Source organism: Schistocerca piceifrons, chromosome 2 (assembly GCF_021461385.2).
Source record: "Schistocerca piceifrons isolate TAMUIC-IGC-003096 chromosome 2, iqSchPice1.1, whole genome shotgun sequence".
Taxonomy (NCBI): Eukaryota; Metazoa; Arthropoda; class Insecta; order Orthoptera; family Acrididae; genus Schistocerca; species Schistocerca piceifrons.
Genome location: NC_060139.1, coordinates 686,988,220 through 687,132,398, shown reverse-complemented (window position 1 = coordinate 687,132,398; position 144,179 = coordinate 686,988,220). Strand labels below are relative to the sequence as shown.

At 43.4% G+C, this 144,179-nt stretch overlaps 1 protein-coding gene across 1 annotated transcript; it reads left to right on the top strand.

Moving 5' to 3' along the window:
• Nucleotides 1-35,845: 35,845 nt before the first annotated feature.
• Nucleotides 35,846-126,484, top strand: LOC124776772 (protein dbl-1-like). Its single transcript, XM_047251909.1, has 3 exons — nucleotides 35,846-35,909; nucleotides 57,583-57,771; nucleotides 126,035-126,484. The coding sequence occupies exons 2-3, from the start codon at nucleotides 57,667-57,669 to the stop codon at nucleotides 126,218-126,220; spliced, it is 291 nt and encodes a 96-aa protein (XP_047107865.1). The 5' UTR covers nucleotides 35,846-35,909; nucleotides 57,583-57,666; the 3' UTR covers nucleotides 126,221-126,484.
• The last annotated feature ends 17,695 nt before the right edge of the window (nucleotides 126,485-144,179 follow it).

Below are 144,179 nucleotides of genomic sequence, written 5' to 3'. Positions count from 1 at the left end.
AGCTCACTCGGTACTGAGGACCTTCGCAATTGTTGGGAGTCGGATAACGAGTAACTCGTGGCTCGAGTACCAGAGCACGTGAGCGAGGTGTCCCAGGTATACTCGTAGCGAAAGGAGACAATGTAAGTACGACAGTGAAAGACCTCCAAAGAAAACTGCATGCGTGACAAGTACATGTTTAATGCATACACCATTTCATCATGATATTATCATTTTTGCATCATTTCGTCAATTTGCTTAGAAACATAATAGTATGGGAACACAGTCATTCTTTTTTATTTGGAGCATGTACCTAGAAGCAAAATTTTTGTCGACTGCAGTGTAGCTCAGTTTATAATCTTATGACTGCGCAGTGAAGAAACAATATTTTTTAAGATGCTCGATAAGAGTAACTCTTCACGTCCTTCCCTTTGGTACTAAACGTACCCCACAATACAACAAGGAACACATGTTAAGAACATTTGTTCTGGAATTCAGTATTATCCTCTTCACGTACATCTTTAAAATAAGGAAGCAAGTTTTTCGGAACATGACGATGAGAAAGAATCAAAGGAAAGTATTATAACGATTATTTCTTAATGATTTCAAGGTGAAACTTGGTGGACACCCTTCGCTGATTGAAAATATTATTCAAATTTTTTGGGAAAATCTTAGCTACAGATTTTATAAATCCTCTATCGAAATTTATTTTATGTTCAAGTTTTTCTTTACCATGATGTCCACTGATATTACCGAAAATTCTTCCGTAATCGTAGATTTTTTACATGTTCTGAGGAACTGAGATAACGTAAATAAGACGATGAGCAAAAGAAATTTGTCAGTTTATATAACTTTACTCCGCCGCTGTTCATAAACTAAAAAGGGTATAGTAGACAGTATTATAATGGGCACTAATATTTCAAATGATTGTAAGAGTTATCAAGGAAAACGTTAGAAAAAGTAAATAACATTGGCTGCGACTCTTTCTTGACCTGAATTTAAAAGACGTAAATTCCTAAAAGAAATTAAGCAACTAGTAGATTGAAACTAAACCAGCTTCTCTCCAGCATAATGTACGCCGCCCTTGTTACATTTTGTAGAACGCTCCTTTCATTGTCAAAGGACTGTGAGAGACAGCACTAGAGTGACCATGAGTTATTACCAGCGGTAAGAACACAGCTCAGACTTGACAGAAATTCCATCTTTCAGGAGACTATCCCGATTAATAAAAAGATTTTTTGCCAGTATTATCAGTTGACTTGGAACATACTTCAAATAACAAGTGACAATATATCATTGTACCTACTGACAACACGGATTTTTCCCCCCATCAGTTTTGCAGTTGGTGTGATACGGCTTGCCAAGAATTCCTCTCCTGTGTCAACCTTTTCTTTCTGAGTAGCGCTCGCAGCCTTCGCCCTCAATTATAAGGGTTGCCCAGAAAGTTAGGCACCGCATTTCTTTTTTGACAGCCGAAAACAATGCTACGAATGCGGAACGTTACGTATGTATTATTTGAAGTCTCCTGAGTGAGAGCGCCTAGTTTCCGTCACTTCCGACAGATAGCGTAGCTGCAGGACAGTTTCAAAATGGCGTCTGCAGGTGAGGTACGTTACAAGCAACGTGCTGCCATCCAATTTCTCATTGCAGAGAAGGAAAGTGTGGGGAATATTTACAAACACTTGTGAAAAGTCTATGGAGCATCTGCTGTCGACAGAAGTACAGTTAGTTGCTGGGCACGGAGGGTGAGGTCATCAGAAGGCGGTTCACTGGAGCTCTTTGATTTGCAGCAGTCGGGGAGACCATCCACAGCTGTCACACCTGACATAGTGCAGCGAGCTGATCTTATTCCCACTTTAAAGATGTCATTCTTGGGAAACATTTTGAGAACGATGAGGAGGTGATTCACACAGTGAAGTGAACTGTGCCGCCGACCACCTTCAAACGATAACCGATGCTAACGTTATACTTCTGTGTGGAATTTTTGAGAAAGTTGACCTTGAGATAAACTAATGGAAACAGAACAATCAAATTGGGATTCGTTTCCGAAACACTCCAGCAGAGTATAACTAAAGGTAAACGGTGGGTGTGGAACAGTCGTTCTCCAGCACAATAGCAAATTGTAACATCACTTATTTTAACCGGTCGCCAGCCTAATTAGGCATTCTTGTGTCTAGCTAAATGATAAAGCAGAGGCAGTGCTAAGGCTAATCTAACCTTCCTTGACACACACACACACACACACACACACACACACACACACTAAACTCTTTCCTTACGTCTGTTCACACTACAACACAGTAACCTAAACTTGCTGACAAAGATACTACTAACTAGTAAGTCAGATAAACAAATGGCCAATGACATAGTAAACAGCAAGATATGCCTCTAAGGGAACTAGGTGCAACTGTTTATAAAACCAATTACCGACACACATGAAACTAGTAGCAGTACTGAACAGGGAAAAGCTTCAAATGATTCTGAATTTAAATCAGGGGGTCTGCTAATGATCAAAATCTAAAACCTCATTGGTTCGTGCAGGGTCTCTATGTCAATGCATTAACCAAGTTGCATTAGAATAGATAACACAGTAAACAGTTCTTTCTTAAACTCGGTTTAAAGCAACTAAACAGAATGAAAATCTAACTACACTGGTCCTGAAGCGGTCTTTGCATTGCTTCATTAACTAACTAGGCTAGTATATGAGGACCCTTAAACTATCATGGTTTGAAGAACCATGCTCATTAACAAAACTGCACCAGTACGCATGAGAAGTTGTAAGTATTGTTGTCATTAATTATTAATTACGTAAAGCACAACAAACGAGAACTCTTTCAATAACAAATGTGCTTTCATAAGCAGTCTTTTGACCTAATCAAAAGTATAATTGGCTGTGCAACTGACATCACAACATTAAATTCAAGTTCAACCACTTTCTCATAACAAATTAGGACAGTCGGAATTAAAATCACTGGGATAGGATTCCTGTCCGGGTTTGTGATTTGGGATAATCACGGCTGTAAGATAGAGTTTTTAGCAACACCACGATTCTTATTAGAATCAACAAAATTTCAGAAGTACCTGGTCCATTTACAGAGGGCCAAATATAAACAATTTAGTGGAAGACTGACGACACTGGTGGCGCAATTTGCAGTGGCTATTAACCTGGCGGGGATATAATCATATTATTGGCCTCGCCCTGTTACATATCTTCTTGGCGTCGGAATTATATTTATGTAGGGACAAAAACCATTTCATTATAATGGTAACACCAGATGTAGCATCCGAGGCCCATAAATACTGCCCTTAAGCCCGTTTGTTCTCTAAACTCCAGAAATATGGGCCACAATTATCCGCTACTGCTAACGAGATGTTGACCACAGCACTGCTCGGTCCAGATTTCTTACTCGTCACAAAGGACGAGTTGCCATTTGTGCGCCAACCACACCTTTTCCACTCCACCAGGCTACTTCCGCAGCTGTCGGGCTTCCTCACAACTTTTACGTTCAACCCTATGTTCCCTAACTATGGACAAAGTCATTTATAATACGTTAAATAACAATCACTTCAGTAGTTACTTAAATTAACAAGCATAATTTAAACAACATCGTTCAAAAGTTCACTTAACTGAAATATTTATACAAAGTCAAAGACATATAACAACACGCTACATAAGCAGCACTACAAACTGACATACGAAATAGGTCGAAAATAGGTGTTACAGAAGCACTGGCTCCGCCTCCAGGACAAGGATTGGTACCGACGCGGCATACACGCCCTCGTTTCGCACTGGAGGAAGGCCATAGAAAACTATGGAGATTACGTGGGAAAATAGGGTGTGTAGATAAAACACTATTCTTTCGTGTGCGTAATTCTCATTATGTTCAATAAAGAATTGTTGAAAAAAATGCGGTGGACTACTCTCTGGACAACCCTCAAATTTGCTGCGTGTATTCCAATCTCTGTCTTCCTATATAAGTTTTACCCACTATAGTCCCCTCAAGTACGATGGAAATTATTCACTGGTGTGTGAACAGATGTCCTATTTTCATGTCCCTTCTTCTTCTAAATGTTTTCCATATGTTTCTTTCCTCACAAATTCTGAGAAGAACGCCTCATTCCTCGCCCTCTGAGAAAATCAAATTTTCAACACTCTTTTGTAGACCACATCTCAAACGCTTCGATTCTCTTCCGATTTTCCAACAGTTCATGCTTCACTATCATACAATGCTGTGCTCCAGATGTACATTCTCAGAAATTTCTTCCTCAGATTAAGGCCTATGTTTGATACTAGTCGCCTTCTCTCATCCAGGAATGCCCTTTTTCCGGTGGTAAGTCGGTTGTATGTCCTCCATGTTCCGTGCGTCATGGGTTTCTTGCTGCCTAGGTAGCAGAGTTCTGATGTTAAGTTTCTCTTTGTTCACATTTCTGCTACTTCTCATTGCTTTCGTCTTTCTTCGGTTTTCTCTCAATCCATATTCTATACTTGTTAGGCTGCTTTTTCCATTCAGCAGATCCTGCAATTCTTCTATTTCGATGAGGATAGCAATATCATCCGTGAGCCTTATTTCTGATATCCAATCACCTTGAATTTTAATCCCACTCTTAAAACTTTCTCTCATTTCCGTCATTCTTTTTAGAAGTATAGACTGAACAGTAGGGACGAAGAACTGCTTCCCTGTCTTACACCATTTTTAATCCAAGCACTTCGATCTTGATCTTCCAGTCTTCCAGTCTTGTTTTTCCCTCTTGGTTCTTGTGCAGTATGTATATGACCCCTATTTTTCTCAGAATTTCGAACATCTTGGAGCATTTTACATTGTCGAACGCTTTTTCCAGGTCGACAATTCTTTTTTTTGTTTTGTTTTAGTCCTGCTTTCATTGTCATCTGCAACGTCAGAAATGCCTCTCTGGTGCCTTTCCCTTTCCTAAAGATAAACTGATCGTCATCTGCCAGATCCTCAATTATCTTTTCCATTCTACCTTGTTTTATTCTCAACAGCAACTTAGATGCATGAGCTGTTAAGCAGACTGTGCGGTAACTCTCGCAGCTGTCGGCTCTTCGGAATTGTGTTGATGATTTTTTTTTCGAAAGTTTGATGGTACATCGCAATTCTGATACATTTTACTCACCAAAGAGAACGGTCATTTTGTTGCCATCCACCCCAATGATTTTAGAAATTTTGGTGGAATGTCATGTATCCCTTTTGTCTTATTTGTTCTTAAGTCCTCCAAAGCTCTTTCAAATTGTGATTCTAACACTGGATCCCCTAACTCTTCCCTCTCGCCACCTGTTTCTTCTTCTGTCACATAATCAGACGAACCCTTCCCCTCATAGATGACTGCAATGTACTCTCATCTCTGCATTTAACAGTGGAATTCCCATTGCACTCTTAATATTATCATCCTTGCTTTCAGTTTCACCGACGGTTACTGTAACTTTTCTGTATGCTACGTCAGTCCTTCTGGCTATCAAATTTCTTGGATTTTTCACATTTTTCAGTCATTTCGCCGTATCTTCCATGTGCTTCATATTTATTTTACTCCTAAGTGACTTATATTTCTGCATTCCTGAAATTTACTGAACATGTTTTTACTGATATACAGGATATAAAATCCCGTCTGAGGCCTGCGATCATTTTTATGTTAATAATTGGCAACGAATGCTTTAAAATCGCAATAAAGTGATGAGATGTTCAATTGACTCTTTTATTAGAACGTGTTACACGTTTCGGGATCACGCTCTGCTTCGAGACTGCTTTTGTCGCAGTTATAGTCATATGTTATTTGACACTTTCTTTAAGTTGTTGGTTGAGTTCCTGGTTGGTTAGGAAGGAGTTGAAGTTTGTGATGTCTGAAGATGGGTGTAATCACGAAACGCGTAACATGTTCTAATAAAAGAGTCAATTGAACATCTCATGACTTGAAACTTCTTGGCAGATTAAAACTGTGTGCCGGACCGAGACTCGAACTCGGGACCTTTGCCATTTGCGGGCAAGTGCTTTACCAACTGAGCTACCCAAGCACGACTCACGCTGTGAGGACGGGGCGTGAGTCATGCTTGGGTAGCTCAGTTGGTAAAGCACTTGCCCGCGAAAGGCAAAGGTCCCGAGTTCGAGTCTCGGTCCGGCACACAGTTTTAATCTGCCAGGAAGTTTCATATCAGCGCATACTCCGCTGCAGAGTGAAAATCTCATTCTGGATCTCATGACTTCATTGCGATTGTGCAGCATGATTGCCAATTATGAACATGTTTTTACTTCCTTGTTTCGTCGACCGACTCAAATATTTGTTCGGTTACCCATTGTTTCTTCGCAGTTACCGTTCTTATACCTATGTTTTAGTTTCCAACTTCTGCGTTTGTCTTTTCTAGAAATGTCCATTCCTCTTGAACTGAACTGCTTACTGAGTGATTCACTATCGCAAGGATTTAACCGTTGTTCTCCCGATTTACCGTGTGCCACTGTGTCACCTCACTCGGTTGGAGTCGCTGGAGACTGCCGCTGGGCACCACTGCAGCGGTGTCCATCACGGGTTGTACTTTATATAGTGACAGTCTGCCGATGACGACTGTGTGGTCGAAACTGCTTGCGGTACTGAGAATTAATTGCTCGCGTGATTGTGTCGTTCAGAATGAAAGAGTGGTGTGTGGTGTGTGGGCAGGCGGGGCGCGCCGGCGGCGGCGCCCTCTGTCGCTGCTGTCGACGCTGCCGCTGGCGCCGCCGCGCGCCGGCTGGACGTCTCTGGAGGTGTCAGCGCCGCTGCGCGAGCTGCTGCTGGTGGCGGGCCGCGCGCTCGCCGTGCGCTTCGAGGCGCCGGGCGGCCGCCCCATCCCGCCGCGCGCCTTCCTACAGCCCGAAGACCGCGCCGCCTTCCTCGTCGTCTTCTCCGACGACGTCGCGGACGAGAACCGCGTCGACGACGGCGGCGCTAACGGCGACGGCGTCGGGGGTCGAGACGGCAGCGGCGGTCGGCAGGCGACCAAAGCGGACGCCGAGGATTTCAGGCCGAGGTACAGTTCACGCCACGTAACGTGGCACTTGCAGAGAAACGCATTTTCATCCTGAGCGCCTGGCGGACGGGACTAATTACATACTGCTAAGTAGCAGCGTGCGCCAAGTCTGCAGTGAAGAATCTGATGACGTAACACGGTAAACTTTTCCGATGGATGGTTTCTGTTGTCTGCTTGCAGTCTTTAATGGAAACTGCGAGAGACCTGCGCTTATTCAACAAAAATTACACTTTGAGGTTGGAAGCACATCCTTGTTCCATTCACGTTTAACAGATAACGAGAAAATGAACTTTGTAGCAGCACAGAGTGCTCATAATTAAACTTTCGCTACTTGAACCAGTGTAGACGGAAAACGATTTACCGTATGCGTAGCCAGCTTAACAGAAACGATGTTCACACTGTGTACTGCAGGATTTTTGTTGTTAGTGGTGTTAGCGTCGTGACTTGCCGTTAAACCCCGTTACTGATACGACGACGTATGTCTGAAACACAAGAATTATTATTACAGTTGCTGACGTCCTCCCCCGTTAGCTGAATGGTTAGCCGGCACGGCAGCGTGTTCGGTCAGAGGGCTGCGTGCTCTCTGTAATAAAAAAACTGAGTCAAGGAACCAACGATCAACTTAAACGGATGTCTTGTGACGTCCGCCCCGACCAAACGCAACGAACTATATCGAACAAAATGAGTAAAAAAAGATGGTCAGCGTGACGGATTGTCATTCCTCTGGGCTCGGGTTCGATTCCCGGCTGGATCGGGGAATTTCCTGCGCCAAGGGACTGGGTGTTGTGCTGTCCTCATCATCATCCTATCATCCTCATCGACTACATGTCGCCGAAGTGGCGACAAATTGAAAGACCGCCACCCAGGGAACGGTCTGCCCGACGGGGTTCAAATGGCTCTCAGCACTATGGGACGTAACATCTGTGGTCATCAGTCCCCTAGAAGTTAGAACTACTGAAACCTAACTAACCTAAGGACGTCACACACATCCATGCCCGAGGCAGGATTCGAACCTGCGACCGTAGCGGTCGTGCGGTCCCAGACTGTAGCGCCTAGTACCACTCGGCCACCCCGGCCGGCTAAGATTTATTTTTTTTAAAAGAAAAAGAAAAAAAAGAAACAGTTGCTGACAGACAAGATGGGTCTCAACAAGGTGAGTAGGGTTTTAGTCTGCTTAATCAAAACAGCCGCAGTAGTTCGTAAGATTCCACGGCGGGTATCAGTTTGGACAAAATGCTTTTAAGTAGAGGACCGCGGAATTGTAGCTACTAAAACAGCTAACAGCTAAACTATCCACATTTCGATCGGCTTGCTGCGGTCCTCTTAGGCCGGGTCACTGCTGTATATTGGTGAATATCTTCCTTTATACTCTGTTATCTCCAGTTATATGGTGGCTACCGCGTTACACATTTGTGGTAACGTCCTATAGGACAAAATTACTGAGGTCATCGGTCCGTTACTACTTAATCTAACCTACACTAACTTACACTAAGGACGACACATACACCCATGCCCAACGGAGGACTCCAACCTCCGACGGGGGAGCCGCTCGGACCGTGACTAAGCGCCTTCGTCCGCGCGAAAACCTCTCGCGGCAACGTCAAACATCTGAGATGTCACTGGACAATTTGAAGAGTTTGTAGTGGGGAATATATGTTGTTGTTGTTGTGGTCTTCAATCCTGAGACTGGTTTGGTGCAGCTCTCCATGCTACTCTATCCTGTGCAAGCTTTTTCATCTCCCAGTACCTACTGCAACCTACATCCTTCTGAATCTGTTTAGTGTATTCATCTCTTGGTCTTCCTCTACGATTTTTACCCTCCACGCTGCCCTCCAATACTAAATTGGTGATCCCTTGATGCCTCAGAACATGTCCTACTAACCGATCCCTTCTTCTGGTCAAGTTGTGCCACAAACTTCTCTTCTCCCCAATCCTATTCAATACTTCCTCATTAGTTATGTGATCTACCCATTAAATCTTCAGCATTCTTCTGTAGCACCACATTTCGAAAGCTTCTATTCTCTTCTTGTCCAAACTATTTATCGTCCATGTTTCACTTCCATACATGGCTACACTCCATACGAATACTTTCAGAAATGACTTGCTGACACTTAAATCAATACTGGATGTTAACAAATTTCTCTTCTTCAGAAACGCTTTCCTTGCCATTGCCAGCCTACATTTTATATCCTCTCTACTTCGACCATCATCAGTTATTTTGCTCCCTAAATAGCAAAACTCCTTTACTAGTTTAAGTGCCTCATTTCCTAATCTAATTCCCTCAGCATCACCCGACTTAATTAGACTACATTCCATTATCCTTGTTTTGCTTTTGTTGATGTTCATCTTATATCCTCCTTTCAAGACACTGTCCATTCCATTCAACTGCTCTTCCAAGTCCTTTGCTGTCTCTGACAGAATTACAATGTCATCGGCGAACCTCAAAGTTTCTATTTCTTCTCCATGAATTTTAATACCTACTCCGAATTTTTCTTTTGTTTCCCTTAATGCTTGCTCAATATACAGATTGAACAACATCGGGGAGAGGCTACAACCCTGTCTAACTCCCTTCCCAACCACTGCTTTCCTTTCATGTCCCTCGACTCTTATAACTGCCATCTGGTTTCTGTACAAATTGTAAATAGCCTTTCGCTCCCTGTATTTTACCCCTGCCACCTTTAGAATTTGAAAGAGAGTATTCCAGTCAACATTGTCAAAAGCTTTCTCTAAGTTTACAAATGCTAGAAACGTAGGTTTGCCTTTCCTTAATCTTTCTTCTAAGATAAGTCGTAAGGTCAGTATTGCCTCACGTGTTCCAGTGTTTCTACGGAATCCAAACTGATCTTCCCCGAGGTTGGCTTCTACTAGTTTTTCCATTATATATGACCCACAAATTACGCAGCCTGGTGGCCATACGGAGTCTTACGTTAAGTATTCTACTGCGCATTTCATACAGCTTACACTGGAACAGCAAGCACTAGCTACGGATATTATGGTCAGCTTTGACATAAAATCTTTGTTTACCAAATTGTCTGCAGTTGAAACCATCAAATACCGCCAGCCATCCCCGACCTAGTGGAGCTGTGCTTGTCATCGACATATTTAAATTGGCGGTGCAAATTTTTTGAGCAAACAGATGGAATCGCTACGGGCTCCCCCTCCTGCCCCCCCCCCGCCAATAGCAGCTGACATATTCGTGGAATACTTCGAACAAACCTCGCTAAATTCCACGCCATTGTGCCCACGGTGCTGGCGCAGATATGTGGACATTTGTCATATGGTGTCATGGGAAACTAGAACTACGTAGGTTTATTGAAAACTTTAACAGCTTACACAAGAGCATACAGTTCACTCGAGAAGCAGAAAACAACTCCGAGTGATTTCTTTTCTGGATGTTAAGATTTACAGTACATCTAGCGCTAAATTAGGGAATAAAGGCTACAGGAAGCCGATGCACACCAACACATACCTAGACTTGGATTCGCACAACCACCCAGAACAAGAAAACGCTATGCTACGTACGCTGACAGCCCGTGCTTACCAGATTAGTGACGCCAACCACGTACAACAGAAACTGAACGAGATCAAGACAACATTCCGTGATAATTTATACAATAACAGAGACATACAACGAACTATGACGTACAGCGAAGACAAAACAGGCAATGGTAGAGAAGATAATCTTTCTGTTGCTCGTTTACCTTGCCGGCCGCTGTGGCCGAGTGGTTCTAGGCGCTTCAGTCCAGAACCGCGGTGCTGCTACGGTCACAGGTTCGAATCCTGCCTCGGGCATGGATGTGTGTGATGTCCTTAGGTAAGTTAGGTTTAACTAGTTCTAAGTTCTAGGGGACTAATAACCTCAGCAGTTGAGTCCCATAGTGCTCAGAGCCATTTGAACCAACCTCAGATATTAAGTCCCATAATGCTTAGAGCCATTTGAGCTTTTTTTTTCGCTTACCTTATGTGAGGTCATCAGCAACCGTGTGGGCAAGATTGTGCGTCGCACACATATATTCCAGAGTAGATGCGAGATCTGAAATTTGTTGATGATCGCTAAGGATTCCGTGAATCCTCTCCACACAGCAGGTGTGTACGACATTAGGTGTGAACGCGGCGAAGTCTACGTTGGTGATACAGAGAGACCCATTAGCACTCACGTTTCGGAGCATGAACGTTACGTACTACTAGGAGAGAAAAACAAATCAGCTGTAGCGGAACACCAACCGTAAAGCGGCCGCCTTGCCGATTTTCAAAAACCTCGCATGCTTGCTTCGCAGTCTAGGATGCTCCACAGGAAAATAAGAGAAGCTAATGAAATAATTAGACGCCCTAACAACATGAACAGGGTAATGATGGCTGCAAGCTACTTACGGTCTGGCTGCCGGAGATTCCAGCCCGGCGGACAGCGTGTGTTCACCGGCTGGCGGCGCTTCGTGACCCGGGTGTGCCAGGTAGACGGCGGCCACGAGAGAAGCCGTGCGGCCTTAACGCCTCGCTACAGGAAAACACCATTCCTTGGATACAAGATGCCGATTTGCTATTGCCTACTAATCGCCAACGAGAGTTGCCCACCAATCACCTACCAGAATGGCACAGGCAACACACAGCCGATATGCTGCCTTCTACCAGTCATCTACTACTAGAGTTGCCTTCCAGTCAGCCAGAACGGTAGCACAGGCAGTAGCATATCGTACAACCACCCCTCCATAAGAACTTATGGAGGATTTTCACAGCCATCTCACTGGAAGTCATTCTGATGCTACATCTTTTGTATGGTGTCCACCACCTCCAAGGAAACTAACAACATCGTAACTATTTTCCAGTACTCCCCTAGAGGGCAATCTATACAAAACAAATGTGATGTTCATTTGTATCCTTTTTAAAGCTCTTAGTACTCGTATATTTATTTGACAACAGCTGTATTAACAAGCTGTTTATTCTGCATTGTAAAACTATTCTATGTAATTTGTGTACTAATAACTACACCTTTTTGTACATAATTCTCTCGAATTACACCTGATAGTAGCAGTACAGCTATCTCCAGCAACAGTGGTTGTTGTTCCATGAACAGCTATCGACCATAAATACAGGCTTATCTACGTTTTATAATTTTATAGCTAATTTTAGGTTCCTTTAATTTATCCTTCTATTTTACAAAAAAATGGTTCAAATGGTTCTGAGCACTATGCGACTCAACTGCTGAGGTAATTAGCCCCCTAGAACTTAGAACTAGTTAAACCTAACTAACCTAAGGACATCACAAACATCCATGCCCGAGGCAGGATTCGAACCTGCGACCGTAGCGGTCTTACGGTTCCAGACTGCAGCGCCTTTAACCGCACGGCCACTTCGGCCGGCTTCTATTTTACAGCTGGAGGACTTTTAATAAACGTATCTTGCGATATATACTGTTATAATTACACTACTGGCCATTAAAATTGCTACACCACGAAGATGACGTGCTACAGACGCAAAATTTAACCGACAGGAAGAAGATTCTGTGATATGCAAATGATTAGCTTTTCAGAGCATTCACACAAGTTGGCGCCGGTGGCGACACATACAACGTGCTGATATGAGGAAAGTTTCCAACCTATTTCTCATACACAAACAGCAGTTGACCAGCGTTGCCTGGTGAAACGTTGTTGCGATGCCTCGTGTAAGGGAGGAGAAATGCGTACCATCACGTTTCCGACTTTGATAAAGGTCGGATTGTAGCCTGTCGCGATTGCGGTTTATAGTATCGCGACATTGTTGCTCGCGTTCGCTGAGATCCAATGACTGTTAGCAGAAAATGGAATCGGTGGGTTCAGGAGGGTAATCACAGACAGGATGCGATGTTGTACTCAACGACGAATCTGGTTGACCGAATGGCAAAACGTCATTTTTTCGGATGAATCCAGATTATGTTTACAGCCTCATGATGGTCGCATCTGTGTTTGGTGACATCGCGGTGAACGCACGTTGGAAGCGTGTATTCGTCATCGTCATACTCTCGTATCATCCGGCGTGATGGTATGGGGTGCCATTGGTTACACGTCTCGATCACCTCTTGTTCGCATTGACGGCACTTTGAACAGTGGACGTTACATTTCAAATGTGTTACGAACCTTGGCTCTACCCTTCATTCGATCCCTGCGAAACCCTACATTTGAGCAGGATAAAGCACGACCGCATGTTACAAGTCCTGTACGGGCCTTTCTGGATACAGAAAATGTTCGACTGCTGCCCTGGCCAGCACATTCTCCAGATCTCTCACCAATTGAAAACGTCTGGTCAATGGTGACCGAGCAACTGGCTCGTCACAATACGCCAGTCGCTACTGTTGATGAACTGTGATATCGTGTTGAAGCTGCATGGGCAGCTGTACCTGTACACGCCATCCAAGCTCTGTTTGACTCAATACGCAGGCTTATCAAGGCCGTTATTACGGCCAGAGGTGGTTTTTATGGTTACTGATTTCTCGGGATCTATGCACCCAAATTGCGTGAAAATGTAATCACATGTCAGTTCTAGTATAATATATTTGTCCAATGAAGACCCCTTCATCATCTGTATTTCTTCTTGGTGTAGCAATTTAAATGGTCAGTAGTGTATTTTCAAAGATTATATTTCGATCGTTGATATCTCCAACAGTAATGTTCTCAAAAAAATAAAATTAAGTATAACCACCCTGTATGTGAGACTGTTACCTTTTTTTTCGTTGAGGACATGTGTAGCATTATTTGAAAACAGTTCACACCACTGTCAAACATTTCGTCAGGAATTCTTATACCCACTAATCCTTACATATTATCAAAGTGACATGCGTTTAGTGACTTGCGCGCCACCCTCAAAATAATGGAAGAAAAAGTTTATCGCTTACTAGATTTTCGCTATTCGTGCAGTAAAACTGAAGCATCATGTATAGCATTTTAATTTATCACTTCTTTGCTACTAACTCTATTTGCAACTCATTTTCCAGATAGTACTTACGTATATTTCTGAGTGTACTTGCAAAAATATGTCATTGTATGACGCATAGTTCAAGAGATATAAGGTCATAAACGTTGAGCTGTGTGAAAAAGAAACTGCAAGGCGAAATTTGGTAGAGATACAGGAGAAATACGTGTACAAATATGTGTGAAATATATTAAATATAGGCTATGTGAAATATATGCGACGTCTGCGTACATGGGTGAAGCTGCAGGTAAGAAACTCCTCCTTAATCCCTGGATCGATTTACTTACTGTCTCCATTGTGCGGGTAAGAAACGGCAACCTCATATTAGGGTGGAACTGATGGCACGGAGAGAAAGGGAAGGTGTTACGCAGAGGGGGAAGCAGGAGATAGATGGAGAGAGACTGGGGGGAGGAGGGGCAAATGTATAGAAAAAGGGAAGAAGAGGAGATGGACAGAGAGAGGGGGAGGGAAAATGGTGAGAGAAAGGGAAGAGGAGCAGTTGGTGTTACAGGGAGCAGGAGATGGGGAGCGGGCAGGAGGAGCTGGACAGCGAAAAGGGCAGAGATCGACACAGGGGGAGGAGAAGGAGATGGTCAATAGAGTCAGGAATAGGTGTACAGAGAGGGGGGAGAGAAGGAGATGGAGTAATAGTATTCGAATTAATACGTACCCAGGCATCACCGGGTACTCAGCTAGTAAAGTGTATGTGTTCTCCCATATCCTACATTAAGTCATGTCAGCAGCTTCAGTGGGTTGCTGTGGTACCTTCTGAAAAAGAAAAGACTGTTTCTGTTACTGCACCTCTGCTATATTATCAGACGGATTCACCGTTACACATGTTTGTATATAATTTATGAGTGGATAGTTTTGATAAGTTTTCGTAATTATTTCAGCTTTGGGTTACTGCGGCATAATGCAGTAACTCATGGAGCAAGGCATCAGGGATGATGTCTTAAAACACACGCCTTGTCATTTTATCCGTTCTTGTCAATGTTTTCCACTTATGCCTTAATTCACACTACCTCCCCGTTTATTATCCGATTAGTATATGTAATTATTAACATCCTTCTACAGCATCAAATCATAAATGCTTCCTTTGTCTTCTCTTCCGCTTTTCCTAAACTCCATAATTTATTTTAGACGCACATTCTTCGAAATTTATCGCTGAATTTGCTTACCTTTATACAAGTAGGCGTCTACTAGCGGGGAATGCCCCCTTTGCACGTGCTAGTCTGCTTCTTATATCCTCCTTGCTTCATACGTTATTATTGATTTTCGCCGGCCGGTGTGGTCGAGCGGTTCTAGGCGCTTCAGTCTGGAACCGCGCGACCGCTACGGTCGCAGGTTCGAATCCTGCCTCGGGCATGGATGTGTGTGATGTCCTTAGGTTAGTTAGATTTAAGTAGTTCTAAGTTCTAGGGGACTGATGACCTCAGGTGTTAAGTCCCATAGTGCTCAGAGCCATTTTTATTGATTTTCTTCCAATATATAAAAATTCCTTGACTTCGTGTACTATTTGGCTGAGGGTAGAAATACCATAAACGAATCTCATCATTGATACGCTTTCATCCTAAATACGAATTCTTTCTTTTATTTCCATAATCGCTTGCTCAGTGTAAATGTTGAGCAACAAGGGATAAAGACTGCATCACAGCTGCCGATTCCGCGTGGTGTCTGTTCTTTCGAACATGTAGCACAACTTATATCAGCCACAAACCAGGGTGGATGATGTAAGCTGGATCGCCTATCCATGAAGTGCTTCAAATATTTTCCGTATCAGTTCCATTTTGTCCGCATTGTGCGCAACTCATCAAAAACATAGGATCAGCACATCAAATGCTGCTGTCTACGGGAAAGTATCTTCATTGGATAGTCATAAGGAAATAAGACTTTGGCACAGTTTTTGTGTAAAAATGGCAATCCTGTTTAAATCTGGATAAATGCAGGACAATGTGTACAATAAGTAGCAAGAATTCGTTAGTATCGATTAGAATATTAATGGTAGACATCTTCAGCACGTAACTTTCTGTAGGCATTTAGTAGTAACACGAAGAAACGAAATGAAAAGGACGATGTTATGTCAGTATTAGAGAAGACGAATGAAAAACTGTTTCTTGAAAGGATTCAGGAAAGGTGCATTGCTTCTAGGAAGGAAATGACAAGATACTAGCGTGACCAATTCTAAATTATCGTTACGTGTATGGAATCGTTGTCAACAACTTCTGGATCGATTCCTTAGTTCATACTTCCAAAACACGTTAATGAAGAAGGTATCTTTTTTCTCTTTTGTTAGATATTCAATAGAGAGACAAGCTAGCTTCCCCCTTTTTGTCACGATATTTCAGTTTGTTGTGTTTTCCTCCCAGAATCGCATGAAGGTGTTACCTCCACTCTACCGCTCTCGCAGACATGCGGGTCCTTTGGCGCCTCTGACATGTGTCACGACTGTATCCATGTGAACTACCCTCCTACTCATCACTACAACTGGCTCTATAGATACTTTCTAAAGTTATCAAGAGGCTAAACTGCTCTAAAAACTACAGACAGGCATTTCACGTTCTCTCTGCGTACAGAGCGGCATTCTGATTATGTTACCGTGTTTTCTGTGATACAGGCACACCCACGACGTGGTGGAGATGCTGCACGCAGCGGGTGCTGATGTCTTCCAGTCGTCCATCAGGGTCGCCAACAGCAGTGCCAGCCCCGCTTCCAGCCCCAGCGAGCAGACGACGGCGCCGCCCTCCTGGACAAGGCACACCAGACACCGGCTCATGCTGGAGAGCAACGCGCTCGAGCCAGATCCGGAACCACAGCACTGGAGGCACCAGGGCTCCAGGCTGTTGGTGAGTGCCTCTGTACACTGCGCTAGGCGACAGGGTGTGCCCATTGGTTTCTCGTGAACTTGGCACAGATAGACAGAGGTAGGTGAATACGAGGACAAGGTGGAGACACCGCTTGTATCCATGATCTGGTCCTTAAGATCCGCTGCTGACAGGTCACCGTGTCCTCTTCGCTAGCGCCACCTTTGGAAACTATATGGAGGGTCATGTAGTGAGTCCACCGCTCTCATAAGTGTTGTTGAGCTCACCCTTCACCCAAGCGTTGTCAACAGTCCGACACAGAGCGGTTACTTCTTCCTCTAGTATCTACTTACTTTGATTTAAAAGGCTGAGTGCCCCCTTTCCAATCCCGCCACTAAGGAAAAATTACTGGCAGAAACGAGTCAGGCAAAGCGAGGGTTCATCAACAAATGCCGAATCGCTGGTACACATCAGTAAAATTATCTTGTCGTACGGTTTTCGAAAATATTGCCTGCGGTCGTTCAAATGGTTACACTAGAATACTTTGCCGACATCAGATATGTTAAGCAAACCCACACTTACGTATCCCACACTTACGTACCGAGAGAGCTGCTGGTAAAACAGATCTTTATTCGACCGAAATAATCACCATCAGACAACATGAAATTGTTGTAGTAGTTTATACGCTACCATTGTTGCTCTGGTGTCACTAAAGATAAGCCGGCCGCGGTGGTCTCGCGGTTTTAGGCGCGCAGTCCGGAACCGCGCGACTGCTACGGTCGCAGGTTCGAATCCTGCCTCGGGCATAGATGTGTGTGATGTCCTTACGTTAGTTAGGTTTAAGTAGTTCTAAGTTCTAGGGGACTGATGACCACCATTTTTTTTAACTGAAGATAAAATTATAGAAACTCAATCTGGGTAAATATCATAAAGGATAAAATGCATCCATATAATTGACTAATCTTAATACTCTCTCAGTTTGTATGTTGCCTGCTGCTATGTGGAGTGTAGTCTATGACGATTTTTTATCTTTTTACTTTTTTTTCAAGGTGTGACCACTCGCAAAATGAAAACCACAGTGAAAATTGAGTGTTTTATTTGCAACATTTAGCTATACCTTCTAGGCTACTTCTATACATCGTCGCGCTCCGGCTTAGACACCTGTGGTAGCGTTGTACCAACTTTCCAATATCATCGTCATAGAAGATAACCGCCTAGGCTTCCCCAATTCTGCACGCTGGTCTTCAACTCGCTGTCTGTGCCAAAATGCTGTCCCCATAGCTAGCGGTTCACGCGAAAAAGAGATGAAAACGAGACGGAGACAGGTCCGGGCTGTATAGTGGGTGTTCACTTCTCATCTAAAGCGCTGAGGGAGCTTCTGTGATCCAGCTGTAGTATGCGGCCGAGCATTGTCATGAAGGAAGACGAAGCCTGATGACAACATTCCTGTTCGCTTGTTCTGAATTGCGTTTCATAGACGATTTTCCCGCATCACTTGATCCACTCGCTGAACAAGATCATCGGATGATACTCGTTCCCTTCCCTGATCGCTTGCATCATGAACGTCTGTACGAGGTGCATTCAAGTTCTAAGGCCTCCGATTTTTTTTCTAATTAACTACTCACCCGAAATCGATGAAACTGGCGTTACTTCTCGACGTAATCGCCCTGCAGACGTACACATTTTTCACAACGCTGACGCCATGATACCATGGCAGCGGCGAAGGCTTCTTTAAGAGTCTGTTTTGACCATTGGAAAATCGCTGAGGCAATAGCAGCACGGCTGGTGAATGTGCGGCCACGGAGAGTGTCTTTCATTGTTGGAAAAAGCCAAAAGTCACTAGGAGCCAGGTCAGGTGAGTAGGGAGCATGAGGAATCACTTCAAAGTTGTTATCACGAAGAAATTGTTGCGTAACGTTAGCTCGATGTGCGGGTGCGTTGTCTTGGTGAAACAGCACACGCGCAGCCCTTCCCGGACGTTTTTGTTGCAGTGTAGGAAGGAATTTGTTCTTCAAAACATTTTCGTAGGATGCACCTGTTACCGTAGTGCCCTTTGGAACACAACGGGTAAGGATTACGCCCTCGCTGTCCCAGAACATGGACACCATCATTTTTTCAGCACTGGCGGTTACCCGAAATTTTTTTGGTGGCGGTGAATCTGTGCGCTTCCATTGAGCTGACTGGCGCTTTGTTTCTGGATTGAAAAATGCCATCCACGTCTCATCCATTGTCACAACCGACGAAAAGAAAGTCCCATTAGTGCTGTCGTTGCGCGTCAACATTGCTTGGCAACATGCCACACGGGCAGCCACGTGGTCGTCCGTCAGCATTCGTGGCACCCACCTGGATGACACTTTTCGCATTTTCAGGTCGTCATGCAGGATTGTGTGCACAGAACCCACAGAAATGCCAACTCTGGAGGCGATCTGTTCAACAGTCATTCGGCGATCCCCCAAAACAATTCTCTCCACTTTCTCGATCATGTCGTCAGACCGGCTTGTGCGAGCCCGAGGTTGTTTCGGTTTGTTGTCACACGATGTTCTGCCTTCATTAAACTGTCGCACCCACGAACGCACTTTCGACACATCCATAACTCCATCACCACATGTCTCCTTCAACTGTCGATGAATTTCAATTGGTTTCACGCCACGCAAATTCAGAAAACGAATGATTGCACGCTGTTCAAGTAAGGAAAACGTCGCCATTTTAAGTATTTAAAACAGATCTCATTCTCGCCGCTGGCGGTAAAATTGCATCTGCCGTACGGTGCTGCCATCTCTGGGACGTATTGACAATGAACGCCTCCTCATTTTAAAACAATGCGCATGTTTCTATCTCTTTCCAGTCCGGAGAAAAAAAATCGGAGGCCTTAGAACTTGAATGCACCTCGTACTTCCTGCTTTTGAGTTCCTAGTCCGTTGCAGCACCTTGCTGTCATGCACGACATTTACATCATGTGGGTTGCATGAAATCAGGCAGAACCCTTCAGCGTGAAAAAATGAATGACAGCACACACTTCACATTTGGCGACAGACTGATAAGTCAAAACCCACCGCGAAGTTGTATGCCGCCTGGTGGCTTTGTGGGCACATGACGCATAACAAAAGTGTGTAAGCGGAGTAGACACGGACGTGGAATCACCCTGGCGAAGATATGGCCTGCAAACGGTGAAATCTACTGAGGTAAGCGACTTTGACAAAAGGCAGATTATTATCACGCAGATCCTGTGAACGGGTATCATGAAAAGGGCGAAGCTGGTCGAATGTTCACGTGCTACTGTCGTGAGCATCTACGGAAAGAGTTAGAAGGACAGTGGAACTATCACTAGATGTTAAATGGTTGGACGTCCACGACTCTTCTTAGAACGTGGGGTTCGGAGGCTTGTCTGCTCTGTAAAGTAGGAGTAGATGGTGATCTGTGGCAACTCTGGCGAAAGAGCGCAATGCTGGTTCACGCACAAGTGTTTCATTATACAATGTTGAACATGGAGCCTCCGCAGCAGACCACCACAAAGTGTTCACATGTTGACGCAACAACATCGTCAGTTACGACTGCAGTGGGCGCGGAACAATCGGGAATCGACCATTTATCGATGGAAATGTGTCGGATCTTCGGGTGAATCATACTTTTGCTACACTAGGTCGATGGTCGTCTCCAGGAACGCCAACATCTAGGTGAACGGCGGTTCGAAATGAACAGCGTGCCACGACACAGGGTGCTGGGAGCAGTATTGTGGTGCGGGAGACATTCTCCTGCGCTTGTATGGGACCTGCGGTAGTAATCGAAGACAGGCCGAAGCTGTGAACTAGCTGCATCTCTTCAAGCTTGATGTCTTCCCCGACGGCGATGTCATCTTTAACCAGTATAATCGTCCGTGTCTCGTTGTCAGAACAGCACTTCAGTGGTTTGAGGAGCTTTATAGTGAACTCACGTTGATACCTCGGCGACCAAATTCACCTGATGTAAATCCTATGAGACCCATACGGGTCGCTATCGGTAGCCATCATCGAGTACGCAGATGAGTGGCCCGTTACGTAAGCGAATTACATGATCTGTGTGTAGACACCTAATGCCACATTCCTCCACAAACTATCAACAGACTGTCGGATGCCTGATACGCAGAATCAGTGATGTATTTCGTTCCAAAGACGCAGAAACAAGCTATTAAGCAGGTTGTCATAACGTTTTGGCTCATCGGTCTACTGTACTAGGCATCTTTGCGTGCTCGCTGTGCTCTCAGAACTGACAAATGTGACTTGACGTGCTGGACGGGCATAGCAGAGACACTGCGCAACAAATATGTGCAACGCTTCATCGCATTTCATATGTGGTTTTAATTTCACTACCGTTCTGACCTTGGGGAAAAAAGGGCCGTGGTACATACTGACGAATGGAATAACTGATTTTTCGACAGTTTCGATCTAAGAACTGGATATATATTCTGCCGCAAGCTCCCGATGATACATTACCATTTTCATTAGATTCCAAGCTGTGACTTCCAACAGCGCAAAATATGATTTTTGTTTTAAATTTTAGACGATTTATCATCAACAGAAACGAATTCGAAATTTATGAAGGCGTATAAGGGCGCTTTTCCTTAATTTTTAACTCACAACTGAGTAGCCGATTATATTCAAACGTAATCTTACTTCTCCCGAAGATCACCCTATTACTGGACATCCGAAGAGGGCTCTCACAGATAGGGATGTAGACAAAGCGTCCAATATAATATTTACTGATTAAAAACTCGTGGGCTTCCAGCCAGACGACAGCGTTAAAATGCTGCAACGTTTCGAAGAGTACCATACAGTCTTTGCCAGAGCTTTTCATCTGCAGTATAAGCCGTCTTTTATTCAAACGCATGGAGTAGGGAACGCGGGTATTTTTCAGATTTTCTACAGTATACTTGCAGCAGACATGCTGAATAATACTCACTGATATAAAAGGGGAATACGCAGAGAGCCAGCGCAATTTTCAGCGTCTTTACAGCGATACAGCGTCAGGCCTGGAACTTTTTGCTGGCCTCATAGATGATGTAGGTGGAAAACGTGGCAAAAGTCTGGTGATAGCTGTTCGTTCCAAACAGACCTAGCAGGTAACTTAATGTTTAAGGGGTCTGCTTTTGCTACTGTTACTAAGTACAACATTCGGCGAAAGTAAGGAATACGAGTGTGTAGTGGAAACTACCAGTGCGGGACTCAAACACGTATTTCCTGCTTCAGTCACCTTATCCTTTACATTTTGAGACTGTTCCTCAAACCCAGACGAAAACTCTCACTTTACGTTTCCACCTAAGATTTCGGAACAGCACTGCGGGAAACGTGGGCACAGCATTTGTAGGAGAACAGTCGGTGGAGGTCTGTTGCCTATCCTTACATAATGACGTGAATCGAATAATTGCACTCAAATGAAATGAATGAATCGATGAGGATGAAATCAGTGTAAGATGAAATCATATCAGGGAGACCGTGTAGATTTGCTGAACCTGCTGTGCAGTGAATGTGTAGTGACAGGACCCGGTAATCCATATCGCTGCACCGACTAACTGTTGTCGGTCCTATCTGGCGAGGACGGAGTGTTGTGTCGCAGTACTAAAGATAAATAAGGGCAAGCGTAGTGTAAGCAGTTAGTTCACTCGATTTGTTTCAGATTATTAGGGTGCTGACAATGAAACGCAGTCTTTGGTTCGTACTTTATAAAAGATTATTAGTCTGCCATTTGAAGTTTGTTGTTTAATATAATCCCTAGATATGTAATTTAATTGGCAACCTCTAGATTTTATTACGTACCAGGAATCCAAGTGAATCTCGCGGATGCCTTCTCACATTTTGTTGTTCAGACTCAACTAACATTTTTTGTACCATTTGTATATGTTGCCTGTCCTTTTTTACTCACCTGCAAATAATCTAAGGGCTCAGACTGTTGTAAATGAATGAATGATCTCTATAAATATTATATTTTCCTTATTTTCTAGTTGTTGTACCCTTTTCACCCTATATGAGAGGAGAGGGTTAGGAGAGGGTAGCGCGGTGTCTGTCAGCGGTGTAGACATCCCACTCTTCATCCGACCAGTTTCAAATACACAAACGATGCAATATAATTAGAAAGGTGAAACGTTATCAAATTTCTTACGATTAGTAAATGGATTATTTTCATTGATGGTATTTAAAAATTCTGTGGATTCTATTTTTTTAAATTAATAAATAACACAGGATAACACAGAACCATGAACCATGGACCTTGCCGTTGGTGGGGAGGCTTGCGTACCTCAACGATACAGATAGCCGTACCGTAGGTGCAACCACAACGGAGGGGTATCTCTTGAGAGGCCAGACAAACGTGTGGTTCCTGAAGAGGGGCAGCAGCCTTTTCAGTAGTTGCAGGGGCAACAGTCATGATGATTGACTGATCTGGCCTTGTAACACTAACCAAAATGGCCTTGCTGTTCTGGTACTGCGAACGGCTGAAAGCAAGGGGAAACTACAGCCGTAATTTTTCCCGAGGGCATGCAGCTTTACTGTATGATTAAATGATGATGGCATACTCTTGGGTAAAATATTCCGGAGGTAAAATAGTCCCCCATTTGGATCTCCGGGCGGGGACTACTCAAGAGGACGTCATTATCAGGAGAAAGAAAACTGGTGTTCTACGGATCGGAGCGTGGAATGTCAGATCCCTTAATCGGGCAGGTAGGTTAGAAAATTTAAAAAGGGAAATGGATAGGTTAAAGTTAGATATGGTGGGAATTAGTGAAGTTCGGTGGCAGGAGGAACAAGACTTTTGGTCAGGTGAATACAGGGTTATAAATACAAAATCAAATAGGGGTAATGCAGGAGTAGGTTTAATAATTGATAAAAAATAGGAGTACGGGTACTACAAACAGCATAGTGAACGCATTATTGTGGCCGAGATAGACACGAAGCCCACGCCTACTACAAAAAAATGGCTCTGAGCACTATGGGACTTAACATCTATGGTCATCAGTCCCCTAGAACTTAGAACTACTTAAACCTAACTAACCTAAGGACAGCACACAACACCCAGCCATCACGAGGCAGAGAAACACGCCTACTACAGTAGTACAAGTTTATATGCCAACTAGCTCCGCAGATGACGAAGAAATTGATGAAATGTATGATGAGATAAAAGAAATTATTCAAGTAGTGAAGGGAGACGAAAATTTAATAGTCATGGATGACTGGAATTCGGGAGTAGGAAAAGGGAGAGAAGGAAACATAGTAGGTGAATATGGATCGGGGCTAAGAAATGAAAGAGGAAGCCGCCTGGTGGAATTTTGCGCAGAACATAACTTAATCATAGCTAACACTTGGTTCAAGAATCATGAAAGAAGGTTGTATACATGGAAGAACCCTGGAGATACTAAAAGGTATCACATAGATTATATAAAGGTAAGACAGAGATTTAGGAACCAGATTTTAAACTGTAAGACATTTCTAGGGGCAGATGTGGACTCTGACCACAATCTATTGGTTATGAGCTGTTGATTAAAACTGAAGAAACTGCAAAAAGGTAGGAATTTAAGGAGATGGGACCTGGATAATCTGACTAAACCAGAGGTTGTACAGAGTTTCAGGGAGAGCATAAGGGAACAATTGACAGGAATGGGGGAAAGAAATACAGTAGAAGAAAAATGGGTAGCTTTGAGGGATGCAGTAGTAAAGGCAGCAGAGGATCACATAGGTAAAAAGACGAGGGCAAGTAGAAACCCTTGGGTAACAGAAGAAATATTGAATTTAATTGATGAAAGGAGAAAATATAAAAATGCAGTAAATGAAGCAGGCAAAAAGGAATACAATCGTCTCAAAAATGAGATCGACAGGAAGTGCAAAATGGCGAAGCAGGGATGGCTAGAGGACAAATGTAAGGATGTAGAGGCTTATCTCACGAGGGGTAAGAGAGATACTGCCTACAGGAAAATTAAGGAGACCTTTGGAGAATAGAGAACCACTTGCATGAATATCAAGAGCTTTGATGGAAACCCAGTTCTAAGCAAAGAAGGGAAAGCAGAAAGGTGGAAGGAGTATATAGAGGGTCTATACAAGGGCGATGTACTTGTGGACAATATTATGGAAATGGAAGATGAACACAGAAGAACAACACAGAAAGTGGAAGGTCACGAAACGCAAGCGCTGCACATACCCAGAAAGTGAGCCTGTACTTATAGGTGGTTGACTTAGAGGAGGGATGTTATATGTTATTTAGGGTCGACAAATGTCGCTACAAATGAAGAGAGCGGTTGGGATTTCATATGATGACGAGGGTAGATGGGGAGAGATGGATGGCAAGTGTTGTGTTGTCTGAAGAAAATGGCTCTGAGCACTATGGGACTTAACTTCTGAGGTCATCAGTCCCCTAGAACTTAGAACTACTTAAACCTAACTAACCTAAGGACATCACACACATCCATGCCCGAGGCAGGATTCGGACCTGCGACCGTAGCGGTCTCGCGGTTCCAGACTGTAGTGCGTAGAACCGCTCGGCCACTCCGGCCGGCGTTGGCTGAAGAGCCAACACCGTTTTACGAGGAGAGGCTGAAATGCACGCGGTTTAGCTCACGCAGGCTGGCATGAAGAGGGAAGTACTGACGTGAGGTCTGGAACATGACAAGGAAGTAGAATTCAGAAAGCGGACATAATTAGTTTGATACTTAACTTTAATCCATTAATGATGAACGTCGCTCTTGACGGTACATATTCACAATATTGTCTTTTCAGAATACATTCTTGAAGTAATTAAACTGAATATGGCACCTTGATAGGTCGTAGCAAATGACGTAGCTGAAGGCTATGCTAAACTGTCGTCTCGGCAAATGAGAGCGTATGTAGACAGTGAACCATCGCTAGCAAAGTCGGCTGTATAACTGGGGCGAGTGCTAGGGAGTCCACAGCTGGCGTGTGGCGGCGCTCCGTCTGCAATCACTGATAGTGGCGACACGTCGGTCCGACGTATACTAACGGACCGCGGCCGATTTAAAGGCTACCACCTAGCAAGTGTGGTGTCTGGCGGTGACACCACAGCTAGAGACAGAAATTGAGGATTGCCCTGATTGAAAGTAGAGTAGGTAATGAAAGGTGAGATTTGATAGGATGGACGAATATTCATTGTCTTTGAGAGAGAATCAGTAGAAGTTCCTTTGGGAGACGAAATGGGGGTAAGTGTAGGGTTGGTGGTATCAGCAGTATTCCAGGTTTGGAAATTAGAGGGAAAACAATAAGGTTGTTGGTATCGAGTTTGTGGATAGTGCAATATAAACTGAGCTGTGGCAGACATTCGCCAACTTAGGATTCATTTACATCGAGAAAAGAAAAGAATTGTATTCAGACACTATATCTCAGTTTATTCGTAACTAACATCAATACCTATGCGCCGTTGAGAGTCCCGCCCACTTGTTTGCCGTGTTTCACGCTCCTGACGCTGGCTGCTGTGTGTGATGTCGAAATACATCTACTGCTACGTTTTGTGCCAATGTGCAGGTGAAGCGCTCCATCGAGGACAACGAGCTGCCGGAGTCCGAGGCGGAGGACCCCGAGGCGGCTGGCCCGCGCCTGTCGCCCGACCTGCTGCTGCACGCCAGGGGATCCGCCGCGCACCATGGCCGCGACGCTGCAGGTACCCACCACCACGCACCACACACACACAACACACCACCACGCTGACAGGGAGGGGGAGAAGCCGCATACAGACGATTATAGCAGACAAGGACTTAAATATTTTCAATATTTCGCTGCCCTGTCAGCAACTGTACAAATATTAATTTTAATTTTAATAACCAACGGCCTCAGTTGCACCGTTTACCTAGAATTAACCTAGGTTTCAGTCGGGATAACTCAATCTTCTTCAGAATAATAATAACTGCCGTTTGTCCATAATGGACATCGTCAAGCTAAAACTACAAATCCATAAATTATCGTCAGATTGTAGAAACGTATCTGAAACTGCCTCGGCCCCACTTCGCGACCGCGATGCGGCAACCACGAGTGCTGTACAGCAGAGTTCTCACCCCCTAGCTCTCTCTCACTCTCTCTCTCTCGCACACATACACACACACACACACACACACACACACACACACACACACACACACAATGCACAGACACCTCTGAATGATTCAGAACAATCGCCAGGAACACTTTGAACTGTTCCACCGTCAGCCATCTTCTTTTTACACCTTCAACTGTTCCACTGCCTGCCATGTTTGCTTTTACAGCTGGTGAACAGTGAACCAGTGACAGTGACAGCGACAGCTCAATATATAGTGTTTGACAGTAATGAAGACGGGGAAACAGAAAACGTAAGTGAAACATAATGTAAATAGACACACACACACACACACACACACACACACACACAGAAGTAAATAATTTCAGGCACAGAAATAACAATTTTCAAATCGTAATTTTGGCTTAAACAGTTTATCTCCTTTAAGGTGTAAGTGGTTGCAGATGACAAACTGTGAAACAAAGCAGTCACTGTAGAAACACAATACATCAGAAAAACCACACAATGTGCTAAAAAGGTATGAATTCATAATTTTATGTATTTGTTTTCAAATATCTGTAATTACGATTTAAAAACTAATAGTTACGTGTACACAAACAGAAAAGAACATTCTTTATCTTTTACAGCCGTAACATAAAAGCCCACTGAAAATGCTGCAACTGCAGGGAAACATGTTTGGGTTAAAAAACAAAATTGTGTTTTCCTAAAGGCGGGCACTATCCAAAAACACAAGTATTATTAAAGCAAACACGGAAAAAAGAGCTTCAACCCCAAGATGAAAATAAAGTTTACTGAGTAGTAAACACGGGTCCGCTACGGCTTAGTCACGGTTAAATTATTTTCTGTGCCGTTCGACATCTACTGCTGGATAAAAGCCTTCGATAGACTTTTCATGAGTTGCTAGCTTCAGCGATGCTCGTCGTGAGTGGTTTCTAATACGATCTAACTGTCTCTTCTTTTCGAAGTCTCGGTCTTCTTTTTCCTTTGAATTCAGCAACGGCGCCCACTGTCTATTAAACACCGACTCCTCTTGTTACATCGCTGGCCACCATTTCGTTTTCACTACAGACTTGAATGCATTTTCTACCCCAGTCAGCTACTTTACCCAGTTGCATGTTTTCCGGTATCAATCCCCTTCACGAATTCCTCCGTTTCTCACTGAACAACCGTTAGCTTCTGAATGGTTTCCGCACTTAAAATTTATATTCTCATCCATAGGTCAGATATAAAAATACAATCTGATTGTATACTTCCAGTGTTTTCGTCCTCAAAACATTAAGTAGTTCGAACAAAATAATTTTGGGTCGTAGCTTGCGTCACTGTATAACAGTGAAGCAACTAAACTGCCGACTTTTCTACAGACCTTGAAGCCATCCTCCTCAGGTTCTCAATGGCGGTCTGCATGGGCTCCCTATACGCTGTAGATTAGTTATCAAGTGATAAATGATATTGGAAGTGATTATGGTATGTAATATGCTCCAAAAGTGCACTATTCTCTTTTCTCTTGCTTATGGCATTCAGCTGTTTATCAATATTAATAGCCGAGAAAGACGTGTGCTGCTCACATGGTCACTGCCAATGATGTCTTACGAAAGATTCGGAGCGGCTAACGGTTAGCTGGGCCATGTCTTCTGGAATGACAATTTCTGAAGGTAGGCACTACAATTACGAATATCCTAAATTAGAATGATCAAATAGACAATGTTGTGAGGGGAAAGTGAACCAAAGACTGTCTGTTATTTGCAGAACACTTACAATATGCAATAAGTGTACTAAAGAGACGCCTGTACTACGCTTGTACGACTTCGTATTGCGTTTTGCTATGGTATGCGCACCACAGAGGACTGACAGAAGACATCGAAAAAGTCCAAAGAAGAGCAGCTCGTTTTGTACCATCTCAAAATAGGGGAGAGAGTCACGGATATGATATATGAGTTGCGGTGGCAATCATGAAAGCAAAGGTGATTTTCGTTTTGGCGAGATATTTTCGCCAAATTTCAATCTCGAGCTTTCTCCTTCGATTACGAAAATACAACGATTCTAGAGTCGCTATACATTTTGTACTTAAGCAAATTTTATTAACCAATATGTAATGGCACTGCGACTTATGTTACAATAGGACATAATTTCAATACATTTCAATGTGACCACCTTGCATGACTAGGCACACCCCACAGCCCACTGTGACCGAAAAACCTGCCCAAGCATATCTGGTGTAATCTCAGCAGCTGCGGCTCGAAGACGCTGTGTTAAGTGTTCAGTGCTGCGGATCTTCACCTGGTGTACCTTAGACATGATAAATCCCCATGCAAAAAAGTATAAGGGTGTCAAGTCAGGAGAGCGGGGTGCCCACATCCGTGGAGAGGCACGACCAATCCATATGCCGGGAAATGCTTGATTCAGATAATCCCGAACAACGAGGGCAAAATGGGGTGGTGCACCATCCTGTTGAAAAACAACAGTATCCATAATACCATCAGATATCAACAGGGGCTCTAAAAAATCTTCAAGCATACGACCTGGATATGATATGCACGTTTGTGCAGCTTGTAACGAAACATTCTCCGTGCAGTGGTTTGAGGAATACCAAGCATCCTACTAAGTCTCCTGGTAGATGCGGAAGGGCTAAGTGTGATCGCATCCTGCACACATTACACAGTGTTTAGCGTTATGGCCGGCCTCCCGGGACGTTCTTCATCTACAACACTACCAGTACGCTGCAATTTTCTGACGAGGGTCTTGATAGCAACCCTGGTGGGCCTATTTTCCGGAATCTACGGGCAAAGTCTGTCTGCATTTGTTCATACGTCATTCCACGAAGACGAGCAGAAACAACAGCGGTTCGTTCTTCTTTGGTTAGCATTCTGTCGTAGTACCTGCAAGAAACAAATATTCCCTTAGTATATCACTGAAATGTATGGTGACTTACTATATCACTGACTTCAGAATCACCCTGTATTTCTCCACCTACATAGGGAGGAATGATCATCGTCATAAAATAAGTGAAATCAGAACTCACACGGAATAATTGAAGTGTTTCTTTTCCCCACGCGCTTTTCCGCAATGTAACGGTAGAGAAATATTTATAAATTGTAGAGCACAGCAATTTGTCGTCCTTTTTTGTAGGTTTTATTTGGCAAATCCAGATTTCGGCTAGTGCCTAACCATTATCAACGCACTATTTCATAGTCTCAATGCATGTCAGTTCCCTGTTTTTCGGGCGTCAGTCACAGTTCTTTGAATACTCAAGAACTCGCCAGCCTCTGGCAGCCCACAAATTCAGCATTGTCCTGAAACCAAACAAAAATGAAATAGGAAGACATAAAAATTTTGGAAAACACATCCCTCTGTCGGCACTGTCTAGAAGGAGGCTATCGAAATATGGCTGTATGAGATCCTTATCAACAAGGGCAATGGATTTGAAATTGACTAAGTGTAGGCACCGAAACTGACAATTCTCCAAACGCATCGGAAACTGAACACCGACCACGGCGAAGGCGGAGCACAACTAAGGACTACCACTCGAAACTCGAGCACGACCTACTCCACTGTCGCACAGTTCAGGTCAGTGGCTGCGGTAAGGTGGCGGGTGAGGCGGGGGGGGGGGGGGGGGGGGGAGGAGGGGCAACCGTTGTATATAAAGCACTCACTGGTCCAGAATGTCAGTCAGCAGGAGTAAGCTGATGATGGTGGGACGTTACACCTTCGAAAATTCTTTCTACAACGATCTATAAATCCGGCTGCATGCCTACGAGACTTTCATGCAATACGTGTACCAGTTACGGGCAGTTTTATACACCATGAGAAGCGAGTTCTAGACTATGTTTGAATTTTCACATGAGAGAAACAAAATATCAACAGTTAAAGACAAAACAAACACCACACACAGCATTCTTTCCTTCACACTGAGGTGACGTGATGACTCAAGGAAGAGCAGCGTGTACTGTTAGTTGGTGGTATAAATGTGATTAAATTCATATTAGTTCGTTTATTATTATTATTATTATTATTATTATTATTATTGTTCTATCATTTGTTCATACTGGAAAATAAATCTATACTGCCTCTTGAGTTGTTTACGACTATTATTATTATTATTATGTGCGATTGGACCCATACGGATCACGCAAAGCTTTTCCGATTCAATTTTTTAATTCTCCAAACTTCTCTCATTCTTTCCCCATGAATTCTCTTTCTTTCCTCTGTCCATTTTGTCCCCTGTCTCTTGCAAACTTCATTCTCGGGTTGTACTTTCCAACTATTGATTTTTTGCCTGTATACATTTCTGTTTATAACTTTTGAAGAATTTATTTGTGCATTTGCTAGATCTGTTTTGGTTTCTTTTATCCAGGGTATGGTTTTCAATTTTTCAATGTATATTAAATTTTTGTGAGAGAGTCTGGGTGTTGGGAGTCTGTGGATATGACCGTAAAATTTTAGTCTTCTTTTCCGGATGTCTGCGGCGAGGTTAGATAATTTTTCTGTAGTTTTCCGAGACTGTAACCTGTATCCATCTTCAGTTCTTTTTGGACCAAGAATCTTTCTGATAATTTTGCGTTCCTCTTTCAGGATGCCTTCTAGGTCGCCTTTTCTATGGAGTGTGAGTGTTTCGCTGGCATATAGTGCTTCGGGCTTGATTACTGTATTGTAGTGTCGTATTTTTGAGTGAATGGAGAGACACTTTTTATTGTAGATGTTGTGGGTTTTCCAGTATGCTCTTTTCAGTTTTTGCAGTCGAACTTTTTGTGCAGTTTTCTCTCCCCCTGTGGGTTCTAGGACCTCGCCTAAGTATTTAAAGAATGGAACTCTCTCAATTTGTCCATATTTTGTAGTCAGTTTTTGAGTTTCAAATTTTGAGCAGATGAATTTGGTTTTTTGGAAGGAAATTTGTAGCCCAACTTCTTCGGCGCATTCTTTGAGAATGTCTATCTGTTTAATTGCTGTGGTCTCGTTTTCTGCTAGAATGGCCACGTCATCTGCAAATGCCAAGCATGAAATTTTAATACTATCTTTCGATCTTCCTAGTTGTATAGGCTTCCAGTAATTTTGATTCTTCAGTTCTTTTTCCCATTCTCGGATGACTTTGTCTAAGACAAGGTTGAAGAGGAGTGGAGACAAGCCGTCACCTTGTCTGACGCCGGTTTTGATCAGGAAGGGCTCTGATATTTCACCCAGGAATTTTATCTTAGAAGTTGTGTTTGTGAGCGTTTCTTTGATAAGGTTTAGGGTTTTCGGATCGAGTCCTAGGTCCTCAAGGATAATAAAGAGAGATTGCCTATCGATTGAATCATAAGCCTTTGCGAAATCAACAAAGGAACAAATGATCGGACTGTTTCTGACTGCTTTGAATTTTAGTGTTGTCTTCAAATTGAAAATTTGTTCTGCACAGGATCGGTGAGGGCGAAAGCCAGCTTGGTATTCACCAATACTGTGTTCGAGTTGTTCTTGTGTTCGTTGAAGAAGACAAGCTGAGAGGATTTTATAAGTGACTTGAAGAAGGGAGATTCCTCGATAGTTGTTTATATCTGCCATGTCTCCCTTTTTATGCAGTGGATGAATTAGGGCGCATTTCCAATCTTCTGGTAGTTTTTCTGTCTGCCAAATGTCTGTGATGATTTGAGAGTTCTTTGAGGGAATTTGGTCCAAGATTTTTAAGTAGTTCTGCAGTGATATTATCTTCTCCGGATGCCTTGTTGTTTTTCAGTCTATGAATATGTCTTTGGATCTCCTCTAGTGTAGGTGGTGGGAATTCTGGATTTGTGTAGACAGCAGTTTCTTGAGGGAATCTTGAAGAAGGTTCAGGCAATTGAGGAGTCCGGAAAAGTATCTCGCCAGCTCCTCACAATTTTCCCGATTTGTGAGCGCTAGTTTTCCATCTGGTTTTCTGAAACATAGATTTCGTGAGCCGTATCCATTGATTCTCCCAGCAAAGGTCTTATAGAAGTTTCGTACATTATAGTTACGGAAATTTTCTTCAATAGACTCACACTGTTCCTTGAGGTACTTCCTCTTGACTTGTCTGATTGTTTTTGCCACTTGTCTTCTGGTGTTGTGGAAGTGATCTAGATTTTCTGGGGATTTCTTACTGTTATACTTCAGAAAGGCTTTCTTTCTTTCTTCCAGCGCTTTTTCACATCCAGAGTCCCACCAGGGGTGTTTTGTGTTCTTTTTCAATGGGATCAGTTCTTTTGCCTTCTTTGTAATTTTTGTTCGAAATTTTTCCCAAGAGTCAGCTGGTTCCTTTTCCCACTCCTCCTTCAGATTGGTTTCTTTGATTGTTCGTGTGTCAAATTTCATCATGTGTGTTTTCTTCGGATAGAATTTTTTTGGGGTGAATTTCACTTTAATGCGTGTTAAGTAGTGGTCTGAGTCAATGTTCGCCCCTCTGCGGACTTGGACATCATGGATCTCTTTCTGTACGAAATAGGAGATGGCAATGTGGTCAATCTGATATTCTCCGATCTCTTGTATGGGGGACCTCCAGGTCTTTTGTTTTCTAGGTTTTTTTCTCAAAGATGTAGACATTATTTTTAGATTATTTTGTTGGCATAGTTCAATAAATCTCAGTCCGTTTCTCTTGGTGAATCTGTGTGCTGGATACTTTCCTACAGTTTTTTGGTGTTCTTTCTCCCTGCCAATTTGTGCATTGAAATCTCCCATTAAGATTTTGATATCATCCCGGGGAATTTTGGCCATGACATCTTCAAGTTTAGTCCAGAATTTTTCAGTTTGTAGTTGGCGTTTTTTGTTGTCTATGTTTGTGGGTGCATGAACATTTATCAATGTGTATTTCTTGTTGGCGCACTGGATACGCATGGTCATGAGGCGATTATTTATGGAAGAGACCTCTCTAATTGAGCCTAATATATTTCTGTGCACCGCAAATGCCATGCCCAGGAGTGGCATACCATTGGCAATTCGTTTGTCAGTCTTGCTCTTGAAGATGCGATAGTTTCCATAGTCTATTGTATTTTCATCCGCGAATCTAGTTTCTTGTAACGCTAATATCTTAATTTTTGTTGGTCTAGCTCTGTTACTAAGTTGTGTAATTTTCCAGGTTGAATTAGGGTCTGAATGTTAAAGGTACCAATGTACATGGGAACCTTGGGACGAAGTTTGCTTGAGAACTCTGATCGTGATGGCCCGGGTTCCCCAGAATCCGAAAACCCAGTTGTCGTCTGTCGACGAGTGGATTGGTTACCACCTGGGGTAATTCTGTCATTACTCTCACGAATCATGATAGCTTGTAAGTTTTGGTCCAGTGTTTCCACTGGGTGTTTAGAACCAGGGATTGTCAGTTCCTGGAGCATATAATACAGCCGCACCTACTAGATGGACAGACGCTGACCTCGCTGCCGCTCGACTCGAGTACAGACGCATTGAGGATTTGGAATGTGAGATTTATTATTATTTATTATTATTATTATCAGTAAAGTTTCTTAAAACTTCACACGCATACACACAGGGTTGCTGATGTTAACTGTATGTTAAGTCACAAAGCACACTATAATGCGTATTATACTTTCTGTTCGAACATAACATTGTGTACGCAGTCGTGAATTTTCCTCTTGGCCCAGTATTCCTTCACTTCTACACTGTGTCGTTTTATGACTAATGTTGGCTGTTCTAGCTTTTAATGTCTGTAGAAAAATTTTTATTTTTTGATAAGAACTCTGGTCCAGGTCTCGCTGGGATCTATTTTCACAACATATACATGTAACTAAACAGGTTTTATGCACTTAGCGGTCGTCGTTTTTCCTCTGGAGAAGATGTTGAAGATTCTTGACGGGAGTCTTTGCCTATCTGTCTAGATTAAATGGTGATTCAGCATGAGACTCCTGTTTCTCATTGCTGCAGTGCTGCTATTTGAGCGGACAATTGCACCTCTATACGTATCTCTTTCTTTAATAAGACTCACAAATTTCCTCATAGACTCAAAAAGATAGCCATCATTTACTTATAATCTATGTACTCGCACTGCAAACAATTTTAAAATACGGCAGGGGATCTTTAGCATTGTAGCATGTGTAAAATTTCCTTCAGTTCTAATTTATTACGAAGCGCGGGAAGAATGATTGCCTACATTCTTTTGTGCGTGCTGTAACTAGTCTAATCTTGTTTTTTCGGTCCCTATATGGGAGAGATACGTGGGAGGCTGAAATACATGGCTTCGTAACTCTGGAAGTAGGCTGTGGTGTCACCGCCAGACACCACACTTGCTAGGTGGTAGCCTTTAAATCGGCCGCGGTCAGCTAGTATACGTCGGACCCGCGTGTCGCCACTGTCAGTGATTGCAGACCGAGCGCCGAAACACGGCCGGTCTAGAGAGACGTCCTAGAACTCGCCCCAGTTGTACAGACGACTTTGCTAGCGATGCTACACTGACAAATACGCTGTCATTTGCCGAGACGATAGTTAGCATAGCCTTCAGCTACGTCATTTGCTACGACCTAGCAAGGCGCCATTACCAGTTTATATTGAGATTGTTATTAATGTATCAACAAGAGCGATGTTCTCCAATTATGGATTAAAGTTAAGTATTACATCCACTACGTACTTTATTTGCTACTATAAATTCCCTTAACTGTTCCAGACCTCACGCCAGTCTGCGTGAGCTTAACGCGTGCATTTCGGCCTCCTTTAGCAACACGGTGTTGGCTCTTCAGCCAACACAACATAGGGTTTCGTGGCTCAGTCTTCAGGCGTCTGCCAATTGACGTTTTTCAGCATATCCGTAAACGATCTTACGTCCAAGTTCTTTTATGAGATGAATAATTCTGTTTGTGACTCATCGATATTGTAGCCATAGGAAAGTATTTTACTACGTGAAGTTCATACTTTTATTTTTCAGGATATTTAAAGCAAATCGGTGAACAGCCGATAAGATGTAAAATAAGTATTAGAGTTACATTTGCTACTCGTGTATCAGTAACATACTTGTTCACTTTCTACAGGTGGAGCATTGGTGTGACACACTTTTATTTTGTGCAGATGCAAACGGCGACATTATACCGCTACCTGGAGGCGGCCACGGCAGCGGAAAGAGGGGCCGAGGCGGAGGCGGGGGTGGCGGAGGCGGTGGAGGCGGGAAGCGGCGGCGGGGGCGCGGCAGGAAGCACGGCCGCAAGGCGCGCAGGAGGCTGCAACAGCAACAGGTGCGGCTGCAGCTGCAGGTGCGCCACAGGTGGCAAGCGCGGCTCGCGCTAGCGGCGCGGGGATGCGTCGCATTAGTCCACTGACGAGGGGAAGCTTACACCCAGCGGCTCACCGAGTTTCGCAAGTTTGTGGGCAACAATGTGGGAAAACCACAAACACACCACGTTACCTTGCCTAATAAGGAAAAGCGTTCGTGTTCAAAGCAGTCACCAGTCCTCTCAGAATGGATAAATACAGGTCCCTATCGATTTCAAAGTAATTGTATACTAATCCTGCAAAATAGTGTCAAGCTGAGATAAGGATGATGGAGGTAGATAGCGATCACTCACCCTTCTCTAAACTAGACTACAAATGCTCAATAATGTTCAGGCATGGTGATTGTGGAGGTCAATGGAGATGCGACACTTCATCCTCGTGCTCACAAAACCCACAAAACCAACCCTGAACTACACGGGCTGTGTGAATAGGGGCCCTGTCATGTAGCCTTGGAACACAGCATCGTCATTTGGGAACAAACACTGTACTATGGCTTGGACCTCACCAGCCAAAATTATCAGGTAATCCTCGGAAATATGTGACCTTGCTTACGCCAGACGCAAGCTCAACCAGAAGTTGGAAACAATGTGAAACAAGACTCATCCCACAAAATGACATTCTTCCACAGCTTAATAGTCCAAGTTTTCCAGCTTCGGAACCACGTTTTCCTGTTACGGGCCATTGCATTCACTGTTGTATGGTTTAGTTCACCATACAATTCCCAGCTGATGGAGCTCCCTTCATGCTGTTTGGTGCTGACAGATTTAGAGACTGCGACATTCACTTCTGCAGTGACTTTTGAAGGTGTCGTTCTCTCATTTTTGGCCACAACTCGCGTCAGTGATCGTGTGTCACGATCACTCAACACATACTTTCCTCCGCGTTACGACTTACCGAATAACGTTTCCTCGCTTTCCCTGTATGAGGTATAAACATTCGATCCCGTGCCTCTTGAAACACGAAACACGTAGGCTTCCTTGGCTATAGGAGTACCCTCCACATGATCACGAACAATTTGCCACATCCGTATTCACTTAGCTGCGGCATAATGCACTCACAACTACGCGGAACCCTGTGCTGAGCTCGACTGACACCTACAACGTATTGTGGACACTGCGCAGGTGCCGTTCGTAATGAAGTTCCACAGGGGAACCTGCAACCTTGGGTAGCGTCTGCATTTATATTCAAGCATGTATTTCTCGCGGTGTTTCAATATTTTTGCCTAACTCCTCGAGATTAAAAAATGAGGCTCTAGTGCAATGCACTTCTCAAGCGTCGAGTGAAATCGAGGTTAAAATTTTTATAAGCCTGTTTCATATCACAGGAGCACACCATTTTTGAAGCAGTAGTATTAACACAACCGGCTGAGGGGGCCGACTACTACTTCAGCCGTGCTGTGTTCGAGACTAATTTTTTTTCAATGTTCCTCCAGAAATTTATATCGTTACAACGAATTTTTTTCGGAATTGGGCAATAATATTGATAGTGATAATAATATTATAGTAAGAATAATAATAAATTAATAATCCATGTGGTGTATTTGTAGCGACATTTGATCAATGTGTAATACGGAATACTGATAAAATGATCATTTATAGATACGTCAAGCGCGTATGAGAAGTACTGTGTGCAATATGCAGAACTGGTACACCGTGCTCTGACTTCACTGCAATATGCGTGTTAACGCATCGATAAATAAAAGATCGTTTTCTGACTGTTCCACTCCACGGAAGTACCCCTATGAGTGTTATTATTATCGTTGTTATTATCGTTACTATTCCTAGTGTTTCCCCCCGGAGAAATACCGTTTCTTGCTTGGTACAAAATAATTAGAAAAAAAATCCGATTAGGCAACTCAGTGCGCGCTGACCGCTGACTCACCGCTTTAGGTGAGTGCGCCATTGCCGCTTCTCGACAGCTGGTGCTCTATCACAGTATTCAACTGACTCGCAAGCTATTCTTTGATATTGTCAGCGGGAAGATACTCGATCTGTTGAGTTAAATTTTCAGTGGGCAGATACACGATCTGTTGATTTAAAATATGTAAGGATAAAAATCATACGTCAAAATCGCGAATTTTCTTAATTATTACCGATTTTGACTCGTTGTCGAACCATCCTCAGATCGATCTAAAACGTTGTTCAGTGTATGACAGTCGTTACACATCGTCGTATTCTTAGTGCTAGTCACCATAAAATGAAAAATCACAGTTAGTTATGTAAACTGACAACGTTACTCACTGCTCGTATTGCTCTGAGGATGGTTCCTCAATGAGCCGAAACCGGTAATCAATAAAGAAAATTTGTTTTTTTGAAGTAAGATTTTTATGTACACATTTTGACTCGTAAGTCTCTGAACCTCGAAAAGCCTCGAGAATCTAATGGTACTGCCACGGTGTTTGTTAAGCCTAAAACGTACCAGGCCGTTCAGTAAATAATGCTCCACTTTTTCTGGCTTATAACATGCTTATTCTTAAGAGTTAAAATTTTCTGACAATATCAGTCGATATTTCTTTTACTTGTACTATTTTTCTACATAGTGTCCATCAGCTTCTCTACCCTACGTCATAGTTCTGTGAACACGTATTCCATGTTGGTAAAAACTTTGGTCCTAAGTTCGTAGTCAACGCTTTTACTGCATGAATTACGTTCTCATCTTTTGGTAAGTGTATCCGACATAAAGAAATTCAAATGGCTCTAACCACTATGGGACTTAACATCTGAGGTCATCACACCCCTCGACTTAAACCTAACTGACCAAAGGACATCACATACATCCATGCCCGAGGCAGGATTCGAACCTCCGACCGTAACACAGGCGCAGTTCCTGACTGAAGCGCGTAGAACCGCTCGGTCAGACACAGAGAACCTTAAGTGACCCATACAAGTGGAAGTCTGGGCTACAGGGTGATCGATCACCGAACTTACACTTCCTGGTGCCTTTAACTCTGCTTATCAGCGCCCAACGATCATCCTATCAACAGCATCATTATCATGCATTATACAACTCCTTTTTCCGCAGTCAGTGCAATCGAACTACGTTGCTTGTAACGAGTATCTTGCGTAGATGCTATTTTGATGGCTCAGTACAGCTCTGAAATCTGTTGGAATTGTTCGAAATGTCACAGACGTGTAGAAAAAATATCAAATTGGAAGCACCTATGACCAAAGTGCCGCGTAGATGATGAGCAAAGCTGTAGTACATGCCGGGAGGCATATATCACCAGTAAGAAAAGAAAACATCATGCCTTATCACTTCTGATTATTTTTCATTAAAAATAAGATACCTAAAAAGACGGTTTCCTGTATACATTAACGGTAAAAAAAATACCTGGTGCCTTACATATTGAACGATCCTTATACTAAATCCGTGACTAAAATTGGCAACCCGCTGGGTGTACGCTTCCCTTGCAAGCGATTGGTAGTGGTTTCCAACGTCGCAGGTTTGCTACTCGGAAACAGCGTCATCGCATGGTAGCTACTAGGCTCTGCAGCTAGACAGCACGTGACAGCCAGCTGTCTTTTGTGTGCAGCATTAGCTGTACAACAAGGAAGAAAAAGTGAACGTAGGCGTGGGATTATTATTTTGAAGAATATGAAGGGAAAATGTTACAGAAGTATCGATATATATATTCAGATTCATAGTTTTTACGATCTGGAGAAAGATAAGAAAAGTGGAAAGTAAGGGTCTGTCAATAAACAAAATTATTCAATATACTTACAAAATGTTTTGTAGTTGTCAATAATGTCACATCCGTTTCTTTTACATGCCCTTCAGTCTTCACTGGTCCATGTTGCTACTGGATGTCCCATGTTTCCCGATGTCATCCCTCCATCTCTCAGTAGGCCGGCGCCGCGGTATCTTTTGGTCTCCTGGAATCCAGCAGAGAACTTCTATCGTGTTTCTGCCATTCATCCATCTGGATACATGACACCCCCCCCCCCCCTCCCCAACCACCACCATCTCATTATCACCTCAGACTTAATTACGTCCACCGCTCTAGATTGTTCCCTCATGCGTTCGGTGTTTTTTTTTTTTTCTTAAATTTCGGCATGTATTCAATGATTTATGCACTATGAAGAGTTATAGAAAGAGAACATGAAGCCTTTTTAAACCATGTCGTCACAACAGTTCATTTCTTCCAAGTGTGAGCAATGTGACCGTTGCTTGTGTTTCACAACTTAAGGGGTGCACTATAGTTGGCGGCAGTTAGTAAGCAGCAGCGTTCCATTGTGTTTTAGCTACTGTTAAAATTTTCAACAGAACAACACAGTACCAGATGATCATGTAGACGATATGAGACGTACATTTACACGATTTGACAGGAATTCTCGACGGACTCGGCACAACGCAAAAGGAAAAGCTGTAGTAGGAGAACTAACGTGAAATGGCAGTGTGAGTCAGACAGGAAGATGCAAACGGAGGAAGAATGCACGCTTGAACCTGTGACAGTAAGAGAGACTGTACAGATCTTCTATAGGTAATGCATGCTGTCTAATAGAAAGCATCTCCAGAGACCTTACGTAAAGCAGAACTGAACCCTAGGTGTCACAAGACAGGGAGTGTTTTGAAAAAAAAAAAAAAAAAACAGGGAGCACTTTGTAACCAGTGGAGACGCAGTAACAGCAGAATGTGTTTGTCAGGAGACCGAACGACCTCAGAAGATGTCTCCCGCAGATGGAGACGAAACGTTAGGTGGAAATTTTATACATCGACCACGGCCTCTCATCCCGGAAGTTTCAACTGAAGACAACACCGGCCATGAAAGCCTACATTGTATGATTTGTCAGGAGAGTTCAGTGACTTCGAAAGTGGACAAGTCACTGGGTGTCACCTGAGTAAGAATCCATCAGGAACATTTTAAATCTGTAATGTTTCCATGAGGTGAGGTTCAACAGCCGTAAATTATTTTATAAAATGCATTTTAACCCTCAGTTGTCGGCCCCGATAACTGAATGGTCAGCGTGACGGACTGCCGTCCTAAGGGGCCCGGGTTCGATTTCCAACTGGGTCGTGGATTTTCTCCGCTCAGGGACTGGGTGTTGTGTTGTCTTCATCATCATTTCATCCCCATCCGGCGCGCAGGTCGCCCAATGTGGCGTCGAATGTAATAAGACCTGCACCAAGGCGGCCGGACCTGCCCCGTAAGGGGCCTCCCGGCCAATGACGCCAAACGCTCATTTCCATTTACCCTCAGTTGTTTGTTTGTTCCATTAGTCAAATGCCGGTTTCGGTTATTAACGATAATACAGGATATAGGGTACAACAATGGTTAAAAGCATCGCATATCCCTTTGAAACTCAACTATACAGAAATTACCCAGTGAAGTAGTACAAACAATTTGTCTTAGAATACTGACAGTCATATCTTATGTCAAACAGGCAGACATTACAGGAGAAACACGGTTTGTCTTGTGGGTGGGAAGTGCTGCTGCATCATTTATACAGCCCAGACATGAGTCCACCAGATTTCGAATTGTTCCCAAAGTTGTAAAAACCTGTTCGTGGACATCGTTACCTTCCTCTGGAAGAGCCTTCTACCACTGTTAGCTGCTCCATTCGGCGCGTGAACAGAAGTGGTGTCCTGGATATCATAACAGAGCTACCGAGACATTGGAATTCAGTCGTAGAGAAGCAGGGATACTATGAAGGACTGTAAAGAGATACTGAAGAAAATAATTAAAAAAATTAACTTGTAATTAATAAATAGTGTCCATTATCTATGAAATGTCCCTGGTGTGTATGGATTTTCTGTAGTAACGCAATTTTGCTTACAAAAAAGTCGTAGTAAGTGTGTGTTTTGTCCAGCGATATTCAACTGGATACCTACAGCGAAACTGTGCCTTTAATTTCTGTTTTCCATGTCCACCAATGTATTGTCTACTGGTCCAAGAGACAGGATCGACAAATTGTTGGAACTGATCCATTTAATTGGGCCTGTTGGCAGCACTACCTCGCCATTAAGCATTCCCTCCACCCCTCCCCCCCCAATCCCAGAGGTCCAATCCAGAAGCGAGGTTGCGGGGCAGGCAGGCACAGGCCAGGGGTCCACCTGTTGCGCCCACGGTCGCCGCGCCGCGGAGCAGGCGTGCCCCTGCCCTTAATGAACCACTCCGCGAGCTGCACGCACCGTGTCCCCTATCTGGACGACCCATTTCACCGTTAATTGGAGGGACAGGAGCCGAAATTTCGTCTTCCCGCCGGCCTTCCTAGCCGGCCGGTGCATTAGCGAAGGAATCCGCTTTATCTGCGACGCGACGCCGCGCGACTTGGAACGCACATTCCTGGGTACGGACTCCTCACTGACCTTCCCTCTTTTTGCGACAAGCTTACGCTGAGTCTGCTACCGGTACCTCAGAAAAAGCCGGGACAAAAATGCAAGAGTAAGCTGTTGGCATCGAATGAACTCTTTCCTTAAATCTTTCGAATTCAGTTTACCATGTGTATCGTCTTATATATTCATACGAGGTAAGCAACCCAGATACACAATGTGAGGCTGAATCTCGACGAACGTAAAGAAGCAAAGGTGACGCGAAACTTTGGTGTCTCATGAAAGAACGGCATTCGGATTGTTGCTTACCTCGATATATTAATTTGTGCATAATTTAGATTACTCTCTGCGTTTATCAACATGGCCGAAACAGGCAACACATTGTAATGCGGTGGATTTTCGATTATACATGAACGCGTAACTAGAGTTTCAGCTCTTGATATAGGATACTATTTGCACTTGTTTCCGAATGTTGTACAGTAAAGAAGTAAGCCGACACTTCTTAATCATAATGTCGGAAACTTTACACAGCTAGGTAAAGGTTAGGAATGACAACAGCCATCAGACGAATTCAGAGGCGCCGTTAGGATCTTAACAGACCAGAATACCCATGTTAAAAATGGGTCCAGGCAACTTAAATGGGAAACTTTGGAACAAAGGTGTAGTTGACGCGAAACCCTGTTGGGTTAATTTAGCGAACACGTATAAGAGGAACTCTGGAGAAATCAGGGAAGGTAAGAGAAGCAGTCATTTTATCCTCCCTTGTTACGCAATTGAATTAGGACATGGAGTTGCTAATATTGGTACGAAGTATCCACCAGCATATGGCGAGCAGAGCGTGCACAGGGTGTTTCAAAGTTATAAAATTTAACTAAAAATTAATAAATTTATAATTAAAAAAGTCTTGATATCAATAAAACATTTATTAAAAATGTCAAACGGTTTCGGTCAAATAGTGACCATCATCAGACCACATGAACGGAAATGTAAGTGCAATATAGATTTCGAGGAAATCATTAATAAGAGTTAATGTAAGGTAAGTAAAATTTGAGCGAAATTAAAATAAGTTATAGCCATGGCGGCAGGTGGGGTTGGTGAGTGGAGCAGGTATCGTGGATGGACGAACGTTAGCTGCTGCTTAGTGTACAAGGGCTGTGGCTTAAGTACTGGATGCCCAACGCACCACTTATCGCAGTACGTCACTAACAGCCAATCAGGTATGCATTACGTAAAAAGCATTATTATAAGTACTGTACAGCTAAGATTATTAAGAAGTTATATAATATTACCTGAATGTCAGCCGTATAAAGCAATTTGTCAAACTGCATTTCAATAGATGATGGACAATTTACAGGAAAACAGGCAATTGGTCTGTCCTCTATGGACAACTGAAGAAAACTCGTGGAGTGTAATTATATCACAGATAGAACTACGTGACGCCGTTGGTTTCCGTCCAGAGCTGGTGGAGAACGTTGTCAAAGATGCGACAGCAATTGGCTGCCGTAGCTTGCTAACCTGCAGGCAAGAGAAGCTATTGATTTGCTTGAAAACCGCTGAAGAATGTTGGAGCGTTGTGAAATTACTTTCCCCGAGCACTACTCCACGATACGCCACTGTCCGGCGTCATCGTACAATAACCTACACAAACGCCAGGTGGCAGCATTAGCATAGGAAGGTGTACAAAGTGTATCAACGGGGACGCGGAAAACAATGCAGCCGCTTTCATAATGCGGAAACGTCCAAAACGCATGACCATTGGCTTCCGGGACAAAGGTGTAAGAATTTACGAAACGGCTAAGTTGGACCTTTGCAGCAAGCGCTTGTTTCGTGCACCCGTGCTGTCTGCTGTTCGTCGGTAATGAAGGCTGGAATTTGCACACCAATACCACAACTAGAGATCCACTGATTGGTGATGATTGGCCTTTTGAGATGAATCACATTTTGTGCTCTATCGAACAGATGGCCGTTAGCATGTAAGGAATGAAACGCCTGAAAACAAAGATCCTCCAACAATTTTCAGAAGGATCCTGGCCAGACGAGGGAGTGTTATGCCCTGGGAAATATTTTCGTGGCATCACCTGGGTGATCTCATAATTCTGGGAAGCACAATGGATCAACACAAGCATGCAGTTTGCTTTTCCCTGGCACTATGGTATCTTCCAGCAAGACAATGCAATGTTTCATATGACTTGCAGTGTATGTGCGTGGTTCGAAGAGCACCGGCATGAGTTTACTGTACTCGTCTGGTCGATAAAATCCCCGGATTAAACCAAATCCAAAATGTATGTGTACTACCAGATCGGACTGTTTGCACCATGAAACCGAGAAATTTTAGCGCAGCTGGGCAAGGCATTGGAATCGGCATGGCTCCACATCCATTGCGGTTCCTTCCAGAACCACGTTGTCTCTCTTCCTGCTCGTCTCACACAGGATCGCATAGCAAAAGGTGATCATTCGGGCTTTTGACATGTGTTCACATTAATGTGATTGGACATACTTTCGTATGGATCATACCAAGCTGTTACAATCCTAGCAGCACCTTTCTGATGCTTACTTGCTAAGGACTCCAGACACTGAAACAATATTCTACAGATGGTTCAAATGGCTCTGAGCACTATGGGACTTAACTTCTGAGGTCATCAGTCCCCTAGAACTTAGAACTACTTAAACCTAACTAACCTAAGGATAATCACACACATCCATGCCCGAGGCAGGATTCGAACCTGCGACCGTAGCGGTCGCGCGGTTCCAGACTGTACAACCTAGAATCGCTCGGCCACCTCGACCGGCTTCTACAGATGGTTGCACTAGCGTCTTTCATGCTGTTATCTTTAAAGATGCTGCAATTTTTGGACATCAGTGCAAACCGGCAAACAGAGAGAGAGAAATTTCGCAGAAGCAGCTCTCGCTGCTCGGGCCCGCGGCTGGACCGGTGCCGGCTCCTCGGAGGAGGCTGGGACCCCCGGCGCGCCGCCCGCTGCCGTGATAAATATGTCCCGCGCGGCGATAGCGACCCCGGCCCATTAAGGCCTTATCTGCGACCGGGGTGGCGTGGCGTACTGCGCGGCCCTCCACATCCTGCTCCAGGCTGCCTTCCACTCAGTTCGTACACAGCCACAACTCTCGGACCGTATACGCCCGCTTCCCGTCAATACGAAATAAACTCACCCGACAAAATTACAGTCGCCACTTTGAAAGAGGCCAGTGGTCGCTTGGGATCGCTGTAGATGCCGCAGAATCGTTAACATGTAACCTCCCATCGCTGGACATGAACCAAATGACCAAGTAAGCGTTACTCTTTCTTTTGCATCTTCGCCGTAGATAGTCCCAACATTAAAACTGCAGTGCTCGCACTCAGACAGCCAATTACACCTTGTTTGCCCTCCTCAGTCCCCGCTCATGGTCCAGACGTTAGCGTCGCCAAAGTCACCGAAGTGGCGCCAAATTGAAAGACTTGCACCAGGGGACCGAACAGTCACAGACGCGGCCTCCGAGCCAATAATGCCATACGATCATCTCATTTCACTTGTTCCTTAAATAATCTAATTTTTGTCCCACATAAATGTTTGGAACAATCTGAAAGCGGTCGCGAAACATAGCAATTAACACCACCGCATATAGTAGGTACATGGGAACCAATCATCAACTAGCGGAACCAGATGGATATGATTTACAGGAAAAAACATAGACTCTCTTTGTCGCCAAACTTAGGCGAGCATCAAGGCTAGAAGCGATGTTACACGGTATTACCGCGATGTCTTCTGGGAGTGACTAAGTTCATGTTCAGTGAATTCAGTTTCTCAACAGATACACTGAGGTTTCATAATACTACGTATATAATTAAAAGCCCTCTCCATCTAGCTGACTGGTACACCAACCATGTAAAGATTACGCCTTAATAAAACAGTCCTGATTACGAAAATATTTCTTTAATGATGTGTTACGCAGCAGGACAGTGCAACGTGTCACACAGCTTGCAGTGCACGTGGATGGAGCGAGGAGCATTTAGATGAATTTACCGTACTCCTCTGGCCACCAGAATTCCCGCATTTAAGCCCAATCGAGAATCCGTGTTACCACCACGATCGGACTGTTTGCGTCATGGATACTCAACCGAGAAACCCTTGCGCAGCTGGTCACGACACTGGAGTCGCCGTGGCTCCACGTACATTTACTGTTGTGTTTCGCCTTTGTCGGGCATCATCAGATTATCTACAAAAAATGTACAAGTGGAAAATAATAGTTAACGTTTGGTCCTTTCAGGCACGGCTGTAATGTCTCAGTACTTTTTTAGGAATCATGGACTGAGAGCCAATCGTAGAACTACTGTGCAGTGGGATAGACATACATCGAAATCGAGCTAACCGGGGCATGTATCTAGACAATGAACACGAACTGATAAGCAAAGCTTAAAAACAAAGAATAAATGACGTAGTGGTAAGCCAAATAAAATTTTAAAATACAAAACAATACCTGTGATTAGTCATGACAGCAGGTGCGATGGTGCAACGATAGGGCCACACTTACACAACTGCACACATTTTGCTTCACGAAACATACGCCAATGAAAATCATCTGTCATAGTAAAAGACGTTGAGCATCTATGTGTACAGTGGAGCATTAGACAGAGCACTACATACAGTTAGGCAGCGGGAACACATGCAAGTGGCGCTCTTAAACAGTTTCCACACCAGAACTAAGATTTATAATAAAATTCCAAAATTAAGTTGCAGAAGCACCATGGATAAAGAACAGTAATGAAATACTCGACGCGACGGGATGCACATTAAAAAATTACAAATATTTAAAGAAACAGATTTGTTAACTCATTCATGGGACGCGCTATAGCCAAATAATCGGCTTGTAAATATTTTAAAAATTGATATCAGGGCGTCGAAGTATGTCTGATTTTTATCACTCAAGTGATCATTAAGCAGCTCATAATTAACCGCAGAATGTGTGGTTGGTGCCCCGTTGCCTACAGATTCACAGCAGATACTCAATGCTGCTTTATCTGGTCTTTTTTGGTTAACAGGTGTTCGTTGAATCTAGTCTTAAGCATCGTACCATTCTGGCCTACGTAAAATTGTTATCAAGGTTATTGGAAATGGTATCTCCAAAAAATTTTAAAAATAGTTTCAAATCTTTTCTCACCTTTTCCTCTCTTGGATGCTGAAGGTCAGATATTTAAGATGTTAACTCATTTGCCAAGTTGTCGAAAGTTTGGAGCTATTTTATACAGGACACTTGGATTCTGTTAAGAATCGGGGTTTCATTCATTGTTCATTATCTAGAAAGAAGCACTGCGGGCTTAAGAACTACCTGCATCACATAGCAGTGGGAATGAAAAGAGGGTCAAGAGGGTGATATTAAAGTACAATTCAGGAAAACATTCAGCAATTTTAACGAATATTGTAAGGTGCGTAACTTATTATTTGTATAAAATACTACAGAAGTAAGATTGACCATTACCACCATTGGGAATGGTGGACCACGGGAGGGGAGGGGGGGGGGGGTGTGGATAAGGGTGGGGCAAAAAAATTTCGACCTGTTGTTATTTATTACTTAGTTGACTTGAAATCAGTTTTAAAAGTGTGAAATGCAATTTTCTTCTTATTTGTACTGTTCACTGTGTCAAACACATCGCGAGAACGAGCATTACAGCGACCAAATAATTTTGTCAACATGTTTCGGGACCCAAGATCAAGCCACACGACTGAACCCCACACATAATTTTTAAAATACTGTCTGGATTCATATCGTGTGAAACAGCAGACAATCAGACATATACTCGTATGTGTGCAATATATGTCACATACGCATATGTTCAACGTCTCGTCCTAAGAACTTGTATCGGTTTCAACCAAACTTGGTAAGCATATTACTTGCTACCTTCTTCGATATACTGGATGTGAGAAACCAAGACTATCGTTACCTGATCCCTACCTTAAGCGGGCGGTGCGCTACCAATGAGACCGTCCGAGCGCGCTTCAGGGACGGACACAAAGCTTCAAAAAGACGCGGTATTTTCCCACTTTTCTATTAATGTCCGGGATCCAGGTGCTTATTGCGTTTCGATATGCATTTCGAACTTGTCACAAACGTTCGTCCTAGCAGATACTCTGGTCGGAGTAACCAAATCAATTGCAAACCCCTTCCTTCTTCCGTTGAAAGAAGTATGTGTGCTCCACGGATACTCTGTTGCGAGATGTAGTGAAACTCACATTCCCCTTGCCGTGTTCTGTGGCACCATTATTACTGCAGAGAGCCAACAAGATATACAGACAGTTACACATTACTGCACAAAAAGCTACTATCTAAGTGATTCGTCGATGTAAATACCTTCGGTATTTAAATAGAGTGTTGTCTGATATTCGTAACGAAATGAACGTGCTGTGGAGATTGCAAGACACTTTTAGGTATCAATGTACTAGCAGTTGACTGCAAGACATAATGCTCAGATGCTAATAAAAGAAAGAGAAAAAAGCCGAAGAAACTGAAGCTGTAGTTCAACTCTTAAATTCTCCTGGTGGTGCTAGCGTCATAGCAGTAGCACACAGAAATATATTGACAATAGTCCTGATGGGCTTAATGATATGATTGTATGCGTGGCTTTGAGAACTTTAAGGATACCAGTACTTCGGCTCCTGGTAACATCTTCTAGGTGAGTGATTTGAATGCAGAAGGGATTGAAGAGCAAGTGATGTGAGAAAGAAGCTTAGTGAAGGGCCAAATGACGGGATGTGGGTGGTAGGAGGTAGGTAGGATTGCGCTTGTGAAGGGAAAGTCATCAATCGGAAATCAAGCATATACGTTCTAGTTGATAGGATGATCTCAGGATGTTGTCAGGATTTGGGAGGGAAGGCGGTAAAAATTACACTAGGAAGGGACGTGCAGCGTATATAGACGCTGGACAAGTGGGGAGTGATGACAGAGATATGGCAGCATGGCGTCAAGCATGAGAGCTAAAGTGTGGTGTAGAGATATGATTTGTCGGTGGGCTGGTGAAGGTAAACGAGATGCTTGAGGTGCGGGAACTTTTATTATTTGCTTCAGAATAATGGGAGGGAAGGATAGGGAAAGTTACGTTGGGTACATGACGCTCAAAGGTTTGGAGTGTATAGTGCAACTCGCGGAGCGGCGGGGGGGGGGGGGGAGGGGGGGGGGGGAGGGAAGTGGAGATCCATACGACATGTGCAAGGCGACAATGGGATGGATGAGGTCTTGTAGGTATATATGGCAGTCGAGTGGTTTAGTCTTCATTTTGGTCAGTTTTCTTTCATAGTGGGCTTTGTTTGGCTAATTTGTAAGTGTGGATTTCATGTTAGCTTTGATCGAGTGTTTGGTCAAGGTATTTTAGTGTTTTAATTAGGTGAAATAAACGGTTGTGGACTGTAAGAGATCTCAAGTCCAGGTGGATTTTCCTGTAATTATTACCTGGAATTTAATTTTTTTGTTCTTTTCACTCTCTACACCTAAAGGCAGAGGAGGCTGTACTGGGCTAGCTGGTAGCCGTGCATGTGGAATCCCAGAGGGGTTGTTATTTCGACAGAACCCTCATTCCGAAAAAGTTGTTGAGAATCGAGGGACAACGTTTTTTATTTACTTCTGAAATAGTATGTGCCACAGAAAAGAAAACTGAAAATCATATATATGTATTTCAAAAACACTTGGACAAAATAATGTCATGAGAAATCATTCTAACCCTAGCTTACTCTTGGTAATGGCATGAGATCAGCAAGGAAGAGAGTCCAAAAGTTTCTACAGAAGTTCCAAAACGACCTGAACACACTTGCAGACGATTTTATCCTGTAGATGTACCGAATGACATGGTGGTCGATTGCTACGTTTCACCTGTTATTGCAAATGATTCCAGACACCTACTACAGGTTTAATATCTTTAGGTTTAGCGGGTCATTCGAGCAGTGATAGGGTGCCTGTGCCTTCGTAGAATCAGGAACTTCCTCGTGTACCCTGTGAACAGAGCTGTTGTCATCTTGGAAGACGGTAGTGTCCACACCATAACCACCATGAAGAAGAGGTGGGAAGAGCAACACTGGGTCACACTACTGAATGAAACATGCTGGTTCACAGTCACAGTAATCTGAATGAGTCGCTCCAAGTCGTGCCATGGAGAACAGCCAAAACCATCACAGAACAACCTCCAAACTGAACGACACACACCACACGTTCCAGGTTAAAGCCTTATAGAGCCTTTGGTGCAATCGACGTCTTGCACAGTTTGAGAGGGATCCAAATTGTGGCTCGCCGGACAACACTGCGCGCCTTGATTCACTTGCTACCGAGTTTCTGTGACGTTTGGCCCACCGAACACATGCCGCCTTATGTACCGCTGTGTGCAATTGCCTTTTTCGGGGTAGTCAACTCCCATTGTCCACTGCCTGCAGTTCCGTTCCCAATATTCTCACATAAACTATTTGAGACTGACGTGCATCCACCGTTAGCAGCAGTTGCTATTGAGTCCCTTTCGGTTACGATGTTTCTCCGGCCGCTGTTCGTAATCCGGGTTACGTAGCTGCATGTACTACACCATTCCTTGTAGACAGGCTGGAAAGCTCAGTTGATATGCCAACAAAGAGAGCAGCTTCGTTCTTAGTGTTGTCGTGTGCACTTCCAAACGCGAAAACTCCTTTTTTCACCATTCACGTCAGGCATTCTTACTGCGCTGATTCCATATAGTTAACTGACTCTCTCTCTCTCTCTCTCTCTCTCTCTCTCTCTCACACACACACACACACACACACACACACACACACACACACACACACACACACACACGCACACACACAGACACCATTTTAGTCAACGGTCAATGAAGATCCCACGGTACCAGCTGTACTCCGCCTTCAGCGCTCCAAAGTGACCCATGGGCTCCTTATGAACTGATAAATAAACTAAAACTTTATTAACAGTGTGTTTGAATTGCAATACAACACTGATTGTGTGGGGCATGGGTTTCTGAAAGTTCTCGGTGAATTTCAGGAAGTAAATGACACCAGATGTCTTCGCACAGGTCCCACGATTCCCGTAAAATACGGGCTGGTGGGGTGCGTTCGCGGAGCTCGCGCCCGATGAGTCCCAGATGCATTCCATCGGTTTCAGATCAGGCTAATTTCATGGCGAATACGTGAACGACGGTGCCCCATCATGCTGTAGCACCTTTCCAACCTTTTGATAAGAGCTTTTATCTTGCTGGAAAATGGCATTGCCGTCGGGGAAGGCATCCAACATTAAGAGATTCAGGCTGTCCGCAGTAGTGTTCACGTAGTCCACAGCTGTGTTGGTGCCTTCGAGTAATACCACACGTCACACGGAATCCCAAGTGAATGTCCCTCACACTATAAGCCCTCATAATATAACACTAGTCCTTCTAGCCTGTGTCCGTGACCTGATCCATGTTTCAGTTATCCGATCGCCTGGATGTCGGCGTACCCAGAAACAACCATTGATCTATGTAACAAGAGACTTTTGATTCGACCAAAGGGGTGACGTGTTGCCGTTGATCAACGGCCAGTCTCAACGATCCCCTCCCCACTGCTGTTGTAACTGACGATATCGGCTGGGTCACGTGGCGGCCCTCTACTGTGGAGCCCTGTGTTCTCCGAAACGTGCGTACACTAGGGTAGCACTCTGTCGTCGAATATGTCACAGGCCACCGCCAGTCCTGCTTTATAGTGGGGGCAAGTCTCCACGTTCTGTGTTGAGGCGTCGACATCTAACACCTTGTCACCCACTCGCGATTTCCCCGTCCTTCAACAGCTTCATAGATGATCTCGGGAGTAGCTCGCGGACAGCCTATTAGTTTCATCGTTTCTGAGACGCTCACTCCCAGGAGCCGGGCCATAGTAACTGAAAGTCGTCATGTCAGTGTATTTCCCCATTTCTGGCCTACATCGTCGTATTGTGGCTCAGCAAACGATGACTATGCTAAGTGGCTGGGAGTTGTGGGGGTGTAAACATAGATCAAGATTTAAAAGGTTTCTTAATAATACAATCCAGTAAATCGGAGCGAATGAGCATAATAAACTCATAAGGAAATATCACTTACACTCAAGTACAACAAATACGTATGAACTTTACATGTAACATAAAATACCAACTCGGCACAATTCCGGCCCCTTAAAATAAATGTAACTTCACAAGAACAGGAGAGCACAACGTAAATTAACTAGCCTATCCTAATTAACTATATATGCTAGAAGGGACAATAATGAAATAGGTTTGCTGGACACAAGTTTGGATTCAATTCACAAATACAATGCGAATGGGAACTGACACAAAAGCGTGTGAAGCTAATATTAATTTGCCAATCCACTACAGGCTGCACGTAATAGATAACTTAAACAACACAGAAAAAGATCGACACCATAATGGAATGTAGATGAGATAACAAAAATCAGACATTAGGCCATCTGGTTTTATATACTGATACGCCCTGCTAAACGCGCAGGACAGGACAGGTAGTTGGAGTTGTGGAAAGGGGTCAAAATAACCGGCTGTCAGTTACACTCGAACACATATAACTTTATTTATTTGACCAAACATTACAGTACAAATTCTTGAACTAAGTTATCGGGTGAATACGCCACACTATCTTATGCCTTACGGGCACAACCACTTTAATTAAAAAAAGGGCTAAAAGTCATTAACTCAAAATTCAGATTCCAAAGAGAATATTCAGAGGGCAGAAGGTCTCATGTTAAGTAAGTGCTACAATTTGGCTAAATGCCAAAAATCTAATACTTGAAATGCAACAACTTTAATTTAAAGACAGCTGAAGGCCCATGATTTACGACTCAAGGTAAAATTAAATAAGATGGTGAAAAAAAGATCTGAGGATGGTCATTACGGACTGAAACCTGTCATCGTCTAAAGAATTGATATTGTGATCAAATACTGGAATAAAAAACATTTAAAATTAAATAAAGAAGCACAAGGCAGAAGGCCTTATCTTCAATTAGGCTGAAGGCCCCAAACAGTTATGCTCAAAGGCCAAAATCCTTAATTTAAAAACTGCTGAAGGCGCCATGACTTAAAACTCAAGGTAAAATAAATTTAAACAACAAAGCCCCATCTTAAATTAGGCTGAAGGCCCCAAACAATCTAATACTTGACAAGCAAGGAACTTTAATTTTAAAACGGCTGAAGTCCCATAACTTAAAACACAACTAAAATAATTTGTAGTAGGAAGAAGGCTCAAAGCTTTATCTATAAACAATATTTTAATCAGGCTGAAAGCCCAAACAATCCAACACTTGACAAGCAAGAAATTTTAATTTTAAAGCGGCTGAAGGCCCATGACTTAAAACACCACTAAAAAAAATCAACTTCAATTCAAAACCATCGGCTATGAGACATACAAATACACACAACAGAAAATAAGAAAAGGCAGTGCAGCTAAGGGAACTCAGAAATTTCGGGGGTCGGCCAGCACTTGCAATACTAACAATCGCTTAGGTGAGACAGGCAGTCGGCCCAACCATTCTCGATCCGACGACGACCCAACCGACAGACAGTCAACGGACCCACCGATAAGGTAACTTGCGCTCCACTCGACCAGCACACACCCGGGTGTTCAATGCCAAACGTAAAAGGCATGGACGCCTACAACCAAGCACACATTAAGCTGTCGAACTACACACCGTACTGGACAACGACAACATGGTGATGAAAGGACACTGGCTGAATTTACGTCAACGGCCAGGGCAGGTAACCGGAATGTTAACGGCCACAAGGCAGAAAATTCCGGCGGTGCACTTCAATTGCAAATAACCAAATGCAGTTAGACTCCACTGGCCGGTGACTAAACCTTGGCCAACTCGAACACACACGTTGTTGCTCGTGGGAATGTCCCAACAGCCAACAACGAGAACCAGAAGGCACAATGTGAACAGTCTTGACTTGCTAATAAATTAAATCCAAAATCAACTTTCGTGTCCAGGGTCGGTGAGCCATAGACCTCATAGCAATGTTACAGCCGTACAAACTCCGACATTGCGTAGAGACCGCCAGCGGGCCCAGCCAAACCAAGCCCCACGGAGATATCCTCGCTGCTCCACGCCAACCGACCGACTCCTCGCACACCAGCACGGAGACGGAAAATAACTGAGCAGTCGACATCACAAGCTTCACACAATTTCACAAACACTAGGACGAAGGACGCAACCAATGCTAAAAGCGGTGACAGAACAATGACACGGCTGAACCACGAGTTGAGACACACACCGCCAACCAATAAGCGACCGGGGAGTAAATACACGTCGTCCGGTAAGACGACCAACCGACGATCAACCAAGACCGTCCCCAGTTCAAGTCACGTGTGCTGGAAAAGGTCGGGCGAGTCATGGCTATCTAAGCCTCACTACTGCTCCAACCCGACCAACTTCCGCAGCGTCCCAGCTCTACGACTGCCAGGTCCGAACTGCACTACAGGGCTGGCCGGGGTGGCCGAGCGGTTCTAGGCGCTACAGTCTGGAATCGCGCGATCGCTACCGTCGCAGGTTCGAATCCTGCCTCGGGCATGGATGTGTGTGATGTCCTTAGGTTAGTTAGGTTTAAGTAGTTCTAAGTTCTAGGCGACTGATGACCTCAGAAGTTAAGTCCCATAGTGGCCACAGCCATTTTTTTTTGCACTACAGGCGCGTTCGCACGTCCTGGCAGATCCGAACTCACTCCGAACACACAACAACAGGGAAGTAATAGCAGTCAGCAAAGATAATACGCCAGGGCTTATATCGATAAACGCCGCTACTGCCACTCATGGGCAGGCAAGGCGGCAACTCGGTGACTCGAGTAATTGAAATTAACATAACGAGGTGGGTAGTACAGCAAAAATAGGATGTCAAATGAGATATGGCACGAATACGAGCCCCGCACGGTTCATATACCATCACCCATTTAAACTCAACAATAATATAACAACACCCCTACCCCAACTGCCCCGCCGCCCAGATTCTGATTCACATAAATCTTTAACAACAACTGAAATATGTTTCAGGCAAACAGAGTCCGGCCTTGCAGCCATCCCGCCATCAGGGCAATAGTAGACAGAAAAGTACTGAGCACTTCAACTGCCAGCACAGCTCGAAGTGAATCACGACCAGAATGTTAGTGGCTGCACTGCTGATGTTTCGTCAGGCACCACCAACACGATATTCTTCGTGTGCACTACCGCTCAAGAACGCACACTACGTGTCGTATTCGTCGTCAACACGGCCTCCCAGCAGACCGTGACCGCAGTCACCATCTGCCCACCCAGAACAGTGACCGATTTCCGCGCACTGATAACAAATTCCGTTGGCAGGAAGCTCAGGTCTAACAGGCTGTTCCACAGGTGGCCACATGAACTTTCAGCTCTTCCTTTTATATCGTCTCATTGTCTCTGTAGAGCTATCCCATGGGAACAAGAAGAGGATGTTGTTTGGTGGCTGCTATCCTCTTTCTATAACACAAACTGCACACAATTATTAACTGGATTCTTTATTAACATAAATAATGAGCTACTTAACTTAAGATTCCCCGAACTGTGGTACAAGGTCTCCTATATAGCCCACTTTGGCTCATATGGTTCAAATGGCTCTGAGCACTATGGGACTTAACATCTGTGGTCATCAGTCCCCTAGAACTTAGAACTACTTAAACCTAACTAACCTAAGGACATCACACACATCCATGCCCAAGGCAGGATTCGAACCTGCGACCGTAGCGGTCACGCGGTTTCAGACTGGAGCGCCTAGAACCGCACGGCCACACCGGCCGGCATAGTCCACTTTAGCCTCACTGCTGTTGAAGTACAAAATCCGCTATGTTCACTATAAGGCTGCTATATGCTGCCTGTCTCTGTGCTACAGGCTAAGTCTGCGGCTCAGAATTGGTTACATGCTGGAACTCACAAGGCATACTGACTCGAACTACTGTGTCTAACATGCTCGAACTAATTGACCCTCCAGTCCGCAGCAGCTATCTAAATACTGGCGGCCGAGAGGGCGTTGGTGGCACGTTTCCAGCGAGTCTGTTTTTGGCCTCTGCATCTACACCTAAATTTACATATATACTGCTCTAGCCACTAAGCGGTGTGTGGCGGAGGGCACAATTCGTGCCAAAGTCATATTTCCCCCTGTCTGTTCCACTTGCGGATCGCGCGATTGAAAAACGACTGTCTGAACGCCTCAGTACGAACTCTAATTTCCGTTATCTTTGAATGGTGATCATTGTGCGATTTGAAAGTTGGTGGTAACAATGTATGCTCTACATCCTCGGCGAAGATCGGTTTTCGGAATTTAGTGAGGAGCCCCTTCCGCTTAGCGCGCCGACTATCTGCAAGTATGTCCCACTTCAAACTTTCTATGAGATTTGTAACGCTCTTGCGATGGGTAAATGTACCAGTCACGAATCTTGCATCTCTTCTTTGGACCTTCTCAATCTCTTGAATCAGACCCAACTGGTAAGGGTCCCATACAGACGAACAATACTCTAACACTGGACGAACTAACGTATTGTAAGCTATTTCCTTTGTTGAAGGACTGCATCGCTTGAAGAGTCTACTGATACTCTCGTAACCTCTATGCTACGTACCTTGAGCATACGCCAGCACACTTTGTGCATTGCTCAAGGCCAGCGACAGGCAACTGTTGAACACACTCATCATAGCGGCGGGGAATTCAGTGTGTGGTAATTCAAGGCTCAATAGAGCAGTTCCCTATTCATCTCTGCAACCCTTATATACACTGTGCAACAGAATTAAAGGATCACTTTCTCGAAACCCCGTAAATGCCTTCCATTTTTAGGCGTAAGTTTGATTTCGGTTCTAAGTAACATTTCTCTGTACTGTTCAGAGTAACGATGCAATGTTACTTTCGACAGCCATGAAAGTCCGAAGGAAATACACTTGGTAAGTGGCTTTCAATTAAAATGCCTTCCATGGACGGGAATATTAATAATAATTTTATGAGTGCATTTGTCGACACGTGGCTGACGACATATGGACGTCTGGTTATGGCAGTAAGTCGTGATCGGATAGCCTAATAGTAAGGCGACCGCTAGTATTTTATCCTTCAGGTACTTACTACCTGCTGAGAGGAGCTGTGTGTATACTTATACGAGTATTCATGTTCGACAGATACATCTCTGCTTGGGTACTATTTGTTTGACGTCAGGTGGATGCGTAACATAGTCAAATGCACTCTACTTGGAGCTTAAACTAAGCTGCGCCTTACTCATAGGCAACTCGGCAGTCTTGATTGCTGATTACGTTCTATATCTTCTGGAGGAAAGAAGTGTAATTAATGATTTGACGGTGTGCGGCCGATAGGAGAGTGGGCTTTTGCTTATGTGCTGTCTGTGCAGGAGGCGGACTGGACGGACAACGTGGCGGGCAGCGATTTGTCGGCCGTAGCGAGCAACAGCACCGCCACATGCCGCCGCCACCGCATGGCCGTCAACTTCGCCGACATCGGCTGGGCAGACTGGATCATCGCTCCAGAGGCCTTCGACGCCTACTTCTGCGCCGGGCGGTGTCCCTTTCCGCTGCCCAACGTAAGTACTGCAATCGGGCGGTCACGGCAATACAATTCTTATAACACACACACAAACAAACACACACACACACACACACACACACACACACACACACACACACACACACACAAAAACACACACTTCTTCTCGTCCTAAAGATAAATTTAAGCCTTTTGACTCAAAAGTTAAAATAAAACACATGCACAAACTCTCAAGTGCTGAATTTATAGAAGTCATCGTTATTAGATGCAAAGCTTTACTGTTACGGCAGTCTAACGCCTTAGCACTGAAATGTAACCCAACCTGTCGTAAGGCCAACCAGAGCTACACTCCTCTGTTCCTATGATGTTCCTATGATGTTATGGAAGAAGGTTGATGGTGTCGAAAGGATGGAAACGCATTGGTTCAACAACGTGTCTGAGGTTTTATATAACAAAACACATCTCATTAATGATGTTAATGACATATTTGAAATGCAGCCGCGTCCAAAACGTATAATGAAACAAAAGACATCTGTTTTTTTTTGTTTTTTTTTTTAAAAAAAGTCCTACCGCTGTGCCTGTTATGACATTGTTTTGAAGCGAATGGACCGTCTGTGAAGCGCCTTTTTACACATTTATCCACAATCCAACTCGGATGTTTCTAAGTGCACAGTAACTCTGAGGCCTCTGATCTGCTTCGAGGTATGAAAGAATTCTGTCCTGTAAAACGATTTCGAAATGCTGTATATGTGGCATTACTTTATTAATGCACCACCAGTTTCTTGCGCTACTATTTCATTTTTGACCATCAGTCCGTGGATCATTCAGCCATCTCTTCCAACACCGATCACCTTTTAAATTTAATCATCTGTCGTACGTAACTTATAGTGTTTAAAAGTGTTCAGCACCATGGTGAATGAGATGTAAATAACCATGTGGTCAGTGGCCGAGCGGTTCTAAGCGCTTCAGTCTGGAACCGCGCGACCGCTACGGTCGCAGGTTCGAATCCTGCCTCGGGCATGGATGTATGTGATGTCCTTAGGTTAGTTAGGTTTAAGTAGTTCTAAGTCTAGGGGACTGATGAAATGTTCAAATGCGTGTGAAATCATATGGGACTTAACTGCTAAGGTCATCAGTTCCTAAGCTTACACACTACTTAACCTAAATTATCCCAAGGACAAACACACACATACCCATGCCCGAGGGAGGACTCGAACCTCCGCCGGAACCAGCTGCACAGCCCATGACTGCAGCGCCTTAGACCGCATGGCTAATCCCGCGCGGCGGGGACTGATGACCTCAGATGTTAAGTCCCATAGTGCTCAGAGCCATTTGAACCATTTGAACCATTGGTTCAATGTACTTAAACACTCCATTCTACTCATAATGTAATTCCAAACACAGTTGAGATATTATGAGATCAGTCCAGTGTTTTTCATGGTCTCTAAATCTCACCCCTATTGAGAATAGAATGTGGGTTGAAATTAAACCAAAGAAAGACCCGAGTATTGATAAAGAGTAACCAACGTAACGTCAAAACTAGGGACCTAGAAAATTATAGTGAATTATTTTTTGCGTTACAAGCAAAACGAACGCCTTCCGAAAGTCAGGGAACACGACATGGATCTGGGCGGTGACATCTGCTACCTTGTGGGACTCATCAACGAAATGAGCAGTCTAGATTTCACACGACCGTTGTTTTCGGAAACACTGTTGATTCCTACAGTAGAGACTTCAGGTCTCCAGAAAAGTCATAGTAAGTGAGCATAGAACCTGTTCCAAAATGATCAATGTCAGTGATAAAGGTCTACAATTATTTTGCGTCCGTTCGATGACTCTTCTTGAAAACGGAAATGACTTGGGCTTTCTTCAAATGATTAGAAACGCTTTGCTCATGCAGCGGCCTACAGTAGATTGCTGATAGAAGAGGAGCAAGTGCTTTCGCATGATCCGTCTGTAACCGTACAGGTATCCCATCACATTCAGCCGATATTCGTTTGATCAGCTATATCGGTAGAATTTCTATATTGTGAAAGCATATCTCGATGTCCACGATTGACGAGAGGTCAGCAGTGGGCAGTAAAAGTAGAGGAAGGCAGCAATTGAAATGTTTTTTTTTTCGTCATCAGTCTACTGACTGGTTTGATGCAGCCCGCCACGAATTCCTTTCCTGTGCTAACCTCTTCATCTCAGAGTAGCACTTGCAACCTACGTCCTCAGTTATTTGCTTGACGTATTCCAATCTCTGTCTTCCTCTACAGTTTTTGCCCTCTACAGCTCCCTCTAGTACCATGGAAGTCATTCCCTCATGTCTTAGCAGATGTCCTATCATCCTGTCCCTTCTCCTTATCAGTGATTTCCACATATTCCTTTCCTCTCCGATTCTGCGTAGAACCTCCTCATTCCTTACCTTATCAGTCCACCTAATTTTCAACATTCGTCTATAGCACCACATCTCAAATGCTTCGATTCTCTTCTGTTCCGGTTTTCCCACAGTCCATGTTTCACTACCATACAATGCTGTACTCCAGACGTACATCCTCAGAAATTTCTTCCTCAAATTAAGGCCGGTATTTGATATTAGTAGACTTCTCTTGGCCAGAAATGCCTTTTTTGCCATAGCGAGTCTGCTTTTGATGTCCTCCTTGCTCCGTCCGTCATTGGTTAATTTACTGTCTAGGTAGCAGAATTCCTTAACTTCATTGACTTCGTGACAATCAATCCTGATGTTAAGTTTCTCGCTGTTCTCATTTCTACTACTTCTCATTACCTTCGTCTTTCTCCGATTTACTCTCAAACCATACTGTCTACTTATTAGACTCTTCATTCCGTTCAGCAGATCATTTAATTCTTCTTCACTTTCACTCAGGATAGCAATGTCATCAGCGAATCTTATCATTGACATCCTTTCACCTCGTATTTTAATTCCACTCCTGAACCTTTCTTTTATTTCCATCATTGATTCCTCAATATACAGATTGAAGAGTAGGGGCGAAAGGCTACAGCCTTGTCTTACACCCTTCTTAATACGAGCACTTCATTCTTGATCGTACACTCTTATTATTCCCTCTTGGTTGTTGTACATATTGTATATGACCCGTCTCTCCCTATAGCTTACCCCTACTTTTTTCAGAATCTCGAACAGTTTGCACCATTTTTTGTCGAACGCTTTCTCCAGGTCGACAAATCCTATGAATGTGTCTTGATTTTTCTTTAGCCTTGCTTCCATTATTAGCCATCTCGTCCCTTTACTTTTCCTAAAGCCAAACTGATCGTCACCTAGCGCATTCTCAATTTTCTTTTCCATTGTTCTGTATATTATTCTTGTAAGCAGCTTCGATGCATGAGCTGTTAAGCTGATTGTCCGATAATTCTCGCACTTGTCAGCTCTTGCCGTCTTCGGAATTGTGTGGATGATGCTTTTCCGAAAGTCAGATGGTATATCGCCAGACTCATATATTCTACACACCAACGTGAATAGTCGTTTTGTTGCCACTTCCCCCAATGTTTTTAGAAATTCTGATGGAATGTTATCTATCCCTTCTGCCTTATTTGACCGTAAGTCCTCCAAAGCTCTTTTAAATTCCGATTCTAATACTGGATCCCCTATCTTTTCTAAATCGACTCCTGTTTCTTCTTCTATCACATCAGACAAATCTTCACCCTCATAGAGGCTTTCAATGTATTCTGTCCACCTATCTGCTCTCTCCTCTACGTTTAACAGTGGAATTCCCGTTGCACTCTTAATGTTACCATCGTTGCTTTTAATGTCACCATAGGTTGTTTTGACTTTCCTGTATGCCGAGTCTGTCCTTCCGACAATCATATCTTTTTCGATGTCTTCACATTTTTCCTGCAGCCATTTCGTCTTAGCTTCCCTGCACTTCTTATTTATTTCATTCCTCAGCGACTTGTATTTCTGTATTCCTGATTTTCCCGGAACATGTTTTTACTTCCTCCTTTCATCAATCATCTGAAGTATTTCTTCTGTTACCCATGGTTTCTTCGCAGCTACCTTCTTTGTACCTATGTTTTTCTTCCCAACTTCTGTGATGGCCCTTTTTAGAGATGTCCATTCCTCTTCAACTGTACTGCCTACTGCGCTATTCCTTATTGCTGTATCTATAGCGTTAGAGAACTTCAAACGTATCTCGTCATTCCTTAGTACTTCCGTATCCCACTTCTTTGCGTATTGATTCTTCCTGACTAATGTCTTGAACTTCAGCCTACTCTTCGTCACTACTATATTGTGATCTGAGTCTATATCTGCTCCTGGGTACACCTTACAATCCAGTATCTGATTTCGGAATCTCTGTCTGCCAATGATGTAATCTAATTGAAATCTTCCCGTATCTCCCGGCCTTTTCCGAGTATACCTCCTCCTCTTGTGATTCTTGAACAGGGTATTCGCTATTACTAGCTGAAACTTGTTACATAACTCAATTAGTCTTTCTCCTCTTTCATTCCTTGTCCCAAGCCCATATTCTCCTGTAACCTTTTCTTCTACTCCTTCCCCTACAACTGCATTCCAGTCGCCCATGACTATTAGATTTTCGTCCCCCTTTACATACTGTATTACCCTTTCAATCTCCTTATACACTTTCTCTATCTGTTCATCTTCAGCTTGCGACGTCGGCATGTATACCTGAACTATCGTTGTCGGTGTTGGTCTGCTTTCGATTCTGATTAGAACAACCCGGTCGCTGAACTGTTCACAGTAACACACGCTCTGCCCTACCTTCCTATTCATAACGAATCCTACACCTGTTATACCATTTTCTGCTGCTGTTGATATTACCCGATACTCATCTGACCAGAAATCCTTGTCTTCCTTCCACTTCACTTCACTGACCCCTACTATATCTAGATTGAGCCTTTGCATCTCCCTTTTCAGATTTTCTAGTTTCCCTACCACGTTCAAGCTTCTGACATTCCACGCCCCGACTCGTAGAACGTTATCCTTTCGTTGATTATTCAATCTTTTTCTCATGGTAACCTCCCCGTCGGCAGTCCCCTCCCGGAGATCCGAATGGGGGACTATTCCGGAATCTTTTGCCAATGGAGAGATCATCATGACACTTCTTCAAATACAGGCCACATGTCCTGTGGATACACGTTACGTGTCTTTAATGGAGTGGTTTCCATTGCCTTCTGCATGCATATGTCGTTGATCATTGCTGATTCTTCCGCCTTTAGGGGCAATTTCCCACCCCTAGGACAAGAGAGTGCCCTGAACCTCTATCCGCTCCTCCGCCCTCTTTGACAAGGCCGTTGGCAGAATGAGGCTGACGTCTTATGCCGGAAGTCTTCGGCCGCCAATGCTGATTATTTATCAAAGTTTAGGCAGTGGCGGGGATCGAAGCCGGGACCGAAGACGTTTTGATTATGAATCAAAGACGCTACCCCTAGACCACGGGTATGAAATGTACCAACAAATAATTGAGGTCGGTGGATGTACCTGCCGCTCTGAGCTTAAGGCTTTGGCATCAGAGAAGAAATCGCTGCGGGCCGCTTCTAACCAGTAAGCCTGAGAGACATTGAGAGCACTGTCGCACCCATATCCTTCCTTCAGTGTTGTGCAGCTCTAAGTACTCCGAAAGTAGCAGAGAGATGTTGACGATGTGACTTAAAACTTTCCTATCGACTATATAGCCGTAATCACAGAAACGTAAGAGTCCAAGTGTGAATAAGTGGGGAATACCAGTCTGGTCCATGAATTTGTAACAAAGTTCTGTCGTTACACGTATCATACAGTTCGCTGGTAAAGACTGCCGATCGCATCTTACTTGCAGAGAATTTTCCATACAGCAGCGACAGATGAATAGCTGATCAAATTTTCAGTCTATGAGTGTAAATTTTTTAAAAAATCTTCATTAGCCGAGATCGCATATAGGAAACGGATAACTAGTTTCGAACTTTTGCGCCCATCTTCAGATGAGAATATGAAAACCAGTACCTGCTATAAGAGGATACATTGTCAACTGACTGTTAACAACGCAAGGGAATATTAACTTTGAACTTGTGCTTGAAACGTGAGTATATACTAGGTACAGACAAGCACCGTTGCCGTTCATTCAAATTCATGCATACAGGCAGCAGAGGTGAAATTCCTGTGATAGGCAGCGGGTTGTAATAATCTGGATAAATTAATGAACGAAACAATAAGATCAGATTTTAAAATCTTGTGAGCGAGTGCCAAGATAGATGAGACTAAAGTGAAATTGAAAGATCAAGTTGTTACAAAAAAGATCGCCGAAAAGAAAAATGATGAATTAATAATCGGCCGAGTGGAAAGAGAGAAATAGGAAGTCCTCGTACGAGGTGGATTAATGATAGGAACCGGAACAGATGGCTTCAACACCGAATCTTTGGAAGGTGATTATAATGATGAATATCAGCCTGGCATCTGTTTTTCTTGTTATTTGTTTTATGTGGTCATTACATTTTAAACTGCCCTGGACGGTTACTTTTACGTACTTTATTTTAGTTGCTGTTTCCAGCTACTTGTCACCAATAGTATATCGAAAAGTAGTGGATCATCTCTTTATACGCAAAACGTTACATCTATTTACCTTCTACTACTACATCTTCATCTACATTTGCATCTACAACTTCAGGGTTAACTGTTAGTCCCTGCACCGATCACCGATCTCTACTGGTTTTTCTGCAATTGATGGTTGCAGCCTTCTTATAGATAACTACATCGTCCGCGAGTCGTTTATATGCACTTCAAACCATATGGACCCTGTATCACTTCCTTGACGTACACCGGAAATTACCTTTAGATCTCTCGATTTTGTTCCGTGAGGAATGATGCATTGAATTCTGTTTGCAACAAAGTCCTGAATCCAGAGTCAAATCTGGTCCGGTACTTGGTAAGATCGTATTATGTTCACTTAACGATAGTGAAGAACTGTACCAAATACTTTCTTGAAGTCTAGGGACACAACCGGTCCGCCATTGCCTACAGCGCTCAGGGTCTCGGTGAAGAAACAGAGCAAGATTTCAGTTTCCGGAATCCATATTTATTTTTTACAGAGCAAATTTTCGTTCTCTAGAAACATCGTATTGTATGAGCATAAAACATTTTGCATAAAGTAAAACAGATTGATGACAGAGATACAGGTCAGTTATTATGAGCATCTGATCGACAACCCTTCTTCAAAACGGGAATGATGTCCACTTCTTTTGACAGCTAAGTATGCTTTGTTACTCCAGCAACATTAGATTATCTACTGCTAGAAGAGAGCAAGTTCTTTCAAATAATCTCGGCGGTAAACCACACGTATCTCATTCGGCCTACTGTTGAGCAGATTTGGTTGATTTTGTTCCGCAGTTGCTTATCTCGGTGTCTGTCATTTTGGCGTTCGTCTTATTATTGATGGATGAACTATATTACATTTGATTTGAGACTTCCTGGCCGCGGTGCAACTGTTTCGGAAGAATTTGTTCAATTTTCAGCCTTCTATCTGTCATTGTACATTTCAGTGTCAGTATAGTCATTGAGCATGAAACAGAAAATTTTGATCCGCCTGCAGACTTTGTGTAAGACCAAAATGTCTTATGATTTTTAGTTAGAAAGGTTGGAAAAATTTGACTTCGAAATTCACTGAATGCTTCTCGCATTGCTTTCCTTATGCTCATCAGCATACGGCCTTTATTGTCAGTCCACAGATCATTCGAGAGTTTCTAGTTAGAACCACGTAAATTTGACGAAGCTCGTCGTGAGACTTGTTACTACATTCCCATTCATGCAAAGATGTAGAGTACGAGTATATTCAGGTAAATATATGCCTGTGACTGAAGTGCAGCAGAGGGAAATATTCAATGGTAGGAATTACAGACTCATTGCCCAATTTTTAATGAAGCACTCTGTCAAGAAGAAATAAACTGCAAATCACTTTAAGATTTCAGAACGAATTTTCACGCTGCAGAAGAGTGTGTGCTGATTTGAAGCTTCCTGGCCGATTACAACTGTGTGGACGACATGTAACCCGCCATCATGGCTTTACTTCCGCCAGTACCTTACCTCATTCATTTCAGACTTCACTAAAATTCTGCTGCTTACCTTGGGGAACTATCGCTTCTGGAAGAAGGGATCATTCTAGTACATCCCCAAGGCTGTGGTTAAGCCATTTCTCAGCAAGATCCTTTCTTACAGAGGCGGGACGCAAGGTGTGCAGCACAATTTCTTTGAAATTTGGAAGATAGGAGATGAAGTGTTGGCGGAAGTAGAGCTGCGATGGAGGGGCGTGAGTCCTGCTTGGACAGCTCAGACGGTAGAGTACTTGCCCGTGACAGACAGAGGACCCAGGTTCGAGTCCCAGTCCGGACCAGGGTTTTAATCTGCCAGAAAGATTCAGTTTAACACTGTTAGTCAGGCAACTGCATGAACATTATTCCCTCTCTTCTCATGTTGTAAGGTATCTGTATACATATTAAAAACTGAACTACAACCTTGAGCGGTTCAAATAAACTCTTGAATTATTCATCTGTGCACTAATACAAAAGCTTTATGCGTCATAAAACGCTTCTAACGACGAACGTTTAAGGAATAATCACAGACACACACACAAATTAGACACAACTGAAATGAATTCTACGGTCGCAGGTTCGAATCCTGCCTCGGGCATGGATGTGTGTGATGTCCTTAGGTTAGTTAGGTTTAAGTAGTTCTAAGTTCTAGGGGACTGATGACCACAGATGTAAAGTCCCATAGTTCTCAGAGCCATTTGAACCATTTTTGAAATGAATTCTGCGTAGCTAACTGTTCAAATATTAAATAATAAGTAAAATAAGAATGAAATAGTCGTATGCCATTATTGGCCTGGTGCCCCAATCTAGGGTTTTCCGACCGCCTAACGCAAGTCTTTATATTTGACGCCGGCTTGTGCTTCGATGAACATGAGATGAAATAATAAGGACAACACAAACACTCAATCCCCGAGCGAAGTCAAGTAATTCCCGTTCGGGAGCCGAACCCGTGACCCTGCGTCTTTTAAGCAGCAACAATAATCACTCCACCACGAGCTGCTGACTAATTAATAAGTAATGATTTATCAAGAAACTCTCAGAAAACTGAATAGTGTGTGTGATTTCGAATTACAGCTCCAAGCAGAGCATTTGAGGAAATGATATGAAATCACTGATTTTAGATTTGGAAAAAAAAAAACGATTAAACAAACACTTTCTTGAACCATTAAGCTCAGAACAAAAGTTCAGAATATAATTTCCCCCAATATTGTAGTTAGAAAGCTGCTTGATATCATGTATTCCATTTTATATTCCACTCTATGCTTCACTAATACACGGTGTTCGGAAATTCTCCTTACAACTTCTAGGATTTGTAGAGGATAGAGAGTAAATAACTTTTTGAACAGGAACTGTTTCCGTGTTACAGCCGTTTGAAAACACATTTGCTAAGAAGGTATGAAGCCGGGTAGCAATGGTGAGGAGTAGTTACGTTGGATCGGCTGATGCCATTTGAAGTCACTATATTCTCTGACCTGGTTCGAGCCCCATTCACGTGTCTTCAGTGTTAGAGTAACATGATCGAGTAAATTTTTCCAAAATACACCGACGTGTTTCTTCTGAATGGCAAAGCTCACGGTAATGGAAGCGCCGCTTGTCACCGTTATCAAGATCGTTCTCCGTGATATCCGACTCTATCGCTTGCGCTTTTCGCCACAGTTACGCCTCGGTTTCGAGAAAGAGTACCTTCACCGTCAGCAGGCGTGACTGTAGCACTCCAAGAAGACACTGCACACTCGAACTGGAGGAAGCCGTACTGTATCACGTTGAAGAGAACCCGTCAACGACTACACGAGCAATTTCATTGGCTATTAATAAGTAGCACTGTAAAACAAATGATATACCGGGTCACCCCAAATCAATTACTTGTATAGGTGGTCGCGTTACCAACATTTTTTTTTTTCAAATGGTTCCACTTCAGAATTTATCTACTCACTCCCCTCTACAATTCTAGAAGATTGTAACGGAATTTAGTAACACCCTGTACACCAGGTTACTGTGCAACACTTTTAAAAATCTGCGATTGACCATAACAGTGGCCGAAGACTTAGTTGCCTCCTCTGATACCTAATTTCATGCAAAGAGATATTATTTATTGCTAGTGGTTTTCAACTGCCAAACGTAATTAATTCAGTTGACTGTGCAGTCTCCGAGCATTTTTGTGCCGAAGTCGGCATTAATAATCATTCACAATATGGCGACGAGGTAGCATGTACCGGCATTAGGTAAAGGTAGCGTATGAAATTATTTGGTTCGGACGAAGAAATTCAGAGAAGTCTACAAATGAATGTAATTAGTTTACAAGCCCACTTGGGTTCTCGTAGTGACAAATACAAGTAAGATTATCGCAAAGAGTAATCGAAATCATAAACTTTCAATATACAACTTTTAACAGGGCAATAATTGCTTTTATAATGCTAGAGAGAATGATAATTTTGAATGTACGACATAGGAGAATGGAAAGGTAATGTTTGCGCCTATAATCGACCTTCATGCAACAAAAAATGAGTAACTTATGAGTTCTATTTCGCCACTGAAGGAATGTCATCGTAGATCTGAACGAGCAGTAATTGCAAAGATGTCATCCGATTTCTTTACCGTTGTAGAAGCTACGAACTAGGTCAGATGAACACCAGACAAAGCCAGACTTCCTTCTAAATCGAACAGAACAGAACAGAAACAGGAAACCGAATGACGAACGGTTATTCTAACGAAGAGCGCTTCGTAGTTGCAAAAGCTCGAAACCTTACCGCTGACTATTACCAGAAACACGCAAAGAATTGCAAAGATAATGTCGCGAATTACGAAACGCAAAACGTTGTGAGCAAAATCTGATATTGCATATGAGCAGGCAATTTAATCGTACTTGTGCGGGTGCATGAGACCTTTTGGAGGACATATAAAACTTTATCCAAGCACAGTACTATTGTGTATCCATCTACCTCGTCGACTGCTGAGGTGTCGGAGGAATTCTATCAGATAGCTGCTCGCCACTCGTGGGGAGGTGGTACAGCAACCGGTAGCTCGTTAGGAGATCAGCTACAGCGACCCTCTCACCTACGAAAAGATACCATCTGCAGCGGAGCACGTTCCGTCACGCAGCTGGGACCATTTTATGCCTCAAATTTGTCAGTGCTGCTCTATTATTCCCCTGTAAAAGATACCAAGGCCGCTGCAATGAGACATTGTGGTCAGTATGAGTCTTGTAGCAAACCAAGTGAAACGGAGGAATAGAAAACTTTCTCCTAGCAAGTATTTCGTAATGTATTTGTCCCAAATTACGCAGTTTTAAACATTAAACTCCATAACAGTACAACTGGAAGTACGTTGACAGCACTCTGTAATGATGAATTACACTTCATGTGCATTGCATATATTGTAAACTTGCGAGCTTTTGATTTTTATTATCTCTGATTGGCCATGGACCTTCCTCCATGTTAATGCAGATTAAAATCTACGTCACCTGTTTCCCGTAAGGCATTGTACGGTGCCATCACCCCCTCCCCAAACACCCTTCCATTGTGCTAGATACGAGGGTAGTGCGCGGAACGGGAAGTAGAATTGCCGAAACGACTTCATATGCTACAAAATTTGCTTAATTTCTACCTCTTGGACACATACAATATGCGAGTTGGAGGAAGTGCACGGGGTGGAAAAACGTATACAAACACCTAAAGCTCGACACATTACTGTGCCTTATACAGTGCAGGGAAATCGTTAGCATTCAAAACAGCTTCCAGTTGCCTATAAATGGAGAAATACAGATCCTGTGCGGTTTTGTGTGGTTTTTGAAGAGTGTCCTATACCAGTGTTTCTCTAAAATAGTGGCAAGTTCAGATAAGTATGATGGATGTGGATAGAGATCACGCGCCCTTCTCTCCAAGATAGACCACAAAGGCTCAATAACATTGGGATCTGGTGACCGTCGTGGAGAGGGGCCCTGTCGTCTAGAAAAACAAGAACACCAGTTGTGCCATGGGGCGGATAGGGTCAGCCAGTAGGGTCACACAATCTTTTACAACAATGAGACCTTGTAAAGTATCCATGGGGCCAACGGAATACAATGATATGGGTGCACAAATCATCACAGAGTTGCCGCCGTGTTTCCATGTTTCACTCTTGGGAAATGAACTCCGCTAGTAGATGCAAAGAGTGTGCAACAAGACATCCGATCAAGTGACATTCTTGCGTTGCACTATAGTCCACGCTTTATAGACTCACGAGTACGTTTCCCTCTTACGGGCATTTGCATCTCTGATGCGTGGATTTGGAATTTCAGTTAGCTCCGCAATTTCCTGCTTATGGAGCTCCATTCGTGTTGTTTTTTGTGCTGTCATGGTTCGCGAGAGCGACATTCGGTTCTCCCGAGACATTTACAGCTGTCGGCCTCTAATTTTTGTCACAAACCTCTTCACTGAGCATCTCACACGATCACTCAACACACACTTTCGTCAGCGTTTTGGCTTAGCGGATGATGTTTCTTAGTTTCGACATACTGTGAACACTGTTTTGTCCATGACTGATTCTTGCAACGTTTTGAGGGCATTCCACGGGTGTCAATGTGCAGGTTAGATACAACATTTGGAACTGCAGAATTTGCTAATATATATATTTGTGTACAAATATGCATTTCTCGCGGTGTTTCCATATTTTTGTGCAACACCTATAACATGTTCTGATGTCCATTCATCAATGCCCATGGCATGAAGTGCACTAGCTTCTTGGATAGCCAGATGATTAGCATTTCAGTGCAGCCACTCATAGCAGATATGTGTAACTCCATCTATGTTCTATGTGTGTTGCTTTTTTTGTTCAGCCTCGTGAAAGAGAGAGAAACGTCCACCAGCACTTGTCTGAATTCTACAACGGCAGAATCGCGGCCTATCGGGATCAGTATGTAGTCCTGCGAAATTGGTGCTTGTGTTGGCTGAGATCCCACGGTTGTCATGCGAATATGGAATCCATGGATTCAGGTGCGCCGTACTGAACGCAATGCAGGACCTCAACGTCCTCACGAACTAGCGCCAGAGAGGACAGACGTATTCACCGGTCAGTATTGCATTATCGTCCAGCTACGTCATAAACCTTGAGACAGACAATGGGCTTGTTTGCTGAAAGACAAATACCCACATGGACTGTACGACGACGTGAGCATCTCCATAACTGACAGTACGGCCCTTGAGGAGGCAGCAGAGGCTCTTGCTCCATTCGTTTTCGACATAATTAAATGAAACTATTCTATTTCTACTTGCTCACTTTTGGCTGATACTTAGCAATTCTCTTTATTGAAAACGACATTACCAAAAGTACTGGTTAAAGCTCAAATCTTACATGCGTAAGAAGTCCTTCTTATAGTACCGAAATAACAGCTGCGAAATGAATCAACAGTCAATAATAATTTGCGCAATGGAAGCTCTTTGTGCACGTATCCGGCACCCAGCGAGGTGGCGCAATGGTTAGCGCACCGGATCCGTGTTCGGGAAGACGACGGTTCAAACCTGCGTCCGCCCATCCTGATTTAGGTTTTCCATGACTTCCCTAAATCGCATCAGACAAATGCCGGGATGGTTCCTTTGAAAGGGCACCGCCGAATACCTTCCCCATACTTCTCTAATCCGATAGGACCGATGGCCTCACCGTTTCGTCCCCTCTCCAACACCAACCAACCAACCAATCCGGCATTGCGTAAGCCTCATGCAGCGACAAACTACTTCGTATGCTGAGAGAAGGAACATTTTTGTATCTGAATTGTGCAATGTTCATACACGTAACTCAACCACAAAAAGATGAAATCCTTACCATGGGAAGGGAGTCCGCAGATTACGGAAGATAATAGAGGGAGTGTGTCAGATATGAGAAAACAATTACAAGATGCCCCAGTGGTATGGTAATGTGGGAATTACCTGTGATTAATTTCTGCATTGACCCCTGATACGGAACCATCCTTAAGAAACACTACTGAAATCTGTACAACTGACTATATTAACACGTATTAGAACACATATTAGTGTTATTTGGCACCGGTAATGAACACTATACTTGCAACTTGTGAAGAAATAATAAATGACACGAAATATCCCAGAAATGCTACCAGAATTATTGAACGAACAAGGAATCTCCTCTATTGGAATGAGAAAGGTTACTCAATGAAACAACTGATTTGTTGCAATAGAAATGTACATGGAGTATGATGTCCCAAGATAATAAAACAAAAGAAACATTGACCCGGTAAAACACTTACAAATCACCGTTATATCAATTGTAACGGTTGGTTGGCAATGTTGGCATTAAGGACTGGAATTCTCCATGCAATGCCTCCCACTGTAAGTACGAACATTAACTCTTCTCGACTAACTCTACCTTAGTGATTGTGAACGACTAAAATGTAAATCTATGTTGCTTGCATTAAGTGAACAAATGCTGCCACAAGTAGAAAGAACACGCACTGCTGAGGGTGTAAAACAACACGGAAAATTCTCTATGTGCCAGGATTGCAAATATGTTCACCACAGACATGTGCCGTCGTTCAAATGGTTCAAATGACTCTGAGTACTATGGGACATAACATCTGAGGTCATCAGTCCCGAACTTAGAATTGCTTAAACCTAACTAACCTAAGGACATCACACACATCCATGCCCGAGATTCAAACCCGCCTCAGCCGGCCGTGGTGGCCAGGCGGTTCTAGGCGCTTCAGTCTTGAACCGCGCGATCGCTACGGTCGCAGCTTCGAATCCTGCCTCGGGCATGGATGTGTGTGATGTCCTTAGGTTAGTTAGGTTTAAGTACTAAGTTCTAGGGGACTGATGACCTCAGATGGTAAGTCCCATAGTGCTCAGAGCCATTTGAACCATTTTGAACCAAACCCGCCTCCGGCCATTCTGATTCAGTTTTTCCGTGATTTCCCAAAGTCAGTTCAGGAAAAATGCTGGGATTCCCGTGTCTCAGCCGCGCAAAATTCTGAAAGTCGGCAACTAGGTCACCCACTCTCTAACTCAAAGTAGAACTCCTCGCCGGTCTCCGCTCCCGGGACGGGAGTACCCTGTGAGGCGTACTCCACGCCGTACCTGAACGAACTCCCTAGATCGCCGTCCCCACAAGAACTCCCAAAACACCTCATGTGAAGCACCTAGAAAAAAAAGCTCAAACCACCAGTTGCACATAGCAGGATTTTCTCCACGCCGACCCACGCACTCTCTCCCTTCAGGAGATGGCCAAAAGTCTCTCTCCAAATGGAGTGTCTGCTGCCAAAAATTCATTGACGCCCTCGGTACGTCTTTTGATGTCACTGTGTTTTCGATCGTACCTGAAAATGCTTGCAGACTCCAAAAAACTTTCATTCCTGATGAGGAAATACTTCGAGTGTATGAGGCAATCTGGTGAAAGGGCCCGAAACTCGTAAACAGTACTCCGCCAAGCACTGGGGACAATTCGCCGACCTGCTTTAGCAGTGGGACGATGCTCTTCGCTTGGCGACTCCCCGTCACCTCGTCCCTTGCGCAAGCCTGGCAGCCCGCACGCACTCACTGCCATTCTACTCGCAGCCGGCCACTTCCACCTTCCCAGAATTCAAGCCTATTAAGGCAGCCCTGCGGTAACATCCAGAATAGCCTGTTTCACTCCACATAGAGGCAGCACAAACAGATCACAAAATCTTAGTCAATAGAAGGAAACTCGTCGCCTCTAATTACCCAGCGCAGCTAGATATCGAGGCATGCAGTGCACAGTCACTCTCAACACATTTCATTTAACGTAATAACAGTAACAAAAATAAAAGCGAATCAAGCCCTCAGGTGTGCCGTGTTTCACAGTTTTGACTAATTCTATTATGAGACGATCAGAAGTGCAGTGGGGATTAAAATCACAATGTTGGTTGGTTGGTTGATTTGGGGAAGGGGATAAAACAGCAAGGTCATCGGTCCCTTCGGATTAGGGAGGCATGGGGAGGAAGACGGCGGTGCCTATTCAAAGGAATCATCCCGGCATTTTTCCTGAACTGATTTAGGGAATCAGAATGGCCGGAGGCGGATTTGAACTGTCGTCCTCCAAAAAGCGAGTCTATTGTGCTCCGAAAGGGTATAAGAAAATATAAAGGATTAGGCGAACTAAGAACGCCCATGTGGGCACAACACGTGTCAGAACACCGATTGATAGTTCGCTATACACGCTAAGATTCGGTAAACGCAGTTACAGGCATTTCGTCTGCAGAGGACAGACAAAGTACTGAAACCATGATGAAAGTTAACGTGATGGATGTCTGTTACCTTACAAACTGGCAATACAGCCAACTCTTAAGTGGTACACTCAACGACAACACGTGACACAGGAATGCACCATATCTTCTTTTCAATCGAGTCACGGTTCCGAATGCAGCGTCAGACTGGACACATCAGCGTGTGCAGGCTGGAAATTGGACGCATGCATAACGTTTCTAATGTGTTAAGGCCTCTGGCTGTACCCTAGCTTCGAGATCTCGATGACGTTACCTTTCAATGAGATAACCCAAGACCACATGTTGCCAGTATTGTCCCGACCTACCTCGGTACAGGTGGTATTCGACAGTTCGCCTGACCAGCACGTACATCAAACAACTCAGCAACTGAAAACATCTGATAACCAGCTGCTGAGAGACTGGCACATTACTACCCACCAAGCACTACGATTATGAAATTTTGCATAGAGTTGAAGCAGTGTGGAATAACGTACCAACTCCTGTCATATGCGCTGTGTTCGACTTCACTGCTCTACCAACTGAATGAGAAGTATTCTTACTGGAAGAGGTGGCAGGACTGTGTACTAAATTTTGCACACTGAATACCCCTTCAATCACTACAAATTTACTCATGTATTTTACCTAGTATACTGTACATACAAAATATTACGTTGGTCCATAAGATCGTAGTGTTTTCGTTTTGCATGTTGGTATTCAATTGCTATAGTTTCATTTCTCGACTGTCATTTTTATTTGTAGTTCAGGGTTGCTATTTGAGTTTACGTACTGCCATTTTGTCATAGTGAGTGGGCCTCTGGACACTAGAAAATGGACTGCCAAGTGAATAAATCGCAACATTTTAGACATATTGTTCTGTTTAAGTTCAATAGAGCGGTGACAACAGCTGAGGCAGAAACAAATATTTGCGCCGTGTACGAGAATGATGCAGTTGGACAGAGTATAGCGAGAAAATGGTTTCTCGGTTTAAGGAAGATCGTTTTGACATTAATGACTCTTCACCTTCAGGAAGACATCCCGGGTTTGATGAAGATCGTTTAAACACGTTAATCCACAATGATTCACGCCAGCGTACTCGAGAATTGGCAGATGTGTTGAACTGTGATCATTCCACCATGGTGTGACATTGCCACGCTGTGAGGAAGGTTTAAAAATCGTGCGTATGGGTATCGCATGCTGTAAACGTACATCACAAAATCAGCGGGTAGCCATTGTACAACTCTGCTTGCTCGTCATCAATTGACTCTAGAACAACGACGATCGCTCCTACCCTGTATCGTTACAGGTGACGAGAAACGGTGTCTTTATGCTAACGCAAGGAAAAGAAAGAAATGGTCGAGCCCAAACAAAGCAGCAACTCCCCGTACGAAGACCTGAGGGCATCCATGAAAGATAATGTTACGCATCTGGTGGAACAGCAACGGCGTGGCGTACTACGAGTTGCTTCCCAGAGGAGTAACCACCACTGCTGACATTTATTGCCAACAGCTGAGACATATTGCAGCTGCAGTCCAAGAACAACGACCAGGAAGATTGCGTGAGGACATACTACTCCACGATAACCTCCACCCGCATTCTGCTAGACTGAAAAAAACACTTTATATTAGTTGGACTGAGAAGTCATTCCGCACTAATCTTATTCACCTGATGTTGCGCCCTCAGATTTTCACCTTTTCCGGTCTCTACCAAAGAATCTTCACGGAACTCCCTTCCCAGATGAAAACGCCCTCCGAACACGGGTCGACGAGTTGTTTGCCGAAAAACCACTTGATTTCTACAGTCGCAGAATCGAAAACTTACTCCATCGTTGGCAGATTGTAGTAAATAGTGAAGGAGAATATAGTACTGATGACCAGTGTCTCTTATATGTCTGTGTGTTGCGCTTATTAAACTGACGCGACGAACATATGCACCAACCCAATATGAGCGGCAACAATTGCCAATCAAGGTTCCCTCGGCAATAACAGTAAACAAAGCTCAAAGTCAGCGAAAGAGAGGAAGAGGAGATGAACAGAGAATGGAGGAGAGATACAGAGAGGGGGGAATGAATAGCAGGTGGGCGAGATAGGGCGAGGAGCTCGTGGACAGTGAGAGGGGCAGGCGAAAATGGACAGAGATAAAGGAGAGATTTTTATGGACCAAGAGAAGAAGGATATTAGGACGTAGATCCAGTTCCGTCATACATACAGTATACAGGGTGAGTCACCTAACATTACCGCTGGATATATTTCGTAAACCACATCAAACACTGACGAATCCATTCCACAGACCGAACGTGAGGGGAGGGGCTAGTGTGATTGGTTAATACAAACCATAAAAAAATGCACGGAAGTATGTTTTTTAACACAAACCTACGTTTTTTTTTAAATGGAACCCCGTTAGTTTTGTTAGCACATCTGAACATATAAACCAATACGTAATCAGTGCCGTTTGTTGCATTGTAAAATGTTAATTACATCCGGAGATATTGTAACCTAAAGTTGACGCTTGAGTACCATTCCTCCGCTGTTCGATCGTGTGTATCGGAGAGCACCGAATTACATAGGGATCCAAAGGGAACGGTGATGGACCTTAGGTACAGAAGAGACTGAAACAGCACATTACGTCCACATGCTAACACCTTCTTATTGGTCTTTTTCACTGACGCACATGTACATTACCATGAGGGGTGAAGTACACGTACACACGTGGTTTCCGTTTTCAATTACGGAGTGGAATAGAGTGTGTCCCGACATGTCAGGCCAATAGATGTTCAATGTGGTGGCCATCATTTGCTGCACACAATTGCAATCTCTGGCGTAAAGGCTGCCACAATACGTTGTTTCACATCCTCTGGGGTTGTAGGCACATCATGGTACACATTCTCCTTTAACGTACCCCACAGAAAGAAGTCCAGAGGTGTAAGATCAGGAGAACGGGCTGGCCAATTTATGCGTCCTCCACGTCATGGTAATGTACATGTGCGTCAATGAAAAAGACCAATAAAAAGGTGTTAGCATGTGGACGTAATGTACTGTTCCAGTCTCTTCTGTACCTAAGGTCCATTACCGTTCCCTTTGGATCCCTACGTATTTCGGTGCTCTCCGATACACACGATCGAACAGCGGAGGAATGGTACTCAAGCGTCAACTTTAGGTTACAATATCTCCGGATGTAATTAACATTTTACAATGCAACAAACGGCACTGATTACGTATTTGTTTATATGTTCAGATGTGCTAACAAAAATAACGGGGTTCCATTTAAAAAAACGTAGGTTTGTGTTAAAAAACATACTTCCGTGCATTTTTTTATGGTTTGTATCAACCAATTACACTAGCCCCTCTCCTCACGTTCGGTCTGTGGAATCGGTTCGTCAGCATTTGATGTGGTTTACGAAATATATCCAGAGGTAACGTTAGGTGACTCACCCTGTATATTAGCGATTGATAAACATTGCCGGTTTCGTGCTGTATACGCACAATGAGCTACTTTCGTTATTTCAGTGAAATCTTCCCGGTTTAGGAGAGCGTCATTTCGAATAAAACACTGTCTCCGCCATCGTCTTCAGGAGTCGAAATCACTGATTATCGGGCCACTGCAAAAGACTTCGATGACAAATTTCCTTACTCCCTGTCGTTAGACGTGTTGCCTTTTTAATGGGCGGCGTTGTATCAGTTCCATCCACATCAGGGAGGCTGAGCTGCAACTCCCGTCCGGTGTGAAAGCGATTACCGCTCACAAGCAATGACATTCATTTCCGGTCCTTGTCGGATAGCATTCTTTTACGACAATTGTCAGTATGCTCTGTGACCACGAGTGGCGCGCCATTCCTTTTAAACTCATCGGGCAGTCCGTCTTTATACACCAAAAAATATGGCAACTTCACTTACGGGGTGGTCATGGGCATGTGCTAAAACGATAGCCCTTCTGCCTCTTTTGTGTCACATCTATTTATCAACCCATGTCTACAGCCCTCTTAAAGGAATTCCGTCCGAACTGGCCACGGAACGCTGTGTCATCGTCAACTTCTTTTAAAGGGGTGAGTAATATTTTACCGGGTGAGCTTTTCAGCTCCTTCATCGTAACTATCAGTACCACAGTCTCAATTTCCTCTGGAATCTGAGCGAGCACCTCTTATTCGTACGTCGAAAGAACTTCAAATTTATCTTCTAGTTAACGCTCGCTGAAGGGCGGTCTCTTTAACACACGGAGCATTTAACGATCTTGTCCAAGTGACCGGTTCTGCAGGCTGCACCGCGTACTAACTTAACACCAGTGCAATAAGATCGTTTGCCTGCCGCTGCCACACACTAGACATACATTTGCTTTCCGTCCCAATGGAGGCACACGTGCATCGCGTCCTGTGTGGGGCAGCCATTCGTTTTAGTGGCGGCCACAGCCGGGTAGCTTGGTTGCCGGGTTTTACGGGCCGCCCTGGGAACACGCAATTACCAGACCCGTGGCTGCGCGGCGCGCCCATTAACGCGTTTACCTGCCACATTATTACGGGGGCCCAATTTGTGTTTTTACAGCGGCTGTCCCCGCACGCGGCCATGCGTCATTATCGAGAGTCCGGGTCTGTGAGCGGCCGGAAGAATGTGCGCCTCTTCCTCGCGCACTCCGTCCTAATTGGAATACTATATAATGTGTGGAATTTCGGTCGCCGCGTAATCATACGTATTAGCACGATGAGTTTAACCTCCCTTCTGAGACTGTGATTGCGTCCCGTTGGACAGAGGAGCAAACTGCGGGACGCTTATTTATAGCGATCCCGCTGCCGTGTCATCTAGCGTCCGTTTCAAAATAACAGCGACCTTTACTGATGAGAACACTCGGTAATCAGGAAGTCCGAGGCCGTAAATTTCTCCGGTATTTCGGTTGCAGTTGTCTTATAAGTGCAAGCAGTTCACTTCGGGGCTTTGGTTTGTTGGGCTAGTTAGCAGCTGCGCCGGCAGTTAAGAAATTGTTACTTGACAAAGAGTTCCGTAACCATATACATCGCAATAACACAATATGTTTTTTGCTCCTATAAATGTAGAACGTAACTGTATGACATCAACATCTGTACTCCAGAAGCCACCTCGATTGTGATGGATTCTACTTTGATTACCACAGTCAGTTTTCTACTATCCTATTCCAGCCGCTAATGGTCGACAGAAAGAACGATTGCTGTAAGCTCGAATGTCAGTAATTTTGCTTTCGTCGTGTTTTCGCGAGATGGCCAATGGAGAGAACAATATACAGTCTGAGGTGCGGTTTTCGCCAAGATATAGCGGACAATACATAGAATTTCTTGACGTTCGTAAGTAGCCTTTATCGTTTGCCATGGAAGTCATTCCCTGGTGTCTTAACAGTTGTCCTATCATCCTGTACCTTCTTCTTGTCAATGTTTGTCACATATTTCTTTCTTCTCCGACTCTGAGCAGAATGTCCTGATTCCTTATCTTATCAGTCCACCTAATTTTCAACATTCGTCTGTAGCACGACGTCTCAAATGCTTCGATTATCTTCTTTTCCGGTTTGCCCACAATCAAAGTTTCACTACCACACAATGCTGTACTCAAGACGTACATTCTCAGAAATTTATTCCTCAAATTAAGGCCTATATCGGATATTAGCAGACTTCTCTTGGTCAGAAATGCCCTTTTTGCCATTGCTAGTCTGCTTTTGATGTTCTCCTTGCTCCGTCCCTCATTGGTTATTTTACTACTTAGGTAGCAGAATTGCTTAACTTCATCTACTTTGTGACCATTAATCACGATGTTAAGTTTCTCGCTGTTCTCATTTCTCCAACTTCTCATTACTTTTATCTTTCTTCTATTTATTTTCAACCTTTAGTCTGTATTCATTAGACTGTACGTTCCATTCACCACATTATGTTATCCTTTCACGTTGAATTTTAACTCCTGAACATTTCTTTTATTTCCATCATTACTTATTCCCTGTATAGATTGAACGGAAGGGGTGAAAGACTACACCCGTGTCTTACACCTTTTTTAATCCGAGTTCTTCTTTCTTGGCCTTTCATTCTTATTGTTTCGGTTTGGCTCTTGGACATAATGTATATTACCCCTCTTTCCATATAGCTTACCCCTATTTTTCTCTGAATTTCGATCGTCTTACACCATTTGTTATTGACGAACGCTTTTTCAAGGTCGAGAAATCCTATGAACGCATCTTGATTTTTCTTTCGTGTTGGTTCCATTATCAGCTGCGTCGGAATTACCTCTCTGGTGCCACTACCTTTCCTAACGTCAACCTGAGCATCTGACATCTCCTCAATTTCCTTTTCGGTTCTGCTGTGTATTATTCTTGCCATAAACTTGGATGCATGAGCTGTTAAGCTGATAGTGTGAGACTTCTTGCACTTGTCGACTCTTGGAATCTTCGGAGTAGTTTAGATGATATTTTTCCGGGAGTCTGTTAGTAATCGCCAGACTCATAATCTACACAACTACATGAATAGTCGTTTCGTTGCCAGTTCCCCAACGATTTTAGAAATTCTAATGGAATGTTATCTATCCCTACTGCCTTATTCGATGTTAAGTCTTCAAAAGCTCCTTCACATTCTAATTATGATACTGGATTCCCTATATTCTCTATATTGACTCCTATTTCTTCTTCTATCACGTCATCTGACAAGTTCTCGCCCTCATAGAGACCTTGAATGTACTCTTTTCATGTATCCGCTGTATCCTCTACATTTAACGAAGAACTCCATTGCACTCTTGATGTTACCAACCTTGCTTTTAATATCGCCGAAGGTTGTTTTCAGTTTATAAATGTCCGCCCACGGTAGCTGAGTGGTCAGCGCGACAGAATGTGAATCCCAAGGGCCCGGGTTCGATTCCCGGCTGGGTCGGAGATTTTCTCCGCTCAGGGACTGGGTGTTATGTTGTCCTAATCATCATCATTTCATCCTTATCGACGCGCAAATCGCCGACGTGGCGTCAAATCGAAAGACGCACCCGGCGAACGGCATACACGACGGGAGGCCCTAATCACACGATTTCATCATTCAGTTTATATATGCTGAGTCAGCGATTCCGACAATCATTTTTTTTGAATTTCTTCGCATTTTTCGTGTGCCCTTTCGCCTTAGCTTCCCTGAATTTCCTATTTATTTTATTCCTAAGTGACTTATGTTTGTGTATTCCAAAATTTCCCTGAATAATTTTTCACTTCCTTTTTTTCATCGACCAAATGAAGTATTTTTTCTGTTGCCATTAGTTTCTTCGCAGTTACCTGTTTGTAGCTATGTTTTTCTTTCCCAACTTTCCGTGATTGCATTCCTCTTTAACTGAACTGCCTACTGCGTTATCCCTTATCTCAGTATCTATAGCCTCGGAGAACTTCAAGCGTGGCTTTTCATTCGTTATTACTACCGGATCTCATTTCTTTGCGCACTGATTCTTCCTAGGTAGTCCTTTAAACTTCAGTCTACTCTTCTTCATTACTAAATTGTGAGCTCAATATGTATCTGTTTCTGGATATGCTTACAATCAAATATCTCATTTCAGAGTCTCTGCTTGTCCACGATGTAAAGTAACTGAAATCTTCCCGTATCTCCTAGCCTTTTCTCCTCCTCTGTTGGTTCTTTAACAGAGTTATCGCTATTACTAATCGAAATTTATTGCATAACTCAACTAGTCTTTCTTCTCTCTCATTCCAATACCAAGGCCATATTCGCCCGTAACACTTTCTTCCAATCCTTCCCCTACACCCGCATTGCAATCCCCCATGACGGTTAGATTTTCATCTCCCATTTAGTAGGGATGTAAAAGAAACGATTTAATTTTATATTGTATTTAGTCGGTACCAGGATCCGTAGCCGCGATCGCCAACGCGTGCATATGCGGTTGGCGCCCTACTGAGAGGTAAGCCGGTTCGAATCCTTGTGGTGGAAAAGTTTCACTGTCAGTATTTGGCTGGAATTTGAGGAGCGGTGGTAGTGTAAAATCGCTGTTCATCGATCTTTGCACCAGTATCCCAACATATATCCCAAACCTCTCTGCAGTCTGGCTACTGTCGAGAGTCCTATCCGTTACAATATATTCGTAACTTGTTAATTAAAAAGGCAAGTTTGTTCCTCGCTGCTAGATGATGATAATTTTACAATTTGTAGTAGGCCAAACCACACGCATGTCAGATGTGTGACCTGCGTGGGGGCCAAGGCTCGGCCTGTCTCGCCTTTACTCGGTCTTTGTCGGAAGTGCGACATTTCGTGTAGTATTGCCTTGTGACATTTTGCAGTCGGCACAACTCCCCTCACTCCAGCAGAATCGTGGTGTCACTGTTGCTTACCCTCCGTTATTTCTTTGTGGTATAAATGACGTTCACAGGTCTTGTGGCTGTTTGCATAAAACGACGAAATCTAGCGATCTGTATTCAGAAGCTCTTAAAAATCGGTCAGTATTGCAAATTTGCTATGAAACGACATTACAATACTTTACAGAAGGAATTTAAAGATTTGTCTGCCAATGAAAGAGCAAAAAATCACAACGACCAGCAGATGGGACTCATTGTTCCGTACATCGCAGTCTGTGCGGTAGAGGAAGGACCTCAGGACAAGAAATTCAAATCAATACATAGTTCATTTCAGTTTGCATATTCCTTATTTCATCAGTTTGCGGGAGATGGGGCTCCTCCCTGGCGGGAAATAGCTCTACTGCAGTATCTTCACTCTTATGATGTGACCTCACACCCTATTGGTAATAGTGGCACAGTTTGGTCGTTTGGCACCAAATCCATTACGTTAGAAATAGCTGAAAATGATAATGAGAATTTCAAATTTCAGGTCAACGTCTTTAAACAATTTGCATGAGACAGGGCAGGGGTTTGACTGGAGTGTGCTCACAATACCACAGTCGGAAAGAACAAGTTGATCAATTGGAAATTTACAAACGATCAAGAATTTAAAAACAATTTTAGAATACGTGGACAGAGGTCATGATCACGTGAACAAATGTGACATAAAATCGGTAAAATTACGAAAACTGGCGGAAAATAGGTAGAAATTGGGAGAAAATACGCCACAGTGCATGGCAGTTTAGGAAGAATGAGGGAGAACTTCAATGTCTGCTTGGTGCAGGAATATTCTTGTACATGGGAACAAGTTTATGACAGCAAGAAATACACGAAGGAATATAAGAAAAAGTTGACATTAATAGCGCCGGGAGCCAGGTAAACAGTAATTTTTCATAGACTGCGATAAGACATCTGGAACAGATTGTCTAACGTGGATGAACATCAAACGTAGAGTAATAAATCCATATATGACAAACTGGTTATACAATGATCTTTAGCTAAGGCACTTTTATAAAGTGTCTGCGTTAAAGGATAATATAAAATAGATGGAGTAATCGGTTGAGAGGGGCTGTTACGGGGTATGATTTAATGGTAGACTGATAATGCATTCCACGTCATTTATCGCGCATTTAACCATTTTTGCCGTTGTTTTCTCAGGCGTATCAGTTGTGTGGCGTAACCTACGTTCAACTCTAATACAATTGTGTGTTCTGTGTGTGACTTAGAGCGCTGTATGCTGCAGTGGTTAGCAGCTAACTTCATCATACCACAGACAGCAGAGGACTTCCAACGCATTTGTGATGAATAATGGCCACCAAAGCGATGAAAACCTATTTCAATAACCTCCTCTAGCTGAACAAGGGTATATGTGGAGTATTCCATTTGCCTGCCACATCCTGGACATCCCGGACATAAATCGAGTCTTCAGTTTCATACCTGCAATGATTCTAAGTTAGTGACAGGATTTTAGGATATTCTGCACTCCCTGTGTGTACTTTTGTTGCCAGATGTTGTGTGTAGAAGAGACTGTGTGCTTTCCACGGTGTTAGTGCAACATGACGTGTAATTTCACGTGTCAACTGCGGCTGCTATGCACTTGTCTATTTCCTCATGAGATATCGTTGTTTCATGCATTTCCCGTTGCTAACGATAATTTTATAGGACTGATGCGAGCATAGCATAATTTCCTAAACGTAATCGGATGCGAACAGCGGGCGCTATACACCTCTGGAAAGCTATATAGCGCTTTTATCACAAAGAATCTATGAATCTCTGTTTTTCTCTTCCACTGGTGTAGAACGCGGTAGTTTTATTATCTTAATGTTTCTTGCCACGGTCAGTAGGACAGAAAACTTACAGAATGAATGTGTGTTAGGTGTTCGAAAATTTATTTCCTGTGCTGCAGTATTAACAGCGTTTCATTCCACGCGAGTAATATATTGCAAACTACACTGCTTTGACATTACAGCATGCTTAAGTGCAGAACTGTGCAGCCTTTGAAGTGTGTATTTATGTTCTTCGATGATTTCTCTCTTTCCAGTACCTTCTTGCTATGGAATCCCAACACTACAACAATACTACAGAAATGACAGCACAAATGATCTACGCAAAATGTTTCAGAATCCTTCTGTCTGGAGCTCCATCATACAATAGCCATACGTTTCTTCTTCTTCTTAATCTTGTGTTATATCGCTGCAACACTCTCAAATGTATCTACTGTACACTAATAAGAAGTGCTGACATCCTCAGCATGCGTGCTTCTAGAGACAGCATGTGTAATTGGATAAGTGACGCGAGAAAGATTGGTAAGTCGACGCAGAACGGCAGTTATACTGATTTCGTCGATGTCATCTTGTTCTGTTCCTTCACGAGAGGTCGAACGTAGTAGAGATAGTACCCTCCTACTTCTGGTCTGGTCCAGATTAAATCGGAGACAGTGGCGTAGGGAAGGTTGGTTAAAGACAGCGGAAGAGTTACGAGATGTATACAGAGAGACTATTTAGATTCTTCTGAGGATCCTTAGCCAAAAGGATAAACGGAGGACTAGCTCATTTCGAAATAGAGGACAAAGTGCTGCTATGGATATTATTCCTTGTTAGGGTGGTAATAATCAAAGGTGTTGGTGAGATCTTTCAATCTCCGACTTTATCCCACAAATGTGAAAATACTTTGTGACTACCATCCACGTAAAGGGGGAGGGTCAATCGTAATAAAATCTTGCCGAATATATGAAGTGTTTCGACTAAGGAACGTAGTTCTTGCACCTCCTCTCTGCTTTTGCCTGTTTCCCACCCTACAAAGCAGTATTTGCGTCAGTGATGTAGGCAGTGTGACGGGATTCACTATATGTGCACATGTATATAGCACTCGTAAAGTAATGGGGGTGGTTGCTTAGCAATGATACTGAAATTGAGAATCCTGTTGCGATGTCATTGGCATCACAAGATCGATTCGATGAGACGTTTTGTTAACGTGAGAAATCATCGAGAGCAGTGGTTTTGAACTCGAGTAATTGGGTATAATGCGTTGAAATTACGATAAAATCGGATAAAACTACGAAATTGATGGAAAATACATAAAATTGAGGAAAAATACGACAAAAATGTGGATGATGATGATGATGATGATGATGATGATGATGATTAGTTTGTGGGGCGCTCAACTGCGTGGTTGTCAGCGCCCGTACAAATTCCCAACCTTTGCTCAGTCCAATCTCACCACTTTCATGAGTGATGATGAAAAGATGAGGACAACACAAACACCCAGTCATCTCGAGGTAGATGAAAATCCCTGATCCCGCCAGGAATCGAACCCGAGAAAAATGTGGATGAATGTGGGTAGTTACATGTTCAAATGTGTGTGAATTCCTAAGGGACCAAAATGCTGAGGTCATCGGTCCCTAGACTTACACACTACTTTAACTTAAAGCTAAGGACAACACTCAAACCCATGCCCGAGGGAGGACTCGAACCTCCGGTGGGAGGGGCGTAGTTACACGATCGTATGGCTATACGAAAACTGACGAGTATACCCGACCGTAAGGGGTGACAGTTTAATTTCATAAGCACTTGCGCAATATACCAAAACAAGGGTTCAACTTGATCTGCTGCAGTGTGCAAACATGGCAGGCAATACGACTGTAACATGATGCATACGCAGAACGTCCTGTCATCGGCTTCACTAAGCAGATCATCACATGTTTCTTGTCGCACTATTGGCTGCGATGTTTATTACACCACACAAACAGATATCGGTGATGTCTGTCCAACTCTTTCGTCCGTGGGAGCGCTGTTGACTAATACGCAGTGCCGGACGCCTGTGCTTTACAACACTTCTTTGAGAGAGTCTTGGTGGGACGCAGCACCTTCCTGAAGCCCTGACGGAAAATACCTGCAGTGTGTTTTGAGATCTAGAAATGAGAAGAATCGAAACACCTAGCCGCTGTGAGTATGGACATGCCATAACTTTTTCGGACCGTACACACATATAAGCAATAACTTAACTGCTTCTCTGAGATGTGTATTTGTTAGAGTGTAAAGTTACTGTTGTCAGTGTTCCAATATGTGCAAACAACGGATGTGGGTGGAAAATGAACAGACTATATTGGTGATAAGGGAGGTGTAGATTCTCCGATTTTTACATGGAAAATTGCGATTTCGACGCATGTCCGGCCGTAGGGTCATGAAAGACTTTACGTGCAAATATACTTCCAGTCATAAGAAGGATACAGATTGATATTTCCAGAGCCACAGCCGTCATGAGGGGGTAATTTCGGTCCTTTGTTCATTGTCGAATCTCATCAGACTGTCGCTGCGATCGTAATATTCATTTGTAATTACGCTGATAAATATGTAGCTGGTTTCCTAGGACGATTCTGCATGGCGTGGCAGAGGTAGGTGACGACCTGAGCGAACTGACATTTCCAGCTTAAGGCGGGAGCTGTTGGTGAGCCTCCGAACTGGTCAGGTGCGGTACAAACCTATCACCCTGTGCTCGGGTGGATATGTGTTGGGCAGCCTTCGTGATCGCATGTGTTGCGAGTATTCACCGCGAAAGAAAAGATTCAATATGGTGAGTGTTGGCGCTGGACGATTATTCCCCTGCCTCCCATGTAAATTGGCCGGTAACGGCGGCAACCTTTTCGCTTTTAAACGTCCGGTATGGCTGGCGTGTAAATGCCGAAGATGGGCTTGCAGCTGCCGGCATGGCTAACATGTTGCAAGGCCACACAGGGGCCTACAGAAGGACTCCTATATCTAACCATGGCAATTCCTATGGAATGGAACATGGTTTAAGTGTATGTGTTTACAAAGTGCCTTGTCCATGTGATAATGGCGGTTGTGTGTGTTGTTGGGTGCTTTTCAATGCATGCCAGTGGACTCTGTCTTGCAGTGGAAAGGTGGGTTTAAATGAAGGTGGATTTGTTGTTGTTACTATCCTGTCATGCAGTAGGCTCTTTTGTCTCCCTCTTCTGCCTTGTGTAGTAGAGAGAAGCAACTTTGGAATTCTATAGTGTTTTATAAAATGCAATTATCAGACTTGTAGGTAGTCGAGATTAACACAACTGTGACAGCATAAATTACCGCCAAAAACTGAAATTATAACAGTCATTTTATACAGCACCACTTCCAATTGTGATGTCAAATTGATCAATTTATTGTTTCCAATAGTGGTGTTGTGAACACACTCCTGTCTCCTGCAAGTTGTTTACAGACATCGATCAATCGAGCTGAAATATGAAATCCTCACTACCATTTTGAGCTACCTCCAACATAATGGATTTGCCACGAAACGACCTAACTGTGCCAGTATCAACCAATAGGAGGCAAGAAAAATGCAGAAGGGTGAAGATTAGGATTTGGAAACTGGTCCGTTGTGGGATCGAATCCCGGATAGCCCCAGAATTTTACGCAAGTGACGTCGGTTCTGGTATCCACCAATAGGAAGCAGGGTAAATCTGTCCCAGACAGAAGGTATCAATTTAAATAATTAGTCAATCAATTTGATTGAGTGGGGGTAGTGCAAATGGACATTTCTAAGACATCCACACCCCAGTATTTTAGGGAAGGCTGGCGAATTACCAGTTATCTGCTATTTCATTCAGGACAAAAGAGGGTCAGTGTGGTTTCCGGTGGCATGTGACAGATAAGTAACCACTTGAGAGAGAGAGACAGGGGAGAGAGGGAGAGAGAGAGAGAGAGAGAGAGAGAGCATGCGTTTTGACAGGAAATTTCAAGGTATCAATATCAAAGAGTTGCTGCCACGTGATGCTTTGTCCGACAGGAAGTAACCGGCGTGGCGAAGGGGGAGTGGAGAAGCGGATTGAATGGAGGTGGGGCGGGGAGATTGTTTCTTTCAAAGTCCTTTGCTGGTGGTATTGTGAACTAACTCAATCAGTACCTGCACAGCACGGCGAGCACGTAGAGTAGCTGCGGGTGGTGTGTGTTTGGGAACAAAACAGGAAGGGCGTCTGATATCAAGGAAGCCGACATCCGGTGTCATGCACTATCTTGTTTGTGCAAGATGTCTGAATTCACGGGACTAACGAAACGTAACTCAGTACTCAGTAACGAATACATGAAAGTATACCGAGCGAGGTGGCGCAGTCGTTAGCACACTGAACTCGCATTCGGGAGGAGGACGGTTCAAACTCGCCCCCATCCATCCTGATTCAGGTTTTCTGTGATTTCCCTAAATCGTTTCAGGCAAATGCAGAGACGATTCCTTTAAAAGGACATGGCCGATTTCCTTCCCATTCCTTCCTTAATCCGAGCTTCTGCTCCGTCTATAATGACCTCATTGCCGAAGGGACGTTAAATGCTAATCTCCTCCTCCTCACGTAAAAGTACCAAGACATTAGTGTGGGGTTTGTCTACCGTTCAACTTTATGATGGCTTAAATTCTGTTGGGGACACTTTCACTCATGTGTCTGAAATTCTGTCGATCAGTGGGAGTCCATTTTTTCTCAAGAGTCGAAACCAGAGATCGTAGTGATGTTGAACAATGGGTTCGGAACGAGGCTGACATTCTAATTTGGATCACAGGTGATCCACTGGGTTCAGTCCAATCCATTTCAGGATTTAATTGGCCATAAACCATAGCTTCAGTTGCTGCTACATTACGGGGCGCATTATCATACTCAAACTATTATAGTCTCAGAAATGACCCTCTGCTGTAGTCACAACACAATGGTGTAAAATAAGGTTACATCATTCTGCACGTAGCATCATCTTAAGCGCAATAAGAGGATCAGAACCGAACCACGAAAGAGACCTCCAAACTGTAGCATCACCTCTTCCGCGTTCGAGGTCACTGAGCTCTCCCGACCGTACCATTCTGCTGTCGGACGGAGTGGCCGAGCGGTTCTAGGCGCTACAGTCAGGAACCGCGCGACCGCTATGGTCACAGGTTCGAATCCTGCCTCGGGCATGGATGTGTGTGATGTCCTTAGGTTAGTTAGGTTTAAGTAGTTCTAAGTTCTAGGGGACTGATTACCTCAGAAGTTAAGTCCCATAGTGCTCAGAGCCATTTGAACCATTCTGCTGTTAGTGCTCCTCTGCAGTTCTCCGCCTCTCTTGACATCTGCTGGTCAGTTCCACATTACGTAGTGGTGTCTGAATACATCTGATCAGATAGTGTACCATACATAAAAGCGCTACCACATAGCGGCCGTTAGAGGACCATAAAGCTTTTGCCTCCCCTGGTGATTCGATAGCTAAGTCTTCATCATCGTACTTTCCCTTTTACCGAGAACACAGCTCACTCGTAATTCTCGCCACGTGTTTTGTCAGAGTCGTTCGAACATTTCCGGAGTCGTTGCCGCAGTGGATCACGTCAGCGTTTCCTCGTGCCGTTCTCTTTCGGCAGACACAAGTGCAAGCCAAACAAGAGTGCCGGATCCGGTGCAGCCGCATTAGGGGGCATCAGCGGGAAGAGGCTGGCCTCTGCGCGTGAGCCGGCGTATTTGCCGCCGCGGCCGCCGGACCAGCTCCCCGTGTTTGCCAGCCGGCCGCCATATTGTCGCAGCTGGCGCGTCGCGCGGCCGTTCCCACCAACTATTAGCGACCCCGACAGCGATTAGCACTTTGTCGGTCCCGCAATCACGCCCTGTTTGAGTTCCACACCGCGGCGATTCAGTTCAAACAGCCGGACGGAGCCGAAGGTCCGAGGGCGGCTCTGAAAGTGCAGGCCGATCACCCATATATAGTCGTTCGGCACCACTTCTGATAGGAGGCTGGGCAGTTAGGCTAGCATACAAAGGCGATAGAGGCAGATCCGACACTTCTCGAAATTCACGTCGTTGCACTAAATATCCCGTTTTATATCCTACAACAAAGGTAAAGAGGAGGAGGAAAAGCCAGATCAAGAAATAATAACAGATCTGTATCAAACTTGCAACACAAAAATTGGAAAAATGTTACATCACTACTAAACGATCATGAAGTTTGCTACTCCACAGTTTAGTCAAAGGAAATCGTAATTTATGGGTTACACATTATTAATGACAATGTTGACTGGAATACTCTCTTTCAAATTCTAAAGGTGGCAGGGGTAAAATACAGGGAGCGAAAGGCTATTTACAATTTGTACAGAAACCAGATGGCAGTTATAATAGTCGAGGGACATGAAAGGGAAGCAGTGGTTGGGAAGGGAGTAAAACAGGGTTGTAGCCTCTCCCCGATGTTGTTCAATCTGTATATTGAGCAAGCAGTAAAGGAAACAAAAGAAAAATTAGGAGTAGGTATTAAAATTCATGGAGAAGAAATAAAAACTTTGAGGTTCACCGATGACATTGTAATTCTGTCAGAGACAGCAAAGGACTTGGAAGAGCAGTTGAATGGAATTGACAGTGTCTTGAAAGGAGGATATAAGATGAACGTCAACAAAAGCAAAACAAGGATAATGGAATGTAGTCTAATTAAGTCGGGTGATGCTGAGGGAATTATATTAGGAAATGCACTTAAAGTAGTAAAGGAGTTTTGCTATTTGGGGAGCAAAATAACTGATGATGGTCGAAGTAGAGAGGATATAAAATGTAGGCTGGCAATGGCAAGGAAAGCGTTTCTGAAGAAGAGAAATTTGTTAACATCCAGTATTGATTTAAGTGTCAGGAAGTCATTTCTGAAAGTATTCGTATGGAGTGTAGCCATGTATGGAAGTGAAACATGGACGATAAATAGTTTGGACAAGAAGAGAATAGAAGCTTTCGAAATGTGGTGCTACAGAAGAATGCTGAAGATTAGATGGGTAGATCACATAACTAATGAGGGAGTATTGAATAGGATTGGGGAGAAGAGAAGTTTGTGGCACAACTTGACCAGAAGAAGGGATCGGTTGGTAAGACATGTTCTGAGGCATCAAGGGATCACCAATTTAGTATTGGAGGGCAGCGTGGAGGGTAAAAATCGTAGAGGGAGACCAAGAGATGAATACACTAAGCAGATTCAGAAGGATGTAGGTTGCAGTAGGTACTGGGAGATGAAAAAGCTTGCACAGGATAGAGTAGCATGGAGAGCTGCATCAAACCAGTCTCAGGACTGAAGACCGCAACAACAACAACATTATTAATTACCATTTTTGGACCTGCAATGGCATATTACACATAAAATTAAGCACCAAAGACCCCGTTTTATGCCCTACACCAAAAGTAAATTTTACGAGGGCTTTGTAACCTAAGGTTAACAATTATCTTCTAACTGCTAGTTATCTCCAGTTGAAACTTACAGTTCACTATTTCAAGACGAATACACCCATGTAATTTTTATATTAAACATTTAAATGACTCGTCATATTATGGTCCAGCAGAGCTATATAATTAACGACTAAATCTTATATAGTATATATATTCAGTATCATCAAAATACATACATGTACACAGTATTCTTTATTCGTTAGGAACGTCATTACCGATGAAGCCTTTGCATTTGTGGGCATAACCCTGTTCGTGAATCAGTCATTTGAATGGGTCCTCTTTTCTGAACAGAGTTTTCTCCTCTACATACTGAGCAGCACTACTGTCGTTAATAGCAACAGGTGAAATTGCATGAGCTGAACTTTTCATATTATTTCAAAAACTGACGCACTGCCTGCGGAGAAATCCCGCTATTACTTGTCGTAAAATATATTTTGTTGAGAGTCTAAGTTGGTACAATATTTTTAAAAAAATGAACAGTTTCTGTTTCATCTGAACATTCTGATATATAGTTCTAGTTGTAGTTGTCTAACTTTAACAGAAAAATTTCCACGCAACGTCACAGCACATAGAGCTGACTGGATTTCTCTTGTAACCAGTACTATCATATCTGAGGATTATCCAGGTGAACCGAAACCGATCATTTTATGGCAATTAAAACATCCTAAACGGCCAGCAAAATCCGTCATATAAAGGTATCGGGTGGTTATAATTAAAGTGCTGTTACACACGGAAGCCGACTGTGGGCTATAATTATAGTATGGCAGTGAAATTTGGTAGATATGGTAATGCGTTAGTGCGGGACCAGTTTACGCTGTAAAAATAAAATAAAATTGTTCCACTTTTGACCAGCAGGTGCACATCTGCGCTGAATACAGTGTGTGTGATGTTATGATATCCACGCTGTTCTTTGACAAGCCATGACGTGACTGAAACGAGAAGGGAGACCGTGCGCTGTTAGTGAAACGGTTTTATATGGACGGCAGCAACTATAGCGCTGTGTTGAGAGGCCTGTGGGGCAGCCTGATGTCATTAAACGGTTTGAAAAAAAAAATGATAACGAAATACGAGAACACGAAATTCGAGAACGCGGGTGTGATTGATGTCACACCTGGAAGAGAAAGGTGTCCTTTCCAGTGGAAGTTACTGACGAGGTTTCTGTTGCTGTAACTGACCATGCAGCTTTTACCCTGGGAAGCGCTAATGCTCGTGCAATGCCACCAAAATTATCCATCCCATGGTCAACAATACGGCAAATTTTGATGGCTATTTTACACTGGTATCCGTACAAGATGCAAGCGGTGCAGCAACTGGAACATCAATGATCCGCAGCAAACGTTCTGAATTTGCTCTTCGGTTTCTGGCAGTGATTGAAGTTGATGACGTATAGGCGGGGAATTCTATGGAGTAACGAGGTACGTTTACACTAAAGAATGCAGTGAACACTCAGAGCTGCCGAATTTGGGGTACTGTTAAACCACGTGTTGTGCACCAAGAGTCGTTGCATTCATCGTATGTGACTGTGTGGTGTGTATTCACAAACACCTTTGTTCTCAGTCCGCTCTTCTGTGAAGAGAATGCACACAGAGGGGCTGTCAGGTGCACCGTGAAGTCTGGTCGTTATCGAAACCTGCTTGTGCAGCAAGTGATTCTGCTTTGGAAAAGCGCAACTGTGTGACAACCACTGTTTCCATGCAAGATGTGGCAACTCCTCATGTCGCTTGCCCAGCGAAAGATTTGTTTAATCCAGTCTCCAAATGGCTCTGAACACTATGGGGCTTAACATCTGAGGTCATCCTAACTAACCTAAAGACATCACACACGTCCATGCCCGAGGCAGGATTCGAACCTGCGACCGTAGTGGTCGCGCGGTTGCAGACTGAAGCGCCTAGAACCGCACGGCCCCAACGGCCGGTGTAATCCGGTCTTCCACGAACGTGTTGTCTCTAGATATTTTCCACATGCATGGTCTGCAAGATTACTTGATTTGGACCCATGTGACTTTTGTCTCTGGGATATTTTACCGTAAAAGAACGCGTTTACCAGGGATACGTTCAGTCTCTACCTCATCTGAAGGCCACTATTGCTCAGACTGCACAGGAACTGCTGCGAGCAGAGCTGTTGATCATGCCGTTTTCCGGATGTGGCATCTCGTCGATGCCTCCTGTGCTCATACTGAACAAATTGTGTTAATAATGAAATCAACACCATGCATATCTATTTTCTGCCCACGTTCAGTTCCTAATCCATTGCATACGGAAACATTTCTACTCGGTTTTTCTTGCATTCACAGCACCAGATTTCCACATAGGACCATATTAGTGTTTAACGTCCCGTTGACATCGAGGTCAGAACAGACGGAGCATAAGCTCGGATTAGGGAAGGATGGGGAAGGAAACAGGCCATGCCCTTTCACAGGAAACACCCTGGCATTTGCCTGAAGCGATTTAGGGAAATCACGGGAAACGTAGATCTGGATGGCCGTACACAGGTTTGAACCATCGTTCTCCCGAATGAGAGCCCAGTGGGATAACTACTGCACCTCGCTCGTGGCGGCCAAAATTGTAACAAATTTTTTTTCAACGTAAATCTATTCCGAATTAACGCATTAGAATATCGCTGCCATGCGATAATGACAAACCTCACTGGACCTCTGTGAGTACCTACACTTTAACTATTTTCCTGTCATATTTACAAGCTGACAAATAAAATATATTTTCTGACAATGTCCTATATTGTGTTTGTTAGTTATACGTTTCCCACCCCCTGGGTGTCTCCTACGTCGGAGTTTGCATATGGCGACGCCTGGGTCCTGAGTTGAGAATGACATTGTTGTCAGCCTGCTTCTACCCACTCCTCTATGGCCTCCACTGACCAAATTGCGTTTGTAGACGGTAATGGTATTACGTTTAGATGCCTAAGGCCATCTTTTGTTATACATCTCTTTCATGCCAATCTGTCGAAGAAAAAGGGGTGGTGACTAACCTTTATACCCTTCAAGCTCAAAGTTAATGCTGAATGACATCAGGGTTAAATCTTCCGGAATAGCCGCACCATTGTACCTTATGCATATAGAGGGAGAGGATATAAATGTGAAAATACCGAAGACACAACACATTAGCATGTCTAACACGGTGTAGGGAAACTGTTGGCATTCAAAATAGCTTCCATTTGTCTCGCAATGGATAAATACAGGTCGTGTATGGTTTTCAATGGAATCTTATAAATTTTTTGTGCAAAACAGTGGCGAGTTCAGGTACTGATGATAGAGATGCGCCGGCCGGGGTGGCCGGGCGGTTCTAGGCGCTTCAGTCTGGAACCGCGCGACCGCTACGGTCGCATGTGCGAATTTTGCCTCGGGCAGGGATGTGTGTGATGTCCTTAGGTTAGTTAGGTTTAAGCAGTTCTAAATTCTAGGGGACTGATGACCTCAGATGTTAAGTCCCATAGTGCTCAGAGCCATTTGAACCATTTTTCATAGAGATGGAGAGCGATCATGCATCCTTCTCTCCGAAGTACACCTCAAAGGCTCAATAATATTGACACCCGTTGACTGTGGTGGCCAGGAGAGAGGCGACTATTTATACTCGTGCTGACAAAAGCGGTAGTAGACAATACGATCCGTGTGGACAAGTACCCTGTCGTCTTCGAACATGGCTTCACCACTGGGGAGCATGTACCATGGGACCGACCTGCTCAGCCAAAATGGTCTCAGTATCCTTAGCAGTAATGTTATCTAGCCAAGTAACCATGGGGCCTGTGAAATAATACGTTATGGCTGCCCAAATTATCATCGAACCCCCGTCATCTTTCGCTCTTAGAACGTGAACTCGGTCAGAAGTTGGAACCAGTGTGCGCCAAGACTCATCCGACCAAGTGACTTTCTTCCATTGCTCCATAGTTCAGATTTTATGGCCGCCACGTTTTCCTGTTACAGGAATTTGCATCACCGGTAAGAGTTTGCGTAATTCCGGCTCACCCTGAAATTCCCTGCTTATGGAGCTCCCGCTGACTTGTTTTGGTGCAACAGGGTTCGCGAATGCGACATTCATTTCCGCAGTGACTCTTGGAGCTCTCATCGTCTTATTTTTCGCCACAATCCTGTTCAGTTACCGTCCGTTACGATCACTCGGCACACACTTTCGTCCGCGTTGTGACTTAACGGATTATGTTTTTCCGTTTTCCAAAAAATGGTTGAAATGGCTCTGAGCACTATGGGACTTAACATCTGAGGTCGTCAGTCCCCTAACCTAGCTAACCTAAGGACATGACACACATCCATGCCCGAGGCAGGATTCGAACCTGCGACCGTAGTGGTAGAGCGGTTCCAGACAAGCGCCTAGATACGGTCGGCCACGGCGGCCGGCTTTCAGTTTTCCCTGAGTGCGATATAAATCTTCGATACGGCGCCTCTTGAAACACCAAACTCTTCCGCTACCTTAGTCAAGAAAGCACTCACCAAACGAGCATCAAAAATTTGCCCACGTTCGAATTCACTTAGCTATGATACAACGCAGTTACACCTACAGAGAACACTCTGCTAACCACGACTGACAAGTGTAACGTATTGAGAACACTGCACAGCTGCTGTTCGTTGTCACACACAACAGCGCCACCAGCAGGCATGTGCATTTACATTCAAGCATGCATTTCTGTTGGTGTTACCATAGTTTTGTCCAACCCCTATGGTGAGTTTCACGATAGTAGATACATCCTACTACGTTTTCATTCTCTTTACATCTCCGCCTGAAAACTTTTCCATTTACAATGAGATACACATCGACGATATGCGAAACTCAGATCGCTTTGCACTCGCAAAGGGATCTGAAGCATATCTCTTAAAATAAAGTAGTTTTTGGGCATTGAAATTTCAAGTCTTTGTCAGATTGTTCCTTGTTTAAAATAATCTGCGACTGCGCAGACTTTCTCTATGTGGAAATTCGTCGCATTACTATCGGGTTTGCCACAAGATCCTTAAATATTCCAGTGGTCCATCTGACTGTTATCTTCAGGCCACGCATATGTCTTCTTCCTGATGCTATTGTCTACCATAAGGTCCGTTCGTCGAGGAAGGGGGCTCTCTCTAGCCTGGAGTTGATGCACTGATATTTTCATAATTCTTCTAAATAGATAACAGTCTAGGAATAAGAGGCCGCAGAGAGAGGTCGAGTGACCTCTCCAGGACAGCTGCTATTTGCAACACCCATTGCAGAGCAACTTCCGTAAACTCGAACGCACAAAAGCACTGAAAGCGAGAACAGAAAATGGCCAATGAAAATGCATACTCTCTGCTCCTGATTGTTATTGACTGAACTGCATAAATGTTACATAAGCTAGTGGAGGGTTTGGGAACTCTCGAAATAGAGGATTCGGTTGCCTGCCGACGTGAGGTATAAAAGTCGACTGCCTCTCTGGCGGAGGGGGTGTTATCACCGTGTATGTTACAAGTCGGGAGTTGGGATCTTCAGTGATCTTGAGAGGTTCACAAAGTACGTCCCCGTGCAACAAGTATGGATTTCGTGTTCAGTTTATCGATATTTTAGGCGGGTGGTGCCTTTAAAAGCACGTGGCCGGTGGGCAATGCCCTCACATTCGATCGCGGAACCATTTCTCAGACGCTAGTGTTCTAGTAAACGAGATGGACTTCGCGAGGTTTAGTAGAATACAATAAAAGGTGCTTCGTTTCTTGAATTCTGGGTGTAATGTTTATGTGTGACTTTCTCCGTATTGACTTTGAACTGTAGTCCTGTTTGGTTGAGGTGGTTATAACCACCGGGAGTTACTAGGAGCCGGCCTCTGTGACCGAGCGGTTCTAGGCGCGTCAGTCCGGAACCGTGCTGCTGCTACGGTCGCAGGTTCGAGTCCTGCCTCGGGCATGGATGTGTGTGATGTCCTTAGCTAAGTCAAGTTTAAGTAATTCTAAGTCTACGGGACTGATGACCTCAGAAGTTAAGTCCCATAGTGCTTGGAGCCATTTTTTAGTTACTAGTAGCTAGTTAAGGTGAACTTTAGAACTGTCTCCGGTGAACATATTCCAGTCCAGTGGCCGTATATCGCAATTTGTCCTACGAGTAGTTATAGAGCTACTGGGCTTTCAGTTATTCACTTTGGAGTCACGAGAAGTTTATTCCTTTCCCACGGATCAAAATGAAGATAACAAACGTTATTAACTCTTCGATGTGTGTCAGTACAAGGGGTTAACCCAGTCTTGCTGCTAAATGTTTCCGATCAATTTGTGGAGCAGTAAGTCGCCCATTTCTGTCTCGCACGTGACACATCGGCAGAAGTCCTTGCTTCTGACCGCCGCCTCTAGTGTAAAATAAATGTCGTGTGACGAGGGCCTCCCATCGGGCAGACCGTTCGCCGGGTGCAAGCCTTTCGATTTGGCGCCACTTCGGCGAGTTGCGCGTCGATGAGAATGAAATGGTGATGCTTAGGACAACACAACACCCAGTCCCTGAGCGGAGAAAATCTCCAACCCAGCCGGGAATCGAACCCGGGCCCTTAGGATTGACATTCTGTCGCGCTGACCACTCAGCTGCCGCGGGCGGACACCTATAGTGTGAATCTGCGCAACGTCACGGAACATCAGAGAGACGAATAAATTGAACTATTGAGTTAGCTTGTTAGAATTCAGTATCAAATCTGACAAAGGTACTCACATCTTTGAGATAAAATTATAATAACAGATGTACGAGGAAGTGCTGAAAAGTAGAGCCTTCGAATTTTTTATGTGAAATTTCTTAAAGATATTTAATTAAAAAGAACGTTATTAACATTCTACCTCTTCATTGTCCATGTCTGCGTATTTATTTCTCAACATAGTCACCCTGGTGACGAACAGATTTCTCCCGACGAGAGACGAGTTCGTTCATACTGTGCCTCTAGAAAGTCTCACATCGTTGACGGAGCCATAACCTTACCTCTGTTTGCACTAACGAAGTGAAGTCATCGGAGGTGTTCTTTAAGTTATGGAAATAGGTCAAAATTGGACGGGGCCAAGTCAGACTGCATGGGGGAGAACCGATGACAGCGAACCCAAGGGGTCGGATTTTGCAAACGTCGCAGCGCTCGTGTGTGGTCTGTCATTGTCTTGGTGAAGCAGAGGGCGCCTCATGTGTGGACCAACTCTTGGAAGTCACGTGCAATAACTACTCCCAGGACGGCCAGAGTGGCCGAGCGGTTCTAGGCGCTACAGTCTGGAACCGCGCGACCGCTACGGTCGCAGGTTCGAATCCTGCCTCGGGCATGGGTGTGTGTGATGTCCTTAGGTTAGTTAGGTTTAAGTAGTTCTCAGTTCTAGGGGACTGATGACCTTAGAAGTTAAGTCCCATAGTGCTCAGAGCCATTTGAACTACTCACAGACAGCAGTTAGCAGGACTATAGTCGGAGCCACGAATGATGGCGGTCCTTGTTCTGCGTACTTACCACGCGTTCAATAATATGCTAAGCGCTCTGCTGTGAATGTTGAATGCAATGCGAGCATTATACGGTGTCGTACTGAGTTATTGAGTGACTTTTTATTCCACTTGTTGTGAGTAGTCACGGCTGATGGTATTGGTGATCGACAAATTCTATACAAGCCAGCGAGAGACGTAATTTGTGGGATAAATGCTTTCATCAGGCACAGAGCACGTATATGCCTGTATTCCAGCAGTCGCTTGGAACCGGCAACAATGCAGTCCCTATCCTTGGCTAGACTAACGCGAACCGCCTTCGTTCGTGGATCGGACTATAGGAGCGGAACGCATATAAAGCGTGTCGGAGGTACGCGGAAAACAGGACAGTCATGATCGTAAGGCGGGAACGGAGCGACTTATCTGACGTCCAAAAGGGGAATGTTCATTGGCCTTCCGGCCAAGGATGGAAGCCTGTTCGAACCGGCGAAGTTTGTTAACTGTTAGGGTGTCACCGTGGTTAAAGTTTGCCGGGCACGGAAAATTGGTGCTGTCCAAAACCAGCGCTGAAAGAGCTGTGGTGTACCACGGCTGATAGAAGACAGAGGTGAACAACAGCTACGGAGATGTGTACGGGCGAACAGACGTGCAACTGTTGAACAACCGGCGGCCCAGGTATACTAAGGGGCTACCAACAGTGCCTCTTCAACAAACGTTCACAGAACGATGCTGCATATCGGCCTCCACAGCAGGCGCCTGGTTTATGCGTCCATGCTGGCTGCTTTTCATCGGCAGCGAGGCTGGACTTAGCACCCCAGTACCTCAACTCGACATCCACTGACTGGCGACAGTTGCGTTTTCATGTGACAGATGGCCGTTGGTGCATACCTCTCGAAACGTCTGAAAGCAAACACCCTGCAACAATCGCCTGAGGGGTACAAGGCAGCTGAAGGAGCATTATGGTCTGGAGAATGTTTTGGTGGCATTCTCTGAGTGATCGCGTCTTCCTGGGGGGTACAATGGATCTATCCTTGTGGACCATGTACACCCCTCTACACAATTTGTTTTACCTCGGCAAAATGCCATCTACCACCAGGACAACGCAGCGTCCCAGCTCGCAGTGTACGAGTGTTGATTCAAGAACACCAGGATGGGTTTACTGTAAATCGCTGGTCACCGAACCCCGTGGGTAGAAATGCAGTCAAGAATCCGTGGGGCCACCTCGATCGAGCAGTTCGCGCCATGTATCGCCCACCGAGAGACCTAACGCAGCTCGTCACGTCACTGGAATCGGCATAGCTCCACATCCCTACCGGTACCTTCCAGAACCCCACTGACTCTATTCCTGCAAGTCTCACAGCGATCTGTGCTGCTGAAGGGGGTTATTCAGGCTTTGACAGCATTAATGCCACTGTACAGTGTATTTTCTCTACGCAAAGCCATGTTACTGGTTACAAGTCGGAGACCTCTAGCGGCGGAGGCTGCAAATATGTAGACCTGACTAACAAAAACGCAGAATGTTAATAACATTTCTTTTATTTAAAATGTTTTAAGAACCTGGAGGCATCACTGTTCAAGCACGTCCTCGTAGCCTTTGCCAATGTAAATTGGCGTTATTTCTAATTCCCAAAAACATGAGTAAACGCAATAGCAAAATCGATATTCAAAATGTAGTACACACATCAAAAAAAGTTTTGCATCATCTTGGTTCCGAGAGTTCCGGAACCTGTACAGAAATTTGGAATATAGATCAACATAAACAACATTTCCGCCCTTCTTATTGCTTATGAAAACCACACATTGCATGTTGTACCACCATACAGCGAGACCTTCAGAGGCGGTGGTCCAGATTACTGTACACACCATTACTTCTAATACGCACTAGCACGTCATTTTGCATTGATTCATGCCTGTATTCATCGTGGCATACTGTCCACAAATTCATCAAGGCACTGTTGGTCCAGATTCGGCGTGGATCCCTCAGAATGGTTGGTAAGTCATGAAGTCCATAAATAGCCCTTTTCAATCTATCCCAGGCATGTTCGATAGAGTTCATGTATGGAGAACGTGCTGGCCACTCTAGTTGAGCGATGTCGTCATCCTGAAGGAAGTCATTCACAAGATGTGCGCGATGGGGGCGCCAATTGTCGTCCATGAAGACGAATGTCTCGCCCAATATGTTGCCGAAATGGTTGCACTATCGGCCGGAGGATTACATTCATGTATCGTACAGCCGTTACGGCGCCTTCCTTGAATACCAGCGGTGAACGTCGGCCCCACACAATGCCACCCCGAAACAGCAGGGAACCTCCACCTTGCTGCACTCGCTGGGCAGTGTGTCAAAGGCGTTCAGCCTAGCCGGGTTATCTCCGAGGATTGTCTGGTCGAAGGCATATTCGACACCCATCGATGCAGAGAACGTGATGCCAATCCTGAGCGACCCATTCGGCATGTTGTTGGGCCCATCTGTACCGCGCTGCATGGTGTCGTGGTTGCAAAGATGGACCTCGCCATAGACGCCGGGAGTGGAGTTGCGCATCATGCAGCTAATTGTGCACAGTGTGAGTCGTAACACGACGTCCTGTGGCTGCATTACTCAACATGGTGGCGTTGCTGTCAGTGTTCCTCCGAGCCATAATCAGTAGGTAGCGGTCATCCACTGCAGTAGGAGCCCTTGGGTGACCTGAGCGAGGCATGTCATCTACAGTTCCTGTCTCTCTGTATCTCCCCCATGTCCGAACAACATCGCCTTGGTTTACTCCGAGACGCCTGGATGCTTCTCTTGTTGAAAACTGTTCCTGGCACAAAGTAACAATGCGGACGCGGTCGAACCACGGTATTGACATGGCTGAACTAGGCATGGTTGAACTACAGACAACACGAGCCGTGTACCTCCTGCTTGGTGGAAGGAGTGCAACTGATCGGCTGTCAAACCCCCTCCGTCTAATAGGCGATGCTCATGCAAGGTTGTTTACATCTCTCAACAGTGAGAGGAGCAGTGTCTGTGATTCAATATCCACAGTCAACGTCTATCTTTAGGAGTTCTGGGACCTGGTGTGATGTAAAACTTTTTTTGATGTGTGTAGAAGTAAGTGTGAAAGAGTGCAGCGCTGGGATAAAAACGGCAAAGCGTAACGGTTGAGTCTTCACTGTTCCACCTGTATATCAAAGAAAGAACTTCGTCAAAGAAAATTTGAGAACTATGATTAAAATTCTGATTGTCACTGATAAGATTCGCTGGTGATATTGCTATTATCAGTGACAGTTTGGAAGAATTCCCGACTTATGACTTGAACAAACAGTGCAGTAAGCACAGAATATTGAGTGACAGTAGACCAAAGAAATATGAAAGAAATGAGGCGTAGGAGTAATGATATTAGCGATTATTTTAACATCAAAATTGGGGTGCACGTAACAGACGAAGTGAAGAAATTTGGAAGCATAATAAAACATCGGACAGAAGCTGGGAAAACTGCAGAAGAAGAGAATTCAAGCATTCGAGACGAGGTGTCACAGAAGGATACAGAAAATCAAGTCCGCTGAAGAGACAAGAAATGAGGTCTTCTGTATAATTTGTGGGGGAAGGAATATATGGGAAACAATTATTAGACGAATGGACACGATGGCAGGGCATGTCTTTAAGCCTTCAAGCAATAACTACCGAGGGATTAGCGGGATCCTCAGAGGGGACTGTAGGTAAAGGCGGAGATGCGAATATATCCAACAAATAATCGATGACGTTGGTTATAAGAGCTATTCTGAGGATAGCTGTGTGCCGCATCAAACCAATCAGAACATGCAGAGTGCTGAACGAGGATTACGTTCCAACAGACAGCTTCGTTCTCCAGTGGTTTTCATCTACAAACTAGATAGTCGCTCTTATACGATGCTGTGACAGTTGCAACTCTCTTATAAATGATTGTTCACTTTGACTCTGCATCAAGAGTAGACTTATTGTACGAGTGCAAGGTAAAAGGTATCTTAGCTAAACACAACTCTTACCTTCCCGAAATAGACCTCTTTTATCGATCTGTACATTTTTTCCAACATTTTGCAAATGAATAATTTCAACTGCTTGCATGTGATTCTATGAGGTCTGCAAAATACCATCTATTGCTACCACAACATTTTCCAACAACATAAATTATCCAGAAAGTGAGCACTGAACTGCAGTCTACCTGAAATTCCTTAGTTCCTATATTAAAGGCATATGCAGTTCATTCGTCCCAATAGCATACGATGAGTAAGAGGTTGCTTCATTGGAACAGGAAGGTGAACAGTGTTCGTCAGGAACAACCGTCCCTTGGGCCATGTTGAACATACGATCTCAGGAAGACTTACCTCTACTTGAATTAAAAACAGACTTGTTTGCAATCTATACGCTTACTAAGAGCGCGTTTGGCCTTCGTGGAGCACCTCCAGATTATCCTAAAATTTTCCTTTACAACAATTAAAAAACCATAAAACGGCTCTATGGCAGGTTGAAGCATGCATCGAATCAGATGAACCTGCAGACATCTATGATTCGATGCATACTTCGATCTAGCACAGAGCCGTTTTATGGTTTCTTTTTAAATGCTGTAAAAGGAAAAAATTTTAAAGATAATCTGAAACTACGCCACGCGTTGTTAATAAAAGACTAAACTGTTTGTAATTCAAGTATTCTACATGCGATTGCTGTACCAGACGGCCTAATGTAGTGGAAATATTTTACGAGCTTTATCGTCTTCTTTTTTTAAACCTGAGTTCACTTTCGTTATGTTAACTAACGCCTTTCACAGAATTTCTCCGTGCTAGTTTACCTTGTCACAGAAGGTTGACATTTATCTCTCTGCATCTGACAATTTCATTAACGTCTGATTGCTCCAGTGACTAACGAGGAGACATAATTGCTAGAACGTGTTAAAAGTAATTCTACCCTGAATGCTGTTAAACTTTCTAATATATGCTGTGGAGTCAGTTGGGAATGAATTCCCGTTGCGGCCTCATTTATATCTTGAATATCGATCATTTCTGTTTCTCGGAACAGACAGCGGGTCGGACGTGGCAAGTCCAAAGGACCTAAAAAGCCTTATCCAAATTCAGTAGTCGAAACAGCTCACCTATGATAGCAGGTAAGTAAAGAAATCTTCATTGTAGCAACAATACAAAACTGAACAGTTGAAAACGTGCAGTACTGATTCTCCGAGTGTGTAACATATTAGTCAGCAAGTCTGTAAAAGCTACTCATAGGTAAGATACGACATACAGAGCTTTTTGATATATATGGTTGTATTGAGAGAGGTAGTTTTGGAATTGTGGGCTGAAAGATATGGTGAAGTTTCCAGATGGTTTTATCCAGAATCCCCATTGCATTCGTACGCCCTGAACATCATCTGCTTTGATTCGACTGTATTTCATTATCCTTGTTTTACTCTTATCGATGATATTATAACATCTTTTCAAGCCACTATCAGTTCCGTTAAACTATATTCCTAAACCTGTTCTTTCTCTGACAGAATTACAGCGCCATCGGTTATCCTCATGGAATTACTTTTGTGACCTTGGAAATTAATACAACTTCCATATTTATTTTCTTCTTTTTCTGCTTGCTCAGTGTAGAGATTGAATAACTGGGGGGATAAGATGCAGTCCTGTGTCATTCCTTTCTCAATTAGAGCATCTCATTCATACACTTCAGCTCTTATAACGGCAGTCTCGTTCACGCACAAGTTACAGAAAACTTTTCACTCCCCGTATTTTATGCCTCATACCTCAAGAATATCAAACTGTGTGTCCAGTCATGTTGTGAAAAGCTTTCTCTGCATCTTAAAATGTTATTAAAGTAGGTTTGCCTTTCTTCAGCCAATCTTCTAAGGCAAGTTACGCGGCCAGTTTTGCATGTTCCTTCATTTCTAAGGAACCCAAATATTTCTGTGAGAACGGCTTCGCCGGCCGGGGTGGGCGAGCGTTCTAGGCGCTACAGTCTGGAACCGCGCGACCGCTGCGGTCGCAGGTTCGAATCCTGCCTCGGGCATGGATGTGTGTGATGTCGTTAGATTAGTTAGGTTTAAGTAGTTCTAAGTTCTAGGCGACTGATGACCTCAGCAGTTAAATCCCATAGTGCTCAGAACCATTCGAACCATTCAGAGCGGCTTCTGCTAGTATTCTTAAGGAACCAGAGATAAAGTACAGGGACCTAAATCTGTGGATTATACAGTGGAAGGTCCTTCTTCTTTCCTGCACGTTGGTGTCATTCACCTGCCGTGTGTAATGCTGCGTCTTAAATATGTATATTTTGTGCGGAAGCACTGACGCATGCGTGTGTGATATAGTCCTGTGTTTACTCTGTTGATCAAAGGAGAGCGTGGGAGCTGGGATCGACAGATTTATAGTATTCCTTCCAATACATCAAGGTTTGCATCACATCGGACTTCCCGTTAGAAGAACGAATCACCAGCAAATACTGCTTCGTACGCTCACGTCATTAGGCCACGGTGAAGATGTCCAGGACTTAAACCAGGGCACTGACATATTGACACACAGTCTGGCGACCTGGGAATCTATGGCAACATGTCTCCGTTACTCGTCCAACGAATGTGTATGATGCTAATCTCTTTCACCTCCTTCTTTCATTGGATTTCTTACGGGTTATCATCTAACTATCAGTGGTCTGCATACGATGTGCAGTAGATTTACTTCTGTCTTATTCTGCGCAAGTTCCTTTCATGTGATGAAACATTAGTAATATAAATGGGCTGGACGAGTTCTTTGCGTCAAAGGCACGTAATTTCTACAGTCGCGGAATCGAAAAGTTACCTCAGCGTTGACAGACTATTGTAAATGGTGAAGGAGAATATATCATTGGTGAATAAAGTCTCTGTTAAGCGTATCTGTTGTGTTTATTATGGCTGTGGAAAAACTCTACGTTTTAGTGTACCAACCCATTACAACAATGCAACTTAGAGGCTTGGCTAGCATCGGCATTTATGCTCAGATCACACTTTTCTCTCCTTGTTTTAAAATTTTTGTCCATGCCCTATAATTATCGAATACTTTTTACGGGTCCTTTGGCCGCGAGGTTTTGTCTTGCATAGCGCCTTTTTCAATGTGTAAAGAGAAATACTCTGCACGGCTTTCGTAATGGATTGACTGCAGGCACTTGCACGGGTGGACTTTTTCAGACAGCTCGTTCGGTCCGAGCTAGGTGTCGGTGCTCGGGAAGCGACCCTTTGCCCCCCGCGCGAGCTGTGTAATGGCTATGTGTGGTGTGTGACTCGATTAACGAGGGAGGCCGGGAGAAAGTGAAAACGGAGAAGCGTCCGTGGGAGGTAAGGGGGGTAGGGAGGGGAGGGAGACACGGTCTGTAACGAGCGACTTGTAGGTAGCGCCCAGCGCCAGCGGCACTGCACTGCAGCGCCGCGGAGCGCTCCTCTTATTGCGCCTTTAATTGGCCCCGAGTTATTGGTGTCCCAGCCTGACCTCCACTCACTCTGCTTCGTGTGTGTGTGTGTGTGTGTGTGTGTGTGTGTGTGTTAGGCAAGCGGAGTGCCGCAGGGCAAGCGGAGTGCACTCACTATCTTCATCTTTTCTAAACTTAAGCTACTTGCATACAGTCACAGGTGGCTTCCCAGCTAATACGTTTCTGCAGGTGTCGGACAAAAAATACGGAAACGCAGCGAGAAATGCAACGTTAAACATTAATTCAGACGCTAGCCGAGCTTTCAGGTTGCGTCGTTGCATTTGATCACGAACGGTGCTTGTGGAATGTCCTCACTCAGTACTTTGCAATTCTCTGCCGTGGTCACAACTGTGTTCTGTGTGTAGTTGTGAGTGCATGGTATCGGAGCTACGTGAATTCTAACATGACTAAATTGGTGGTGTTCGTATGGTGGGGCTTCCGTAACCACTGTGGCCGAAATACTTTGTGTTTCAAGAGGCACGGTCTCGAATATTTATTCCGTATACAGAAAAATCGGCCGGAAGTAAATGTTGAGTCGTCGTGACGGATAGTCATTGAAGAGGATTGTGATGAAATATAAGAGGACGGCAGCTGTTAAAGTCACTGCAGAACTGAATCTCTCGCTCGTGAACCCCGTCAGCTCCAAAACAACAAGAACGGAGTTCCAGACCGCAAGGAAGTGTAGCTGGAACTGGAACTACAAAACCATTCATCAGTGGTGAAAATGCACGTAACAGGAAATCGTGATGTCGAATCCATAAAAAATGGATTGTGCAGAAATGGAACAAAGTCATTTGCTTGGAAGAGTCTTGTTGCTTACATTTTTTCGTGGAGTTTACGTCCGAAGAGTGAAACATCTTGGCGGTTCGGTGATGATTTGGGCAAACAGATCGTGGTATACCTTGGGCCCCATACTTACTCTGTAAGGTCAGATTATTGCCAAATATTATCACTAGTCTGCATTTTAAAACTTTCTGTCAGATGATTTATTCAGATGGTTCAAATGTCTCTGAGCACTATGGGACTTAACATTTGAGGTCATCAGTCCCCTAGAACTTAGAACAACTTAAACCTAACTAACCTAAGGACATCACACACATCCATGCCCGAGGCAGGATTCGAACCTGCGACCGTAGCGGTCGCGCGGTTCCAGACGATGATTTATTGAAAGCAGATGTCTTTGAATAAATTTTTTATGCTGATTCTAGAAATAACTACCGTCTTCGTCTATCACGTCAGGACTATACACAAAATAAGAGTAATACTTTGACGATTTTTCACTTCTGAGCCCACAAATACATTCTAACGTCATTTCACGTAAGGCGGGTTTTTAATCAAAACACATTTCAGGAATAAAATACATTCAAAAATACTCCTCAGAACCTCCATAATTTATTTCGTAACTATCTCGTATAAGATCAAGAAGCCAGTAGTATTCCATTAATTTTTAAATTTTTCTTCTTTGACTTCCTTGCAGAACCAAGTATATGATTACTGTCCCTTTTCAACATCCAACAGTAGTCGGTTATCATAGCTGCATTCTACTTCCCATGGCACCTCCTTAATATCTTGCTGAAACCGTTCATTCTGCTCCTCAAACGACGTCACAAATTTTCCGGAAAGTAATCGATATGTGAGAGTAGAAAGTGGACTTTCACAATCACATTACAACCCATCTGCAACTTTTTTCAGAAATGGCCTTGTGATTAGGATCTCTGTTAGTCCATAGAATGTTCTTAGTAACTGATCGGAAGGCGGTCATGGACTTTTTTCTCTTTTCTTCAGTGTCCTCCCAGAATCTCCATCCTTCATGAATTTCTTTACTTGAGGTCTAAAAAGAATTCCAGCTTTCAATTTGTTCGTGTGATGAAGGGAAATTTCTGGGAGAGGTATTTCATGCAGGGTCCATCCTTTGGTAGAGCCTTTACAAATTACTTCATCAAGCACAATTTTATTTGAAGGTGGAAGGAAAACTTTTTCTTCTCTACAAGCGGTTCGTGTAGGGTATTTTTAATTAAGGGCACAAAATTTCTCCGCTCTGACCAAACGCTCACACTCCATTGTCTTTGCCTTAACCGTCTTTCCCATTCACTTAGAAACAAAGACATTTTTGTGAACCAAGCTTGTTATCCTAACAGTAGCCCGATATCTTTGAAGTCACCGCAGATAAGCGAAGTGTGTTCCTTATACTGGATACTTGTTAAGAGTGTCTGTATGTTGTCATACGTCGCTTTCAATGGGCCACAAGATTGGACCTATACACGTTTCCATTATGCAGAAACACACCTTTCAGTCTCCTCATTTACGAATCTAGAGAAGTCTCAACTGCAGGATCATTTTCAATGCCACGGAAGTGCATTAACTCGTTTACGTTATTGCAGTAAAACAAGGATTCGTTCTATCAGAATAAATGAACTAATTCTTTCTCGCTATGTCTGTACGATGAGTAATGTTTTCCTCATTCCAGAAGATTTTTACTTTTTAACCGAGAAACAAGTAGTTCCGCAGATTACGTAGGCAAATTCAAAGCTCGTGCGAGAGCGCTGAGTTAAGTCACATTCACGCTGGTAGACATCACTATCGTCATTTTCTTCATCATCTTCTGCCACGTTCTCTACAACAGCTGTAGGAAGAGGAGCAAGCCTGTGAGACAAGCAACACTTTCAGGGTCACACAATAAACACTAACATCAACAGGTCTAACAACCTAAAGGTATACAGGGTCGTATTGTGAAATGTTCCTCCAACAGTACGCATAACCAAGTGGCACTGCAATGTATCTTTGAAGTCAAATTGTGGCAAAGCTGTACGTGATAGCAAGAAACTGAAAACGGATTTGGAATCAGGGTAAAAAGTTGAGGTAGTATCACATATTAGTTTTCAGTCATCTAGTACCTTGCAGACTAGTGTTATGTGACCATTATGGCTGATCAAGTCCATCGCAGTTAAATCTTTGTAGTGCAATGGTGCTGCTGTGTTCCAAGACGACTGGGCCCCTGTTAACGCAGCTCGCGTCGCCCAAGACTGGTCTTTGAGCACGAAGATAACCTGTCACATCTCCCTTGGGCGCCACAGTCACCAGATCCACTATTATTGAGTGTCTGTATTCTACTTTGCGTAAGGGCTATCCATTTCCATCATCGTTATCGGAACTTGCCACTATTTTGCAGGAAGAATAGTATAACATTCCCTTGCAAGTCATACACGATCTTATTTTATGCTTTTCGAGATGACTTGAAACTATTCTGAGTGCCAGCAGTATTCCTACAGCGTATTAGGAGTTGTAACGTGTTTGAGGAGTTTCTGTATTTTTGTCATCCCTTTTACTGCCCTTATAAAGTATTGCCCCGAAATTTACTGTGACAGTAACATTATGTAAGAAGGCTTCTAAGTGTCCGACACCCATCAGTTGAGGATTGAAATTCACTAGACTCTTCATCAGGAGTGAAAGAATCTGTTGTCACTGCCATCTAGATACTTGCTGCGATCTGCCGATGACGTCAGCAAGTCATGTTTGTAGTGACGGAATTAGGGTAATTGCGGTATAGGTGTTCCTGTTCTCTCCCCTCTTCTTTTCGTAGTGGATGTGTCTCTTTTGTTATTCGACTTTAAAATTATGTAAAATATACACAGTTCAGTCATCCATTCAAGTATGATACTACTCAAAACAAGAGACAACCCACAAACACGCGCTTGTGACATTAACGCAATTCCTGTTTCATTACTTCATTGTTAATCAATATAAAACCGTAAGGAATAAAATGACAGACCTGAGGTACGCTCCATACAAATTAGTAGCGTTGGATCACTTCTAATAACAATAGCGCCTCCATGTTGTAGTCGCAAACAGGTAACAATCATCCCCATACAAAGGAGGAGCAGGTATTGTAAAACTTACAGTATCCAGTAAGATCTTCTTCCTTTTTTCCACTCCTGCTTCGACCCCCGCTTCATCTTTTCTTTTGATCTTCCTCATTTATTTCACCCGTCATAAAACTGCGCCCGAAGGCACGCGCCCGGGCTTCCACATCACAGTTACGCCACTGCTTGTTTGCAGAAGGTGAAAGGAGAAAGGTGGTCCACTCCGATTCCAACTCGCAGCACATCCCTTCCGATGTTATAAAGTGGGAGGGCTGCTTAGTTCGCACTTAACCGTACCATATTCGAGACAGTTTCCGCTTACAGTTGACATTAGTAAATGTAATGCGATCTAGACAGTTCTTTCAGGGTACCATGATCGGTAACCATTTCTAAGGTTTTCTGACCTTTATTATCCACCGGAGCATTACATGGCCAAAGGCCAACCGACTGTTCCACTTTCACACGGTACGTGGTCGTTTGATGACCTATGACGGCATTAGATATTTTAATGATCTCACATGCAGAATATACTGTTGACAGACAACTATTACCAACAATAAACTGTCATCCAATACTACATAACGTGCCTCTGTCTCCCATGAGACGTCAGGCCGTAATTATTCGGTGTTCCTGATTGTACTGATTTCGTGTTTGTAGCATACAGTTACTCAGAAAAAACTGTATCAGATTAATAATTCTAATCAAAGATATTCAGTTGCTCGAGAAGTAGCACTGTAGTTAAGACTACCCTTAACCCGTGGATTCCCCCCCCCTCCCCCCTCTCCCGCTGCCTCTATCTCTATCCGCATTTAGCTCAAAAATGTTCATATGTGTGTGAAATCTGATGGGACTTAACTGCTAAGGTCATCAGTCCCTAAGCTTACACACTACTAAACCGAAATTATCCTAAGGACAAACACAACACACACACACACTCGTGCCCGAGGGAGGACTCGAGTCCGCAGCTCGTGGTCGTGCGGTAGCGTTCTCGCTTGCCGCGCCCGGGTTCCCGGGTTCGATTCACGGCGGGGTCAGGGATTTTCTCTGCCTCGTGATGACTGGGTGTTGTGTGATGTCCTTAGGTTAGTTAGGTTTAAGTAGTTCTAAGTTATAGGGGACTGATGACCATAGATGTTAAGTCCCATAGTGCTCAGAGCCATTTGAACCATTTTGGAGGACTCGAACCTCCGCCGGGACCAGCCGTACAGTCCATGACTGCAGCGCCTTAGACCGCTCTGCTAATCCCGCGCGGCCATTTAGCTCGATGAAAGAATAAGAAATCCTAGGAGCATGCATTTTAAACCCTGTGATTTTGAATTCAGTCTTGGGATTGAGGAATACCACACTTGAAGTTAGAATAATTGTTCGTTCATTACTTATTTAATTTACCTCATGGGGTAAGAACCTTCAGGCCATCTCTAACATCGGATGACGATTCCACACATACATTACTTTTTTCTTGTATATCATAGTTATCTAAAAAATAAAAGCATTTTAGTATGGCAGATAGTAATAACAAAGTATTAGGACCGAATGGTTAGCGCACTGGACTCGCATTCGGGAGGACGACGGTTCGAACCCGCGTTTGGCCATCCTGATTTAGGTTGCCGTGATTTCCCTAAATCGCTTCACGCAAATGCCGGGATGGTACCATTGAAAGGGCACGGTAGACTTCCTTCTCTAATTCTATGGGACCTATGACCTCTCTGTTTGGTCCCCTCCCCCAAATCAACCCATCAACCCAAGTATTAGGATAACTAAAATTGATTTGAACGTATGTAGAGAGGATGTGAATAAATACTACTGACGAGCAACTAATAGAGTTAATGCTAGCAGTACCACTGCTGCTAATTCTACTGCTGAAGCTATAATAGTGTCCCAATAATAATAATAATAATAATAATAATAATAACAATAGTGGTATTGGAATATACAGCAATATGTTTATGTGTGTACGGAGGCTATTTCTGAGATAGCGAGCTCTGAGCGAAAGAAATTTAGCAGACTGTGTAAGATTTGGTTTGGACAGATGGATGTAATGAGATGTTGAGTGCGTACGGGGACAAAAGTAGTCGTTTTTGTTGGTTCAGCAGATGTGCCATTAACGCTATTTTAGAGCTGTAGATGTTACTCAGTTTTCTGACATAATGAGGGAGGTCATTCCAGAGTCTGCTTCCCGCTGCTGAAAAGGGTGTTCAGGAAGCGGTTGAGACGTGGAGTGGGACAGAAAGGATTTTGTTCTTTGGAAACGTGTTTTTCTGCTATGTTGTTCAGACGAGACCGTTAACGTCGAGGAGAGATATCAGGGACAGTGTACGTTGATAAGACGATAGAGAAGAGAGAGTGTACTGAAATCTCGCCGCTTGTCTGCACATAGCCGGGGTAGCTGTGTAAGACAGTGAAATATGATGAAAAAGTTAGACGTCACAGATATATCGAACGCAGGCGTTCATCACCAGTTTCAGGGACCGTGAACGTTCCTGATAAAGAACATACAGAATAACATCGCTGTAATCAATAGTTCGAAGTATAAGCGTTTGTGTAAGCTATTGCATATTACTGCTATTGTTTCTTTTGCGATTTATTATTAAACTAAAGGACGTATCTTTCGACAAAAAGCAAGTAGAACTATACACTTCACTTTGGGGTACAACGCTAAAAACGATACTTCCGAATGGATAACACGACAGAACATTTCTGCAAACTCATCTACACTCATTTAACATACTCTAATGATATTTCTTACAGTAAACACGTCCTCGTAGTAAAGATAAAGTTTCTGTAAATGTTGTCTAATAATTGCCTGTGTCTCTCTCGCACGCTGCCAGAAGCTTAAAAGGAGGCAGCGCAGGCGCAGCAGTGGCTGTTCGGTAAGTACCGACCGCTCCGGGAACATACTGGAGCTACGTCCACACTATGTTTTTGGAATACTTGTGTTTCAGATTTGCCGTGTTTTACGTGTTTTACAGGATCTGCAACATTATTTCCAGCACCTCTTTGTAGAAGTATGCATTTCAAATATTTCTTTCTGTTATTGTGAGGCATAAATGGCGAAATGGTCTTTATTGTGCATTTGTTTGCTGTCTTTTTTTCTTTTTTTTAAATGGAGAGAACCTACCATGTATCCGAGATCGCTAACGCAAGCTTGTGTGGTGACACTCGACTAGTAAACACCTAAATGGAATCCTGATGGTGAAAGTGATGACAACATCATCATCATTTGGCCAATAAGGGAGGGAGAAGCGGTAGCACCATATTTCTAATCATCAGATGGTGTGCGAGCTCTCAACAGTCTTACGCAGTGACGTCAGAGGACACTGTTCACAGCAGTCCTTCCTTTAAATGGAAAAGTTAGCCTTGGTAATCCTCTAGGTCCTATTGGAAGAATAGGCTATCTAACGGCACTGGATTTTACCTTTTCCGTTCTCTTGCTGTCATAATAAAACGGATAGTACTCTATGTGGACATTCATTTGCAAAGACCAACACAACTATTTTTAGAATATAATATGAAAGCTGCCAAAATTGAGTTATCACAAAAGAAGCCTTGCACTAGGAGGTGAGTAACACGCATTCATTATTACTAAAAAGCTAAACTTCTTCCGTACACACCTTGAAGGCCCAACGGTACCGACCGGCCGCTCTGTCATCCTGAGCCCATAGGGGTCACTGGATGCTGATATGGAGGGGCACGTGGTCAGCACACCGCTCTACCGGCGGTGTGTCAATTTCCGAGACCGGAGTCTCTACTTCTCAATCAGGTAGCTCCTCACTTTGCCTCACAAGGGCTGAGTGCACCCCGCTTACCAACAGCGCTCGGCAGACCGGATGATAACCCATCCAAATTCGTTATTGCTACAGACTTTTAAAGTTAGGTAAAGACGTTTATTAAATTTAGGCGTCATTCTGAGAATGGAAAACTCAACAGACTGGATTTAAAGAAGGTGCTACTAATACAAACAGGATATCCATGTAAGAAGATTTTATGGTGCTTACCACAATAACTTGAGGACAGTAATTTATGGGGGAGTACATTCCATAACTGTGTCAAAGTGATGTACCTGACGAATGCAGATGCTAGCCCAGCCGTAACATTCATTGTCGTGTTTGACGACGAAAGGCAGGTATGCAGTACCTTCAATAGATAGCGACTGTGTGGTCAGAAAAGTGTTGCGTGTAGTTGTGAGTGCATTACGTCGGAGCTCAGTGAGTTCGACCGTCAGCGAATAGTTGTTGCTCGTATGGTGGGTGCGTTCTTAACCTAGGTAGCCCAAGTGTTTGGTGTTTCAAGAGGCACCGTATCGAAGGTTTATACTCCGTACAGGGAAAGCGGGAAAACATTATCCGCTGAGTCACAACGCGGATGAACGTATGTGTTTCGTGAACGTGACGGACGGTCATTGAAGAGGGAAAATCAGAAGACGACAGCTGCAAAAGTGACTGAGGAACTCAACTCGCACTCGCGAGCCCTGCCAGCACCAAAGAACACGAAGGGAGCTCCATAAGCAGGGGATTTCAGGGCGAGCTGGAATTACAAAACCAGTTGTCAGCGTTGTAAATGCCTGAAACAGGAAAACGTGGTGCCGTAGCCATTAAACCTGGACTATGGGCCAACGGAATAAAGTAATTTGGCGTGAAGAGTCTTGTGTTCTCGGAGTTATTTCAACTCCTGATGACGATGGCGGAGACAGCTTTCGAAAGCTCGAGTGTTTTATTCGAAACACGCGTATTGTAAACCGAGAAGATTTTATTGACGGATGAGTCTTGTTTGTTTCTCGCTTCTGGACGACCTTGTGATCCAAGAGTAAAACATGGCGGAGTTTCGTTGTCGATTTGGGCACCCATATCACGGTATTGGAAGGACCTCATGGTTGCCTGGAAAGTCGCATTACTGGCATGGATTATGTGACCATCCCATGGTATAACGTTTGTTCCACAGTTATAATGCCATGTTGCATGATAATGGGGCACTGTTCATAAAGCTCGCATATTCCAGGTCTGGTTTGCAGGCACGAGGACGTCTCCCCTGGCCACAAGTCATCTTAATATTGTTTATCCTTTGTTATCTCCTTTGGAGAGATGGGTCCCTCCATCGTCCCTACCTGAACTTGTCACTATTTAGCAGGAAAAATGGCGCAAGAACCCATAGAAGACCCCGCAAGGTTTTGATACACCGTACAATGAATCGTAATGTGCTGTGTTTTAGATGTTTCCATATTTTTCCCACCCGATGTTTCGTCAGAGAACAGGTCATTGCGGTGTGATTATACCTGCACTTGGTGTCGGACGTTATACAATAACTAATGACTCGAAGAAATTAAAATTTTTGTGAGTAGCACATTATTTCTGTAAGCGAATTGGAATAGACAGAAGGTTTTAAGTAACTTGGCTACAAAGAAATATCGCTGGATTGGGTAATGCGACACTCTTTATTAGCTGTAGTTAGCGGTTTCGTCTGAGGATTGTTTTGATGAGACAGGAGAGTGTCAGCACATATGCTAGGCTGGATGTAAAAATTATTTCCACGCTTGCATTCTTGACAACATTATGGCGAAACCAATTTCATCCCTCTCAACAGATTCAGAGTTGATGATAGTTTCTGTAAAGAATCACCTAGGAAATTTCTGAGTATACATGCAGGGTGGTGAGAAGTAGTCTGACAAGACTGTAAGGGTGTTACAGGGGTGGATGTACTGAGAACTAATTGTTTAGAAAAAATGCGGAACGGTATGCCATTTACGAATTATTTGACATTGAAGTTAACCAGTCAGGTCGTCGTGCTACTAAATTCCAGTAGCTGACAGAGGAGTTGTCACCAAGCATGTTCGTCAATCCAGCGTGTTCCTCAAGCGTGTTCCTCAGTCCAACGAAACTTTCGTAACTTAAATCTATCACTTCAAAAAAAATTCACATCTTAACCGGTTATGGGCATTAGAAATAGTGGTTACTTACGGATCCACAGATGTGTGTGCATATCTGCATTCTAGCGTGTGCAAGTGCTTGAATTTGCGACCTGATTGGCTAACTTCAACGTTAAATAACTCGGAAGTTGCTGTACGCATCGAATTTTTTTCTTAGCAGTTATTTCTCAACACAACCCCCCCCCCCCCCCCCAACTGCAACACGCGCACAAGCTTTTCAGACTGTTTCTGATTGAATTCCACTGTGACTTTGATGGTTGTATTTATTGCATCACATATGAGATCACGTCTTCTTTACTGGTGGTAAGATTGCATCAAATTTAGAGATCAGAAATGTATTGCTCATATGAAATGTAGTGTTAAAATTTATTTAAAAAATTAAATAGAATAAGTTGGAAATTAGTGAGCACAAAACGGATACAAGAGGAAAGAAAACTGTAGAAAATTTTCACCAAAAACAGGAGCAGATTGATGGGTCAGGAGGAGAGACAGCAAGGAACAGGCAACCTGTCACAGAAAGGAGAAATGGAAGGGTATAATTGTAGAGGGAGATAGATATTAATGTAAATATACGTGTAGATTATTATATGTAGGAGAAGGTGCATGGGAATGCAAAGTTAAATACAGTACAGCAGGGGAGGGCGGAACCAGACTGCTTCAAGACCGAGCTGTGGCTGAATACTGGGAACAGTTCTTGGCAGTCTTCACGTTTTTGATACTAGTAACTCTAAATAAAAATACGGTTGTTGGTTGTAGTTTGTGTAGCTTTGTTTAGCCACTACCTTGAACTCGAGTAAACGAAGGAGCTCTTCTGTGACTGGAGTGCAAAAACTGAAGTTAAGAACAGATTAATTTTGTACATTAACATTCATGTCTCACATATCTTTCTATTTTAAGGCTGTGGCTGCTTTATCCGGTTTCGTAATACTATTTTAAGTTTCAGTACTAGACTTTCTCATGGCTGTTAAAGTTAAAAGTGTTTTGTTTGGAGATCGTCGTTATTATTCTGCTACAATTTTTTCGAAAACTCTTTTAGAATGCAACATTACATGATACGTGTGACCTGTTCCTATCTTATATATGGGCAGAAAGCTACTTTCGACTCTCCAAATATTAAAAAATATGCTTCCGTTTTCAGCGGATAATTATGGTGAATACTTTGACACGCCCTTGAGACAGAACGATGTTTACTTCCTGCTTTCAATGTTTACCCATTTAGTTTAAAGAATTTTACTTTTAATTACTGCTGTTAACAGCAGGCGCACATCAACGTGTTGTTATTAGAAGCGATAGAGACGTCGCATTCAGTTCATGAAAATATCGTTGATTGTAAAAAAAAAAAAAAAGGTTCAAATGGCTCTGAGCACTATGGGACTTAACTTCTAAGGTCATCAGTCCCCTAGAACTTAGAACAACTTAAACCTAACTAACCTAAGGACATCACACATATCCATGCCCGAGGCAGGTTCAAATGGCTCTGAGCACTATGGGACTCAACTGCTGAGGTCATTAGTCCCCTAGACCTTAGAACTAGTTAAACCTAACTAACCTAAGGACATCACAAACATCCATGCCCGAGGCAGGATTCGAACCTGCGACCGTAGCGGCCACGCGGTTCCAGACTGTAGCGCCTTTAACCGCTTGGCCACACCGGCCGGCCGTTGATTGTATTTAGGCACTCGAGTGCCTCGGCAACTGTTCTGAACTTAATAGTAGGACATAATAAGCTGTTTCACTCATGCAGTAGCCCAAAATAATGTAGTTCTTTTCGGTGTAGCTTTGAACTACAGACAGAAATTAAGGTATAGCTTTTAACTGTAGTCATTAATGAGAGAGCCTCTTAACACTCGGTCCTGCAGCTCCATTACGGTTAACGATAGGAATAATTACGAAACGCATATGCGGCTCATATTTAGCCTCCACAAGATGAAATGAATGGAAAGGTAATATTTGTGATACGTATAATTATTATGATTACTTCTTTTGAAATGAAAATATCAACGAGACATGTTTTTCAGATACAATGCCCTCATTAAACTCAGGAGCAAATGGATACAAGATTACGTATCAAATTAAAAAAAAGAAAACTTCTCTGTCTCTTTCTCTCTCTCTTACGCACGCGCACGCACGCTCGCACTCACGCGCACACACACACACACACACACACACATACACACACACACACACACACACACACACACACACACACAGTTCTCTCTCTCTGTCTCTCTCTCTCTTTAACACCTAACACAAACACGCGCAAATTTTGTCACAGGAGATGAATGTCTCATAACTAGATAAGATTTTATGTTTATGAATATCAGAAAATACCCATAAAACAAGGGGAATAACTTTTTGAGAGGAAACTTTAATTCCGTAAAAACTGATATAAAATAGATTGACACGTTAGTGAAGGCGTCATATGAAAGATGTCTAGGAAAAGCGGTATAAGACTTCTGGTGCATTTCTTCTCTTTATCGGCCAAATAGGGATTAAACTTTTATGAGGGACCATTAATTCAGCATATGATTTTTTTCTGTTCACTCTCGTACGATATAAGAAGTAATTTGTCCGCCTAGGAAGACTGAAAGTACAAAGCAGCAGGGAAGAGTACTGCGTAAGCGCCAAGAAATGCCACTTCAGAGAAACAAACCACACTCTTGAAATGTTTTCGTTTCAGCAGTGTTGGGGATAACAAAAAAAGAAAATCAACTGACAGAAACCAAATCTGCACACTGTATGACGAATAAGGTTTCGTTGCACTGGTGTTTATTATAAGTCTCACAGGTGAGATGTACCTCATTAATTACAGGCAAAGGAGTAATTACGAAGCAAAGTAAGCGCTACAGTTACCTTGGCTACACTAAATAGCCTGCTGTTTACTTCCTACTTTTATATTTCTTTTACACGATCACTTAGTTTTTGTTTTGCAGGATAGTAGTATTCTACATCCGTAGCAATAGCTGCCTGTTTAATACCAACAACCTACCTGTCAAACAGAAGGTAGTCTTACTGCTAAAGAGATAATTGATGGAAGGAAGAGACTTTTTGAGCTTGTAGGGGTTACAGTGTTATAGGTTTAAGTCTGTCAAGAGTTTGATGACACTGTACAACCAACAATTCAATAATCTACTGTCTAGAAATAAACCTACAGCTTAGCTGCATCAAGGTGCTACAATCTGCATATAACAATGCACTTTGCACTGTATTTGTACTCAATAGAAAGGGTTCCTAGTAACGGAAGTAGCATACACAGTATCTCCCGAAAAGTAGATACAGATGAACACGTAGATTCCGTCTGAACAACGTCGTCTTTTATGAAGCACGATGTGATTATACGAAATATCTTCGCAGGTATGTAATTAGCTCGATGAATACTCGAGTAACAGAATGCAGCACGCCATACTGGACGGTGGATTGTGAACGAAAACGAAACTAACACCGAGTGTGCCTTAAGGAAGCGTAGTAGGACCCTTAAACCCTTAACGTTCTCCATATACATAGGCGATTTGTGATATACGATCAGCAGCACTACGAGATTGTTTGCTGGCGACCCTATTGTCTACAGGGTACTAACGTATTTGGGCTATCCTAAGGGAATGTAAAAGGACGTGGGCTGGTGTAATGGTTGACACCTCTCTTCAAGCGTAGGTGAATGAAGATAATATCTTTAAGAAAAAGAAAGAGACAGATTTCCGTTACAAGGGTGTGGCATCGTGTAAGTATTTAAGGATATAATGCCAATAAGCGATAGGAAATGAGATGATACATTAAAGTGAATATTACGTGAGACGAAAGGGGTATTAAAGCTTGTGGGAAGGGTCGTCGGAAAATGCACTGCACGTGTAAAGGGAACGGCATGTAAGGCTCTACAGCGAATAATTTTAGATTGCTCCAATGCTGCTAGAATATTAACAGGACAGTATAGCACTGTGCAACAGAATTTAGGGATAACTTTCTAGAAACACAATTGTCTCCCATTGCGACATAAAAGTTGCAAATAAGGCTCAAAGACGCCGAAAACCTTTCTCTGTAATGGTGTAAAAGCGTAGCGCCTTCAGACGTCACTAAGCTGTCGACGCATGGGAAAAAATGGACAGAACTTAGAAGTTCATGTGAGACATAATGTGGTTTAATTATGTAACACTGACACAAAATTTAACCACAATTCAGTCCAAAGCGACAGTGGACTTGTTAATCGGTGGGAAGATAGTCGCACCAACTCTTACGCACATTTCATACATTATTTTGACGGTTATGCGGTGAAAGTTACAGCTGCTCTCAGCCTTGAAATCACAGTGTTCTCTTGTGGGTGGACGAGAAAAATATTGCTGAGACACCACCGTTGAGAATCTGGCGTAATAGCCTCATAGGGTGGCGTGAAGGGTGTTTGTTAATGACGTCAGCCCTTCCATTGAGGCACTGATTCCAACACATTCACGGTCGAAAACGACAGTTCGAAGGCAGTGCGATGAGCAACATGATGACAACATTGGCAGTCTTTGAAATTGGTGACACCACACGGACAAAGACCCTCTCGAAGTACATCGTGGGGCAGAAGCTCCACTAAACTTCATCACAGCCTTCGAAGTGCAGTACGATCAAATTATTGTTCTGGCATACAGTGTGGAACCACTAGGGTCCGTCCAAAACGAATAGACGAAGTATATATGTGATCTAAAGCAACGAAGAATAATTTTGCTTTTTCGGCCTTCCTATTTCGCGTCCTGTTGTAGCGTGATCATGGAGCAGTGTCACATTGACGTATGCGTGATTAAAACAGAGAAGTATCCATCTAAAGGACGCCCCGACCCCTCACCTCTTCCCTATTCGGCAAAGTCCTAGGTGCCTCCCGCACACGTATGTTGATAATTTTAAAAGTGAATGGTTACAGAGACAGTCTGTAAAGTGGTCAGAGGCTCCTGCAGATAGGCATCCCCATGACAACACTGCGATCCCAACTGCCTGCCTGCTGGCGCATCGGACTACTGTACAGGTTGACTCTTTAAACGTTAGTTTTTAAAATTCTCAAGAGAGGTGGTCAGGTGGGACCGGGTTTCTTTGACCTGGTGGGTCTTAGAGGCATCGTTTCAAGTTACATAGAGTGATTTTGAACGGTCCCGTTGTATTCCTAAGGGGTGGTAACAGGTTTATGAGGATGCAGCCCCTTAATGTCCTTCCGAGGGTGTCGCAGTGTCGAAAGTCCTCCTATTGCTCATCGCACTGCAAAATGTCGTTTGTGACAGTGAAATGTGTGAATATCAACGCTTCAGGGAAAGGGGTGGCTTCATTGACTCCCTTTATCCCACACCTTGAGACCTCTTCCCACCGATGCCGAGCGGCGGTGTGTCTGCAATGTTTTCCTCGGCCACTCATAAGAAAACCCTGTGATTCCAACATTGGGCGACGCGATTCTGATCTCCATCGCAGCGCCCTCAAAAGAAGGGGGTGAAATGAGGGTAAGGCGGAGTATGACGACCTTCCCATCGTGCGACACTCCTCGGTGGAGTTGGGTAGAACTGTGCAGGAATTTGTTGCCAATGTAAGATCATTAACCCACGTTACAGGTCAAATGAACTTCTGAACTGAAACCTTTATTTTCGCGTGTGTCGACACATAGGTATTTGAAACGTCGTCGTGACCGAAGGTGACGTTTGCATCACTACAAGGATATACCCACCTTTGAGTCAAATTTCAATGTTATAGGTCTCAGTGGGAGGCAATTAAAGAGGTTTCAAAAAAGTGATCCTTCAATTCTGTTGCGCAGTATATACATAACCTTGGGTATATTAAATGGCAAAACTTAGAAGAAAGCCGAAGTAATTACTGCGAAACCCTGTTGGGTAAATTTAGAGTTCCTCTATTTGAAGGGAAACCGCGTTACCATTCTACTGTCACCACCGCATACGCTGGTGAGCCAAACGATTTTGACCGTTATCCACCGTGAGACTGGTGTTGAGGGTTCCTGAAACGGTGATGAAAGAGTATAAGCCCAGCAGAGACAGATGAGGAATCATTCTAACGACGATACCATCCGCAGATGGGGAACTCCACTGACATAAGCGACTTTGAGGAGAGAGATATAGTTAAGACCCGGCGACTGGGAACGAGCACCTCCGAAATAGCTCCTATTGTCTTGAGCACCTAAGAAAAGCAGCGATTGAGGGACAGCATGGACGGTGAATCCATGACTAGGTGACCTCATCGTGGGCTGTGGACGTCGGAGGTTCGCAAGTTCTGTAAAGCAAGATTGTCATTGTCGGCGATCCTTGACAGGTCGTCTGTGAGACTACAACGCTGGCGCACGGCGCACGCACAGCGTTCTGCGCACATTGTCGTACATGAGGATCCGCAGTAGACGGACCCTTGCTCATTCCCACGTTGGTGGAACGAGATTGCCAGCTGCGGTTGCAGTGTTCACGGGATCACAGAGATTGGGCCATGATTGAATGACAAAACTGTCTCCTGGTCGGGTGAATCACGTTTCATGTTACCCCACTTCGACACTTGTGTCCGGCTACACCATCTTCTAGACGAATAGTTGCGACACGGACGGAGGCTGGTGGGGCAGTATTAAGTTACGGGAGATACATGCCTGGGTTTCCACGGCACATGTGGTAGTAATCGTAGGCAGCACGATATATGGAGACTAAGTGAACATCATTGTGGACCTCCTCTGGTCCTTCATGCTTGATGTCTTCCTCGATGGCAGTGGTATCTTCCAGCAGGATGGCTGTCCTATCATAAGGCCAAAATTGCGTTAAAGTAGTTCGAGGAACATGATACCGAGGTCAGGCTCATGTCTTGGGTAATAAATTCATTTGACCTGAACCCGACGAAACACATATGGGATACTAAAGAGCGCCATCTCCGCACCTAAAAACCATCCGCCCGTAATTTACGCGAATTGTGTGGCCTGGAACGAGACATTCTGGTGCCACATACGTACTTAAACCTATCAAGGACCTGTCGAATCCATGGCACGCTGCTAAATTGCGCTCCAAAAATAGACGAGCCTGCTACTTGACTATGGGTCATAATGTTTCAGAATAAAATTCAGTCATCAGCTGGACAGATATATTTATTTCAGTTTCCTGATTTTGACGAATAAATTTGTGATCTTCAGAAGCTTAGTTTTGCTTTACCAGACGTTAGTATCTTCTTCACAGAAGCGTAACGCCATGATATATCAAAAAATGCACATATTGTATGAGAGTATTGTAAACACAGATCGACAGATTAATAATTTACAATAAATGAATGACACCTATGTACACGTGAATCTGAAGTCACACGAGCACCTGCAGGTTGTAGCAGCAACTTAAAGTTATTGGTCTCCAGCTTTATTGCTTAGCGGGTGGCCTATTTAGTTTTGACATGGAAATTGTCTTCGTAGTTTCAAGCTTTGGTACGATTCCCATTGGCAGAATGTTTTAATAAAACTATGTAAGTCATTTTTACGTTATTTTACTGCATTGAAAAAGAAACTCCGGGTGTATTTCATCAAAACCTGGTGGTCAATCGCAGCAGTTGATTCTTCTTTTCTGGTAGAAGTACAAGAAAATTCCGTGTTAAGTTGTCCTTCTTTATGTAGCCTCTAAATTCCCTTTTATTTTGATGCGTATTTAATGACCTCGGAATTTTATAATAATTATAATGCCTGGTCTGGTGTAGATCCTCGCGCATGTGTTAGGTGCTTCCCCCGAGCTTTTTCAGCACACTCTATGGTTGTCCGTTTGACTTTTGGAAATTCAGTTTTTTGATTGTCTCCGTCCTTCTATGTCCATCGTACCCATTTTCCAGAAGCTCTTCATCAGTATGAGAATCACTGTATTCCGTATTGGTGTTATAGAGCTCTTTACATATATAATTCCATTCCGAAGTGCATTCCTGTCGGGTGCCTTTTGGAATCCACTCATTATCTGTTAGAATGAGGGTGCCAAAAACACGTCATAACTGCATTCGGTGAACCCTTAAGGGAAGTGCATGTATACCAAGTCTTCAACAGTAACCATATCCATACTACTGCGTATGACTCTTAACATACGACTAACACTGGCAGGAAAATAAAACCCGCGATAGAAGGGACCATTTCGTACGAAAGCCTGAGAGAGAAGAGTAAAGTGCGCTTTAATGTTGTTCATACCAAGTTTCGTGCGTAAACAGAACAAGATTGTTTCCAAACAAGCAACATACAACACACTGTCGACAGTTTCACTTTTCTACTGGTGTTTTCAATTCAGTACAGATATCGGGATAAGAGGTCAAACTAAATGGAATGCCTAACGAGCCACCGTTGGTGACAGGTACTTTGTGCCGAAGTACTCAAAAAATATCTGTGAACGTATACCGAAATGTTGTCGGTGGCGTTCAGATACACCCTCTACGCAAACAACTGTTAAGCAGCTGCAAGCGCACGTGTCAAATACTTTACGTAGCTTTGAGAAGGTTGAGCCTGCTACACTACCGCCCACTAAAATTGCTACACCACGAAGGTGACGTGCTACAGCCGCGAAATGTAACCGACAAGAAGAAGATGCTGTGATATGCAAATGATTAGCTTTGCAGAGCATTCACACAAGGTTGGCGCCGTTGGCGACACCTACAACGTGCTGACGTGAGGAAAGTTTCCAACCGATTTCTCATACACAAACAGCAGTTGACCGGCGTTGCCTGGTGAAACGTTGTTGTGATGCCTCGTGTAAGGAGGAGAAATGCGTACCATCACGTTTCCGACTTTGATAAAAGTCGGACTGTAGCCTATCGCGATTGTGGTTTATCGTATCGCGACATTGCTGCTCGCGTTGGTCGAGATCTAATTACTATTAGCAGAATATTGAATCGGTGGGTTCAGGAGGGTAATACGGAACGCCGTGCTGGATCCCATGGCCTCGTATCACTAGCAGTCGAGATGACAGGCATCTTATGCGCATGGCTGTAACGGATCGTGCAGCCACATCTCGATCCCTGAGTCAACAGGTGGGGACGTTTGCAAGACAACAACCATCTGCACGAACAGTTCGACGACGTTTGCAGCAGCATGGACTATCAGCTCGGAGACTATGGCTGCGTTTACCCTCGACGCTGCATCACAGACAGGAGCGCCTGCGATGGTGTACTCAACGACGAACCTGGGTGCACGAATGGCAAAAAGTCATTTTTTCGGATGAATCGAGGTTCTGTTTACAGCATCATGATGGTCGCATCCGTGTTTGGCGACATCGCGGAGAACGCACATTGGAAGCGTGTATTCGTCATCGCCATACTGTCGTATCACCCGGCGTGATGGTATGGGATGCCATTGGTTGCACGTCTCGGTCACCTCTTGTGCGCATTGACGGCACTTTGAACCGTGGACGTTACATTTCAGATGTGTTACGACCCGTGGCTCTACCCTTCATTCGATCCCTGCGAAACCCTACATTTCAGCAGGATAATGCACGACCGCATGTTACAGCTCCTGTACGGGTCTTTCTGGATACAGAAAATGTTCGACTGCTGCCCTGGCCACATATTCTCCAGTTCTCTCACCAACTGAAAACGTCTGTCAATGGTGGCCGAGCAACTGGCTCGTCACAATGCGCCAGTCACTACTTTTGATGAACTGTGGTATCGTGTTGAAGCTGCATGGGCATCTGTACCTGTACACGCCATCCAAGCTCTGTTTGACTCAATGTCCAGGCGTATCAAGGCCGTCATTACGGCCAGAGGTGCTTGTTCTAGGTACTGATTTTTCAGGATATATGCACCCAAATTGCGTGAAAATGTAATCACATGTGTGTTCTAGTATAATATATTTGTCCAATGAATACCCGTTTATTATCTGCATTTCTTCTTGGTGTAGCAATTTTAATGGCCAGTAGTGTATTTCTAGAGATCACTAGGCCTCAGGGCCCCACTGGCAAGCCTAAAGCGCGACCCCCTTGTGTTGTGTTGCAGAGCCTGGGCTGGACGAACCACGCGTTCCTGCAGTCGCTGGTGCGGTCGCTGGGGCAGGACGAGGTGCCGGCGCCGTGCTGCGCGCCCTCTGCCCTGTCGGACCTGACGCTGCTCTACAACGACAACTCGGTGGTGGTGCTGCGTCGCTTCCCCAAGATGACCGTGCTCTCCTGCTCCTGCCAGTAGCCTGCCCGCATGACAATCTGATGTAGAGGTGGCAGGGGTAGCGATTGAGAAAGCTGTGCAGGGTCGTCTGCCCTGCAGTATACTGCTGCAGCGGTCACAGTTTCACCTGGAGTGTGTGGGCCACATCAGCAGACTGGGGGCCACAGTGTCTGATGCGCACATGTGCTCGAATAAACACGATTTATGTGGACCATTACCTCGTTCTAGACTACCCGATATAGGATTTGGTAGCTGAAAAAAAAAAGGAAACAGTGTCCAAAGTCACTGCGTTCCGTTGGACCGCTGGAACTACTGAACTGTTCCCAAAGACATCCGGCAACGCCTTCATTTTACCAGAAGAAGTGGAGTATGCTGTCAGGCTATCGAGTTGTGGTGCTGTGTTGTGCTTACTCCGAACATTCGCTACCCTCACTGAGAAGGAAGCTAGGATGAGCGCGCAGAAGATGATACAGTCCTAAGTCACGTCCAGCATAATAAAATTTGAATGAAATACATGTAGGCGTTCACGGAGTGTTTCCAATGGAACAAAACTGTGCTGATGTCAATTACATTTCAGACTTTCCGTAATCCAATCCGAAAGAGCACGTTATCTTTGCCTATCCAATGCAAACAACGAAATACATCTTTTTCCCTCGTTTCTTTCTGTTTCAGTGACAATAACCGTTATTTTCATCAACGTGTTTCAGTGAAACAAAAATACAAATGTTTTCCCAATTTCATTCATCTTAAAAAAATAGAATGTGATAAATGGAAGGGTGCCTCCAAATTAAACATCCAATGCATTTACTTCGTACAGGTGTATTAACAAAATGGAGAAAATTAAATAGGTCTTTTGCGATAATTCTATTGAAACAGAATACTTGTGTGATAATATGGCGCTGCATGTGAATACATGACGATATATGGCAAATTTTACAAGATGACTATCTTGAATTTCAGTTCTGTCCTTAGCGGGTTCATGACACACACAGCACTATTCTCTAAAAATATGTCATAATATCGTGACTATCTCTAGACACAGCGAGAGAGCCAGTGTATGTGATTCCGTACATCACTGAAAAGATTGTTAAATACTGGAAGCATACTTTTGTTTTCCACATAACGTGAATTATCTCTGTGTGGTAGAACCTAGTGCAAATACTAACTGACACTGATTAGAGCTGCCTGTTCTATAAAACAATAATAGGCAATACAAGAAAAAGTCTTTTGCTCGCAAAGTTATCAACCTTTGATTACTGCAATGTTCCTAGCGATAAGAACAGATATTAGGTGAACACTTTGATAGTGAAAAATATTCCATGTGTATCTACAGGAGCAGGTTTCGCATCAAATGTCATCTCCCGTGGTCGTGAGTGTCGTTTAGACAACAGGAAAATATCTTCAAAAACTTTGATTCGTGTAAATTTATGATTCATTTAAGACCATAACATGTACCTTCTATGCAACACTAATTATGTGAAGATCATCGATAATAATCTATGTAATCCATTAGTTATCATGGTCCAGAGCTATTTATTACATAAACATGTAATTCATTTATTGTATTGAAGCATGTTAGTACAAACTGAAATGCGATTGTCAGTGAATACTGACAACGAGTTTGATTACATTTATGTACAGTAGATGTATAGGAGCTACAGTGCCCACAAATGGTAACTGTTAGAAGTTATTATTAGTGAGTGCATAAAAATTTAGATGACATGTTTAACATTTATGTAATGTTGTATGTCGAAGTTTAATGTATGTTGTTAGATCTTTAATGGTGTCTGTTAGCTTCTTAATATGTTTAACATTTATTGCCGTTTCAATCATGAAAATGTCTCTGAAATGTAATCAAAATGTAAATAGTTAGAGAATATGTTATAATTAGTCACATAAGTAAAGATACTTTACTTTAATATATAATGGAGCTGTCTGGACATCGTCACGTGAAATCGTAGCAGTGACAAGTTTACATAATATATGTTACTCTCCTTGTTAAATTAAGGATACTTGTCTGAAGATTTGCTTATGCTGCAGTTAGAACAAAACATTAGCTGAAATTCTAATTCCTTCAAATTCTTAGAACGTTAGGTACAATTTGCATAAAATTGGTTCTCTATGTAAATCAAACAACAGATAATTTCAAATGTTCTATTACGATTTTGGCTTGAGTAGAACCTGTACATTAAAAGACAATGCAAGATTATAGCTTCACATAACTAACAAATTTGTAAATGCATGAATACTTCATTAGAAATAGTTATTGTATATATTATTTTGCAACGTAAGTCTGGGAATCCTGACCAAAAACAACGTATGTAATTTAAACCAAATAATGGAGGTATGATTCAAGACAGTAGACAAACATATGTGGTACAATATGATTGTAGATATAAAGCAGTGAGATGTTAACAGACGTAAAGTAGAACTTGTCGATTATTCCTTCTGGATCACTGAAGAAACTGTATCTGAAGTGTAAAATACAAATAAATCCAGATCTCTTTCTGTACCGCAAATCTACATGTCCATATGAAAATTTAAAGTATGAAGATTGACTTATAGTAATCCAGAGATTACTGTTCTGCATCTATCAAAATCAGTTGCATAAAGTGGAACGAAATACCAGCGTAGCTAAATGTGATAATTTTAATATCGTACCTGCATTTAATAACACTGAGATATTAGTATTTAATCCTTTTGTAGATTTTAGTACTATGGAGTATAGATTCCTATACGTATTGAAATTTGAAATTTCTTGAAAATTTTGTAAAACTGGTCTTGTCTTGCGTACATATTGCGCGTTCACATCATTTAATGCACATGCTCTTGCCAAACGTGTGTTCCCCTTCTTTATGTATTCGAGTAGGCAACAATTCGATGGCTTTGTGCTATCACATTAATTACACTTGATGGGAAGAATGTAATTGAATCTCTGCTGTAGAAAGTAGAAAATTCCGAATAGGGCTGTCACATATCCGTGCACATGTGTTTACTATCAGCATTTTAATTTAATAAAACACTGCACCAGTCAATCCAGAGATGCATGTCGAAGGAAAATGTTAAACCTTTCCTTATCGAATATAGACTGTGAATGTGCAGCATGAACGTAATTGGTAGGTATCTATTGTTTATGTCTAGGACAGTTCCAAAAATCCGACTGTCTGCTTCCTATGGACTAATACAGTATGTTGCTTATCGTCGTTGGCACTGATAAGTGGTGTAGCATAATATGAGTGGTAGTTACAATACATGTTCCTGCGGCATAAGAAAAACACGCTGTTGTATGGTATGGAAACAGCAAGCATTAATTTTATTGCAATTAGATTCATACAGCTGTATATTATATACTACCACATACTACAGCACAAATATACCATAATTTTCATTTTTGAACGTGGACAGTTTGAGTTTTATAGTCAGCGGAAGAGTTTTATAGTCATGTTCTAGAAACTGAAATATTTTAGAAAGTGTCATTTGTTATTCGAAGAGATTTTCTCTTCGAACATTTAATTGGCTGGGATAATATTAAATTTCACAGCTGTCATTTATTTAGCTACCAAACTTTCTGCCTTCAACTGACTGGTAGCATTTTGAAATCGTTCCTTCTTGTGCACTAGATTTTCATGAGCAAGATTATAAGCATGTTATTTCTAAGCGACTACTCTTATTGTTATCTTGCCTTGTGATAGCTTTTTTACCAGTTAACTGGAATATCCTTTTTCATTAATTTTTAGCACAAACAGAGTTAAGTCTAAGACGCAATGGCAGATAACTGTACAAAAAGTTGTAAACAAGAAAAAAATTGCTGAAGAAACCTTTGAAAGATATTCCATTATTAACAGTATGGAACATTCTTGGTTTAGCAGAGGAAAAGGCTCTACATTTTTGATACCACAAGATGTAGAAATCATTTTATAAGACAAGCCTGAGGAGAGATGTACCTCATAATAAAAAATAAATGTAATATTTCAAACACAACAGAATGGGAAACTATAATCTTGACAAATGCGACACGCGGATACGCTGCATATTTTCTGTGTGTCCTCACCAGTCGTCAGTTATCAAAAGCAACAATGATCCCATTATTCAAATCTTAGCCACGAGCTGTTCACGTTTCCTGTATTTTAATCACTTAACTGAAACAATTTTTGCACTTCGATGTTGAATTAGGGTTGAATGAACGACAACACCGCGACTTCTATTTTCGGAAATACGTCTCTGTGAGTATTGCATAGATTAGTCCACATTCTTTCAAGAAAATCTTCAGCTTGTTGCCAAATAATACCTCATTTACGGTTCTTGTGAATCTATTGGTCAAAGTTCTTAATTATACAGCGTTACTTCTTTAGATACTTGTTTGTAGTCTTTAGACTGTCAATCTTCAAATATCGATTGTATACAGTCGCAGATGTTTATAGGTAGAAAACTTTGATGATTACTTGAACATAAGCTTTCCCGTATTTTAAAATGATTTTTGATCGACATTAGCCGTTCGATCTGGAATACTTTATTTGTAAATATGAAGATAGTCGGAGTTACTTTCCTGCGATGAATACCATAACGGGCGATCGAAAGGTTTCCGTTCGAAAGTCGGTATGCGAATCAGGCAAAATAGCCGTGAGCATTAAGACGATCATCTCACCGACGCACATGGCATGGTTGAAGACACCCGTTGTTAAAACACAGCACCCGTCTGCGTGAAGAAGTCCATAACTGCCTGCTGCGCATCCTTAACCACCTGGAATCGTCGACCGGCGTGATTATTGCATGGGGATAGATCAGGACTATGGGGGGGGGGGGGGGGGGCCTTGAGTGTCTCCCACTTGAGTTGGAGTAACTTCTGCATTACGATGTTTGCATGGGTTTTAATTCGTGAGTGGTGTGTCTGAATATGGTCCCTATTTTGTTGTTCGACGGAACTCGATTTGCACATTAGTTTTAGAAAAATTATCGCTTGTTCTGTCTGATAGTCATAGCGCCATAATAAGGTAAAGCAGAACCATAAAAAAACGGAATACATCGCTTTAGCTAATTACGATACCGTATCAGATAGAAGAGCCGGTAATTTTCGTGAAGCTAGAGTACGAATAGGGTTTTGCACGAACAACGAATTTGTCAGACACACAACTCATGAAATAAAAACCATTTACACCACCAGGGAATTATAAAATCTAATGTGATGAGTATGAAACCTTCTATTAGGACACAAACAGGTAGATGTTTCTCCATCAGATTCAGAGAGCACACAAACATACTCGAGAACTATAGACATTCATTTAGTGAACATCTTCGAAACTACAAACATAACTCTAGCAGCATCGAGGAATCTTTAAAAGTAATACTTAGAGTAGAGCAAGACAGATTAATGGACGCTCTAGAAGAAATCAGAATTTAGAGTGTTTTCAAAGAACAACCACAATACATACTCAATGAACAAAGAGACCTTAGCAATAAAAAACTTCTCGATTGTTTTAGTCGGTTACTCTAATGTATTATAAGAGCACACTTTTAGATGTGTCAAGCTGTCGTGATATACACAAAGTGCTAAAAACTACAAAACTGCAGTATATAAAATCATATGCTGATGTGCGTATTACGTTGTTATCTCTGCCTAACGTCAGCCTACATGTCAAAATCCTTGGAACTGTTTGAATGCTAACAAACTGCAAAATTGTTTGTATGTACTATTAATCCCACTTTACGCTGTCCTCATTACGTTGCATTGAGTTTTGTAGGTGCTTGACAATGGCACAACGATCAAATTGTAATCGTAAAATAAAACATTAACAGCTAAAAGCAAGTAACAAGCCATAAAAAATTACACATCATTTCTCACATATACAGGCTGTTAGTAAACGATATCGATACAATTAGCGGTGGTGTAGAGGGTGTTGTGAGAAACAAATCAAGGATGGGAATCCGTGTCTGGAAACATCATGCACTGACACTACAGAGCGTCGAAGTTGCAGGTGCCGGCGCCTGTCTGTAGGCTACCCCTTTAGCAGCAACGTGATGGTACGCTGACGAATCGTAGGCAGAGCGTCTCGCAATGTTGTTTGGTGTTTTGTGATTGCGACTGATTGCCACGATAGTCAGTGGAGAAGCTCGTGCTAGCTACTGCCTAGACAGACCTTGTCTCCTGTGAATGCAGTTCTGTGTCACCTTAGTCAATGAAGCCTTCGAACACACGTTTAAATTGACAGTTTATCTTTCACCTGGACCCCTCGAAAATCTCCACCTTTTTCAGCACACGGGAGAAAAATAAACTGCGGATGGAAACACGTGTCTGAAATTGACATTCACTGAGGAATGAGAGCATCCCATTCATAGGAGACAAGGCGGCTTTACGCAGCAACTAGCTCTATCTTCTCCACTGCCGATCACAGCAAGCGGCCCGGAACCCTGAATAACAAACAACGTTGCGAGATGTTTCGCCTACGGTCCGTCAGCGAACGAAATCATGTTTGCTGACGAACGGATGGCCTAGCGACAGGTGCCTGGGCCTATAGCTTTGATGCACTGTAGCCTCGTTGGATGACGTTTCTAAAACATGGGTTCCTAACCTCAGCTTGTTCCTCACGGCACCCTTCGAAAATCCTCAATATTTGTCGGTATCGTGTTGTAGCACCATTTATATTGCTTCTCCGTCTACATAATTTTGAACAAAATTTGCATACCGAACAATTTGCACTGTCATCAGATTTCGAACATCCTGCTCTGATATAGCCTACTCAGTCTATGTATAAAATGGCGGGAATTGCAAAATAGCCCATGTTTCCGCCAACTACACAGACATCGCTGTGAAGGTTGGGCAATTGTCTTAAGTATAAGCTGTCATGGAATCGAAAATGTGCTGTATCCTGTTGGTATCAGAATCAGAAATTGAAGATGGCAGACCGGGGTTACCGGCATAGGCTCAATGATGCCATACTACATAATGGCGACCGAATATGGTGGGCCCTGGAATATTAGTACAACCTCAGTGACGTCAGAAACCAAAATAGCGATTGGAGATGGCCACCTGTGTTTTCCTCCAGCCTGACGTCAGACTCCAAGATGATGGATACAGTATACGCTGGAAAAGCCTGCACTGTTGGCAATCACTTCTTCACTGAGTTTAAAATGGTCAGAAATTCAAATTGTCCATTTTTTTTTTTTTTTTTGAGTCTTCACTCTTCCAACTGGTTTGATGTGTGCCCCCAGTAAAGCCTCCTCGTGCCAACCTTTTCATCTCACAGCATCAGTTGCAGCTTTGAGGGTTGTATCCCACCCAATCTCTGTCTTCCTCTACAGTTCTATCCTCTAAGCTCCCTTTAGTACCATGGAAGTTTCCCCCTGATGTGTTAACCGATATCCTGTCATCCTGTCCCTTCATCTTGTCAGTGTTTTCCACATATTCCCTGCCTCTCCTAGTCTGTGGAGACCCTCCACATTCCTACATACCTTACCTTATCAGTCCACCTAGTTTTCAATATTCTTCTGCAGCACCTCATCTCAAATGCTTCGATACTCTTCTGTTCCAGTTTCCCACAGGTCATGTTTCACATACAATGCTGAACTCCAAACGTACATCCTCAGAAATTTCTTCCTCAAATTAAGATACTAATACACTTCCCTTGCCCACGAATGTCCTTTTTGCCAATGGTACTCTGCTATTTATGTCTACCTTGCTCCGTCCTTCATTGGTTATTTTGCTGCCTAGGTAGCAGAATTCCTTAACTTCATCGACTTCATGATCACCGACTATGATATGAAGTCCCTCGCTTTCTCATTTCTGGTACTTCTCGTTACTTTCATCTTTTTTCCATTCACTCTCAGTCGATCTCCGTGTCATGAGATTGTTCATTCCTTTCAACAGATTCTGCAATTCTTCTTCCCTTCAACTGAGAATAGCAATGTCATCAGTGATTATTACTATTAATATCCTGTTACCTTGAATTTTAGTCCCTGTTGAGCCTTACTTTTGTTTCGTCATTGCTTCTTCGACGAAGAGAATAAACAGTACGAGCGACAGATTAAATCCCTGTCTTACATCCTTTTTGATCCATGCACTTCGTTCTTGGTCTTCCACTCTTATTGTTCTCTCTTGCTTCTTGTACGTATTGTACGTTGTCTTGTCTTTCTCCATAGGTTTTTCCCTATTTTTCACATGATTTCGAACATCTTGCACCATTTGACATTGTCAAAAGCTTTTTTCAGATCGTTATATCCTACGAAAGTGTCTTGGTTTTCTTTAGTCTTGCTTCAATTATCAAAAGAAACGTCAGAACTGCCTCTCTGGTTCCTTTACATCTCCTGAAGCCAAACTGATCGTCATCTAACAGATTCTCAATTTTCTTTTCCATCTACCATTTATATTATTTTTGTCAGCAAATTGTATGCGTGAGATGTGAAGCTGATTGTGTGAAAATTCTCGTACTTGTTGGCTCTTGTAATCATGGGAACTATGTACAAGATGTTTTTCCGAAGTCTGATGCTCTATACAGGGTGTATCATAATTAATGGCGTAAGCACATACAGTTGAAAGTACACGATACTAGAAGCAAAAAAGTCTCAGTAAACACAGGGTCGAAAATGCATAACATAAGATCTACAAGCAATTTTTCATCTTAGATACTGTGAAAAAAATCTCTTCTACTTCAAGTTCATTTGCTTTCCTTATTTTGGGGAGTGATAGTATGGACCAAATTAAGAAAAAAACTGTCCAGCAAACATGTGCTGTACAACGCATACCTTAAAAGTTACGAGCACTTGATCGTTAGAAGACTTGTGTTTCAAAGTAGCAAAGATTAACAAGTGCTCATAGCTCTTAAGGAATGTATTTTAGAGCATATGTTTAATGGACATTTTTTTCTTGTTTTGGCCCATACTACCAGTTCCCAAAATACGGAAAGCACAGAACGTGCAGCAGAAGAGATCTGTTTCACAGTATCGAAGATGAAAAATTGCTCGTAGCTCTTAAGCTATGCATTTTCGACCGTATGTTTACTGAGATTTTTTTGCTTCTAGTATCGTGTACTTTCAAATGTATGCGTTAACGCCATTAATTATGATACACCCTGTATAATGCCAATCTCGTACATTATACACGGTGAAGTGAATTATCGCTTTTTTGTCATTTCCCTTAATGACTTAAGGAATTGTGTTGGAATGTTACGTATTTCTTCTGCTTTATTTGGTTTTAAATCTTCCAGAGCTTTTCTAAATTATGATTCTAATACTGGATGTCCTATCTCTTCCCTATCGACTCTTGTTTTTTCTTCTATCACGTCGTCAGATAAGTCTTCTCTCTAATAGAGGTCCTCAGTGTACTCTTCACCCTGTCTACCCTCTCCGCTGCATCTGACCGAGCGATGTGACGCAGTGGACAGCACACTAGACTTGCATCCGGGAGGACGACGGTTCAAACCCGCATCCAGCCATCATGATTTATGTTTTCGGTGATTTTCCTAAATCGCTTAAGGTAAATGCCGGAATGGTTCCTTGGAAATGGCTCAGCCGCTTTTCTTCTTCATTCTTCCCTAATCCAAGCTTGTCCTCCATATCTGATGACCTCGTTGTGGACGGGACGTTAAACACTTATCTCCTCCTCCTCCTCCTCCTCCTCCTCCTCCTTCTGGTCCTATGCATTTGACAATGGAATTCCCGTTTCGCTCTTCGTGTTACCGCCCTTACTTTTGATTTAACCAAAGGTTGTTTTGACTTTCCTGCGTGATGAGTCAATCCTTCCGACAATCATTTCTTTTTCGATTTCTTTAAGTTTTTCATGTAGTCACTTTTCCTTAGCTTCCCAGCACTTCCTGTTTATTTCATTCCTAAGTGACTTGTAGTATTTGTATGGAGCGTAGCCACGTATGGAAGTGAAACATGGACGATACGTAGTTTGGACAAGAAGAGAATAGAAGCTTTTGAAATGTGGTGCTACAGAAGAATACTGAAGATAAGATGGGTAGATCACATAAATAATGAGGAAGTATTGAATAGGATTGGGGAGAAGAGAAGTTTGTGGCACAACTTGACTAGCAGAAAGGATCGGTTGGTAGGACATGTTCTGAGGCATCAAGGGATCATCAATTTAGCATTGGAGGGCAGCGTGGAGGATAAAAATCGTAGAGGAGACCAAGAGATGAATACACTAAGCAGATTCAGAAGGATGTAGGTTGCGGTAGGTACTGGAAGATGAAGAGGCTTGTACAGGATAGAGTAGCATGGAGAGCTGCATCAAACCAGTCTCAGGACTGAAGACCACAACAACAACAACAACAAGTGACTTGTATTTCTGTATTCCTGAATTTCCCTGAACACTTTTGCAGTTCCTTCTTTCGTCGATCAGCTGAAGTATTTCTTCTGTTACGTGATTGATCCGCAGTTACCTTCCTGCTACCCAAGTTTTTGTTTTCAACTTCTGTGATTGCCTTTTTAGAGATGTCCATTCCACTTCAACTCAACTGCCTACTGATCTAGTCATTATCGCCATGGCTACAGCCCACTTCTCTGCCCACTGATTCTTTCTGTGTATTCTCTTAAACTCTCCATTAATAACATATTGTAGCGTGAATCTATATCTGCCCCTTGGTGCGCTTTACAATCCAATGTCTGATTTCGGAATCTCTTCCTAATCATGATGCAATCTAAATGCAATCTTTTTGTCCCTCCCGGACTTTTCCAGGTATACCTCCTCCTCTTGTGGTTCTCGAACAGAGTATTCGCTGTTAGCATCTGAAATTTATTGCAGAACTCAGTTAAGTCTTTCTCCCCCCTCATTCCTACTACCAAGCACAATTTCTCCTGGAACAATTTCTTCTACCTCTTTCCCCTAGAATTGCATTCTAGTCCCCCCATGACTATTAGATTTTCATCTCCCTTTACGTACTGAACTACCCGTTCAGTATCTTAATATACTTTTTCTGTCTCTTCATCATCTGCTTTCGACTTTGGCATGTATATCTGAACTATTATTGATGGCGTTGGTTTGCTGTCGATTCTGATGAGAACAACCCTCTCACTGAACTGTTCACGCTACGTTCCTACTCATAATGACTCCTACTCCCGCTACACCGTTTTTCGGTACTTCTGACATTTTCCCTATGGTCGTCTGACCAGACATCCTTGTTGTCCTTTGCATTTCATTTCACTGACCCCAACTGAATCTACGTTAAGCATTAGTATTTCTCGTTTCAGGTTCTGTAGCTTTCCTATTTCTGAAATTCCAGGCGCTGACTCATAGAAAGTTACCCTCTCATTGGTTATTCAGCCTTTTTCTCGTGGTCACCTCCCCTTTGGCAATACCTTCCCCTAGACCCACATGGGAACTAGTCCAGAATTTTTTACCAGTGGAGAGATCATCATAACACTTTTTGAATTACAGGTCACATGTCCTGTGGATACACTTTATTTATCTTTAATGCAATGGTTTTCATTGCCTTCTGCATCATGTCATTAATCATTACTGATTCTTCCGCCTTTTAGCGGCAGTTTCCTACCCCAAGGACAAGAGAGTGCTCTGAACCTCTTTTTGTACCTCCGCCTTCTTTGACAAGATCGTTGTCAGAATGAGTATAAATTCTTATGCCGTTACTGATGGTTTTGCTCGAAATTTAAGCAGTGGCAGGTTTCGAACTAGGGACTGAAGACTTTTTGGTTACTACTCAAAGACACTACCCCTAGGTCACGGATGCACTAGCCCACACGCATTTCATACAGAACCATCTTAATTCAAATTCAGTTCAAATTCAAATTCCAATTAAAATTGCAATTCGAATGCAAATTCCAATTCAGTGCAATTCAAAAATCAGGAGCCTACATTCCATAAGATAAAAATGTTGTTAGTCTTGCTGTGAAAGTTTAAACATTTGCCTCTTTGACGTTAAAGTTGAAACAATTATCCCCAGCCCTCTGACATCACACTTGAAGTAATTTTCGCCGTAAGTTTGGAACTGGCTTCCCTTAGGGTTAAGTCCACTCAGTGTGCCATTACCACCTCAGAGCGCGCAACAGACAAGTGAGTTCGGAACGCCACCAATCGCGTAGCCAGTTTTCGCAGCACCATCAGCCACTGGCAGCCGCTGCTGTGCGTAGTGCTGCGCCACGCTGGGCTGATTGGGGGCGCAGGCATCAAGTCCCATTCGCCCTGGAGTTAAGCCACTATCCTCCAGTGGAAGCTCCGTGACCAGAGACGCCGCACACGTAATGCCAATTCAACTGATTAATGAGAAGTACAGAATAGGAATTCCACTTTTCCCCTGTTGTATGTTTATGGTGGTACTGCAGCCACAGGCCAATGTGCTCGGAGTAAAAAACGACGACCGATTCTGCAGAGGGGGCCCAAAAAAATTGGGAAATGTACATTTTTCCTTCGGAGAAGCGGGTGAGGAACAGTGGCTCAGAAACATTAAGAAACAAAGATTGTGTTATGAGACGAAGAATTTATGTGTACGATGGATGGCAGCCATTACACTTGCAGTAACCTAGTCAGTTACGCAGTTCCATCAAACATGTGAAGTTGTATGCACTGGGCATGAATCAACAACATTTGAGAGCAAAAATGTTTTACATAAAATGACAAGATGAACGCAGCAGATTACGTATGACAGGGAAATGCGACGTTTTTTGCAAGATTAGTGCTCGACATCCCACTCGTACACTACATTTCAAGGCGAAATAGATTCTCTCATTTGCAGGAGAGTGCAACATCATTTAGTCGACGTAAAGCGTAGCAGAGGCTGCCGAACGGAGAAAAGAGTACTAGCTGCGTAGCGAAAGTGTGGTTCACGGGCTCAAGTGTTCACGAGTCCGATACGCCAGGCCGCATGTACCCTGCCAGGTAGACAGCAGGCCACTTTGTGACTGCAGCCGGCTACGGCCACGAATCAGAAGTCGCTTACAGTGCTGCAAGACATAGAGAGGCGAGAGTCGGATGCTAACGATTTGTGAGAGGTTTTCGTACTCGTAAGCGATTTGTGTGGAAGCCTACTTCCATTTGCTGAAAAATCATTGAATGTATGTTTTCGATCGATATTTCTTGTCGTACTTGCTTCATAACAACTCCAAAGAAACCTGTATAACTGATTGTACTAATTTTGTCTACGTTATCTCCTTTAGAGTACACGGAATTTTACGAGAACCATTCGAACAAATCAAGTCTTCCATCCGCTTCTCCTGTACTCGAAGAAGTCAAAGAACCACCCCCTTCTAACTGTCAAAGGTTTTCATGATCATTTTACGCTATTTCACACATTTTTCTGTACTTCATCTCTCAAGAGCATACCGTTTACGTATTTAGTTGGTGATATAGCTTTAACACTATCAAAGTCTGGAGAATGATATTGTTGTCAGTGTTCACGTAATTCAGAGATGCTTTTGGCTTTAATCAATGGCTTCGGTAAGCTATCAGCGTATCATCTATCACAGCTTCTTACAGTTTGTACTCACAAAAAAAGTGTATTACCAATAAGAATCTCACTGGCCAACGCAAAGAAACCGAACTTCTTGATGGAAAGAGACGTCTGCAGGCATCAGGGTTTGAGGTTTGAACTTAACAGCTTACTGCTGATATTGTACTAAGATCGTGAAAGGAAAACTAGCTCACCTCGATCTTTGTTTCGCAGTATCTGTCAAGCACACGGAGAAAAATGTTTGCATATTGCATGTGGAATCTCACCAAATCCTGCCACCAGCTCAGAATCGCTCCAACTACGAAAGACGAAACGATTAAGTGTATGTACAAACTGCCTAAAACTGTATCGGACATGATGGAGAAGATTCTTTTGGAATTTTGATACAGCGCCACACAGTAGGGCATTCCCCGCAGTTCATCTACATATAACCGCAACATCCTACACCCAATAGCACACAATGTAGCAGTTACCAGAAGTGCCACGACTGTATGTATCAGACTACCATCACAGTGAAGTATTTACTCCCACAAACAAAATGTAAGACGATTCAGTCCTTCTACGACAATCACCTGTCGTGAGATAATTGTCTGCCTTGTACATCGTTTGTTTACATTGTATATTATTTCCGATGAATGTGGGTGTGATTCCTTCAAGGCCAAGGAAGGAGATGGTCATGATAAGAGACGACTGCCGTTACGACTTACATGACATTCTACAGACCGATTTACGGTTGTCAGCAGATCTAGCAGAAGGAATTCTACAGCAGTTTCTCCAGGAGGTAACTGATATACACACACCAGAAAAAGTTTTGCGTCACCTTGGTTCCCAGAACTCCCGAAGATAGACGTTGACTGGGTGTGGATATTGTATCACAGACACAGTCCCTTTGACTGTTCAGGGATGTCACTACACCCGCCCAAAGATGTAAACAACCATGCATGAGCAGCGACTATTGGACAGAGGGGGTCCGACAGCCGATCAGTTCCAGCCATTCCACCAGGAAGGAGGTACACAGCTCATGTTGTCTGTAGTTCAACCATGCCTAGACGGTCAATGCTGCAATTCGATCACGTCCGCATTGTTACTTTGTACCAGGAAGGGCTCTCAACAAGGGAAGTGTCCAGGCGTCTCGGAGTGAGCCAAAGCGTTGTTGTTCCGACATGGAGGAGATACAGAGAGACAGGAACTGTCGATGACATGCCTCACTCAGGCCACCCAAGGGCTACTACTGCAATCGATGACCGCTACCTACGGGTTATGGCTCGGCCGAACCCTGACAGCAACGCCACCATCTTGAATAACGCTTTTCGTGCAGCCACAGAACGTCGTTTTTCGACTCAAACTGTACGCAATAGGTCACATGATGCGCAACTTCACTCCCGACGGCCATGGCGAGGTCCATCTTTGCAACCATGACACCATGCACCGCGGTACAGATGGGCCCAGCAACATGCCGAATGGACGGCTAAGGATTGGCATCACGTTCTCTTCACCGTTGAGTGTCGCGTATGCCTTCAACCATACAAGAATCGGAGACGTATTTGGAGGCAACCCAGTCAGGCTGAACGCCTTACACATAATTTCCAGCGAGTGCGGCTATGTGGAGTTTCCCTGATGTGGCAATATGTGGTCATGGAAGGCATCCATACGGCTGTACGATACGTAAATGCAATTCTCCAACCGATAGCACTACCATGTCGGCAGCACACTGATTTGGCATTCGTCTTCATGGACGACAATTCGAGCCCCTGTCGTACACATCTTGTGAACGAATTCCTTCAGGATAACGACATCGCTCGACTATAGTCGTCAGCATGTTCTCCAGACATGGACCCTACCGAACATGCCTGGGATAGATTGGAAAGGGTTGTTTATGGACGACGTGACCCACCAACCACTCTGAGGGATCTACGCCGAATGGCTGTTGAGGAATGGGACAATCAGGACCAACAGTGCCCTGATGAACTTGTGGATAGTATGCCACGACGAATACAGGCATGCATGAATGCCAGAGGACGTGCTACTGGGTATTAGATGTACCGGTGTGTACAGCAAAATGGACCACCACCTCTGAAGGTCTCGCTGTATGGTGGTACAAAATGCAATGTGTGGTTTTCATGAGCGATAAAAAGGGCGGAAATGAACTTTATGTTGGTCTCTATTCCAATTTTCTGTACAGGTTCCGGAACTCTCGGAACCGAGGTGATGCAAAACTTTTTTAGATGTGTGTAGTACGTTTACACACAAACGCTGTAATTTTGAGGTGCAGAGGTAACATCAAAGTGATAGAAAACTGACGGATACTACCTCAATTATCAGCATTTTAATCAGCACAATGATCGTGAACACAGTTTCACAGACTGTGGCTATGCTAGCGGATGTACTGTTCCGTTCAGTCTCCGACACTTAAGTTTGAGAAAGTTAATCTTTCTGCTTTTCTCTCTCTCTCTGTCCGTTTCCTTTTTTCTTTTTTTAGCGACCTTTTCGCTTCCCTCTTGCCCCACTCTCTGTGGTTTTCTGGTTTTATCAGTTCACTCAAGAACGGAGTTCGATTCGATTTCTTGTTTACAAAAAGTATGCTCTGCCTGTGAATGGATTTCTTTCCTTGTCCGTATCAGGTAGGGCCTCAAGCCTGTCCATGTGAGCTAGTCCTCAGTCTAGCAACTGAAAAGCTTTCTGAGTTAAATGTAGCTCATTTTCTAAAATTTAAGGCCATTTTTGTAGTAATTTATGTTTCGAAAATTTGTTTGCAAATTTGGAAATTAATGTATGTAAAAAGTAAAAACCTTTGGTAAAATATTGTGATTGCCCCTGTCTAGTGGATAGAGGTCCCGGCTTCGATCTCAGAAAGGAGTGGGGACTTTATCTCTATCCCGTCCCTCCACGATGGTCCTAGGTCCACTCCCTACATTAAATAAGTACCGTGGATATTCTCTGGGGTACATGTGGACGGGACGATTGACCTACCACGCTACTACTGTCACCACTGCTGTGAAGAAACGCTGCACTCTACCAGCAGTCAGTCCAGTAGCCCAGTCAGGAGCTTGTGCCATAGACTTCTTGTAAAATGTTGAAGCACGATTGTGACGCAATGAAAGGCAATACGGTGAACAACTTGTGCCAGAGATCAGGGAGTTAAGGAGCGTTTTGGTTTCTCAGGGTCCTCCGCAGCCTAATGTAAACCATACGATCCCCTCTCTTACTAAATGAATACGACACGGTATTATTGAAAGTAAAACGACATACGCAGTCAAAAACCCTGTGCTATAACCATGCACAGTGAAAGGGCTCACTAAAGGTAACTCTGTAAAAAAGAAGAAAAAATAGGGATTGCGGGGCAATGTGTAAAGCGGAAGACAGCATTGACAAACAATCACAGGGGACCCCTTGAGTGCGAGGTCGCCCCACATATTGTCTGCCATACAACCACAATATTGGCTGCTAATAGCAGCAGGGGGCGGGACTGGATGTATCGAATGGCGAGTGCAGTGTGAGGCTAGGCAGCGTAGTTGAACTGCCTAGCCGTTGACTAACTCACAACAGTGCTACAGTGCTAGTGGTGTTGATACAAAGCAGAACAATGGCAACGATAAACAGAACAAACATTACATTATATCTACAACAACAGTTGCTTAAGTTGACATTTCGTCAGAAAGGAACCCAAGAAATTTCTCATAGTGTGAAAGAAGTGGCAGATGAGATATTAGCGTTTCTGCAAGATAAATCAGTGGAATGTGTGGTGCCGTATAAGCTCGACTGTACGGACAAAGTACATAAGGAGTACAATGATGATGAGACGTGCTTAACAAGCGAAAGTGATGCTGAAAGGGGTCATCCTTGTCGGACAGGAAATAGCATATCCCTCCTCCAGTGAAACGTAGTTAAGGACAATCGTTGTCTAAGGAGCGGCTACTAAGCATAATTATGAACATGGAAGATCATCTGCAGCATAGTAAAAACAATTATGAGCGTATTTCGAATAAGTGAGCAGCAATATGACCACGTAGCCGTTCAGTGCATAAGAAAAACTTCGGATATTTGAGAGAGCACAAGGCGTACTTGATACAAAAGTTGGTGTCTGCGCGTTTCAAGGACGGTCGAAACAATTTACAGGATGTGCGTGACAGTGGCCTACTACGTTATGCACAACGAATTGCGAGCGACGTTAAGTTACAGCGATTCCAAGGGAAGTAGTGGATGGCTGCATAAGTTCAAACAGTGCTACAGAAGTGCAAGACACAAGATAACGAAATTTCAAACAAATCGTCAATTTGACGATGCACAGCGAACTGAGGAATCAGCCCGAATATTTGTAGATGAGAGAAACAAACTTATGTAATCGATCGATAAGGAATTTGTTTTCAACTCCGACCAATCGGGATTTGAAGAGGAACTGCGTGTGAAAGAAACCCTGGAAATTAGTGGTGCCAAGAGGGTTGTATTAACATCAGCTAACATCAATGTCTTAACGAATTCGTGTATAATTATGTCGACCGTTAAACTAGATGGTAAATTGGCTGCAAAGTTGTTTATTTTGCTGAGAAAAGTAGGAGGTGCTCTGTCCCCTACGATTCTTTCTC

What these genes read in the sequence shown, in the direction of transcription:
- LOC124776772 (XM_047251909.1), top strand. Translation starts at nt 57,667, where the DNA reads ATGGCCGTCAACTTCGCCGACATCGGCTGGGCAGACTGGATCATCGCT. An exon ending in GTCCCTTTCCGCTGCCCAAC is followed by an intron (nt 57,772 to 126,034) that starts GTAAGTACTGCA and finishes GTTGTGTTGCAG; the next exon opens with AGCCTGGGCTGGACGAACCA.